This window comes from Brachionichthys hirsutus, unplaced genomic scaffold (assembly GCF_040956055.1).
Source record: "Brachionichthys hirsutus isolate HB-005 unplaced genomic scaffold, CSIRO-AGI_Bhir_v1 contig_937, whole genome shotgun sequence".
Classification (NCBI taxonomy): Eukaryota; Metazoa; Chordata; class Actinopteri; order Lophiiformes; family Brachionichthyidae; genus Brachionichthys; species Brachionichthys hirsutus.
In genome coordinates, this window is record NW_027180472.1 from 1 (window position 1) to 126170 (window position 126170).

General features: G+C 48.6%; 2 protein-coding genes and 1 long non-coding RNA gene across 4 annotated transcripts; 2 read left to right on the top strand and 1 right to left on the bottom strand.

Annotated features, from left to right (window-relative positions):
- Positions 1-674: 674 nt before the first annotated feature.
- Positions 675-5458, top strand: LOC137915187 (uncharacterized). 2 transcript variants are annotated; one of them, XR_011106436.1, is made up of 6 exons: positions 675-718; positions 1870-1940; positions 3004-3061; positions 3234-3263; positions 4525-4700; positions 5201-5458. It is a non-coding gene; the product is annotated as an uncharacterized lncRNA (long non-coding RNA). The 2 variants fall into 2 exon arrangements; XR_011106437.1 differs by having other exon boundaries at positions 676-791.
- Positions 5459-11220: 5762 nt separating this feature from the next.
- LOC137915186 (thioredoxin-interacting protein-like) lies at positions 11221-17366 on the top strand. Its single transcript, XM_068758627.1, has 6 exons — positions 11221-11540; positions 14396-14471; positions 14557-14704; positions 14785-15144; positions 15223-15510; positions 15578-17366. The coding sequence occupies exons 1-6, from the start codon at positions 11285-11287 to the stop codon at positions 15623-15625; spliced, it is 1176 nt and encodes a 391-aa protein (XP_068614728.1). The 5' UTR covers positions 11221-11284; the 3' UTR covers positions 15626-17366.
- Positions 17367-27113: 9747 nt separating this feature from the next.
- Positions 27114-62956, bottom strand: LOC137915188 (transcriptional repressor p66-beta-like). Its single transcript, XM_068758629.1, has 10 exons — positions 62577-62956; positions 58661-58790; positions 56926-57057; positions 53630-53758; positions 49961-50125; positions 46399-46768; positions 46073-46275; positions 43480-43581; positions 31224-31407; positions 27114-27250 (listed from the first exon to the last, which is right to left on the bottom strand). Exons 1-10 carry the CDS (start codon positions 62954-62956, stop codon positions 27114-27116), a joined length of 1932 nt encoding a protein of 643 aa, XP_068614730.1.
- Between the last annotated feature and the right edge of the window lie 63214 nt (positions 62957-126170).

The window sequence follows — 126170 nt, forward strand, 5'->3', positions numbered from 1 at the left end:
ATGCAAAGGACAGGACTAGAGGACGACCCAGGAGAAGAGACATGGACGTAGTGAGGGAGGACGATGCAAAGGACAGGACTAGAGGACGACCCAGGAGAAGAGACATGGACGTAGTGAGGGAGGACATGAGAGTGGCTGGTGTTGGGGAGGACGATGCAAAGGACAGGGTGAAGCGGAGAAGGCTGGGTTGCTGTGGCAACCCCTCAGGGGACAAGAATAAAGTCCAGTAGATGTATGATATCGAAAGCCTGTCCTGCCTGACCTGGGGCAGGAGTAAGGTGCACCCTGGACAAGTCGCCAGCTCATCATAGAGCCACATTGAAAGAGAAACAACTATTCATATTCATGCCTTGTGTAATATTAAGTGAAGCGTAAAAAATGTATTCAGTCAACCTCGGGATGCGGTTTTCATGTATTTAAAACCCTTTTCTTAGCTTTCGTTTTCTTTTCTCACCGTTTTGTTATTATTTAGCTCTTGTTTTATATTGTGTACATTTTATACAGTCCTGGTGTTGAATCCCATTCGTTCATTTATTAATTGAAACGCTTTCTAATAGTTATTTCAGAAAAAAACATTCGAGTGACGCCATGAAAAGAAGATCGCTGCCGAAAAGCAGCTTCCACTGACGTAAAGCCGACTATAAAAGCTGTGACGGCGCGCCGGCTCGTTCTTTCCGTGGAATCACAGTCGTGTTGTGAGGAGGGAGCTCCGCAACAGGTGAACGTGGAGCCGATTGAATGCTCACCTGGTGAATGTAACGCAGGGCTGTTGACGTCACCGACGTAGTGAAGTACGCCAGTTTGCGTTTGTTCAGTTTGACGGCGTTCTCGGACATGTGGCGCCGCCGGTAGCCTAGCTTGCAGCTAGCTAAAAGCTAACCCGTCACGACGTTCTCGGACTTGTGGCGCCGCCGGTAGCCTAGCTTGCAGCTAGCTAGAAGCTAACCCGTCACGACGTGCTCGGACTTGTGGCGCCGCCGGTGGCCTAGCTTGCAGCTAGCTAGAAGCTAACCCGTCGCGACGTTCTCGGACTTGTGGCGCCGCCGGTAGCCTAGCTGGAAGCTAACCCGTCACGACGTTCTCGGACTTGTGGCGCCTCCGGTAGCCTAGCTTGCAGCCAGCTAGAAGCTAACCCGTCGCGACGTTCTCGGACTTGTGGCGCCGCCGGTAGCCTAGCTTGCAGCTAGCTAAAAGCTAACCCGTCACGACGTTCTCGGACTTGTGGCGCCGCCGGTAGCCTAGCTTGCAGCTAGCTAAAAGCTAACCCGTCACGACGTTCTCGGACTTGTGGCGCCGCCGGTAGCCTAGCTGGAAGCTAACCCGTCACGACGTGCTCGGACTTGTGGCGCCGCCGGTAGCCTAGCTTGCAGCTAGCTAGAAGCTAACCTTTCACGACGTTCTCGGACTTGTGGCGCCGCCGGTAGCCTAGCTGGAAGCTAACCCGTCACGACGTTCTCGGACTTGTGGCGCCGCCGGTGGCCTAGCTTGCAGCTAGCTAAAAGCTAACCCGTCACGACGTTCTCGGACTTGTGGCGCCGCCGGTAGCCTAGCTGGAAGCTAACCCGTCTTTGCGCCACATGGCTTCATCCCAGAAAGGCGCTCTCGGAAGGGCGTGGTGCGGGTTCACTCCGGGTTCACTCCGTTCTAATTCTCGGTACCCTGTTTTGACGGTTGCCACGGACTGGCTGCTGAGTGGGCGTGTCCTGTGCAGTGGGCTGATTGCTCAACGGCAGTGGCTACAGAATATCAGCGTTTGCTTTCACCTCAGCGATGACGTCGCTGAGTGTGACAATGAGGCCTGAGACATGCACCGAGTTGATCGGGCTCTAAAGATCAATGATCGGGCTCTTAAGTATGGATCTCTTGCAGGACATGTTGCTGAGGGTCACCTGGAGACGCTGTCCCGCTTCACGCTGCACCTCCGCTACGTGAAACGTGACGTAAGTACGTTTGTCCCCGGTCGTCTTCGTGAGACGTTCTTCCGTTGGAGGTCATGTCTTCTTCTGCATCGGTCTCCGCATTTACAGGGCACAGTACGATCTCTGGCTCCCTCTCATGGGCTGAAGAGTTGTTGCAGTGCGCAGAGTAACGAAGTCTCTCGCAACCCGCTGCTGTAGACCGTTGCAGCAGCGTTACTAATGACGACCGACAGCTGTTACCCTCCTGCAGCAGCGTTGCTAACGACGACCGACAGCTGTTACCCTCCTGCAGCAGCGTTGCTAACGACGACCGACAGCTGTTACCCTCCTGCAGCAGCGTTGCTAACGACGACCGACAGCTGTTGCCCTCCTGCAGCAGCGTTACTAACGACGACCGACAGCTGTTACCCTCCTGCAGCAGCGTTGCTAACGACGACCGACGGCTGTTACCCTCCTGCAGCAGCGTTGCTAACGACGACCGACAGCTGTTACCCTCCTGCAGCAGCGTTGCTAATGACGACCGACGGCTGTTACCCTCCTGCAGCAGCGTTACTAATGACGACCGACGGCTGTTACCCTCCTGCAGCAGCGTTGCTAACGACGACCGACGGCTGTTACCCTCCTGCAGCAGCGTTGCTAGCGACGACCGACAGCTGTTACCCTCCTGCAGCAGCGTTACTAACGACGACCGACAGCTGTTACCCTCCTGCAGCAGCGTTGCTAACGACGACCGACAGCTGTTACCCTCCTGCAGCAGCGTTGCTAACGACGACCGACGGCTGTTACCCTCCTGCAGCAGCGTTACTAATGACGACCGACGGCTGTTACCCTCCAGCAGCGTTGCTAACGACGACCGACGGCTGTTACCCTCCTGCAGCAGCGTTGCTAACGACGACCGACAGCTGTTACCCTCCTGCAGCAGCGTTGCTAACGACGACCGACAGCTGTTACCCTCCTGCAGCAGCGTTACTAATGACGACCGACAGCTGTTACCCTCCTGCAGCAGCGTTGCTAACGACGACCGACAGCTGTTACCCTCCTGCAGCAGCGTTGCTAACGACCGTGTCCTCGTTGCGTTCTTCAGGGGTTCTGATCCGTGGGCTCTTTGCTGCCGGTGCTGGAAGCGACTGGAGGCCAGCTGGGTGAGTTGGGCTTGATGATTGGCCGATGGCTGACTGCGATGATGACTGGCGATGTTCAACTGCTCTGAAACGTGACTGACCCCCGCCTCTCTGAGCCGCATGCCGCATGCCGCCGTGACGCGTGAAGCTGCTGCTGCGGCTGCAAAGTGATTCCTGTTCTGTTCTCCTGCAGGTTCCTTCGCCGCCGACGCAGCCGCGTTGTGTAAGTACACGCCTCTGCGTCAGCGCGTCAGGCTGGACATGCGGCACTGCGTGGTATCTGCAGCCAGCTGGTCCATCAGCTGGTTCGTTCAATAGTCAGTGCTAGATCAACCCGACGGCCGGCATCGTTGGTCTCCTCGGGGCTCGTCCTTGGAGTCCTGGTTGAATTTGTCGGAACACGTTCATGCGCTTTGAAATGGATCCTTGCATGTGTGCTGGACATCGTGCAGGCTGCAGGGACCCGGAGCAGACCCGGCTGGTCTGAACAGATCCAGTTTAGATATGGGGCCCGAATTCTGATCTTTGTCATGCGACGTCAGTCTGAACGGCCGGGTCGCATTTATCCGGCTGAACGACATGCGTCTATCGTGTGTTCAGGTGTGAAGCGGTAACGTGACAAGAATGCAGAGTCTGGTCAGTGGGGGGAATGAATGAACTAACATTTGGGGGGGGGGGCAGCTCGGGTTGGGCCGGACTCGCGGGGTCTTATCGGGACCGGGTAACGTCGCCAGAGAAACCTGGCTCCCCTTTGAATCTTAATCTAAAATGTGAAGTTGTGAGTGTTTGTAAACGGTGCGCTCCGCTGTTAGCGTCCGTGCTAACTCCAGCACCCGCTGAGCGTCGCATGCGGATCGCTGCATGTCGCATTAATTACCCTCGCCGAAGAGGAGGCGAGGGTATTGCAATTGGGTGCGTTTGTCTGTCTGTCCGAGCGCATAACTCAAAAACTAGGAACCCAATCGACTTGAAATTTTTACACAAGCAAGGTTGTGTCCGTGGCTCGGTCCTCCCCGAGAATGGCGTTGATCCGGATCTGGATCCAGATTCTAGAATTATTTTTACATCTGGAATCGTGCCTCTGCTGTAAACTGCCACTTTAAGAGGGAGGGACACGAATGGCATGATGGGAAAAAGAGTCCAGAAGGTGTCTTGTAGTACGTTCCGGAGCAGCAAGCTAGAGCAGGTTTGGCCCCTCTGATCCGGAAGTCCTGTTCACTGTCTCACAAGATCCAATAGTCTATTGGAGGCGGGGTCTGCAATCTCTGATTGCCTTTCTAGTTGGAAATGTGAACCGACTCCCGAAGAACTCTGACTTGAGCGTTGCGCCCCCCCCCCCCCCATCTGGAAGCCGGGGGGGGCGTTCAAGCATCGTACGGTTCTTGTGTTGCGACGCTGAGATGAGTTTCATCGTGACGGGAAGCAGGCTGCTCATTTAACCTGCACAGGTAACTCACCTCCATCTGCCCGTCGTTTGTGTTCAGGTCACGTTGATGCCCGAGACCGATGACCCGAAGAACCCCCGGGGGGGGGGGTCAGCTGATCACTGATGCATGAATGCTGGACTGACTCAAAGTGGTTTATGTCTGCCCCCCCCAGTTAGTGACGCTCCCTGCAGACTTCCACTGCGGGCGGGATCTGTGGTGGCTCCAAAACAAAGGTGAGTCGGCGTGCAGACGGGGGTCTGGTCTATCCAGATGGAGGTCTGTCCCGGGGGGGGGTCTGGTCTATCCAGGTGGAGGTCTGTCCCGGGGGGGGGGGGGGGGTCTGGTCTATCCAGATGGAGGTCTGTCCCGGGGGGGGGGGTCTGGTCTATCCAGATGGAGGTCTGTCCCGGGGGGGGGTCTGGTCTATCCAGGTGGAGGTCTGTCCCGGCGGCCCTTCCTCCGTAGGGGCCGGTCGTTGGAAACGCCTCCCACAGTGACCCTGCAGGCTGCTTTACCCACGTCGTCTCTGCCGTGGGCCTGGTGGGATATTGCTGCAGAACAGTCCATGGGCGGGGCCTGGGTGGGGTGGGAGGAGTCGAATGATCCCTGTGGCCTTTTGCAGCAGCTGCTGCAGAACATTGTCGATATAAATAATTCTGCTTGATGCAAATATTTAATTTCGGCAATGTATTGAACGTTTAAAGTAATTTCTGCTCTCTTCATCTGATCAAAGGTTCTGGTTCCTCGGAGGGGGAGGGGGGGGGGGGGGGCAGCAGCAGCGGCTGGGTTGAGACCAGCTTGAGACCCGACCAGTGGAGCCCGCGGCCGATCGTACGGACTGAAGGCGTGACCCCCGAGTGCTGCTTAGGTGCCCTTGAACAAGGCACCAACCCCCCCGGGCACGGCTACAGGGCTTCCCTCCCTTAGCGTGTGTGTGTGTGTGTGTGTGCGCGCGCGCCCCAAGAGGGATCAATAAAGACACGTATTTTGAGACTGCCGTGCTGTTTGCTTCCTGAAGGGGCCGTCCTCCTCGTGAGCGTTTGCATCAAGTCGGCACTCTGTCGCCATGGTTACGAGGGTGCGTCCTGAAACACGCACCTTCCAGGGCACATTGAAAATGCCATTCTGACGCAGCGACTACAGAGAACATGTTGGGTATGAACGGCGTTAAGATAATATAAACCGGTGTGTGAGAGACGATCTAACGTCACCCCGTTAACCGTCGGCGGTGTGTGAGAGACGATCTAACGTCACCCCGTTAACCGTCGGCGGTGTGTGAGAGGTGATCTAACGTCACCCCGTTAACCGTCATCGGTGTGTGCCGCCCGGAGATTGCTCAGTTCCTCTCTGCCGCTAACTAGTACAGCAACTTCCTCTTGCACTGCAAGATAAGAGCGCACACTTCAAAATAAACGTCACGCAACTGTGGCAGATAAGAAAAAACACATTTATTAAAAAAAACAAATATTTCCCAAAAACCAGTTCTTCATGCTTTGGCTTTTGCCTACTCTACACTTTGTGAGCGCTTCGGTTCCCTTTGAGGAGGGTCATCCTCAGAGGCAGTTTGGGATCACAGCAAGACGAGGAGTGACAGTGATGGAGACGTTTTTGAGAAGAGAAAATGTAAATGCAGAACAGGACCCTGGACAAAATCCAGACCCAGATGAAGGCCCTGGTATGAGTGGTCGACAAAAGAATAAAGAAAAGATGGTGAGCTCGAGGCAACACAGAGAAAGCTATCTCTCATTTGGATTGACTTTCACCGGGGATGCAGCGGCACCGACTCCGCTGGGCTTGGTGTTGGTGAGAAGCTATCCAATAACTCCACGGTGCCAAGCAAGCTCAAACGCCGTCTCCAAACGGAACACCCCGTTCAGAACAAGCCCATGGACTATTCTGTACGCTTACGTACAAACAATGAGAAACATTAATACTGCAGCTAGTAAAGGTAAACGAGATGCTCGGCCCTGACGCGGCCAAAGAGATAGCTAAAGTGGGAGCGGAGCATAAAGTCTTATTGCTCCACACGGAGGTCCGGTGGCTGGCCCGTGTGTACGAGCTACGAGAGGAACTTAAAGTGTTTCTGACAAACGAGAGGTCCGATTACTCAAAGCTGGCGTACCTGTCTGATATATTTCATCATCTGAATGAACTGAACACTCGGATGCAAGGCCGAAATGAAAACCTGCTTACAAGCACCGATAAAATGAACGGATTCCGTTTAAAGGTGCAGCTCTGGCAACAACATGTGCAGCGTGGGAACCTTGAGATGTTCCCACTCACGGAGGAACTGCATGATGGGAACGCTGCTGCTACGAGCGAGCTGATTGGCCCACATTTGAAACCTCTAGAGGAGAAGTTGTCATTTTATTTCTATTCAGCCTCCACAGAATGCCTTGACTGGGTTCGGGACCCACACAGCTCAGCATCCGGTGCTGGAAAGGACCTGACTTCAAAGGAGCAAGAGGAACTCACTGAACTGAAACAAGATGGTGGTTTAAAGCTAAACTTTGCTGATCTTCCTTTGGACAGTTTCTGGTTATCTGTTGCCAAGGAGTTCCCCGTTCTAGCCAACAAAGCTATTCTGACATTGCTCCCGTTTTCAACCACATATCTGTGTGAGCTGAGCTTCTCAAGCTCGACGGCGATAAAAACTAAAAACAGAGAGACTGAGAGCTGATGAGGAAGAGCTTTGTGTGTGTCTTTCTGCCATTACTGCAGGATATCCATTTTGTGTTCATCAAAACAGCCCCAGGTTTCACACTAAGTATAAATACATTAAAAACTGTATTATTAACTATATGTATTAAAATAAAGGTCATCTAATCTCATATGTACTGTGTTAGAGTGTCATTTTGTGTCATTTTGGTTGGTGGTGTGCCGCAGGATTTTGTAAATGTAAAGAATGTGCCGCGGCTCAGAAACGGACGGTTCTGTCGTCACGTTGACTGGATTTATACAAAAAAAAAGTACATTACATCTCGGGGACCGCTCTCGTCAACTTCAAACACGAAGTGCGTAGGATGGAGAGCCAGGAGGGACAAAAAGCTCCAAACCATAAATACCCCAAGATGTACATTAAAACAAAAATGAAATAAAAACGTGTGTAATTATAAAAGGAAAACAAGACATGAATAGAAAATAAATAAATAAATAAATCCCATTCATGCAGGATTTAACTGTACTTCTATTTACTCCGTTACAGATGGACGGATGCACGGATGAACAGACGGATGCACGGATGAACGGACGGATGGATGGATGAACGGACAGATGCATGGATGAATGGACGGATGCATGGATGAACGGACGGATGGATGGATGAATGGACGGATGCATGGATGAACGGACGGATGCACGGATGAACGGACGGATGCACGGATGAACAGACGGATGCACGGATGAACGGACGGATGCATGGATGAACGGACGGATGCATGGATGAACAGACGGATGGATGGATGAACGGACGGATGCATGGATGAATGGACGGATGCACGGATGAACAGACGGATGCACGGATGAACGGACGGATGCATGGATGAACAGACGGATGCACGGATGAACGGACGGATGCATGGATGAACGGACGGATGCACGGATGAACGGACGGATGCATGGATGAACGGACGGATGCATGGATGAACGGACGGATGGATGGATGAATGGACGGATGCATGGATGAACGGACGGATGCACGGATGAACGGACGGATGCACGGATGAACAGACGGATGCACGGATGAACGGACGGATGCACGGATGAACAGACGGATGCACGGATGAACGGACGGATGCATGGATGAACGGACGGATGCACGGATGAACGGACGGATGCATGGATGAACGGACGGATGCATGGATGAACGGACGGATGCATGGATGGGATCATTTGCAAATTCTTGAAGACATTTGCTGAAAATCGTACAATGAAACAAGGAGCTTCCATCTGTTGCTGCTTTCCAAGATTATTCTTTTCATTTGAATAGGATACATATATTTTAAGACTATATAATTTGTATATTATAATAAATAATAAACAAATCTAATCCAAGGTTTCTCTCTGACACCGTAGCTAGGCTAACACAAAGTAGCTATGCTAACACAAGGTAGCTAGGCTAGCACAAAGTAGCTAGGCTAGCACAAAGTAGGTAGGTTAACACAAAGTAGCTAGGCTAGCACAAAGTAGCTAGGCTAGCACAAAGTAGGTAGGTTAACACAAAGTAGCTAGGCTTGCACAAAGTAGCTAGGCTAGCACAAAGTAGCTAGGCTAACACAAAGCCCCAGCTCTGATGATGATGAATATATTTATTAGATAGAATGTTAGAGTACAAGTACAGTCACACAGTAGCATGTATTACAGTACAAATAACGTCAAACATCCTGTCTAAGAGGAGCATTTCAAAAAAGCCCTTGCGGGCTTGTTTCCGTTGAAAGTCCTTCGTACATAAATCATCCACAAAAAACAATACAAATAACAATACAAATAAAAATAAATCCAATATTAAATTACGCAATTGATGCAACGTAACATTAGAAAGACAAAAATAAAATGTTATTACACCGCCAGTGCAAACTAACAATTAATCTAAAATAAATTACACCACTGATGCGAAATGACAATAAATAACTTACATAAATTACAATAAATTACTAAAGCAATTAATATGTGCAACGTAGGTGGACAAATAGGGGGGGGGTTTGACCCAGAGAGAGTCGTGATGACTATCTCCGTTTCTGTCCCCCTAAAAGGTGTATTTTTAGGGCCTTTTTGAAGGAGGCCAAAGAGGTGCATGTTTTGAGGGCGGGAGTCAAACAGTTCCACCCTTGGGTGGCAGTATTGTAAAAAGATGATTTACCCATGTTAGTCCTATAGGAGGGGGTAATCAGGTTGTTGTTTGAGCTCCCTCTAGTGTTGTGGCTGTGGGTGTCACTAAATCTGTGGAGGTGTTTATTCAGGTATGCAGGGATTGAGGGGACTGAGGGCAGAGTTGCATTGACTATTTTAAATGCCAATCCCATTTTGAGTTGTTTAACCCTGTCTTCTACCCTGAGCCATTTTAGGCTAGCAAAATGTCCAGGAAGAAGGTGGGTCATGGGCCCCAGATTGAGGAGTAGCCGAATCAGTTTGTTTTGGGAGGTTTGGAGCCTGGTTTTCAGGGACACTTTGATGTTTGAATACCAGGAGGTGCTAGCATAGTCAAAGAGGGGCTGAACGAGGCTCCAGCAAGAGTCCGGAGACAAAAGCAGACATTCTGCCCAAAAATCTTGTTCTCTGATTGACTTTTTTGATCACCTTAGTTGCCATACTATCGCCAGACAGGTATTTGTCAAGAACACTGTTGACCCTTCTGTTCCGACAGGCCTCAGTTAGCTGAGCTGTTGTCCTCGTCGCTACTGTTCGCATTTACACAGCAATTATAATAATGTGTACCAAACATACACATTTTGACCTTTCAAACATGTAATAGATTTTTACTTTTTATTTTATTAATAATCTTAGTCTCAACAATTGAATCTTTCTCCCTGTTAAAGTCACAATGAAACTTTATTGACATGCAGTTTTTAAACAAAATATACACCAGTTAATTAGATATTTAACTTGTGGCTAAAAAATGCAATAAACAGCAGTAATACGGGGTCCCACGAGGGCCAGAATAAATGCTCTATGTCTGCTAATAATATATGAAGAGTTCTCCTCCTGTCGCCAGAATTCATGCTCTAAATCAGGGGTCAGTTAGAGAACACTTCTTGAAGCAAATGTCCAAAAGATGATAATGTCTAACTATTTAGTGTGATATATATTTAAGTAGCCTCGTTGTATCTGGACCCCCGCTGTGTTCAGGGAGAGGCTGGAGCTCGTCCTGACAGGAAGTTAAATCTGGGCCTGAAACGTTTCGCTTTGATGTTTTGTCTCGTGATGCCGTTTCATTGGCTCGGTTCCAGAACCTTTGAGACCCACTGGTTTAGAGCTCCCAGTGGGAAGGAGGAACCGGATTAAATGCTTTATTGTTGCTGTCCACGTTTCTTGTTTTGCAGAGCGCCATCCGTTCCTTATTCTTCTCTCTCTCTCTTTCTCTGTCTCGATCGTCTCTTTCTCTCCCTTTTTTCTCTCTACCTGTATCGCTATCTATCTAACGTACCGCTAACTTTGGATCTGTCGCAATGTTTACTGCCTAGAATGCAGAGACCTGATTGGCTGAATAGTATCACGTGGTTTAGCTTAACTCGCAGGCAATTGGTCGATGCGTTTCCTCATCCGCTGAACCACTACCGTAAAAACTACAAAAGCGGCGCCGGTTAAAATAGAGGCGCGCCGTCAGGTTTTAAATCATAACCTTCGTTTTTGGCTGTAGGTCCGGGTCCGGGTCCGGGTCCGGGTCCGTATGGGACAGCTTCTGGGTCTGGACCCGGACCGCGGTCCGCCTGTTGGTGACCCCTGATATAAATGATCATTTTTGTTATTTCCGTCCCAACCGCAGTGAAAGTGACGCTAGGACCCGAGGAGAACCGAGGAGAACCGAAGATGACCGAGGCGAACCTCAACAACAAGTCCACTTCCTGTGTACGCAGCTGCTGAGCACGCTCTCCGCCGGCTCATTCACGCGGTGTCCACGCGCTGCTTTCGGGCGCTGATTGGCTGGGGCTGACACAAACAAAGCCTCTCCACCAATGGGAGCGCTGCTCACGCGCCGAGCCATGCTGTCGTTCTGGGCTTGTGAGCTGCCGCGACTCGTCGCTTGTGTTTACGGGTCGGAGGACGGAGGAGAAGCTCCGAGCAGCCGCGGCGGACCGTCCTTGTTACTTGTTACGTCATCATGGTGGCGATGACGAAGAGACTGAAGACGTTTCGAATCGTGTTTACGGAGCCCAGCAAGGCGTTTTACTGCGGCGGGGAGCGAGTGTCGGGGCGGGTCGAGGTGGAGGTGAACGAGGCGACCCGAGTGTCCGCCATGAAGCTGCTGGGACTGGGCTGCGCCAAAGTGGAGTACGCGAAAGGCAAGCAGAAGTGTCGGCAGGAGGCCGAGTACCTGAGGCACGAAGAGGTGCTGGGCCTGGACGAGCAGCCAACAGGTGGGCCCAAAACACGAGCACGCAGTCAGGTGGAGACAGAGCTCTAGAGGCGGGTTTAATCCAGGTGCAATTTATTCAGATTCAGAGAGCTCTAAAGAGGCGGGTTTAATCCAGGTGCAATTTATTCAGATTCAGAGAGCTCTAAAGAGGCAGGTTTAATCCAGGTGCAATTTATTCAGATTCAGAGAGCTCTAAAGAGGCAGGTTTAATCCAGGTGCAATTTATTCAGATTCAGAGAGCTCTAAAGAGGCAGGTTTAATCCAGGTGCAATTTATTCAGATTCAGAGAGCTCTAAAGAGGCAGGTTTAATCCAGGTGCAATTTATTCAGATTCAGAGAGCTCTAAAGAGGCAGGTTTAATCCAGGTGCAATTTATTCAGATTCAGAGAGCTCTAAAGAGGCGGGTTTAATCCAGGTGCAATTTATTCAGATTCAGAGAGCTCTAAAGAGGCGGGTTTAATCCAGGTGCAATTTATTGAGATTCAGAGAGCTCTAAAGAGGCGGGTTTAATCCAGGTGCAATTTATTCAGATTCAGAGAGCTCTAAAGAGGCGGGTTTAATCCAGGTGCAATTTATTGAAATTCAGTAAGTTCTAAAGAGGCGGGTTTAATCCAGGTGCAATTTATTCAGATTCAGAGAGCTCTAAAGAGGCAGGTTTAATCCAGGTGCAATTTATTCAGATTCAGAGAGCTCTAAAGAGGCGGGTTTAATCCAGGTGCAATTTATTCAGATTCAGAGAGCTCTAAAGAGGCAGGTTTAATCCAGGTGCAATTTATTCAGATTCAGAGAGCTCTAAAGAGGCAGGTTTAATCCAGGTGCAATTTATTCAGATTCAGAGAGCTCTAAAGAGGCGGGTTTAATCCAGGTGCAATTTATTGAAATTCAGTAAATTCTAAAGAGGCGGGTTTAATCCAGGTGCAATTTATTCAGATTCAGAGAGCTCTAAAGAGGCAGGTTTAATCCAGGTGCAATTTATTCAGATTCAGAGAGCTCTAAAGAGGCAGGTTTAATCCAGGTGCAATTTATTCAGATTCAGAGAGCTCTAAAGAGGCGGGTTTAATCCAGGTGCAATTTATTCAGATTCAGAGAGCTCTAAAGAGGCAGGTTTAATCCAGGTGCAATTTATTCAGATTCAGAGAGCTCTAAAGAGGCAGGTTTAATCCAGGTGCAATTTATTCAGATTCAGAGAGCTCTAAAGAGGCAGGTTTAATCCAGGTGCAATTTATTCAGATTCAGAGAGCTCTAAAGAGGCGGGTTTAATCCAGGTGCAATTTATTCAGATTCAGAGAGCTCTAAAGAGGCAGGTTTAATCCAGGTGCAATTTATTCAGATTCAGAGAGCTCTAAAGAGGCAGGTTTAATCCAGGTGCAATTTATTCAGATTCAGAGAGCTCTAAAGAGGCGGGTTTAATCCAGGTGCAATTTATTCAGATTCAGAGAGCTCTAAAGAGGCAGGTTTAATCCAGGTGCAATTTATTCAGATTCAGAGAGCTCTAAAGAGGCAGGTTTAATCCAGGTGCAATTTATTCAGATTCAGAGAGCTCTAAAGAGGCGGGTTTAATCCAGGTGCAATTTATTGAGATTCAGAGAGCTCTAAAGAGGCAGGTTTAATCCAGGTGCAATTTATTCAGATTCAGAGAGCTCTAAAGAGGCAGGTTTAATCCAGGTGCAATTTATTCAGATTCAGAGAGCTCTAAAGAGGCGGGTTTAATCCAGGTGCAATTTATTCAGATTCAGAGAGCTCTAAAGAGGCGGGTTTAATCCAGGTGCAATTTATTCAGATTCAGAGAGCTCTAAAGAGGCGGGTTTAATCCAAGTGTAATTTATTCAGATTCAGAGAGCTCTAAAGAGGCGGGTTTAATCCAGGTGCAATTTATTGAGATTCAGAGAGCTCTAAAGAGGCAGGTTTAATCCAGGTGCAATTTATTCAGATTCAGAGAGCTCTAAAGAGGCAGGTTTAATCCAGGTGCAATTTATTGAAATTCAGTAAGTTCTAAAGAGGCGGGTTTAATCCAGGTGCAATTTATTCAGATTCAGAGAGCTCTAAAGAGGCAGGTTTAATCCAGGTGCAATTTATTCAGATTCAGAGAGCTCTAAAGAGGCAGGTTTAATCCAGGTGCAATTTATTCAGATTCAGAGAGCTCTAAAGAGGCGGGTTTAATCCAGGTGCAATTTATTCAGATTCAGAGAGCTCTAAAGAGGCGGGTTTAATCCAGGTGCAATTTATTCAGATTCAGAGAGCTCTAAAGAGGCGGGTTTAATCCAGGTGTAATTTATTCAGATTCAGAGAGCTCTAAAGAGGCGGGTTTAATCCAGGTGTAATTTATTCAGATTCAGAGAGCTCTAAAGAGGCGGGTTTAATCCAGGTGCAATTTATTCAGATTCAGAGAGCTCTAAAGAGGCGGGTTTAATCCAGGTGCAATTTATTCAGATTCAGAGAGCTCTAAAGAGGCGGGTTTAATCCAGGTGCAATTTATTCAGATTCAGTGAGCTCTAAAGGGGCAGGTTTAATCCAGGTGCAATTTATTCAGATTCAGAGAGCTCTAAAGAGGCGGGTTTAATCCAGGTGCAATTTATTCAGATTCAGAGAGCTCTAAAGAGGCAGGTTTAATCCAGGTGCAATTTATTCGGATTCAGAGAGCTCTAAAGAGGCAGGTTTAATCCAGGTGCAATTTATTCAGATTAATTTTAGTTAGTGATATATGCCGTGTTTTCCCTGAAGTGGAAGCTGCTTGCAGTGAATGTCATAGAGCAGACTTCAGGAGTGCACCAGGGTTGGGTTTAGGCAGCTGTTCTTATTTAGGTTGAGATTGAAGGCCTGTCTGCAGACCACAAACTGAAAGTGTTCTCTTGTCAGACTCGGATGGGGCGGTCATCTTGAGGCCTGGAAACAAATACGAGTACACCTTTGGATTTGAGCTCCCCCAGCAAGGGTGAGGCCGCCTCGTGCAATCCATTCATGTGATGTCATCACAAGTACACTGCTTTCAGTTTCAGTGAAACTCCGTGTTTTTACAGGCAGCTGGTGTCGTCTTACAAAGGGAAGTTCGGTTATGTCCATTATTACGTCAAGGCGACGATGGAGAGGCCGGAGCAGGCCACGCTGGTGTGCAAGAAGCCCTTTGAGGTGGAGGAGCCTCTGGATGTGAACACCCCAGACCTGCTGGTTAGTTGGGCTCAGACAGGCCACACCTGGACTCTTTAACAACCTGGACGTGGCTTGTCTTACGGTCTGCCTCTCCTTAGTCTCCCACAGGCGGCATGAAGGAGAAGAAAGTCACGTGCTTGTTCATTCCCGATGGCCAGGTCTCGTTGAATGTAAAGATCGCCCGCCGGGGTTTCTGCGAAGGTGAAGACATCTGCATCAATGCGAAGTTTGAGAATACCTGCTCCCGCATCGTGGTGCCCAAGGCTGCGATCATCGCCAAGCACACCTACCAGGCCAACGGGCGCACCAAGGTCTTCCGGCAGAAGCTGTCCTCAGTGCGTGGAAACCACATCATTTCTGGAATGTGTGACGCCTGGCAGGGGAAGACCATCAGGGTCCCCAAGATCAAGCCCTCAATGCTGGGTTGCGACATCATCCGGGTGGAATACGCGCTCATGGTAAACCATCGGTCCCGTCTGCCAGACCGCTCCGTGTCTCCGTGCTGTGAACAAACGTGCTGGTGCTCCTTGTCCCAGGTTTACATCCACATTCCTGGCAGTGACAAGCTGATCCTGGAGCTTCCTTTGGTTATCGGGACGGCTGGTCTGGGCAGCCGCTGCAGCAGTGTGAGCAGCCAGGACGGCTCCCAGAGCTGGGTGTCCCTCAGGGTGCCCTCGGAGCCCCCCAGCTACTGCGACATCCCGCGAGACTGCGGCCTGGACCAGCCTCTCACGCCGCTGCTCGACGACGTGGACGGGGACGACAGCCCCATCTTCATGAACGGTCCCACGTTCCAGTTCCCGCCTCTTCCTGCCTACGCTGAGGTACGTCTCGCTTCAGGCGCTTCAGCTCCCTGCTGGGCTCGCTGGTGAAACCAAGTTCTGTTCTCAGAGTGAAGAGGAGTATAACGGCAACGCCCGCATGCTGCCGGTCTGCTGAGGCCCCCCTGGGCTCCAGAACGGGGCTCCAGAACGGGGCTCCAACTCTTTGGGACCATTATTGAAAGGCACTTCAACGAAGAGGGATGGGGTGGAGGAGGAGTCAGGACTACGCCGTCTGGTGGAGGAGGAGTCAGGACTACGCCGTCTGGTGGAGGAGGAGTCAGGACTACGCCGTCGGCAGAGCTGGGAAAAGTACTTCCTCCCTTCCTGATTTCATTTGGCCACATTTGAATATTTCAGATCATCAAACGAACTGTTTAAACGATGATTTCACTGATTAAGGGGAAAACGGCGTTCTAAACCCGATTGTCTCCATGGGAACGGAAACGGTAGCTGAATCATGATTGGCCGTAAAGCTGAGCTCAGTTTCAGAGGACTTCAAGAACAAAAGTATTTGTGAGAAGCGATCAGAAACCAGGAATGCATAGGGGGGGGGGCGTTGTTTCTCACCCAGGCCTGCTGCTCTTTGGGGGGGGGCTGAATAAGCTGCCTCATTCATTTGGGGCTGATCATCCTGACTGAGCGCTGAGCAACATTTGACCTTTTTGGGTTCGCCTTTCTTCAAGATGCTTCCTTTGAAGGGATAATCAGAGTTCTAGCATTGAGAGTTCCACGTGTTCGCGTCCCGTAGTCGAGCAGCAGCCACGTGTTCGCGTCCCGTAGTCGAGCAGCAGCCACGTGTTCGCGTCCCGTAGTCGAGCAGCAGCCACGCGTTCGCGTCCCGTAGTCGAGCAGCAGCCACGCGTTCGCGTCCCGTAGTCGAGCAGCAGCCACGCGTTCGCGTCCCGTAGTCGAGCAGCAGCCACGCGTTCGCGTCCCGTAGTCGAGCAGCAGCCACGCGTTCGCGTCCCGTAGTCGAGCAGCAGCCACGCGTTCGCGTCCCGTAGTCGAGCAGCAGCCACGTGTTCGCGTCCCGTGGTCGAGCAGCAGCCACGTGTTCGCGTCCCGTAGCCTCACTGCCTCGGCGACGCTATCTTTCGTTTGAACGTGTGAATTTTCTGTTCTTAAAGCACTGAACTTGTGGCACGGCCCCCGAACCCGAGTTGCGCTTCTTGGAAACGGACCTCCGGGTGTTCTCGACATGGGTTCATGGGTCGCTTCAGAGACGGTTCGTTGCTCGTCTCCTGTATTATTAAAGAGTCGTTTAAGTATTTGTGTCTGCATCATTGATCATTGGTTCCAGGCTACAGACGGGACCTCGGGGGGGGGGGGGTCAAGCTGCAAGACGTTTAGGGTCTCATCCATCCAGGCAGGTCTGCGCCCGACTCGTTCAGCGTGTCCTCGGCGCAGGAACCGACGCGCCCATCAGCTTCCTCTTCCTCCCCCCATTCTCGGTTCTGCTTATTTGGTTAACAAGATATTATAATCTGCTGTGCACATAAACGTCGACGCCCACAGCACATGCACTATCGCTAGCATTAGCATCTTGTTTTTGTCTGCTCCTGCTCCGTCTCGCTATCACTTCCCATCCATCTCCTTGACTCGTCTCCGACCTGCCATTCTCTCTCTCTCTCTCTCTCTCTCTCTCTCTCTCTCTCTCAACCCAGCCGGTCAGACAGATGGCCGTCCACCATGAGCCTAGGTTCTGTCCAAGGTTTCTGCCTGTTAAAGGGAAGTTTTTCCTTGCCTCCGTTGCTCTTGTGGGTCACGTTGGGTTCTGTGTTTCCCTGCTAATCCTGTAAAGCTTTGAGACGACTTCCTGTTGTGATCTGGCGTTACAGAAATAAAACTGAATTGAATTGAATTGTCTGTTGGGCGAGAGCAACTTGTGGTGAACGCAGCTCGCAGAGGCTAAATGGAACAAGCTAAGCTACATTAGCATGGCAGGATACTCTACTAGAATGCTGCTGATCAATAGACTCAGCTACTGACCAAGTATTGATTCTCTGGACAATAAACTCACTTTTGATCAGCACACCACGGACATTCAAAAACCACCAGCCCACCTCCTGCTGCTACCCTACAGAGTACCCCACCTCCTGCTGCTACCCTACCAGAGTACCCCACCTCCTGCTGCTACTCTACCAGAGTACCCCACCTCCTGCTGCTACCCTACCAGAGTACCCCACCTCCTGCTGCTACCCTACCAGAGTACCCCACCTCCTGCTGCTACCCTACCAGAGTACCCCACCTCCTGCTACTACCCTACCAGAGTACCCCACCTCCTGCTACTACCCTACCAGAGTACCCCACCTCCTGCTGCTACCCTACCAGAGTACCCCACCTCCTGCTGCTACCCTACCAGAGCATCATGCAGCCCACCCTTCTGTCCTGCTCCTCATGCTTCTTCACTTTGCTTTCTGTAACTAACCGGGTCAAACTCACACGTATCACAAACACAGCTGCCAGAATCACTGGCCTCCCCACAGCTAACCTCACAGAGCTAAACAGCAGGTCCAAACTCCATAATACAAGACATTACCCACCCACCAAACCAACACATCATCCCACTACCATCAGGACGCAGAGACAGGACTCTAAAGGTCAGAAGGGCTCGACTCAGGACTCTGCCGGATGCCTGCGGTTACAGCTGCCCTGAACAGTCGACCTTCTGATGGGCCGTCTGTTACTGCTTTGTCTTTGTTTTCTCAGCGTTGTGTCACACGTGGTTTATTACTGGTTGTTGTCTGATGTGTGATGATGCCGTTGATGTTCAGTCAGTGAAGAAAAAATCTATCTACTGAACAAGTATTGATTCAGGACACATCTATCTACATCCATACCTGACTCAAAGAGAAGATACTGGTCTGGGGGGGGGGGGGTTCTGTACCTCCATGGTGAGGTTTCCATCCATTTCAATGTGTCCTGCACTGTCCAAGAAAGGCAGGACGTTGTCCTGAACGTCTTCACGGTGAACTTGATGTTCTGATCCACCGTATTGATGTGGTCTGTAAAGGCCCCCCCTTCCTGGGTCCTGATTTTTACCCGCGTCGTCCACATACCTGAACCAGGTCATTTAAAGAGGACAGGGCCCCTTCCATGTACAGTGCAACCTTGGTTCGCGAACAAAGAAACAGAGCCGAGGCGAACCGAAGACACGTGAACGAAGGCGGAGTCTACCTGAGCAGGTTCAGTTTGAGTCGACCTGCCACAGGACGAAGACGGCTCTCATGTTTTGCTTTGTGTGCGTGATTTTTCTGATTTATTCTTTGAGCTCTGAGCTTAAAAGCAGAGAGAACAACGATCGTACTAAAGAAGGAAATGATCGATAACTAGAAAAGCCCTCAGAGAGCACAGACCTCCCCCAAGCAGCTCGTCCCCCTCCTAACTGGATCCACACCGTCCACACGGTGATCTGGATCAGAACCAGAAGGTTCTAGATTGTTCTTGGTATCTTTAAACAGTGAATCAGAGTTGATGTTTATTTTTAACTGATTCTTGAATCCATAAATGGGTTTAATGTTAAAATTTAATATTTGTTCCTGACCTCATTCTGGATCAGAACCAGAAGACACGATGGTTCATATCGGACCCCTTTATGACTGGGATTCTTGGTGACTGAATTAAATGCAGATTTTAAAATACAGGATGTTTTTAAAGGAAATGGAGAAGCTGCTGCAATGCAGGAAATCAGAGTGGATTTCGCCCAAGCAGAGGAACCACAGACATGATTTTCATCGCTCGACAACTGCAAACCAGAATCCGTACTTGGCTTACCGATAACAAACTGTCACTACATCTTGGTAAAACAGAATCGATTCTTTTTGGGTCTAGACACTCTCTACGTGAGATAAATGTTAATGATTTCAAGGTCACAGTCGATAATACAGTAATCTCCAGCAAAGAAGAGATTACCTATTTGGGCTGTGTTCTTGACAAATACCTGTCTGGCGATAGTATGGCAACTAAGGTGATCAAAAAAGTCAATCAGAGAACAAGATTTTTGGGCAGAATGTCTGCTTTTGTCTCCGGACGCTTGCTGGAGCCTCGTTCAGCCCCTCTTTGACTATGCTAGCACCTCCTGGTATTCAAACATCAAAGTGTCCCTGAAAACCAGGCTCCAAACCTCCCAAAATAAACTGATTGGGCTACTCCTCAATCTGGGGCCCATGACCCACCTTCTTCCTGGACATTTTGCTAGCCTAAAATGGCTCAGGGTAGAAGACAGGGTTAAACAACTCAAAATGGGATTGGCATTTAAAATAGTCAATGCAGCTCTGCCCTCAGTCCCCTCAATCCCTGCATACCTGAATAAACACCTCCACAGATTTAGTGACACCCACAGCCACAACACTAGAGGGAGCTCAAACAACAACCTGATTACCCCCTCCTATAGGACTAACATGGGTAAATGTAGGAGCTCCACCTGAACCCAACCTGCACCTGAGAGAGAGAAAGTGAAAGAAGAGAGAGAGCCTGGATTTATACTCTCATAAGGGCACTAAAGATTGACAGAAAGAAGTGAATGTTCCAACGTCCCACAGAAGGAAAGCTGAGGTCCAGAATCTGTCTAGAACTGGCCCGCCCCCCCCCCCCCCCCCCCCCCGTGACTGCCTTAGTCCCACTTTTTGCTTGAACGTCTGGTGTTCGGGTTTCAAAGGAACATTCACTGGTCCATGTCTTACCAGAGTATCAGAGGTACTATTGCTGTTGATGTCGCCACCTGGTGGTTAAATTAAACTAGTAGTACAATGATCCCACCGGCTCCTAAAGCCGTCCATCGTCTTCTCTGAAATCCTGCATTTGAATAATCAGTGCATCTGATTCAAACTAATCCAGCAGAACAGATTACCCCTCCCATGTGTGTGTGTGTGTGTGCAAAAGCAAATCTTATAAAGCTGATATCTGTTGGAGTCAAACTTGTTTTATCACACTGCCATTATCATATTGTTATTATTCACATATTATTGACAAGTATTCCATCTTCGTTTATCCAGTTGGAAAGAACTGTAATCATGTAATCCTGTGTGTTGTAATGTGTACCGGTACTGGAAGGCCCTCCCTTCCTTCTGTTGACAGCGACTCGGCCAGCGGTTGCTGAAAGAACGTGTTGTGCTAATACAGTGCTTCTCAATTATTTTCTGTATCCTTATTAACATACAAAGAAATATGAAAAAGAAAGAAATATAGATCAACTTACAACAAAGAATAACTTTATTACCATTTTTTTTAGTCTGCAACAGAAAATGAGGAAGTCAGGTCTTTCTTCTTCTCCCACCGTAGATTGTTTACGACCGCTCTTCTTCTGCTAACCCTCCCTGCGCGCACTCTGACAATCAGGGCGCCACTGCCAACTACTGGAGTGGATGTGAAATTACACTTTAATCTCGTAAGGCAAAAAAACATTTTCTCCGCGGTCACAGGCGCCCCCCCTGACATCGCACCGCGCCCCCCTAGGGGGGCGTGCCCCACCATTTGAGAACCACTGCTAATAACAGGATATGTTATCTGCGGTCCTGCCTCTGTTTCTATATCTCCCCCCTCCCCCCAGAGAGGCAGGACCAATGTAACTAGGGTCCTCTGATTCTAATAAAAGGCGAGGGGCATGGCTGAGGAACCCCGGAGATGAGCAGAGAACGTTCCTGGGTAGATTGTAACCGGGATCTCCTCTGTCCAAACTCCCCTCGCTCGCGAGTATCAAATACATTCATCTCGGTCTGTTCTCTGCATATGGATAAAGGTTCTGTGCATTACCTTTGAACCTATCAATATCTTAAATAAAAACAATGGAAAACAAGACAGGAACATGAGAAATACCTTGCCAGTCGGTGTTGCCATGGTAACCCATAATACTCCAATGATGGGGAAAGTAACTTCAGCAGTTAAATCATGAGGGGACAGTTAGTGTCCACTGTGATTGGACGATCTGAAATCCAATCCATTGATAAAGAAGTAGACGAAGATGATTCTGTGGACACGGAGAAGACCCACATGCAGCGACGACCTTTGACTCGGGTAGAGGTCATTAGATCATGTGTAAGCTTTAATGAAACCGTGCAGCGACGACCTTTGACTCGGCTAGAGGTCATTAGATTATGTGTAAGCTTTAATGAAACCGTGCAGCGACGACCTTTGACTCGGGTAGAGGTCATTAGATCATGGTAAGCTTTAATGAAACCGTGCAGCGACGACCTTTGACTCGGGTAGAGGTCATTAGATTATGTGTAAGCTTTAATGAAACCGTGCAGCGACGACCTTTGACTCGGGTAGAGGTCATTAGATCATGGTAAGCTTTAATGAAACCGTGCAGCGACGACCTTTGACTCGGGTAGAGGTCATTAGATTATGTGTAAGCTTTAATGAAACCGTGCAGCGACGACCTTTGACTCGGGTAGAGGTCATTAGATCATGGTAAGCTTTAATGAAACCGTGCAGCGACGACCTTTGACTCGGGTAGAGGTCATTAGATCATGGTAAGCTTTAATGAAACCGTGCAGCGACGACCTTTGACTCGGGTAGAGGTCATTAGATCATGGTAAGCTTTAATGAAACCGTGCAGCGACGACCTTTGACTCGGGTAGAGGTCATTAGATCATGGTAAGCTTTAATGAAACCGTGCAGCGACGACCTTTGACTCGGGTAGAGGTCATTAGATTATGGTAAGCTCTGCTTTGGCATTGTGGGATCGAGCCTTTTAGCTGCTTCGGCTCTGACATCCAGAGGATTGAAGCTAGCGATGAAACCGCTCTGCTAGCAGTGTGCACGTTTGTGTGCACGTTTGTATGCACGTTTGTATGCACGTTTGTATGCACATGGATTCATCCTCTGCTGTCACTGGCCAGGGTTTCTTCGTCTAGCGCAGGGGTCGGGAACCTATGGCTCTCGAGCCATATATGGCTCTTTTGATGATCGCATATCGCATATCGCATATCGCACCGATAAAAAAAAAAAACGTTTTTTTTTTTTACTTTATTAACAAAACTCACCAGTACAAACTGACTGAAAAGATCTTATACAAAACATTAGCATTTTCTGAGGTCAACATAGAAGGAAATCTAGCAGTGAGTAATTACCAATATGTTCAAAAGGAATACCGATAATGTGGTGGAACCTGCTTTCTGGGCTCCGCTCACGTTAGTCCGTAACGTTCAGAGGCTTATTATACTAGTTTATTACCTGCTTACCGCTTATACTGACATTTAGTTGAATTCACGTTTAAAATATATTATATGGCTTTCACTGAAATAAATTTCCAAATCTTTTGCTTTCATGGCTCTCTTAGTCAAAAAGGCTCCCGACCCCTGCTCTAGCGCTAGGGCGGGTTAGCATAGCATGTGATGCGATCCGTGCAACAGTCCTGCCACAAAAACGTCATGACGTCACACTTTGTTTCAACCTTTATTAAACAGCTTGCAAGAGATAAATATTACAAAGTTATTTCCTCCAAAATTAGCTTATTTTTTCAATCAATGCATAATTGTCAATCAACTGGCAGTATTCAAACAACATTATTTTCTTTTACTTTTTTGAAGACAGTTAAATATCAAGTATGTGCAAAAGGTCAGGATTGATATTAGCAAAACAAAAGTTCAAATATTCTCTGGTCGATTTCATCCTCCTCCTTTTCCGATTCCCATCGTTGAAATTCTGCAAGAACCAAAGCTTCTACAGTTAAACTGAAATAGAAGGTTTCCATGCTTCCACGACTCCAAAAGGTTTGATCGATTATTGGCAGGCAAAGCGGGGCTGTTTTAGAAGCTGGTTGGGAAAGTTGGACTGTAGAAACAGCGTCTTAGAAAACTGACCTCAGAACTGCACGTCAGCCCGAGTGGACCTCCTGGAATCCCAGGCCCCCATCTGATCTTCCTTGCTTAAACCCAAACAGGGGGGCGTGGCTTATTTTGGATACGAGAACTAGAAGATTGCTTCACCAGAACTACAAAGCCTTTTCTTCTGTGCTAGAAGTTTAGGCTGAACACGCTTTGAGAATCTGGCTGGAAATGGAAAACGGGCAGCTGAAGGCGACTGTACCTGAAGTTCAGCTGTCTGAACCAATGAGCACGCTGCTGCAGTGAACCCGCCCACATCCAAAGCCAATGCATCGATTTAAGAAGAATCCAGAACATTTTGCACATTTCTTACACAATAATACACAAAGATCACAAAACGAAATGACGGGCGTCACAATATTCATGGCTTTTTGTTTGCTTTTCTACACAATATACAACCATTTAATTTCTCTCTTCAGTACAAGGGAGGAAAAATGCTTATGTACAATACATCGTTATTACTTCAAACCTAGCAAATAGTGTAATTCATTTCATAGTCAATGCATTTTTTAAACTGCAATAGCTAGAAAACTGAACTGAGACGTCTGAAAAAAGAAAAGAAAAAAGGACTTTTGAAATCGAAACCTTTAAATTAGAGAACAATCGTCAGCCTGAACCAAAGGTGTGTCGAAGTGTCTGCCAGAGCCGGGAGGCTCCTCCCCTTCAGCTTCAGCTTGGCAGCAAAAGGAGATGTCGGACAGACTCAGTTAGTTCAAACCGAGTGGCAGAAAAAGAAACTTCAGTTTAGTGTGTGAATGTAACCCTTGGTAGTTTGGTCCGCTTCACTGGACTGACTTGATGGTAGGAGGGTCTTACACCAGAACGCATCCACCTGACAGTCGGACGGGAACACCCAGGTTGTCATTTTGCGAGCATGAGTAGAGGAAGTGTAACCATGAAGAGGTGACGAGGGCCGTCGCTGGGCAGCCAGTAAAGACCGAGTCTCCTGAAGGGTTGCTGAGCTCAGTGTAACAGCAGGAAACGGGAGGCGGGGGGTAAGTGCATGAGCTTCTGTCACCAGGTCGGCACCAGCGGCGCTGACGAGAGCTTTTACAAAGACTATTTTAACGCAGCCGAGATAAAGAACCTGTCAACATCCAAAGCGAAGCAAGTAGCAACGGCCAAAAGAAAGCAGTGATGACAGGAGAACTCAGCCTCAAACCCAAAGGCAAGAAGCAGCGGCGATCGATAACCGCCGGGGAGACAAACGGTCCCACAGACAGAAGCAGCGGCGATCGATAACCGCCGGGGAGACAAACGGTCCCACAGACAGAAGCAGCGGCGATAGGGGACCGTCTCTGGTTGGCTGTGTGGCTGTCAGGCGATGCGTCCGTCTTGTGAAACCGGTTCAGACGCAGAGGTGTGCCGGTTTGTAAGATGATGAATCCGTGTGTCCGTATGAATAATTCTGCACAATCAACACAGCTTGAAACTGCAAACTGGGAATCCACCCCTCCCGAGGAAGCGGGTCCACTTCGTCCACGTCCTACCAGTAGGGGTGTCTGGTGGCTTCTGAAAAGCCCGTTCTTGTCCCCGTTCTAATGGCGAGTCGACTCAGATGTCTCCCTCTCCGACAGAACGTCAACATGTGTGGACGTTTGGACCAAACCGACGGGATACCGAAATGCCTCCCGACGTACCGCGAGAACACCACGCAGATATTTGACAGCTTTTTACAAATGGAGGCAGACAGAGCCGGACCGGCTTGGAGGGAAACCCAATCGACACCTTTTTGTGCTGAGAGTTCGAGCTCTGGGATAGAAAATCTCAAACCGTCTCACAATGAATTATTTCTGATATCTTTGTTCAGAACAAAAAGCACCGTACGAGTGTTTGTTGGGGGCGGATCAATGCAGTCCTTCAATGCGGCCCCAACAGGCCCAGGCAGACGACCACTCTGGATTTGTTTTCTGGATCAGGTACAAAATTCCTCCAGAACAGTGAAAATGGAATTGCTTTGGTGAAAGGGCAATGAAAGGGAGAAGAACACTGTGTGTTTGAGTTATTGCTGGTTTCCCAGTCCTCGTGTCACTGGTATCGGTACTGGTATTGTTGCTGGTACACTGTCCTATAAATCCAGCCTGGGTCGGGCCTCAGGTATTTGACACTTCACATCTAACACTGGCAAGTAAACTAGAACTAATCCATTGATGCAATTCACTATCCTGGTGCCATGAGCCGGCCTCCGGACCTCGGCCACTCTCACTTGTAACATTCTTTCTCCTGTTAAAAAAAAAGGAAAAGAAACAAAGAAACAAACAAAAAAAAGGTTTTCCAATTAGAAATATGCAAAGTGCTCCTCTGGAGTGAGGCGACTTGTGTGCAGAGCACGCACACCATGATTGATCCGTGTCTCTCCCAGAATCCTTCTGTCTCTCTCCCTCTGGAGCTCGGCAGAATCCCGGCAGAAGCTTCATTAGTTTCTGTTTTTACGCTTCATTGATTATCGTCTCCAGGGGCGAGTACCTCTCAGGTACGCCACCTTTTCAGGAGACGCCGCAACAAATAAGGAAATAAACCAACTCAAAGAAGAACGGGGGTGGGGCGCAATCAACAAAGCAAATATCAGGGAAAGGAACCCAGACGTGTTGTTTGGACTCCCATCTTCAGATTTGAGTGCTTCTCACTTTTCCAAAGAACATGTGGTGTGAAGAGGAGCTGCTGGGTAAAGAGGGTTCAGTCTGTGCCCATGGTACTCAGGGGCGGGGGCGGGGGCGGGGCGGGGAAGGACAGTCAACGTCCTCCGGGCTGTCAGCTCCTTCCTTGCTGGAGTCTATTTGTCCTGCTGAAGGTGCGGTGGGGACACCGCTGCGTCCGTCCGTCTGTCCCGATTAGTCTGAGCGCAGTTTGTCCCACACGCCCCCCCCCCCCCATCAAGCAACTGTTCAATCTGTCACAGGAAAATGAAATGAAGGTGAAATGAGCGCCAGCGAGCGAAGCTTCTCTTCCAGATGATGGTGGTCGGGCGGCTCCACCCCTGAGCTCCCTTTAACATGTCGCTATGTGAGCAGTGAAAGCCACGCTAATCCAACGCGCTAATCCAACATGCTAATCCAACGCGCTAATCCAACGTGCTAATCCAATGCGCTAATCCAATGCGCTAATCCAACGCGCTAATCCAACGCGCTAATCCAACGCGCTAATCCAAATGTGGGTGCATTTCGTCTCAATGAGCTCTTCATCCTCTTTTCAAGAGCAAGCAGAGCAGGTACGAACTTAATATGGCCTCGTTTTGTTCCTAGTACTTTTCACTTGTCAGGTACTTCAGTTAGCAAGCTAACACCTTTAACAAAGCTTTATGTTGCATAGCAACCAGAATGCACCCCGTTTATCTTCTGTTACTAGCAACAGTCACATGAAAATGTTAGTCGAGCGGAGAAATAAAGTCCGACATGATCGTGGCCTAAAGCGGCTCAACGAGTCGCCGTCACTCCCCAGAGAAAAGGAGGGACGGCAGAGAAACTAAATATGCACAAAACATGAATAATAGTAACTGTAGCTATAATAATAATAATAATAATAATCGTGCTACCGACAGCAATGCTAACAATGCTAACTGATAAGTGTTATCAGAAGAACGTTTGAGATGCACTGACAGTTTAGCGTCTTTCTCCGAAAGAATTGATGGTTTGGTTTAAGGTAGGCACACGGACAGGCACTGCATGCGGTGGGGTGGGGTGGGGTGGGGTGGGGTGGGGTGGGGTGGGTGGAGATGATGGTTGATCTGGGAGTGCTTCGGAGGGGATTATGGGGGCGGCCTCCCAGGGAGACCAGGGCTCATTTCTGTCCGGTGATGGACTGCGATATGGATCGAGGTGGGATCATGTCCAACAGGTACTCTCTCTGCCGGTCGGCTAGGCTGGAACTCTTGTGGGCTCCGACTGCCGCTGGGTTCAGGTAAGCAATATTTAACCCTGTGGAGAAAGAGAAACATGCTCGGTAAGATCACCACCGGTTCAGCCCCCCGGTCACGAGCCATAGGTCCTTCCTCAGGAATGGGACAAATCAGAGCGAGAGCTGCCCCCCCCCCCCCCCCATGGGATCTAAACCTAATCCACCTTACATTAGGATCACTTCCTTATCAGCTGTAAAACTTAAACCCTCAAAGGAACAGCTTAAATAGCTCGACAGCCGACATTACCGGGTTCCCCTTTTCCACATCAAACCCACCATGATTCAACTCAACCCTTCAGACTGGCCACGCCCCCAGACACACAGGAAGGCGGCCATATTGGATATAATTTTAAAAACTGCTGAGTCAGCGTTTGCACACACACACTCCAATCCAAACCAAATTTTAAACACTTATTGACCCTTCCTACCTGGACACTTTAAAAGGGAAACTTTGACAATCAGCCTTACAGCGCCCCCTAGAGAACGATGACAAAAATTTAATGGGAATTAAAATAATAGTTTGCCAGAAATGATTGAAATTTTCCAGAAAATTCCCTCATGTGGTCCCGATCAAAAAACACAATCGTAACCATGTTGTTGTTTTTACGCTGTTGCCATGGCGATGGCAACCCCTCCTATGGGGAGGGGTGCGACGCCAACTTTGTCGGACAGCCACGAAATTCGGTAAAGACATGCGTCATGTCAGGGCAAAAAAAAATAATATTATGGCCACGCCCCCAGACACACAGGAAGGCGGCCATATTGGATTGAAACTTAAAAACTCCTGACGGCAGATGACCATATAATCCAAATAACGATTTGACTAAACTGTGAGCTACTAATGCAGCTAAAATCTAAACACTTGTGAAGCACTCAGGACAAAAGCGGCGTGCGTCGGCGGGTCAACTCAACGGCCTGTCGGCCGGCGAGGGCCTACAACGCCGCTTGCGGCTTTAATTGTTATTATTTCTGTACTTCTTTGCTGCTTTTGAAATGAAATACTTTTATTAATCATCATCTGTCCGACACACAATGAAATTGTGTTTTCACCCTAGAACAACGGGCCCCTTGAAACAACCACACACTAATACGTGCATCAAAGGGCCCGAGCACACGGAGAGGGAGTAGGGTGAAGGGTGAAGGCGCCGCCGTGGTCGGTGTACCTGGAGCCGTTAGCGGGGACGGTGCCTTGCTCAAGGGCACCTCGGCAGTGCTCTGGAGGCAGACTGGCCCCTCTCCAGTCACCAGCCCACACTCCACATCCCACCAGAGCTGGGACTCGAACCGGGGAAGCAGTGGACTTCCCAGCGCAGCGCCCAACCCCAATAATTTATCTTATGTACTCCAGTGTTTCCCAACCGTCTCTGAGCCGCAGCACACCACCAACCAAAATGACACAAAATGACACTCTAACACAGGACATATTAGATTAGATGACCTTTATTATAATACATATAGTTAATAATATAGTTTTTTAATGTATTTATACTTGGTGGGAAACCTGGGGCTGTTTGGATGAACACAAAATGGACATCCTGCAGTAATGGTAGAAAGACACACACTTTATTACAGCACAGACACCCGACAATGTTAATCAGGTGATCGATAATCTCTCACCGGTTGGGAAACTCTGATGTACACTATGTAAAGCGACTTTGAGTGTCCAGAAAAGCGCTATATAAATAAAATGTATTATTATTATTACAACTGTCCTGGAGACATACAGGTCCTGGAGCGATGGCAGCTTGCAGCCGATCACCTTCTCCGCAGCACGTACAATGCGCTGCACTTTGTGTCTGTCCCTGGTGGTGGCGCCAGCGTACCACACGGTGATGGAGGAGGTGAGGACGGACTCCACGATGGAGGTGTAGAACTGCACCAACATCTGGGTAGCAGCTTGAGTTTCCTCAGCTGCCGCAGGAAGTACATCCTCTGCTGAGCCTTCTTGATGAGGGAGCTGATGGTCGGCTCCCACTTGAGGTCCCGGGTGATGGTGGTGCCCAGGAAGCGGAAAGAGTCCACGATGGAGATGGGGGTAGGGGAGTCTGTGAGGGCGAGGGGGGGCGGTGGGGCTGTGACTTTCCTGAAGTCGACAATCATCTCCACTGTTTTCTGGCTGTTCAGCTCCAGGTTGTTGCTGCTACACCAGGACACCAGCCGGTCCACCTCCCTCCTGTAGGCCGACTCATCACCGTCCGAGATGAGCCCGATGAGGGTGGTGTCTGTCTGCAAACTTAATCAGTTTGACGGACTGATGGCCAGAGGTGCAGCAGTTGGTGTACAGGGAGAAGAGCCAGGGGGAAAGTACACAGCCCTGGGGGGGATCCGGTGCTGATAGTCAGGGTGTCCGAGACCGTAGACCCCAGCCCCACATGCTGGCTCAGGTCAATCAGGAAGTCAGTGATCCAACTGGGGGGCGGAGCTTTCAGTTATCAAGCTCCTTGATTGTGGAATCAGCTCCCTGATTGGTTCGTGAGACAGACACCATCTCTATGTTCAAGAGTAGATTAAAGACTTTACTTTTTAACAAAGCTTATAACTAATCAATGCAGTAATCAATATAATCAATATGCTGTCATTAGGCAGCATTGGTAGCTTAACATCATGACACACTGAGCTCCTCCCTCTTTATCTGGTTATTCATGTTATAAATATATGTCAGTAATCTCTCTCTCTCTTCCCTGTAGTCTTGTTCTCTCTCTCCCTCTGTTTGTTCCTCTCTTTCTTTCAGGTCCTTCTGTCCGTGGTGCTGCAGAACCTGGACCTGTGTCCCTCAACACTGATGTCCATATCGCTAGCATTAGCATTTATAGCTTTATATCACTAGCATTAGCATTTATAGCTTTATATCGCTAGCATTAGCATTTATAGCTTTATTCATCTTGTTTTTGTCTGCTCCTGTTCTGTCTCGCTATCGTTTCTCTATCCATCTCCTTGTTTTTGACTCGTCTCCGACCAGCCATTCTCTCTCTCTCTCTCTCTCTCTCAACCCAGCCGGTCAGACAGATGGCCGTCCACCATGAGCCTAGGTTCTGTCCAAGGTTTCTGCCTGTTAAAGGGAAGTGTTTCCTTGCCTCCGTTGCCAAAGTTCTTGCTCTTGTGGGTCAAGTTGGGTTCTGTGTTTCCCTGCTGATCCTGTAAAGTCCTTGAGATAACTTCCTGTTGTGATCTGGTGTTATAGAAATAAAATAAAACTGAATTGAATTGGCGTAGGTTCCTGGAGAGTCCAGATGCTGCAGGATGAAGTGGAGGGCCAGATTGACTGCGTCGTCTACAGACCTGTTGGCTCGGTAGGTGAACTGCAGCGGGTCCAGGAGGGGGGCGGTGAGGGTCTTCAGGTGGTGGAGAACCAGGCGCTCAAAAGACTTCCTGACTACAGATGTCAGCGCTATCGGTCTGTAGTCATTAAGTCCTGTGATCCTTGGCTTCTTGGGGACAGGAACAATGGCGGAGGACTTGAAGCAGGCTGGAACATGACAGGACTCCAGGGAGGGGTTAAAGATGTCTGTGAAGACAGGAGTCAGCTCACTGGCACAATGTTTCAGGGTGGGGGGGGAAACATTGTCCGGTTCAGCTTCGTGAACTGTCTGTGAAATATTCCAGGTAAGGGCGTGTGAGATCCGTGTCCGCGGAGGCGGACCCAATTTCGCAACAAAAACCAAAAAAACCTGGTAAAAGGTATGTTGGCGTGAAAGGATGGATGCTGAGGGCGTGTCGAGTTGTCAGTCTGATTATATAAACTATTACCTACGTACATCTTATCTCTGCCAAAGATAGCGGGACATCGGCTCCGACACGAGGCGCCGTCTCACCCCGTCCCCGAAGGTGGGGTAAGTGGATGAAATGGTCCCGTGTCTCCTGTGTGCTGTCTGATTGTGTCCACGCTTGTTATCAGACACTCCCCCTCACTCTGATTGGTGGTTTAGACCCAGCTACAGCCCTCTGATCACCGACCTCCCGTACTAGGTGAGTTTTACGTGGACCAGCAGCTACCTGGGATGTTGTAGAGGTGCCGACGGCCGTCGTGCTGCAGGCGGCTGCTGCCGCAGTGCTTGGCGCCGGTCATTCCCATCAGGCTGCTGCTAACGGACAGCTGGGAGGCCTGGGCAAAGTTGGACAGGACACCTCGCGCCGAGTTGGACAGGCCTCGCTGCAGGGAGGCTTGAGGTTGGGCAGCCTGAGGACAGAGCAGAGATTCACCACGATGGACGTGGACATTCATGGACCCTGACCCCAACCACCGGTGCCGGTCCGTGGGGCATTGTTACCGGGCCGCTCAGATTTATCATTTCTGTTTTATTGATTGTTAGAGTCTGACAGGTGATTTATTTTGAAAAACCACCGGATTTTCTCCGATTTAACTTTCACCTGTGAATCTTCACAAGCTTGTCTTGGTCATGTGACACGTTACTAAAAAATAAACCTTTAAACTAAAATTGGTAAAAGAACCCTGGATTAAAAGACTAGAACCCTGGATTAAAAGACGAGAATCCTGGATTAAAAAACAAGAACCCTGGATTAAAAAACAAGAGCCCTGGATTAAAAGACGAGAATCCTGGATTAAAAAACAAGAACCCTGGATTAAAAAACAAGAGCCCTGGATTAAAAGACTAGAACCCTGGATTAAAAAACGAGAATCCTGGATCAAAAAACAAGAGCCCTGGATTAAAAGACTAGAACCCTGGATTAAAAAACAAGAACCCTGGATTAAAAAACAAGAGCCCTGGATTAAAAGACTAGAACCCTGGATTAAAAAACGAGAATCCTGGATCAAAAAACAAGAGCCCTGGATTAAAAGACTAGGACCCCGGATTAAAAGACAAGAACCCTGGATTAAAAAACAAGAGTCCTGGATTAAAAGACTAGAACCCTGGATTAAAAGACTAGGATCCTGACCCCAACCACCGGTGCCGGTCCGTGGGGCATTGTTACCGGGCCGCTCAGATTTATCATTTCTGTTTTATTGATTGTTAGAGTCTGACAGGTGATTTATTTTGAAAAACCACCGGATTTTCTCCGATGTAACTTTCACCTGTGAATCTTCACACGCTTGTCTTGGTCATGTGACACGTTACTAAAAAATAAACCTTTAAACTAAAATTGGTAAAAGAACCCTGGATTAAAAGACGAGAACCCTGGATTAAAAAACAAGAACCCTGGATTAAAAAACAAGAGCCCTGGATTAAAAGACTAGAACCCTGGATTAAAAGACTAGGACCCTGGATTAAAAGACTAGAACCCTGGATTAAAAAACAAGAACCCTGGATTAAAAAACAAGAGCCCTGGATTAAAAGACAAGAACCCTGGATTAAAAGACTAGAACCCTGGATTAAAAGACTAGAACCCTGGATTAAAAAAAGAACCCTAGATTAAAAGACTAGAACCCTGGATTAAAATACAAGAACCCTGGATTAAAAGACAAGAGCCCTGGATTAAAAGACTAGAACCCTGGATTAAAAAACAAGAATCCTGGATCATAAAACAAGAGCCCTGGATTAAAAGACTAGATCCCCGGATTAAAAGACTAGGACCCCAGATTAAAAGACTAGGACCCCGGATTAAAAGACAAAAACCCTGGATTAAAAAACAAGAGTCCTGGATTAAAAGACTAGAACCCTGGATTAAAAGACTAGAACCCTGGATTAAAAAACGAGAATCCTGGATCAAAAAACAAGAGCCCTGGATTAAAAGACTAGGACCCCGGATTAAAAGACAAGAACCCTGGATTAAAAAACAAGAGTCCTGGATTAAAAGACTAGAACCCTGGATTAAAAGACTAGGATCCTGACCCCAACCACCGGTGCCGGTCCGTGGGGCATTGTTACCGGGCCGCTCAGATTTATCATTTCTGTTTTATTGATTGTTAGAGTCTGACAGGTGATTTATTTTGAAAAACCACCGGATTTTCTCCGATGTAACTTTCACCTGTGAATCTTCACACGCTTGTCTTGGTCATGTGACACGTTACTAAAAAATAAACCTTTAAACTAAAATTGGTAAAAGAACCCTGGATTAAAAGACGAGAATCCTGGATTAAAAGACTAGAACCCTGGATTAAAAAACAAGAACCCTGGATTAAAAAACAAGAGCCCTGGATTAAAAGACTAGAACCCTGGATTAAAAGACTAGGACCCTGGATTAAAAGACTAGAACCCTGGATTAAAAAACAAGAACCCTGGATTAAAAAACAAGAGCCCTGGATTAAAAGACAAGAACCCTGGATTAAAAGACTAGAACCCTGGATTAAAAAACAAGAGCCCTGGATTAAAAGACTAGAACCCTGGATTAAAAAAAGAACCCTAGATTAAAAGACTAGAACCCTGGATGAAAATACAAGAACCCTGGATTAAAAGACAAGAGCCCTGGATTAAAAGACTAGAACCCTGGATTAAAAAACAAGAATCCTGGATCATAAAACAAGAGCCCTGGATTAAAAGACTAGATCCCCGGATTAAAAGACTAGGACCCCAGATTAAAAGACTAGGACCCCGGATTAAAAGACAAAAACCCTGGATTAAAAAACAAGAGTCCTGGATTAAAAGACTAGAACCCTGGATTAAAAGACTAGAACCCTGGATTAAAAAACGAGAATCCTGGATCAAAAAACAAGAGCCCTGGATTAAAAGACTAGGACCCCGGATTAAAAGACAAGAACCCTGGATTAAAAAACAAGAGTCCTGGATTAAAAGACTAGAACCCTGGATTAAAAGACTAGGATCCTGACCCCAACCACCGGTGCCGGTCCGTGGGGCATTGTTACCGGGCCGCTCAGATTTATCATTTCTGTTTTATTGATTGTTAGTCTGACAGGTGATTTATTTTGAAAAACCACCGGATTTTCTCCGATGTAACTTTCACCTGTGAATCTTCACAAGCTTGTCTTGGTCATGTGACACGTTACTAAAAAATAAACCTTTAAACTAAAATTGGTAAAAGAACCCTGGATTAAAAGACTAGAACCCTGGATTAAAAGACGAGAATCCTGGATTAAAAAACAAGAACCCTGGATTAAAAAACAAGAGCCCTGGATTAAAAGACGAGAATCCTGGATTAAAAAACAAGAACCCTGGATTAAAAAACAAGAGCCCTGGATTAAAAGACTAGAACCCTGGATTAAAAAACGAGAATCCTGGATCAAAAAACAAGAGCCCTGGATTAAAAGACTAGAACCCTGGATTAAAAAACAAGAACCCTGGATTAAAAAACAAGAGCCCTGGATTAAAAGACTAGAACCCTGGATTAAAAAACGAGAATCCTGGATCAAAAAACAAGAGCCCTGGATTAAAAGACTAGGACCCCGGATTAAAAGACAAGAACCCTGGATTAAAAAACAAGAGTCCTGGATTAAAAGACTAGAACCCTGGATTAAAAGACTAGGATCCTGACCCCAACCACCGGTGCCGGTCCGTGGGGCATTGTTACCGGGCCGCTCAGATTTATCATTTCTGTTTTATTGATTGTTAGAGTCTGACAGGTGATTTATTTTGAAAAACCACCGGATTTTCTCCGATGTAACTTTCACCTGTGAATCTTCACACGCTTGTCTTGGTCATGTGACACGTTACTAAAAAATAAACCTTTAAACTAAAATTGGTAAAAGAACCCTGGATTAAAAGACGAGAATCCTGGATTAAAAGACTAGAACCCTGGATTAAAAAACAAGAACCCTGGATTAAAAAACAAGAGCCCTGGATTAAAAGACTAGAACCCTGGATTAAAAGACTAGGACCCTGGATTAAAAGACTAGAACCCTGGATTAAAAAACAAGAACCCTGGATTAAAAAACAAGAGCCCTGGATTAAAAGACAAGAACCCTGGATTAAAAGACTAGAACCCTGGATTAAAAAACAAGAGCCCTGGATTAAAAGACTAGAACCCTGGATTAAAAAAAGAACCCTAGATTAAAAGACTAGAACCCTGGATTAAAATACAAGAACCCTGGATTAAAAGACAAGAGCCCTGGATTAAAAGACTAGAACCCTGGATTAAAAAACAAGAATCCTGGATCATAAAACAAGAGCCCTGGATTAAAAGACTAGATCCCCGGATTAAAAGACTAGGACCCCAGATTAAAAGACTAGGACCCCGGATTAAAAGACAAAAACCCTGGATTAAAAAACAAGAGTCCTGGATTAAAAGACTAGAACCCTGGATTAAAAGACTAGAACCCTGGATTAAAAAACGAGAATCCTGGATCAAAAAACAAGAGCCCTGGATTAAAAGACTAGGACCCCGGATTAAAAGACAAGAACCCTGGATTAAAAAACAAGAGTCCTGGATTAAAAGACTAGAACCCTGGATTAAAAGACTAGGATCCTGACCCCAACCACCGGTGCCGGTCCGTGGGGCATTGTTACCGGGCCGCTCAGATTTATCATTTCTGTTTTATTGATTGTTAGAGTCTGACAGGTGATTTATTTTGAAAAACCACCGGATTTTCTCCGATGTAACTTTCACCTGTGAATCTTCACACGCTTGTCTTGGTCATGTGACACGTTACTAAAAAATAAACCTTTAAACTAAAATTGGTAAAAGAACCCTGGATTAAAAGACGAGAACCCTGGATTAAAAAACAAGAACCCTGGATTAAAATACAAGAACCCTGGATTAAAAGACAAGAGCCCTGGATTAAAAGACTAGAACCCTGGATTAAAAAACAAGAATCCTGGATCATAAAACAAGAGCCCTGGATTAAAAGACTAGATCCCCGGATTAAAAGACTAGGACCCCAGATTAAAAGACTAGGACCCCGGATTAAAAGACAAAAACCCTGGATTAAAAAACAAGAGTCCTGGATTAAAAGACTAGAACCCTGGATTAAAAGACTAGAACCCTGGATTAAAAAACGAGAATCCTGGATCAAAAAACAAGAGCCCTGGATTAAAAGACTAGGACCCCGGATTAAAAGACAAGAACCCTGGATTAAAAAACAAGAGTCCTGGATTAAAAGACTAGAACCCTGGATTAAAAGACTAGGATCCTGACCCCAACCACCGGTGCCGGTCCGTGGGGCATTGTTACCGGGCCGCTCAGATTTATCATTTCTGTTTTATTGATTGTTAGAGTCTGACAGGTGATTTATTTTGAAAAACCACCGGATTTTCTCCGATGTAACTTTCACCTGTGAATCTTCACACGCTTGTCTTGGTCATGTGACACGTTACTAAAAAATAAACCTTTAAACTAAAATTGGTAAAAGAACCCTGGATTAAAAGACGAGAATCCTGGATTAAAAGACTAGAACCCTGGATTAAAAAACAAGAACCCTGGATTAAAAAACAAGAGCCCTGGATTAAAAGACTAGAACCCTGGATTAAAAAACAAGAGCCCTGGATTAAAAGACTAGAACCCTGGATTAAAAAAAGAACCCTAGATTAAAAGACTAGAACCCTGGATGAAAATACAAGAACCCTGGATTAAAAGACAAGAGCCCTGGATTAAAAGACTAGAACCCTGGATTAAAAAACAAGAATCCTGGATCATAAAACAAGAGCCCTGGATTAAAAGACTAGATCCCCGGATTAAAAGACTAGGACCCCAGATTAAAAGACTAGGACCCCGGATTAAAAGACAAAAACCCTGGATTAAAAAACAAGAGTCCTGGATTAAAAGACTAGAACCCTGGATTAAAAGACTAGAACCCTGGATTAAAAAACGAGAATCCTGGATCAAAAAACAAGAGCCCTGGATTAAAAGACTAGGACCCCGGATTAAAAGACAAGAACCCTGGATTAAAAAACAAGAGTCCTGGATTAAAAGACTAGAACCCTGGATTAAAAGACTAGGATCCTGACCCCAACCACCGGTGCCGGTCCGTGGGGCATTGTTACCGGGCCGCTCAGATTTATCATTTCTGTTTTATTGATTGTTAGTCTGACAGGTGATTTATTTTGAAAAACCACCGGATTTTCTCCGATGTAACTTTCACCTGTGAATCTTCACAAGCTTGTCTTGGTCATGTGACACGTTACTAAAAAATAAACCTTTAAACTAAAATTGGTAAAAGAACCCTGGATTAAAAGACTAGAACCCTGGATTAAAAGACGAGAATCCTGGATTAAAAAACAAGAACCCTGGATTAAAAAACAAGAGCCCTGGATTAAAAGACGAGAATCCTGGATTAAAAAACAAGAACCCTGGATTAAAAAACAAGAGCCCTGGATTAAAAGACTAGAACCCTGGATTAAAAAACGAGAATCCTGGATCAAAAAACAAGAGCCCTGGATTAAAAGACTAGAACCCTGGATTAAAAAACAAGAACCCTGGATTAAAAAACAAGAGCCCTGGATTAAAAGACTAGAACCCTGGATTAAAAAACGAGAATCCTGGATCAAAAAACAAGAGCCCTGGATTAAAAGACTAGGACCCCGGATTAAAAGACAAGAACCCTGGATTAAAAAACAAGAGTCCTGGATTAAAAGACTAGAACCCTGGATTAAAAGACTAGGATCCTGACCCCAACCACCGGTGCCGGTCCGTGGGGCATTGTTACCGGGCCGCTCAGATTTATCATTTCTGTTTTATTGATTGTTAGAGTCTGACAGGTGATTTATTTTGAAAAACCACCGGATTTTCTCCGATGTAACTTTCACCTGTGAATCTTCACACGCTTGTCTTGGTCATGTGACACGTTACTAAAAAATAAACCTTTAAACTAAAATTGGTAAAAGAACCCTGGATTAAAAGACGAGAATCCTGGATTAAAAGACTAGAACCCTGGATTAAAAAACAAGAACCCTGGATTAAAAAACAAGAGCCCTGGATTAAAAGACTAGAACCCTGGATTAAAAGACTAGGACCCTGGATTAAAAGACTAGAACCCTGGATTAAAAAACAAGAACCCTGGATTAAAAAACAAGAGCCCTGGATTAAAAGACAAGAACCCTGGATTAAAAGACTAGAACCCTGGATTAAAAAACAAGAGCCCTGGATTAAAAGACTAGAACCCTGGATTAAAAAAAGAACCCTAGATTAAAAGACTAGAACCCTGGATTAAAATACAAGAACCCTGGATTAAAAGACAAGAGCCCTGGATTAAAAGACTAGAACCCTGGATTAAAAAACAAGAATCCTGGATCATAAAACAAGAGCCCTGGATTAAAAGACTAGATCCCCGGATTAAAAGACTAGGACCCCAGATTAAAAGACTAGGACCCCGGATTAAAAGACAAAAACCCTGGATTAAAAAACAAGAGTCCTGGATTAAAAGACTAGAACCCTGGATTAAAAGACTAGAACCCTGGATTAAAAAACGAGAATCCTGGATCAAAAAACAAGAGCCCTGGATTAAAAGACTAGGACCCCGGATTAAAAGACAAGAACCCTGGATTAAAAAACAAGAGTCCTGGATTAAAAGACTAGAACCCTGGATTAAAAGACTAGGATCCTGACCCCAACCACCGGTGCCGGTCCGTGGGGCATTGTTACCGGGCCGCTCAGATTTATCATTTCTGTTTTATTGATTGTTAGAGTCTGACAGGTGATTTATTTTGAAAAACCACCGGATTTTCTCCGATGTAACTTTCACCTGTGAATCTTCACACGCTTGTCTTGGTCATGTGACACGTTACTAAAAAATAAACCTTTAAACTAAAATTGGTAAAAGAACCCTGGATTAAAAGACGAGAACCCTGGATTAAAAAACAAGAACCCTGGATTAAAAAACAAGAGCCCTGGATTAAAAGACTAGAACCCTGGATTAAAAGACTAGGACCCTGGATTAAAAGACTAGAACCCTGGATTAAAAAACAAGAACCCTGGATTAAAAAACAAGAGCCCTGGATTAAAAGACAAGAACCCTGGATTAAAAGACTAGAACCCTGGATTAAAAGACTAGAACCCTGGATTAAAAAAAGAACCCTAGATTAAAAGACTAGAACCCTGGATTAAAATACAAGAACCCTGGATTAAAAGACAAGAGCCCTGGATTAAAAGACTAGAACCCTGGATTAAAAAACAAGAATCCTGGATCATAAAACAAGAGCCCTGGATTAAAAGACTAGATCCCCGGATTAAAAGACTAGGACCCCAGATTAAAAGACTAGGACCCCGGATTAAAAGACAAAAACCCTGGATTAAAAAACAAGAGTCCTGGATTAAAAGACTAGAACCCTGGATTAAAAGACTAGAACCCTGGATTAAAAAACGAGAATCCTGGATCAAAAAACAAGAGCCCTGGATTAAAAGACTAGGACCCCGGATTAAAAGACAAGAACCCTGGATTAAAAAACAAGAGTCCTGGATTAAAAGACTAGAACCCTGGATTAAAAGACTAGGATCCTGACCCCAACCACCGGTGCCGGTCCGTGGGGCATTGTTACCGGGCCGCTCAGATTTATCATTTCTGTTTTATTGATTGTTAGAGTCTGACAGGTGATTTATTTTGAAAAACCACCGGATTTTCTCCGATGTAACTTTCACCTGTGAATCTTCACAAGCTTGTCTTGGTCATGTGACACGTTACTAAAAAATAAACCTTTAAACTAAAATTGGTAAAAGAACCCTGGATTAAAAGACTAGAACCCTGGATTAAAAGACGAGAATCCTGGATTAAAAAACAAGAACCCTGGATTAAAAAACAAGAGCCCTGGATTAAAAGACGAGAATCCTGGATTAAAAAACAAGAACCCTGGATTAAAAAACAAGAGCCCTGGATTAAAAGACTAGAACCCTGGATTAAAAAACGAGAATCCTGGATCAAAAAACAAGAGCCCTGGATTAAAAGACTAGAACCCTGGATTAAAAAACAAGAACCCTGGATTAAAAAACAAGAGCCCTGGATTAAAAGACTAGAACCCTGGATTAAAAAACGAGAATCCTGGATCAAAAAACAAGAGCCCTGGATTAAAAGACTAGGACCCCGGATTAAAAGACAAGAACCCTGGATTAAAAAACAAGAGTCCTGGATTAAAAGACTAGAACCCTGGATTAAAAGACTAGGATCCTGACCCCAACCACCGGTGCCGGTCCGTGGGGCATTGTTACCGGGCCGCTCAGATTTATCATTTCTGTTTTATTGATTGTTAGAGTCTGACAGGTGATTTATTTTGAAAAACCACCGGATTTTCTCCGATGTAACTTTCACCTGTGAATCTTCACACGCTTGTCTTGGTCATGTGACACGTTACTAAAAAATAAACCTTTAAACTAAAATTGGTAAAAGAACCCTGGATTAAAAGACAAGAGCCCTGGATTAAAAGACTAGAACCCTGGATTAAAAAACAAGAATCCTGGATCATAAAACAAGAGCCCTGGATTAAAAGACTAGATCCCCGGATTAAAAGACTAGGACCCCAGATTAAAAGACTAGGACCCCGGATTAAAAGACAAAAACCCTGGATTAAAAAACAAGAGTCCTGGATTAAAAGACTAGAACCCTGGATTAAAAGACTAGAACCCTGGATTAAAAAACGAGAATCCTGGATCAAAAAACAAGAGCCCTGGATTAAAAGACTAGGACCCCGGATTAAAAGACAAGAACCCTGGATTAAAAAACAAGAGTCCTGGATTAAAAGACTAGAACCCTGGATTAAAAGACTAGGATCCTGACCCCAACCACCGGTGCCGGTCCGTGGGGCATTGTTACCGGGCCGCTCAGATTTATCATTTCTGTTTTATTGATTGTTAGAGTCTGACAGGTGATTTATTTTGAAAAACCACCGGATTTTCTCCGATGTAACTTTCACCTGTGAATCTTCACAAGCTTGTCTTGGTCATGTGACACGTTACTAAAAAATAAACCTTTAAACTAAAATTGGTAAAAGAACCCTGGATTAAAAGACTAGAACCCTGGATTAAAAGACGAGAATCCTGGATTAAAAAACAAGAACCCTGGATTAAAAAACAAGAGCCCTGGATTAAAAGACGAGAATCCTGGATTAAAAAACAAGAACCCTGGATTAAAAAACAAGAGCCCTGGATTAAAAGACTAGAACCCTGGATTAAAAAACGAGAATCCTGGATCAAAAAACAAGAGCCCTGGATTAAAAGACTAGAACCCTGGATTAAAAAACAAGAACCCTGGATTAAAAAACAAGAGCCCTGGATTAAAAGACTAGAACCCTGGATTAAAAAACGAGAATCCTGGATCAAAAAACAAGAGCCCTGGATTAAAAGACTAGGACCCCGGATTAAAAGACAAGAACCCTGGATTAAAAAACAAGAGTCCTGGATTAAAAGACTAGAACCCTGGATTAAAAGACTAGGATCCTGACCCCAACCACCGGTGCCGGTCCGTGGGGCATTGTTACCGGGCCGCTCAGATTTATCATTTCTGTTTTATTGATTGTTAGAGTCTGACAGGTGATTTATTTTGAAAAACCACCGGATTTTCTCCGATGTAACTTTCACCTGTGAATCTTCACACGCTTGTCTTGGTCATGTGACACGTTACTAAAAAATAAACCTTTAAACTAAAATTGGTAAAAGAACCCTGGATTAAAAGACTAGAACCCTGGATTAAAAGACGAGAATCCTGGATTAAAAAACAAGAACCCTGGATTAAAAAACAAGAGCCCTGGATTAAAAGACGAGAATCCTGGATTAAAAAACAAGAACCCTGGATTAAAAAACAAGAGCCCTGGATTAAAAGACTAGAACCCTGGATTAAAAAACGAGAATCCTGGATCAAAAAACAAGAGCCCTGGATTAAAAGACTAGAACCCTGGATTAAAAAACAAGAACCCTGGATTAAAAAACAAGAGCCCTGGATTAAAAGACTAGAACCCTGGATTAAAAAACGAGAATCCTGGATCAAAAAACAAGAGCCCTGGATTAAAAGACTAGGACCCCGGATTAAAAGACAAGAACCCTGGATTAAAAAACAAGAGTCCTGGATTAAAAGACTAGAACCCTGGATTAAAAGACTAGGATCCTGACCCCAACCACCGGTGCCGGTCCGTGGGGCATTGTTACCGGGCCGCTCAGATTTATCATTTCTGTTTTATTGATTGTTAGAGTCTGACAGGTGATTTATTTTGAAAAACCACCGGATTTTCTCCGATGTAACTTTCACCTGTGAATCTTCACACGCTTGTCTTGGTCATGTGACACGTTACTAAAAAATAAACCTTTAAACTAAAATTGGTAAAAGAACCCTGGATTAAAAGACGAGAATCCTGGATTAAAAGACTAGAACCCTGGATTAAAAAACAAGAACCCTGGATTAAAAAACAAGAGCCCTGGATTAAAAGACTAGATCCCCGGATTAAAAGACTAGGACCCCAGATTAAAAGACTAGGACCCCGGATTAAAAGACAAAAACCCTGGATTAAAAAACAAGAGTCCTGGATTAAAAGACTAGAACCCTGGATTAAAAGACTAGGACCCTGGATTAAAAGACTAGAACCCTGGATTAAAAAACAAGAACCCTGGATTAAAAAACAAGAGCCCTGGATTAAAAGACAAGAACCCTGGATTAAAAGACTAGAACCCTGGATTAAAAAACAAGAGCCCTGGATTAAAAGACTAGAACCCTGGATTAAAAAAAGAACCCTAGATTAAAAGACTAGAACCCTGGATTAAAATACAAGAACCCTGGATTAAAAGACTAGAACCCTGGATTAAAAGACTAGGACCCTGGATTAAAAGACTAGAACCCCGGATTAAAAGATTAGGACCCCGGATTAAAAGACTAGAACCCTGGATTAAAAAACAAGAGTCCTGGATTAAAAAACAAGAGTCCTGGATTAAGACTAGGACCCTGGATTAAAAGACTAGAACCCTGGATTAAAAAAAGAACCATAGATTAAAAGACTAGAACCCTAGATTAAAAGACTAGAACCCTGGATTAAAATACAAGAACCCTGGATTAAAAAACAAGAGCCCTGGATTAAAAGACTAGAACCCTGGATTAAAAAACTAGAACCCCGGATTAAAAGACTAGGACCCCGGATTAAAAGACTAGGACCCCGGATTAAAAGACAAGAACCCTGGATTAAAAAACAAGAGTCCTGGATTAAAAGACTAGAACCCTGGATTAAGACTAGGACCCTGGATTAAAAGACTAGAACCCTGGATTAAAAGACGAGAAACCTGGATTAAGACTAGAACCCTGGATTAAAAAACAAGAACCCTGGATTAAAAAACAAGAGCCCTGGATTAAAAAACAAGATCCCTGATTAAAGGATAATACATTTTGAATTTAAGAAAGATGGAGGAGATAAACAATTATTGAGACCACAAGTTCTACCTCATACAGAACACCTAGTATTCTTCACGAGCCTTTATTTTGAAATGAAGACAGGGGTACCTGGCGGAGGGCATGGTGTCGGATCATGGTGTCGGTCTTGGGCCCGGTGGGGGCGGCGCTGGGGGAAAGGGCCGCCTGCTGCTGCAGCCTCTGTTCAATCTCCTGACATGAAGAAACACGAACATTTAGCGTTTCACATGCACACATTTCTAGGAATAATTCACCAAAGCTTAAAGCTGACGGTATCCGGTGGACCGATTTTGAGTAAGACCCGGAAGAACTGGGAGTCGGAACTTCAGCTGAGCTTCTCAGAGACCTTCTGGGAGCGAACTTTGGGGGCTGTTAACTCATCATCCAGCTGCGCCAGACTCTCATCAATACAATTTAAGGTCGTACATAGGCTACACTATAGCAAGGAAAAACTTTCAAGGCTCTTTCCAGACAAATTTGATGAGAAGTGTAGTAGGTGCTTGCAGACCCCTTGTAACCTCACCCATATGTTCTGGACATGTCCCAAGCTGTCTGGGTTCTGGCAAAGATTCTTTAAAACAATCTCAGATATATTAGGCATTACTATAATTCCAACTCCACATATCGCCATCTTCGGCTTGCCCCCAGATGACCTCCAGATCACAGCGATCCAGAGAGCCATTATTGCCTTTCCTCGCTTGTTGCTCGTAAGAGAATTCTGATTATGGAAGTCCTCCCAACCACCATTACTCAAAGTCTGGCTCCATGATATTTCAGGCCTTGTGAAGCTGGAGCAGATTCAATTCTCATTAGAGGTTCATCTGACAGGTTCTATGCTCGTTGGAGACCTCTACTCAATGATCTGGATGGCTTGCCGGACGTTTCTCTGTGAGGCCCTTATATGTGGTCTTGTCTGAACCTGCCCTCCTGTGCTGGTCTGCCAGTGGCAGATAACTGCCCCTCTTTCAAGACTTAGTCAGACACTGTAGCACAACAAATCTGCTTGACTGACCAACCGTAGGCAGCTATTAGGAATCGCTCTGTTTACATACACATTGATACTAACACTTGTGTGAATGTATGCATGTTGTGTATATATATATATAATGTATTGCTTTTTTTATCCTCGTTTGTTTGCTTTTGAAATTGTTCATACTTTGTTATTTCTAGTTTACTATGTTGGGGGGTGGGTGGGTGTTCATTTGGTTGGTTGTTTAGAAAAGGAAAAATATAACTGTACGTTTGCACTTTACGTCTGTCTTGCATTTGATAAATAAAAGTATAAAAAAAAGAAAAAGCTGACGGTGAATTCAAAGCATCTCTGCCAGCGTTTCACTGACACCAAGACCAGCGTGGGCCAATCAATGAGCGGCAGCTCCAGAGGTCCAACAAGGACCAACAAGGACCAACAAGGTCCAACAAGGAGCAACAAGGTTCAACAAGGACCAACAAGGAGCAACAAGGAGTAACAAGGAGCAACAAGGAGCAATAAGGTCCAACAAGGAGCAACAAGGTCCAACAAGGACCAACAAGGACCAACAAGGTCCAACAAGGAGCAACAAGGTCCAACAAGGAGCAACAAGGTTCAACAAGGATCAACAAGGAGCAACAAGGAGTAACAAGGAGCAACAAGGTCCAACAAGGAGCAACAAGGTCCAACAAGGACCAACAAGGAGCAACAAGGTCCAACAAGGACCAACAAGGAGCAACAAGGTTCAACAAGGACCAACAAGGAGCAACAAGGAGCAACAAGGTTCAACAAGGTTCAACAAGGAGCAACAAGGTTCAACAAGGACCAACAAGGACCAACAAGGAGTAACAAGGAGCAACAAGGAGCAACAAGGAGCAACAAGGAGCAACAAGGTTCAACAAGGACCAACAAGGAGCAACAAGGTCCAACAAGGACCAACAAGGAGCAACAAGGTCCAACAAGGAGCAACAAGGTTCAACAAGGACCAACAAGGAGCAACAAGGAGTAACAAGGAGCAACAAGGAGCAACAAGGAGGAACAAGGTCCAACAAGGAGCAACAAGGTCCAACAAGGACCAACAAGGAGCAACAAGGTCCAACAAGGACCAACAAGGAGCAACAAGGTTCAACAAGAACCAACAAGGAGCAACAAGGAGCAACAAGGTTCAACAAGGAGCAACAAGGACCAACAAGGAGCAACAAGGAGTAACAAGGAGCAACAAGGTTCAACAAGGAGCAACAAGGAGCAACAAGGACCAACAAGGAGCAACAAGGAGTAACAAGGTTCAACAAGGAGCAACAAGGAGCAACAAGGAGTAACAAGGAGCAACAAGGAGCAACAAGGAGCAACAAGGAGCAACAAGGTCCAACAAGGAGCAACAAGGAGCAACAAGGAGCAACAAGGTTCAACAAGGACCAACAAGGAGTAACAAGGACCAACAAGGTTCAACAAGGACCAACAAGGAGCAACAAGGAGTAACAAGGAGCAACAAGGAGCAACAAGGAGCAGAGGGACGAGCAGCAACGCTAACGCTGCTCGGGAGCTGCCTGCCAGAAACATGCAGGATCATTAGGATATGCTAATAATGGGATCCAGATGCTAGGGCACTAGCATCTGGATCAGGGCACTGATCATAATGATCATAATGATTGATAACTTCTGAGCTGAGAGGTGGGCGTTTGTGCCGTGGGGACAGAAGCTAGCGATGCTAACCTGCTCCTGCTGCAGAGCCTTCACAAAGGCATTCTTCAGCCGGTTGGTGTGCTCCGCCTTCAGAGCCTTCTTCTGATTGGACGTCATGCACTGCTCACAAAGGATCCGGCCGCTCTTCTCCTGCTTCCAGTGGGGGGTGAAGTCAGTTCTGCACTGAGCGCAGAAGAAAGGCTCCATGCGGGCCAGCGCCCCTCGGAGTTTACCTGGAGAGAACACCGTTTCAGCCAATGGGAGTGCAGCAATCAGAAGCCTAAACGACAACCTGCATCAAATACAGAAGGGAGAGGACCTGCCATGACCCCCCCACCACCGGGTTCACGGCTTACCCTGACTGTCCAGCACACTCTGCACCACCTCCTCCAGGCCCACCATGTAGATGAACTCGCTGTTGGCGGCGGAGGGCAGGAAGTGGAGCAGTGGGGCGGGGGGCTTGGGGGGAGGGATCTCCAGCAGCGTTTTCTCCAGCTGCTTCCTCAGGGCCAACTTGGCTGCTGCTTGGCTGCTGGCCTGGTCGGTGATGGAGCTCACGCCTCCGCTGGCCGAGCTGGACATGGTGGACGGGCTGACGGCGGTGGCTCCGCCCAGGCCGCCTGCCACCCCGCCGGCCCCCGCTGCCGCTGCCGCCTGCATGTGGGCCAGGTTCATGTACATGGCACTGGAGCCTGAGCGCTGGGAAGACGCCATCTGCTGGCTGGCCTGTGAGAAAAGGACAGTCAAAGCTGTCTAAGATGGGTGGTCGCCATGACGACACCCAGCAGGTTCCAAGGTGCAGTAGCAAACTTTAAGGGTCATGTGTGCAACAGCGGAAATAGACATTTCTAATCGAGTTCCTGAAAATGATCTTGGTTTGTGACCCGACAAGCCCGAACGCCGTTCAACGGGTCCGTTCACTGATGACCTGCGGCGTTCCACGTTGGAGATCCCGTCAGAACCCCCAGCAGGGTCGGGTCATTTCCTGGATCACAGCTGGTCCTCACCCAGCGACGCCGTCGCTAAGTGAGTTCATCGTTAAACACGTTACCCGACCTGTAGTGCATTCATACTGGTGTATTTATTTAGCGGGCAGCACGGTGGCGTAGTGGGTAGCGCTGTCGCCTCACAGCAAGAAGGTACCAGGGTCGAGTTTGTATGTTCTCTCTGGGTTCTCTCTGGGTTCTCCAGAATCATGCAGCTTAGGTGAACGGCTTGCTCCAAACTGTGCGTAGTGTGTGAGTGCCGGCGACGCGTTCGGGGTGTACCCCACCTCTCGCCCATAGCAAGCTGGGATAGAGCAGCAAAGCGGCGTGGCGAGGAGCGTCCTTTACGCGCAGCACGGCGGTTTAGCGGCGTGGCGAGGAGCGTCCTTTACGCGCAGCACGGCGGTTTAGCGGCGTGGCGAGGAGTGTCCTTTACGCGCAGCACGGCGGTTTAGCGGCGTGGCGAGGAGCGTCCTTTACACGCAGCACGGCGGTTTAGCGGCGTGGCGAGGAGCGTCCTTTACACGCAGCACGGCGTTTAGCGGCGTGGCGAGGAGCGTCCTTTACGCGCAGCACGGCGTTTAGCGGCGTGGCGAGGAGCGTCCTTTACGCGCAGCACGGCGGTTTAGCGGCGTGGCGAGGAGCGTCCTTTACGCGCAGCACGGCGGTTTAGCGGCGTGGCAAGGAGCGTCCTTTACGCGCAGCACGGAGGTTTAGCGGCGTGGCGAGGAGCGTCCTTTACACGCAGCACGGCGTTTAGCGGCGTGGCGAGGAGCGTCCTTTACGCGCAGCACGGCGGTTTAGCGGCGTGGCGAGGAGCGTCCTTTACGCGCAGCACGGCGTTTAGCGGCGTGGCGAGGAGCGTCCTTTACGCGCAGCACGGCGGTTTAGCGGCGTGGCGAGGAGCGTCCTTTACGCGCAGCACGGCGGTTTAGCGGCGTGGCAAGGAGCGTCCTTTACACGCAGCACGGAGGTTTAGCGGCGTGGCGAGGAGCGTCCTTTACGCGCAGCACGGCGGTTTAGCGGCGTGGCGAGGAGCGTCCTTTACGCGCAGCACGGCGTTTAGCGGCGTGGCGAGGAGCGTCCTTTACACGCAGCACGGCGTTTAGCGGCGTGGCGAGGAGCGTCCTTTACGCGCAGCACGGCGGTTTAGCGGCGTGGCGAGGAGCGTCCTTTACGCGCAGCACGGCGTTTAGCGGCGTGGCGAGGAGCGTCCTTTACGCGCAGCACGGCGGTTTAGCGGCGTGGCGAGGAGCGTCCTTTACGCGCAGCACGGCGGTTTAGCGGCGTGGCGAGGAGCGTCCTTTACGCGCAGCACGGCGGTTTAGCGGCGTGGCAAGGAGCGTCCTTTACACGCAGCACGGAGGTTTAGCGGCGTGGCGAGGAGCGTCCTTTACACGCAGCACGGCGTTTAGCGGCGTGGCAAGGAGCGTCCTTTACACGCAGCACGGAGGTTTAGCGGCGTGGCGAGGAGCGTCCTTTACACGCAGCACGGCGTTTAGCGGCGTGGCGAGGAGCGTCCTTTACGCGCAGCACGGCGGTTTAGCGGCGTGGCGAGGAGCGTCCTTTACACGCAGCACGGCGTTTAGCGGCGTGGCAAGGAGCGTCCTTTACGCGCAGCACGGCGGTTTAGCGGCGTGGCGAGGAGCGTCCTTTACGCGCAGCACGGCGTTTAGCGGCGTGGCGAGGAGCGTCCTTTACGCGCAGCACGGAGGTTTAGCGGCGTGGCGAGGAGCGTCCTTTACACGCAGCACGGCGTTTAGCGGCGTGGCGAGGAGCGTCCTTTACGCGCAGCACGGCGGTTTAGCGGCGTGGCGAGGAGCGTCCTTTACGCGCAGCACGGCGTTTAGCGGCGTGGCGAGGAGCGTCCTTTACGCGCAGCACGGCGGTTTAGCGGCGTGGCGAGGAGCGTCCTTTACGCGCAGCACGGCGGTTTAGCGGCGTGGCAAGGAGCGTCCTTTACACGCAGCACGGAGGTTTAGCGGCGTGGCGAGGAGCGTCCTTTACGCGCAGCACGGCGGTTTAGCGGCGTGGCGAGGAGCGTCCTTTACACGCAGCACGGAGGTTTAGCGGCGTGGCGAGGAGCGTCCTTTACACGCAGCACGGCGTTTAGCGGCGTGGCGAGGAGCGTCCTTTACGCGCAGCACGGCGTTTAGCGGCGTGGCGAGGAGCGTCCTTTACGCGCAGCACGGCGGTTTAGCGGCGTGGCGAGGAGCGTCCTTTACACGCAGCACGGCGGTTTAGCGGCGTGGCGAGGAGCGTCCTTTACACGCAGCACGGCGGTTTAGCGGCGTGGCAAGGAGCGTCCTTTACGCGCAGCACGGCGTTTAGCGGCGTGGCAAGGAGCGTCCTTTACACGCAGCACGGCGGTTTAGCGGCGTGGCAAGGAGCGTCCTTTACGCGCAGCACGGCGGTTTAGCGGCGTGGCGAGGAGCGTCCATTATTTATTTTCTAAAGCCACAGGGAGCCGCAGCAGAGGGATGAAAGAGCCACACGCGGCTCCGGAGCCGTGGGTTGCTGACCCCTGCCCTAACCTAACACAACCCTAACCCCTACCCCATAACCCTACCATACCCCATAACCCATAACCCATCCCAACAACCCTAACCCCTACCGGATGCTCTCTTCATGAGATCCACCAGTCTGGTAGATCCAGCTGGGGGGAGATGGCTTTAATACGACATCAATGATCTGATTGATGCCCATTCACAGCCGCTTATTTTACGAAACAAATGTTTTGGCCAGAAAAGAGGTTTTGATCTTTGAGAGTGAGATAAATGTGAGAAGATGTTAACGTCTGGCTGAGAAAAGCGTACAAAGTGTGTGTTGACGGCTTTTACAGCCTGAAAACGTGTGTAATATTTGTAGAAGATAAAGCTGACGACTTGAATGTCGTCAGTGGGACGCAGGTGAAGCGCTTCATCAGCCATACCTGGTAGCCAACAGGGTTGGGCATGCTTGAGCCAGAGCGACACACCCCAGACTTGGAGGAGAGCCTCTGGCTGTGCAGCTGGGCCGGGTTGGGGGCTATCACTCGCTGGGAAATCAGCATGGGGGGCAGGTTAGCGTTTGCTGCTGACCTGATGACGGTGTGACCCTACAGGAAGGGGAAAGCATGGCACCATTTCATTATGGAAAGGCTATTAGCAAAAAAATAAATACACACATATAGTCATTATAGAAGACAGAAGACAAGCCAATATAACAATCAGAAATGTGAGCGGGAAAAGACAGGATCAAAGCCACGAAAACGGTCCTGTAGCCAGGCAACAAAGCAAACCCCGCAGCCAGATACCCCCGTTAACGGACAAAACGTTGTTAGCTTTCTCCTTTTCCCTCGGTTCTATTATTATATCTCATGTTGGAGGTGTTTATTCAATAATGAGTCAGGATTATAAAACGAATCAAGTTTACTGAAAGTTTTCAGTAAGTACAAAGCTGGTAAGGAAACACAGCGCTGGGCTCTCCTACAGACGCGCGGGGGGGGGGGGGGGGCTCTGTAGAAGAGTCCTGAATGTTCTACGGCAGTGATCTTTATAGTGGGTGTCAAAACACCCTCCTCCTGGGATGGGCCGTTGGGCCCTGACTTATTCTCATTGTGTATCAGTTACAATGTGATGCTTTATATGTGATTAATCTATGTGTGTGATTATTCCCACAAAGGATGTATAGATAAAGAAACTAAGAGTGTTTGTGCAGCCTGTGTATTGCGAGCGTGCTGCAGAACTCAAATATCTAACAACGTCCACGGCCCCCATGAAGCATCGGTGAACCGTGCAGCGCTGCGAAGGTACCATGCATGGACAGAGACGCCGAGAGGCTGACGAGACCCAGTACAGCCGCCCAGGAATGAAATGGTTAATAGTCCTCCTCAAACCAGCTCGGAGGTCAGGGGAGACGAACAGTCTGTCTAACCGCAGAGATTTACTCGAGAAGCACGTAACTCAAGGGCACCTCGGCAGTGCTCTGCTCTGGAGGCAGACCGGCCCCCCTCCAGTCACCAGCCCACACTCCACATTCCACCAGAGCTGGGACTCGAGCCAGGGCCCCACCCACTGAGCCCAGCCCAGGGCCACACCCACTGAGCCACTGCCACCAAGCAGCTCATTCCCCTCCGAATTGGTTTTACAAATGACACATTTCACATTTTGAAGCTCCATTGACTGCAATGTTACTGAACATTTCAAAGTGATCCAGAATCCAGGATCTCTTCTGGATCATCACTCAAATTTAGTCATCTATTCCTGGAAACATTCGCAACATTTCCTGAAAATTTCATCAAGATCCATCCAGAGCATTTTGAGTTATCTTGCTAAAGGAAGGACGACCTCCCAGGGAACGCAATACTAGTTTGGATTACAGGTGTGTTACACCTTCATCCTCCATATCTGTTCATCTGCTGCCCAGCCTCCCTGGACACTAAACAGGTACAGATAATGGCTTTAGTTGTTCTTCATAATGACTCCCATCCGCTCCGGGATTAAGTCCATCTTCTTCCCTCTGGACAGAGGTTTTTAATCCCAAGGTGCAGGACCACCTGTTGTAAACATCGCTTTGTTCCTGTTGTCTCTGAGCACCATGTCTTATTTCTTAGCTCTATTATTATTGTCAACGTACATTTTATGTTCTTATTCCAGTTCTAATGAGATTGATTTTAATTCCTTAAGGCTTTTATTGCATTTATTTCAAGTTACCTTGATCTTTATTATTACCCTCGCCGAAGAGGAGGCGAGGGTATTGCAATTGGGTGCATTTTTACATCTGGAATTGTGCCTGTGCTGTAAACTGTCACTTTAAGAGGGAGGGACACGAATGGCATGATGGGAAAAAGAGTCCAGAAGGAGTCTTGTAGTACGTTCCGGAGCAGCAAGCTAGAGCAGGTTTGGCCCCTCTGATCCGGAAGCCCTGTTTACTGTCTCACAAGATCCAATAGTCTATTGGAGGCGGAGTCTGCAGTCTCTGATTGCCTTTCTAGTTGGTGGAAAAATGAGCACATTATTGACCTGATACTCGATAAAGTGCCTCTTTGTCTGGGTCATTGTGTTTCTGAGATGGGCGTCAAATGCTATCAACCTTTCTGCAAAAAAGTAGAAATCAAGTAACCTTGAACGCCCCCTACAAAAGCAATGTCTCCAAGGTGCGAGCACCCCCGGTTGAGAACCCCTGCTCTATCACCAGAATCCGTACTTGGCTTACCGATAACAAACTGTCACTACATCTTGGAAAAACAGAATCGATTCTTTTTGGGTCTAAACACTCTCTACGTGAGATAAATGTTAATGATTTCAAGGTCACAGTCGATAATACAGTAATCTCCAGCAAAGAAGAGATTACCTATTTGGGCTGTGTTCTTGACAAATACCTGTCTGGCGATAGTATGGCAACTAAGGTGATCAAAAAAGTCAATCAGAGAACAAGATTTTTGGGCAGAATGTCTGCTTTTGTCAACAAAAGTGCTCTCCGGACTCTTGCTGGAGCCCTCGTTCAGCCCCTCTTTGACTATGCTAGCACCTCCTGGTATTCCAACATCAAAGTGTCCCTGAAAACCAGGCTCCAAACCTCCCAAAACAAACTGATTGGGCTACTCCTCAATCTGGGGCCCATGACCCACCTTCTTCCTGGACATTTTGCTAGCCTAAAATGGCTCAGGGTAGAAGACAGGGTTAAACAACTCAAAATGGGATTGGCATTTAAAATAGTCAATGCAGCTCTGCCCTCAGTCCCCTCAATCCCTGCATACCTGAATAAACACCTCCACAGATTTAGTGACACCCACAGCCACAACACTAGAGGGAGCTCAAACAACAACCTGATTACCCCCTCCTATAGGACTAACATGGGTAAATCATCTTTCTACAATACTGCCCCCTAAGGGTGGAACTGTTTGACTCCTGCCCTCAAAACATGCACCTCTTTGGCCTCCTTCAAAACGGCCCTAAAAATACACCTTTCAGGGGGCAGAAACGGAGATAGTCATCACGACTCTCTCCGGATCAACCCCCCCCTTTTTTGTCCACCTACGTTGTACATATTATGTGCCTTTTTTAATTTATTGTTATTTTGCATCTGTGGAGTAATTTAATATTAGTTGTATTTGTATTGTTAATTGTGGATGATTTATGTACGAAGGACTTTCAACGGAAACAAGACCGCAAGGGCTTTTTAGAAATGCTCCTCTTTGACTGTACTTGTACTGTAATACATGCTACTGTTTGACTGTACTTGTACTGTAATACATACTACTGTGACTGTACTTGTACTGTAATACATGCTACTGTGTGACTGTACTTGTACTGTAATACATACTACTGTGACTGTACTTGTACTGTAATACATGCTACTGTGTGACTGTACTTGTACTGTAATACATGCTACTGTGTGACTGTACTTGTACTGTAATACATGCTACTGTGTGACTGTACTTGTACTGTAATACATGCTACTGTGACTGTACTTGTACTGTAATACATGCTACTGTTTGACTGTACTTGTACTGTAATACATGCTACTGTGTGACTGTACTTGTACTGTAATACATGCTACTGTGTGACTGTACTTGTACTGTAATACATACAGATGATCTTTGGTGGTGCAATGTTACCTGTGCAGTGCGCAGGTTCTGGGGCTCAGGGTTGTGCAGGCCGGGCCTCACTGGCAGCTTCCCCAGGCCACTGGAGCTGTGGATTGGAGGAGGCTGCACTGATGATGTGGCGTTCTGGACCACTGGAACCTGGACACAACCATATCAACAGTGAATCACTGATGGTCTCCGGGTTACGCCCTCGTTGAAAGTCCTGATTTATGCTCGATACTCTAGAGTCTACTGCATGGTCATGCAAACAGGAAATCTGTATATCTGCATACGTTATGATAGGACCATAGAAACCTGGACCCTGACCTCAACAATAAACTGGACTGGTCCCACAACAATGTGCAACTCAACAACCACCAGTGCAAGGACGGAACAAAGTCACGGTCACCAGTATGCAGAGCACGTTGTACCGGATCTGGATCAGGCGTACAGCAGTTGATCGGTGTTTGGTGAAAAAATATTGAGTTGTCCACTCCTCTCTACCTACGGCCGTTGTGGGCGCTCCGGACGGCACTACGGGCGTAGCACCAGCACCACCTGCTGATCAAAATCTGTCTCTTGGACCATAGAGCCGGAGCTATTGTTCTCCACGCCCAGTGCATTGTTGCGTCATACCGGACATAGACAACAATAGCGCCGGTGCTACGCTTTGTAGATAGAGGGTTAAACACTCGACAGTCTCTGCCAACTTTCCTTTTCTTATGTCCGCTCAACCAACCAGAAGGTCTGAGGGGTCAAAGAGTAAAGTGCAAACCTGGCTGGGTCCTGAAGATTATTTCAGTTTAAATCAAGCCACGCCTCCCAGTTATGTTAACTCTCACATTTCTGGAGACGCCGGCCGAGGAGGTGGAGTTGGAGCCATCTATAACTCGGAGCTCCAGATTAACACTAAACCTAAATTAAACTATGCCTCCTTTGAGAGTCTTATTCTTAGTCTGTCACTCCCAACATGGAAATCAAGCCAGCCGGTCCTGATTGTTCTAGTTTACCGCCCTCCAGGCCCAGACTCTGATTTCATGTCAGAATGTTCTGAATGTTTAACAAGCTTAGTTCTGAAAGCAGAACAGATACTTGTTGTGGGAGATTTTAACATTCATGTAGATTCAGTGACGACTGCCTTGCTACTGCCTTCCTCTCATTACTGGACTCAATCTAATCCAAGGTTTCTCTTTGACACCGTAGCTAGGCTAACACAAAGCTAGAGCAGCATATTACTCATCAATATATTCGAGAGAAAAAGCATGTTATTTTGCCTTATTTTTTATAGTTGTTTTGTCTCACATCTTAATATCTGAACATTTAAATATGTGAACTAAAGTGCAATCACATTTGTAAATGAATGGCTTCTGGTTTTTAAAATGTAAATAAACCAATCTACTGTGATAAAACAACAAAATTGCAATAACTGCATGAACCATCAAAGTGAAGTCTAACTGGGGGGATCGTTGTTCTCCAGCGCCTCCGGGGTTAACTTCCAGACCACGCTGGGGACGAAGGCTGAAGCGCAGCAACACAAGATGGACGCCGGCCAGACGTGCTGAATCACTGAAGCTGCTTTATTTTACTTGCACTGTTAAACAAAACTCAGTTTCCTCCTATCGCTCGCATATCTCTGTCTTCTCCTTCTCTCTCTCTCTCTCTCTCTCTCTCTCTCTCACACACACTCGCTCCCGGGGGGAGGGGCACACGCCCCAGCTGGACGCGCGCACACACACACACATCCACTCAGACACATCTCACAACATATGAATAAGGAAATACATCGCAATAAAATAATGATAAGCGTTCGCTTTGGCCTGGGGAGTTCAGTTCACCATTCGCTGTAACGATATCTGGCGCCATCTAGCGTTCAGAATGGGTATAATGTCTAAACCCCGAATATAACACGACCCGACTTTTTCAGCCTAATTTCAATGCAAGAAACATCGTGTTATATTTGAGCCAATACGGTAGTATTGCTTTGCTAAATACGATTAATCTATCTTTACTCACAGGCTATGTACCCAAGTCTTTAAAACAGCAGTCATTAAACCGCTTCTCAAAAAACCAACATTGGATCCTGATGTCTTGGCTAACTATCGGCCAATTTCAAACCTTCCATTCCTGTCAAAGCTTCTAGAGAAAGCAGTTTCCAGTCAGCTGTGTGAATTCTGACAAGACAATCAGTTATTTGAGGTTTTCCAGTCGTGTTTCAGAGCTCATCATAGCACAGAGACAGCATTAGTTAAAGTCACCAATGACCTTTAATAGCGTCTGATAATGGACTTGTCTCCGTGCTTATTTTATTAGATCTCAGTGCAGCCTTTGACACAATAGATCATCAGATTCTGTTACAGAGGCTGGAACAATCTGTTGGTGTTAGAGGATCTGCATTGAACTGGTTTAGATCATATTTATCTGATAGATTTCAGTTTGTACGTGTTCATGATGAATCTTCTACGTACACTGAAGTTAAATATGGAGTTCCACAGGGTTCAGTGCTTGGACCTATTCTGTTCACGCTGTATATGCTTCCCTTAGGTAACATTCTCTCTCTCTCTCAACCCAGCCGGTCAGACAGATGGCCGTCCACCATGAGCCCAGGTTTTGTCCAAGGTTTCTGCCTGTTAAAGGGAAGTTGTTCCTTGCCTCCGTTGCCAGAGTTCTTGCTCTTCTGGGTCAATTTGGGTTCTGTTTCCCTGCTCATCCTGTAAAGCCTTGAGATGACTTTCTGTTGTGATCTGGCGCCATTCCAATAAAACTGAATGGAATTGAATTGAATAAATACGCCACACCTCCATAAAGGTCAATGTATCTCGGGTGAATGCAGCATCATGGTAGCACAGGTAGTGTGGTTAGCAGGAGCTAACGTAGCATTGCCAGCTTCTCACTGATCTCAAGCCCGGATAAATGCAGAGATTTTTACACTGGTGCATCCGGTGTAAAAGTTCACCAAACTACAATATGCAAATCACCATAATTGCTGGATCAGTTCATCACTACGCTCGTGTATAAGTGTGACACAGATAGGGGGCGCCACACATGTGCAGGGCCTTGCAGTGTTTGTGTGGCATTCTGTCTTCTGAAAGGCAAAGCATCAACACACACAGGCTGAGCTAAAGACATGCACCTCACAGGACCGAACTTATACAGCTCTTAAAATAGTACACAATCTGAGTCAGCAGTATGCTGGAAAAGTGGCCCAGTTCCCAGAAGGGTCGCCAAACTACTAGAGTAGAAGTACTTCATTTACATTCCACGAGTGAATATTCCAGGACTGGGCAGAGACAATGTCCTGATGAGCGATGGTGAGGAAAAGGACCGACCTTCTGCACAAGATTCTCCTTCTGCATCTGACTCTGTCGGAGCTTCTTGAGGAGAACCAGACGAGCCTCCTCCAGGCGCAGCTCCTCCCTCAGAGCCTTGATCATCTGCTGCCTCTCCTCCCCGGTCTTCCCCTGGACACAGAGACACACACGACACACGCCAGCAGGTGGCAGCGTTAAGAACGTTAAGACAAGCACTTTGATGGGAACACACTCAACAACCGTTTTTGAGAGGTTTATCAAATTTGAATTCATACAGTACCAAGCTATATAACACTAGCTGTTGTATTACTTGGCCTTTGGGGCTGTCAACTGTAAAGGCCAGTAAGATCTGGAACAGTCTTCCACTCGCCAGCAGGGGGCGTCCCACATTACAAACCTTTAAAACTCACCTCAAGCAGTGGTTGAAGGTAAACCAGGCCTGTAACCAGTAGCTCTAAACCTTTTAGTAATGTACTGTACTGCGTTGTGTTTTTATTGTAACCTCTTGTTCTTTTTTATGTCTTGTTGTGTTTTTCTGTAACCTGCCTCGGGACTACGGATGTAAATTAGCATTTTTGCTATAATCTGGCATATTTACGTCTATTAGATGCGTCTGTATAGATGTTCATTAATGTGCACTGTCCCTATCAAATAAATGAAAAACAAAAAACAAAACATGAAACCCAGATTAGGAACCTTTCTTCAACCCAAAACATTGTAAAACTCAAAGAACTAAAACGACTCTTATCTCAAAGGTAGGGCAGGGCTGTGCAGATGTTCAGGTCAGATTATCTGGGGCCACACAGATAGGGCGATACAGATTATCTGGAGCCACACAGATAGGGCGATACAGATTATCTGGAGCTACACAGATAGGGCGATACAGATTATCTGGAGCTACACAGATAGGGCGGTGCAGATTATCTGGAGCCACACAGATAGGGCGATACAGATTATCTGGAGCTACACAGATAGGGCGGTGCAGATTATCTGGAGCTACACAGATAGGGCGATACAGATTATCTGGAGCCACACAGATAGGGCGATACAGATTATCTGGAGCTACACAGATAGGGCGGTGCAGATTATCTGGAGCTACACAGATAGGGCGGTGCAGATTATCTGGAGCCACACAGATAGGGCGGTGCAGATTATCTGGAGCTACACAGATAGGGCGGTGCAGATTATCTGGAGCCACACAGATAGGGCGGTGCAGATTATCTGGAGCCACACAGATAGGGCGATACAGATTATCTGGAGCCACACAGATAGGGCGATACAGATTATCTGGAGCCACACAGATAGGGCGATACAGATTATCTGGAGCTACACAGATAGGGCGATACAGATTATCTGGAGCTACACAGATAGGGCGGTGCAGATTATCTGGAGCCACACAGATAGGGCGGTGCAGATTATCTGGAGCCACACAGATAGGGCGATACAGATTATCTGGAGCTACACAGATAGGGCGATACAGATTATCTGGAGCTACACAGATAGGGCGATACAGATTATCTGGAGCTACACAGATAGGGCGATACAGATTATCTGGAGCCACACAGATAGGGCGATACAGATTATCTGGAGCTACACAGCTCGCTAACATTTCTGTTGGATTTTTGATCATTATTGTCAGCATCACAGGGACAGATGTCTTGATTGGATAACAAGGACCAGTGAATGTTGATCATGTGGAAGCTTGACAGACCGGAGACATCTCAGGTGTCTTCGTGTGAGGACAGAAGTCTACCTTGAACATGTCCAGGTTGGCTTGGTGTCGGCGCTCCTCACGGTGGGGGGTGCTTCTGGGACTGGACGCTTCATTGTCTGACAGGATGATGACATCTGGAGACGGAGTCCGTCTATCGTGGTCCACCTCACTTTTTGGGACAAAGAAAGATAAAGTTTTGTGTCATCTTCTCGCATATCTGAAGCAAATACTCATCACCAAATCTGCCAGTTCACGATTCGAGCCGAGTCGCTGCTGGTGCAGTTCCCCTGACAAACCACACGGCGATTAATGACGTCAAAATGCTTCTTCTTTCCTCCGGTCAGAAACTTGATCAAGCTGCATCTTGGAGCAGTCGCCAGTTCAGAATGAAAGGAGCTGCTTCTATGTTCTCGTCTCGTCTGGGTCACCAGAACACCAGACAGACCCCCCCCCCCCCCCCCCCGGCCACTTCCACTAGCTCTTCTGGGGGAATCCAGGCCTGAGAGATATAATCCCTCCAACGTGTCCTCCTCCCGGCTGGACATACCCGAAACACCGCCCCTGGGAGGCGTCCTCACTCGATACCTGAGACCCTCTACTGGCTCCTCTTGATGTGGGGGAGCGGCGGCTCGACTCTGAGACCCTCCCGGATGCCCGAGCTCCTCACCCTGTCTCTGAGGCTGAACCCGGATACCTTAAACTAGAGCTAAATTAGAGCGCAGATCGACCGGTAAATCAAAAGCCTCGCCTTGCACCTTAGCTCCCTCTTCACCACAACGGACCGGTTCACGCTGAACCGGTCCGCCTGTCGATCTCCTGCTCCATCCTTCCCTCACTCACAAACAAGACCCCGCGCAACTGAGGAAGCACTTCCACCCCCCCTTTGAGGGTACAGAGAACCATGGCCTCAGACTTGGAGTTGCTGATCTTCATCCCCGCCGCTTCACATTCGGCTGCCAACTGCCCCAGTGAAGCCGGACTCGACCCCTCCCCCGCCCGACTGTCCATTAAAGTTATGAAGGAAACTCTTTCCTCATGTTGGGATTTGTAAAACCTGAATGCTGGTCATTGGGTGGAGGCCATGTCACGGCCTGTCCTCTGAAGAGACGACCTTCGTGTTCAGCAGGTTTTTATTTGTTTTGTTTTTTGTGGATGATTTATGTACGAAGGACTTTCAACGGAAACAAGCCCGCAAGGGCTTTTTTGAAATGCTCCTCTTAGACAGGATGTTTGACGTTATTTGTACTGTAATACATGCTACTGTGTGACTGTACTTGTACTCTAACATTCTATCTAATAAATATATTCATCATCAGGTAAATGTGTTCCTGGGGACCATTTGTGTGGAGCGTCACGACATCATGTCCAACTGGCCATTCAGGTAAGACATGAACTGTTGAGCTGCAACTCCATAGGTTCAAGGCTATCCGTAACCCCGCCCCTCCATACCTGTCTGACCTCCAGGTCAACATCCCCGCCCGCCCCCTCTCTGTCAGGTCTGCCAGAGAGGGGGCGGGGACCTGACTGTCCCCCCAGCCCGTCTGTCCACCATGGGGCTAGGAGCCTTCCTCCTCCCTGTCATCAGAAACTCACCTATTTCAGCAGGTGTGTACGTAAACGTCTCTCCCCGTTTGTTGCTCCGCTGCAAAGCCCCTCATTTTCTCTTTTGCATTTTAATTGTCTTTTATATAAGTGGCGGCGCGCTGTGGTGCAGCGGCTCCTCTAGCGTGTGTGAGCGGGTAAAGTTCGGTGTAACTGAGCTTCTGAGCGTCAACAAAGCTCAACCGCCGACTCTTCCATCGACTCTCGGAGCTCCTGAGGACATCGGGCTGGCGCAGCAGAGTTCAGCGGCCCGGAGGCAGGCGGAGACGGTGTGCTCGGAAGCAGAAGAGGGGCGAGCGGGGCGGCCTGCTAGCTAGGCTAAAGGCTAACCCGACTCGCCCGGCTGCTCCATCGCTCTTTCTGGCTAACGTTTGCTCGCTGGATAACAAGATGGACCTTCTGCGGCTGCGACTAAACACCTACAGAGAGATGCGGGATTGCTGCGTGCTTCTTCTGACGGAAACGTGGCTAAATAACAATGTGCCGGACTCCGCCGTTCAGATCGACGGTCTGCTACTCTTCCGCGCGGATCGTAACCATCTGTCGGGGAAGACGCGAGGAGGAGGCCTCTGCATCTATATCAACAGAGGTTGGTGCACGAACTGTTCCGTGGTTAGCAGCCACTGTTCTGAGGCGGTAGAACACGTGACGATCAGATGCCGGCCCCACTATCTGCCACGGGAGTTCACAGCCGTGTTCGTCGTAGCTGTTTACATCCCCCTGAGCGCTAATGCTAACGAGGCGCTACGTGAGCTACACGACAACATCGGCAAACAGCAACACAAGCACCCGGAGGCGCTCTACGTGGTTGCAGGAGACTTTAACCACGTCAACCTGACGGACATTTTGCCACGGTTCCACCAGCATGTCACCATTGCAACCCGGGGGAACAACACGCTCGACCGGGTGTATAGGAACCGCAAGGACAGCTACAGGGCTACCCCCCGTCCCCACCTCGGCCTCTCTGACCACATCTCCATCATGCTCGTCCCTTCCTACCGTCCTGTGTGCAGGAAGGGACCAGCATGACGAGTCGGAGGACATGCAGGAGGTGGAACATCTGGTGCAGTGGTGCAGAGATAATAACCTCTGCATCAATGTGAAGAAAACAAAGGAGATGTTTGTGGATTACAGGAAAGGAGGCTACACCCCCCCCCCCCCTCCCCTCTACATCGGAGGAGCGGCTGTCGAGGTGGTCCAGACTCCAGAGCATCAAGTACCTGGCCATGCACATCGCTAGTGACCTGGCGTGGAGGACCAACTCAGCCTCCTTAGTAAGGAAGGCCCACCAGCGCCTCTACTTTGAGGTGAGCAGGTGTGGGCTCCCCTGTCCTGGTTCCTTCTACAGGTGTGCGGTGGAGAGTGTCCTGCATCATGAAGGACCCCGCCCACCCTGCACATGGACTGTTTGGCACCCCCCATCATGAAGAACCCCACCCACCCTGCACATGGACTGTTTGCCCCCCTCCATCATGAAGGACCCCACCCACCCTGCACATGGACTGTTTGCCCCCCTCCATCATGAAGGACCCCGCCCACCCTGCACATGGACTGTTTGGCACCCCCATCATGAAGGACCCCACCCACCCTGCACATGGACTGTTTGCCCCCCTCCATCATGAAGGACCCCGCCCACCCTGCACATGGACTGTTTGGCACCCCCCATCATGAAGGACCCCACCCACCCTGCACATGGACTCTTTGCCCCCCCCCCCATCATGAAGGACCCCACCCACCCTGCACATGGACTCTTTGCCCCCCCCCCATCATGAAGGACCCCACCCACCCTGCACATGGACTCTTTGCCCCCCCCCCATCATGAAGGACCCCACCCACCCTGCACATGAAATTGACTGTTTCTGTTTCTGCTTGAACGACTGTTTCTTCGACGCCTCTAACTCGGACCTGAGTGCAATTTTCGTTCTTTTCATGCAAGTGTTGGAGTGACAATAACATTTCTTGATTCTTGAAGTGTCTTTTAAATTGTTGTACGGCGACCTTGAGCGCTTTGAAAGGCGCCTTATAAATAAAATGTGTTATTATTATTATTATTCACCAAAAAAAGATCAGTCATCGTTGACCAATCAGGTCATCCGAGCTCCTGCTCACACCTGGTGTAAATGTCCACCGAGTGTGATCAGTTCACTAGTGGACAGCTCTCAGGGTGATGATGAAGGCCGCATCCAGCGGGCGGAGGGTTACACTCGGGGGGGGCATTTGGGTTCTCTGACCTACAAAGAGAAGCAGCATATGTTTGTCCTCCCTCCACCCCAAGACAGGACTGGTGCCCCCTCTGTCCCACCCCCCCTCCGAGACAGGACTGGTGCCAGCTTCAACAATGATATCGTCTCACCATCTTCTCCCTGCGCTCATATCCACAGGCTCATCCAGGATGTTCTCCTTCCCATTCTTGCTGGTTCCAACATGGCCACCGTGGCCCCCCAGCCTTAGATTTCCATTCAGCTTCTCTTCATAAGCAGCACCTAGTAGGCTCTGATGGTGGAGGGTGCTGGCCCCGGGGCCCTTCCCATCTCCAAGGGGCCCCGCCACTTCCAAGGCTGCCAGGTCAGCGAGGTCCTTGCGTTTCAGAAGAGCCAGCATCTTGAGCCGCTCCATGGCCTCGTGGCCCTCCATCTTGAGGCGCTTGGCCAGGGCCTCCTCCCGCTCGCTGGGCGACTCCAGGCCTCGCTTCAGCAAGTTGAGCCTCAGCGCCTCCTCAGACATCCGCTCCATCCTGTCAAAGACAAGAACAAACATGTGGGTTAGCAGAGCCTGTGAGCCGGCCTGCTGGAGGCGTGTTGCACGGACTGGACTAGAGATGGAGGAAGCAGACGTTACTAACAGACTGGCTGAGCGATGGAGGAAGCAGACGTTACTAACGGACTGGACTAGAGATGGAGGAAGCAGACGTTACTAACGGACTGGACTAGAGATGGAGGAAGCAGACGTTACTAACGGACTGGCTGAGCGATGGAGGAAGCAGACGTTACTAACGGACTGGACTAGAGATGGAGGAAGCAGACGTTACTAACGGACTGGCCGAGCGATGGAGGAAGCAGACGTTACTAACGGACTGGACTAGAGATGGAGGAAGCAGACGTTATTAACGGACTGGCTGAGCGATGGAGGAAGCAGACGTTACTAACGGACTGGACTAGAGATGGAGGAAGCAGACGTTACTAACGGACTGGCCGAGCGATGGAGGAAGCAGACGTTACTAACGGACTGGACTAGAGATGGAGGAAGCAGACGTTACTAACGGACTGGACTAGAGATGGAGGAAGCAGACGTTACTAACGGACTGGACTAGAGATGGAGGAAGCAGACGTTACTAACGGACTGGCCGAGCGATGGAGGAAGCAGACGTTACTAACAGACTCGACTAGAGATGGAGGAAGCAGACGTTACTAACGGACTGGACTAGCGATGGAGGAAGCAGACGTTACTAACGGACTGGACTAACGATGGAGGAAGCCGACGTTACTCAAGGACTGGACTAGCGATGGAGGAAGCAGACGTTATTAACGGACTGGCCTAGAGATGGAGGAAGCAGACGTTACTAACGGACTGGACTAGAGATGGAGGAAGCAGACGTTACTAACGGACTGGACTAGAGATGGAGGAAGCAGACGTTACTAACGGACTGGCCGAGCGATGGAGGAAGCAGACGTTACTAACGGACTGGACTAGAGATGGAGGAAGCAGACGTTACTAACGGACCTGCCTAGAGATGGAGGAAGCAGACGTCACTGACGGACTGGACTAGAGATGGAGGAAGCAGACGTTACTAACGGACTGGACTAGAGATGGAGGAAGCAGACGTTACTAACGGACTGGACTAGAGATGGAGGAAGCAGACGTTATTAACGGACTGGACTAGAGATGGAGGAAGCAGATGTTACTAACGGACTGGCCGAGCGATGGAGGAAGCAGACGTTACTAACGGACTGGACTAGAGATGGAGGAAGCAGACGTTACTAACGGACTGGACTAGAGATGGAGGAAGCAGACGTTACTAACGGACTGGACTAGAGATGGAGGAAGCAGACGTTACTAACGGACTGGACTAGCGATGGAGGAAGCAGACGTTACTAACGGACCTGCCTAGAGATGGAGGAAGCAGACGTCACTGACGGACTGGACTAGAGATGGAGGAAGCAGACGTTACTAACGGACTGGACTAGAGATGGAGGAAGCAGACGTCACTGACGGACTGGACTAGAGATGGAGGAAGCAGACGTTACTAACGGACTGGCCGAGCGATGGAGGAAGCAGACGTTACTAACAGACTGGACTAGAGATGGAGGAAGCAGACGTTACTAACGGACTGGACTAGAGATGGAGGAAGCAGACGTTACTAACGGACTGGCCGAGCGATGGAGGAAGCAGACGTTACTAACAGACTGGACTAGAGATGGAGGAAGCAGACGTTACTAATGGACTGGACTAGAGATGGAGGAAGCAGACGTTACTAACGGTGCTCCCAGGCAAATATTTAAACTAATAAAGTAAACTATTCAAAGGAAACTCAGCAAATGAACAAAATACATAAGCCAGGCCCATGGCTACTGGGCGGCTAACTAGCAACCCACCTCTGCTTACAGCCATACTGACCCCCGAGAAGCATCCGTTCAAGACCGTGTATACCCAATGCCCCTCCCCCAGACCAAACCGTGCCACACCTGGTGCATCCCACCTGAGCCTGCTGCTAAAGGCTCTGAAACGTCCCTCTTCCTGTACATCAAACATCCTGGCAACCAAAAGCTAGTTAACAAAGAGGTTAGATAGAACAATGTAAATATGTGTTGCCATTAATATAGCTATTAAATATAATGTTAAAACAACATGCATGTTGGGTTGGTAAGCAGCTAGCACCATGTTAGCCACGCCAGCAGGCCCAGCCATGTGGGTCAAAGCCCAGTCCCCAAGCTGCTCATGCCAACATGCCCACATCCTCCTGTTCCCTAACCCCCCATCCATCAAACTGTTGGGATGCAACAGGGATGAGACATCGGTGCTTGTTAGTTCGTAGCACAAAGAATGACTTTTGCAAGGGGGACAAAACAACCCAATCCTTAAGCGCACAGCAGCTTCGTCATGTGGCTGTAGCTTCAGTGTTGAGGTTGATGATGTAAAGAACCAATCAAGAAGATGCAGCAGAGCACAGTCATTGTTAGCTTCCTAGGTTACATGATCGCAGGAAGCGACTGAAACAGGGTCTCATCTGGAATATGTATATATAAAGTCATCAGAACATTCGCGCCACAAATTAAGACTACCGTATTTTCGCAACCATTAGACGCACGTAAAAGTCTTAAATTATCTTCAAAATGTGCCAAACGTCCTATCGTCCGCGCGCCCTATGTTTTGTTGTAAGGCTGACCCAGTCAGGCGCCTCGCGGAGTGATGCGTACCGATTCGCTTCACCATAGTATTATGGCGTGCTGGAAGCGGAGTTCCAACTCGAGGCTGTCGGTCCCGCAGCAGAACACGGGAATAGAGCAGCGGAAAGAGAATCCAGCATTAATGAATCAATGGAGGAAGAGGAGGAAGCAACAAGACGACCTGCAGCAACTCGGCTCCTGCGATCGGCAACTCCGTGCGTGCCGATCTCACCGATACGGTCTAAACCGGAGTGAAGCTAGCTAACGCGCTAACGGGCTAACTAGCAAGCTATCTTATCATCGTCATCCCCGGTGGATTAACCAAAGAACTCCAACCGCTCAACGTTAAACTGCGGGCTGCGTGGGAGCGCTGGACGACAGAAGGAGAACACAGTTTCACTCAGAGTGGAAGGCAGCGCAGCGCCACAGTTTGTGAATGGAGTGTAGATGCTTGGGCTAACTGTCTGCTAGCATTGTTGTTCGAGCCTTCACAGAAGCCGGCATCATTTCCGAGGCGCTGCACGGCACGGAAAGAGACTGACGATGAAGAAAGGGAGCCCGGCATGTCTGACGGAGATCTAGCGCAGCTGTTCAATGCAGAAACAGAGGATGAGGACTTTGATGGGTCTGATTAATGACGATTTAAAAAAAGCTGTGTACCAAACTCTGTTTTGCTCCGGCCCTATTTTTTAAAACGCGTATTAGTATGCTTGTTTGATTGATGACGATTAAAGATGCGAGTACCAAACTCAGTTTTGCTCCTGCTTTATTTTGCGCACCTATCATGCCGGCGCCTTTTGATCCGCGCGCCCTTTGTACGTTTGAAATACCGAAAAATCAGCTGTTAATGAGACTGGGCAGAATCACCAGGTGCGTCATAAGGTCGTGAAAATACGGTACCTTTGGCATTTCCCACTTCTTTTACTTTTACAGCTCATGATCTGTTTTACACAAATTAATCCAATTGATGAGTTTGAACCGAATTTACTTTGCTAATTTCAGCACAGATTTTTTTTTACCTCTGAATATTGAGGAAACTTGCAGCAAACACACACACAACACAAAGTTAGAGAAGACATCCCTAGTGTGCTGAACTGCAAATGTGTTTTCAAAAAGTATTAGTTTAGATGAAATTAAAGTTTCGCGGATGGTTAAGATTTTACTTTGCATTACAGTTTAAAGACAATCGGTCGGTGTAACACCTACATCATGCCTTTTAGAGAAAGCAGTTTCCAGTCAGCTGTGTGAATTCTACAAGACAATCAGTTATTTGAGGTTTTCCAGTCGGGTTTCAGAGCTCATCATAGCACAGAGACAGCATTAGTTAAAGTCACCAATGACCTTTAATAGCGTCTGATAATGGACTTGTCTCCGTGCTTATTTTATTAGATCTCAGTGCAGCCTTTGATACAATAGATCAGGGGTGCCCATTACGTCGATCGCGAAGGTAAAGTCGGTCGATCGCGTGACAATCCCTCGGGGATTATTGTCAGCGTGTTATTGTTGCGCTGTCCCTTTAAGACTAGTGATGTCATGTTATGTGCGCGCGAGTAGTGGAGAGAGGGCCGAGAGCGGAAAGTCCTGCTTTGTGGTTTGCACCTACGTTACAATATTGGTTTTGATGCCGCCCCGATGAACTTTGTGGGTGGCCCGTAAAGAACTATAAAGAAAGCACTGACCTTCACATTTTGTCTCCTGCCCCGTTGTTATTGTGTTACTTTGTGACTTTATCCGTAACAGTGAGACAGACACCATCTCTATGTTCAAGAGTAGATTAAAGACTTTACTTTTTAACAAAGCTTATAACTAATCGATGCAGTAATCAATATAATCAATATGCTGTCATTAGGCAGCATTGGTGGCTTAACATCATGACACACTGAGCTCCTCCCCCTTTATCAGTAATCAATATGCTGTCATAGGCCAGCACTGGTGGCTTAACATCATGACACACTGAGCTCCTCCCCCTTTATCTGGTTATTCATGTTATAAATATATGTCAGTAATCTCTCTCTCTTCCTGTAGTCTTGTGCTCTCTCTCCCTCTGTTTGTCCCTCTCTCTCTTTCAGGTCCTTCTGTCCGTGGTGCTGCAGAACCTGGACCTGTGTCCCTCAACGCTGATGTCCATATCGCTAGCATTAACATTTATAGCTTTATATCGCTAGCATTAGCATTTATAGCTTTATATCGCTAGCATTAGCATTTATAGCTTTATTCATCTTGTTTTTATCTGCTCCTGCTCTGTCTCGCTATCGCTTCTCTATCCATCTCCTTGTTTTTGACTCTCCTCCGATCTGCCATTCTCGCTCTCTCTCTCAACCCAGCCGGTCAGACAGATGGCCGTCCACCATGAGCCTAGGTTCTGTCCAAGGTTTCTGCCTGTTAAAGGGAAGTTTTTCCTTGCCTCCAAAGTTCTTGCTCTTGTGGGTCAAGTTGGGTTCTGTGTTTCCCTGCTAAGCCTGTAAAGTGCCTTGAGACAACTTCCTGTTGTGATCTGGCGCTATAGAAATAAAACTGAATTGAATTGAATTGAATTGAATTGAATCCAAGCACGACTCAAAAAGATGGCCACTGAATCCAGAGAGAATACGGTCAGCATTACTCCACATTTGAACCAAGAATGGCACAAAGCAATTTTTACTTCAGACATCAATGGTGTCCTGAACTCAGCATAAACCTATAGAAAAAGCACACTGCAACAAACCACTGTGAAACAACACACACCATTTCCTGCCCACCTCAACTCACGTTACAGAGCAACAACGGAGTAGAAACTCACGTTACAGAGCAACAACGGAGTAGAAACTCAAGTTACAGAGCAACAACCGAGTAGAAACTCAAGTTACAGAGCAACAACCGAGTAGAAACTCACGTTACAGAGCAACAGCCGAGTAGAAACTCAAGTTACAGAGCAACAACCGAGTAGAAACTCAAGTTACAGAGCAACAACCGAGTAGAAACTCACGTTACAGAGCAACAACGGAGTAGAAACTCAAGTTACAGAGCAACAACCGAGTAGAATCTCAAGTTCCAGAGCAACAACGGAGTAGAAACTCAAGTTACAGAGCAACAACAGAGTAGAAACTCAAGTTACAGAGCAACAACCGAGTAGAAACTCAAGTTACAGAGCAACAACCGAGTAGAAACTCAAGTTACAGAGCAACAACCGAGTAGAAACTCACGTTACAGAGCAACAACGGAGTAGAAACTCAAGTTACAGAGCAACAACCGAGTAGAATCTCAAGTTCCAGAGCAACAACGGAGTAGAAACTCAAGTTACAGAGCAACAACAGAGTAGAAACTCAAGTTACAGAGCAACAACCGAGTAGAAACTCACATTACAGAGCAACAACCGAGTAGAAACTCACGTTACAGAGCAACAACCGAGTAGAATCTCAAGTTCCAGAGCAACAACCGAGTAGAAACTCAAGTTCCAGAACAACAATGGAATAGAAACTCAAGTTACAGAGCAACAACTGAGTAGAATCCCAAGTTACAGAGCAACGACCAAGCAGAAACTCACGTTATAGAGCAACAACTACCCTGTTTTAATAGTTTTTCAAGAGACTGGTTCTTAAGAGCAAAACGCAACAGCCATCAAGTTGCAGTGATTCGGGTTTATAAATCATGAACAGTTAATGTCAGACGACTGTAACGTTCCTCTGCTCTAGCTCTGGAGCGACAAACCGGTTCGTCCTCTCAGGCAGACGACATGCAAATGGAGACTCACTTGCAGCACCGCAGCGCCACACAGCAGCGCTGGGGCCCGTTGTCAGCTCACTGCTGCTGCGGTTCCGGTGCCGACGCCGTAGCTTCTCCGTTAGCCTCCTCACATGGACTGGGCCCGCTTTATAGAGGGAGGAGCTTTAATGAATCACTGTGAGACGAACGGCAGCAGCTCCACCTCCGAACCGCCACCTTTAATGAGGAAGCTGCTGCTGAGCCAATCACGGTCTCTCTGGCGTTGCACCCGCCCCCTCCGCCCAGCCACCAATGACTACCTTTACATAATATAATAACTGTTTTAGTGATTTCCTGCACAAGCAGCTCCCTCGTTCCCAACCACACCACGCCTCCTTCCATAACTCCGCCCATTTTACTTTGGGATCTCTGCCAAGCCAATGCAATAAAAGACAGGAAAAGAAAAGGCACGGAGGGAAAAGGTAGAGGGGGGGGTCATGAAAGGAAAACGTGAACACCTAATTTAGAGGTCGTTGTCTTCATCAAGTCGCCCACAGAGCGTCCCACGGCGATGCATCCTCGTACAGCGCCACATTCCAACACGACCCCTTCCCACTGTAGTCCCACAAAGCCCCCCCACTTCCACTGTAAAAATAAACACATGCTTACTTCCAGGGGCCCTTAAACACAGCCAGAGCTGAGGGCTTCATTTCTCCATGCAACACCAGCCAATCAGGAGGGGGTACGGCGCGTGCGTGTGTGTGCACGGGGGAAAGGGGAGTGGCACACCAAGAAGAGTGAGAGTGGGCTTTTTCATCTTGAGCTATCCTCATTCTTTGTGTGTAGGCTGAGCCTGTGTGCGTGTGTGTGTGTGTGTGGGGGGGGGGGGGGGCAGATCTCTCCTGACATAATGCCAACTCTTAATTCCCTCGTCCCATCCCCCAACACACACACACACACACACACAGGTCCGTTGTCAGCAATAAACCCGTTTACCGTGGCTCATTTCACGCGTGATCAACATCACGGCTCTTCAGTTTGTGCTGCAGCTCCTCCCGTCCCGTCCCGTCCCGTCCCGTCCCTTCCCCGTCCCGTCCCCGTCCCCGTCCACCTCCTCCTGCTCCTGGACTGGGTGCTTTCTGGGCGGTGTTGTGTTTCAGTGTTGTTGCTGAGGTTTGGGGACCAGATGAAGTGCATCAACTGGTCCCGTGCTGAGAACCACCAATCATCTGTCTTTAACCCAAACATCAAAATGGTGGTGCGTGAGCAAAATGGCGTCTGTGGCACACACACTGGGCGGAGCCTGGAGAGCGCTACACAGCTAGGCAGCAACGTCATTCCCTGGTTTCACGGGGATTCTGCTTTGTCCATCGTTTGAAAGCAACAAGTTGCCGCTTACGGCCATGATTTGTAGCGTCTCCTTCCAGATATATGAAATGAAGCAGGATACATGACTCTAGAGACCAGGAACCAGTGACTTTAAGACATTTTAAAACATGCGAAACTCATCCACTGATAGCTGATACCATCCTGTCCCAGGTGGGACATAACAGGGACCTTTCACCAGCAGCTAGCAAATGTTAGCAGCCGATACGACACAAAGAGGCCAAGAGGCCAACAAGCTGCCTCCTCCAGTCCTACTCTGGGTGCTGCAAAGAGGACGGTGGTGCACAGGGACATGTCCACCAGTGATGCGGTTTGATTGTGAGTGTGATCGCCTCAGACCTGGTGGTGCACCACTAACGAGGGTTTCACCCTAGTTATAGTCTTTACTACTTACGCCAGTGCTTCCCAACCTTTTTTGAGCCGTGGCATTTTTTACATTTACAAAATCCTGCGGCACACCACCAACCAAAATGACACTCTAACAGTCCATATTAGATTAGATGACCTTTATTATAATACATGTAGTTAATAATATAGTTTTTAATGTATTTATACTTAGTGTGAAACCTGGGGCTGTTTGGATGGAGTTATTGGATAGCTTCTCACCACACACCAAGCCCAGCGGAGTCGGTGCCGCTGCATCCCCGGTGAAAGTCAATCCAAATGAGAGATAGCTTTCTCTGTATCGCCTCGAGCTCAACGTCTTTTCTTTATTCTTTGGTCGACCACTCATACCAGGGCCTTCATCTGGGTCTGGATTTTGTCCAGGGCCCAGTTCGGCATTTGCATTTTCTCTTCTCAAAAACGTCTCCATCACTGTCACTTGCTCGTCTTGCTGTGATCCCAAACTGCCTCTGAGGATGACCCCCCTCAAAGGGAACCGAAGCGCTCACAAAGTGTAGAGTAGGCAAAAGCCAAAGCACGAAGAACTGGTTTTTGGGAAATATTTGTTTTGTTTTTTAATAAATGTGTTTTTTCTTATCTGCCACAGTTGCGTGACGTTTATTTTGAAGTGTGCGCTCTTATTTTGTAGTGCAAGAGGAAGTTGCTGTACTAGTTAGCGGCAGAGAGGAACTGAGCGACACCGTGCTCAGGTCTGAAGAGCGATCTCCGGGCGGCACACACTCTATTACAGCACAGACACCGACGATGTTCATCAGGTGATCGATAATCTCTCACCGGTTGGGAAACTCTGACTTTGATTCTAAATCATCAACTCACTGTAGTATTTAGCCACAACCCGCTATTCTCTGTCCCTCAGTAGTAACACCAGCCTGCTCCTCCCCCCTTAATACCAGCCTAGTCCTCCCCCCTTAATACCAGCCTGCTCCTCCCCCCTTAATACCAGCCTAGTCCTCCCCCCTTAATACCAGCCTACTCCTCCCCCCTTAATACCAGCCTAGTCCTCCCCCCTTAATACCAGCCTGCTCCTCCCCCTTAACACCAGCCTACTCCTCCCCCTTAACACCAGCCTACTCCTCCCCCTTAATACCAGCCTACTCCTCCCCCCTTAATACCAGCGTACTCCTCCCCCTTAATACCAGCCTGCTCCTCCCCCTTAACACCAGCCTACTCCTCCCCCTTAATACCAGCGTACTCCTCCCCCTTAATACCAGCCTGCTCCTCCCCCTTAACACCAGCCTACTCCTCCCCCCTCAATACCTGCCTACTCCTCCCCCCTCAATACCTGCCCACTCCTCCCCCTTAATACCAGCCTGCTCCTCCCCCTTAATACCAACCTACTCCTCCCTGTTAATACCAGCCCACTCCTCCCCCCTTAATACCAGCCCACTCCTCCCCCCTTAATACCAGCCTACTCCTCCCCCTTAATACCAGCCTGCTCCTCCCCCTTAATACCAGCCCACTCCTCCCCCTTTAATACCAGCCTACTCCTCCCCCTTAATACCAGCCTGCTCCTCCCCCTTAATACCAGCCTACTCCTCCCCCTTAATACCAGCCTACTCCTCCCTGTTAATACCAGCCTACCAGCCGCTGTGGTAGTCCTGAGTAAAAACCCAAGGACTCTTACCTCGGTGATGCGTCAGTAGGACAGCTGTCTCACGATTGAACGCAAGGCGGTAACAAATGTTTGCTCTAGAAAAGACAGTGATATCCCCGAGGAGGCAAACCCACGGGTCGACCATCAAACTACGACCACGATTCCCGAGGATGGAATTACACGGAGCAACCATGAAAAGTCAAAGTGAATCAGAGTTGATGTTTATTTTTAACTGATTCTTGAATCCATAAATGGTTTAAATGTTAAAATGTAATATTTTTTTCTGACCTCATTCTGGATCTGATCTGGCTGCACCCTGCTTCAGCCAAGGCTGCATCGTGTTTCAGCCCAAACGCGGGGGGCTCCTGCGCTTCATGCATTACAGTGTAAACCATCTCAGTCTGGACCGTACTCCCGGGTTTAGGACCGGCAAACCCCCAGAAGCACAACACGACTCAGATGCAGCCATTTTTCTTTTACTGCTGAAATCTTGAGGGGACAGAAGAAACGGTCGGACCCAGTTCAGATCCTTCCTGTCGGACAGCAACCGTCTCAGGACCCCCCAGAACCAGGACCCATCTGGATTCTACAGCCAGGAACAACAAAGCTCTGCCCGTGCCAACAGGAACCAGTGGTGCTGATCCAGCTGCCACACACACACACCCACACACAAACACATACGAGCAGAATTTGCATATGGCCAGTTTTTGACACCAATGAGGCCAATCGGAATGGAGCCCATAGCAACAGACTTGCCATTGGTTGTGTGGAGCTGCTCAGGAGTTGATGGTTGATGATTCAGAGCCAATGGGAGTCGAGCTTTGCTTTGTGACTCAAAGTCGAAGTCAAACCCAGGAGGACCCGTGTGATAATTACACACTTCCACCTGCGGACTGTGGATACACAACTTGCGAGGCAAAAGACACACACATCTTCTGACATGTGATCAGACACAACGCTGCTCTTTATTAAACTAGACAACAGCTCATTGTGGGGGTTGCTATGACAACTAGTCATCTATTTTTAAGCCGTGCCACTAATCAATTCCTGTTCTGCTGTTGCCTAAGGGTGGATGTGCGTGTGAGGGCGGAGGGTACTGATGGGGGGGGGGGGGGGCAAAGGGGAGGAAGAGGAGGAGGAGGGGCGAATGTGCTGTCGGAGACAAAGAGCAGCGAAAAAGCAAGTGTGGAGGGTTCATCTCCCGCCAGCAGCATCATCAGAGGAGAGATCTTCATCACCGTCTAAACCCCTCCTCACTTGATCCTGGCCCACTGCCCGGTCACCTGTTACCTGCCGATGAGCTAGTTAGGCAGCAAGACAGTAGAAGACAGCTTCTGCTGATTAGCACTGGTATCGTTCCGGCCTCCTCCTCCTCACACAGTGAAGGAATGCGGTCTGGATACATATATCTAAATGGGTCAGCAGCAATATCTCCTTCAGAACCACGGCTTCTTCTGTTCAGTGGGTCGAGTCCCAGTGAGTTGGGAACCAGAGGGTCACTGGCTCAAGTCCTGTAGTCATTAAGTCCTGTGATCCTTGGCTTCTTGGGGACAGGAACAATGGTGGAGGACTTGAAGCAGGCTGGAACATGACAGGACTCCAGGGAGGGGTTAAAGATGTCTGTGAAGACAGGAGTCAGCTCACTGGCACAGTGTTTCAGGGTGGGGGGGAACATTGTCCGGCCCCGCAGCTTTACGGGGGTTCAGCTTTGTGAACTGTCTGTGCACATCCTGCTCCTGGATGCAGAGGACAGTGGGGGTGGGGGGAGAGTCTATGGAGGCATTTGGCTGGTTTCCCTCCATGTTGTGGGTGGAGGAGGGGGTCACTGTAAAGTCCGGGGGGGGGGGGGTCGTTCAGAGCTCGGGGGGCTTTGGGCTTGTAGTTGGTAATGCCCCCCCCCCCCCCCCTCCAAACTGCTGCAGGGTCGTTGGCAGAGAACTGCTGCTGGAGTCTGCGTGAATATACTGATTTAGCGTTCTTCAGCTCCCTGCTAAACCTGTACTTCACCTCCTTGTAGCTGTCTCTGTCTCCGCTCCTCTTTCTCACGTCTGATCTGGCTGAGCTTCGGCGTGAACCAGGGCTTGTCGTTAGCGTAACTCACCCTGGTGCGCGTTGGTACAATGCGTTCCTCATTGCAGCTGATCCATGAGGTCACCGTGTCCGTGTCCTCGTCCAGGTTATCCGTAGCAGCCCTGAATATGTCCCAGTCTGTCGTCTCCAAACACGAGCGGAGCTCCTCAACAGCCTCACCGGTCCAGATCTTGGTTGTGCTTGCTACTGGTTTAGCAAGCTTCAGTCCCAGATACATTCAGACTGTTCATTGGTGCATTGGTGCGTAGGCCGTGACTGTTCTGGACACCTTGTTTGTATGGCCGCTTAAAAAACTGTACTTTGGAACATAACGACATTGAAATAACAAATACGTAAGACAATCCAGATAAAAGACACTCGTTAAACACTGAGGTCGTTAAGATGCTCAGTAGAGTCTGCCTAAAGCACTGGTTCTTAACTGGGGTCCGGTGGGCCGGCCTCAGGGGTTCGGCAAAGATGAAGGAACACTTTTTGAAGCTACATGGAGATGAGGAATTGTTGTTGCTAAGAAACCCTGGAATGTTTAATACCATTTGTTACAACATATCTTTGAGAGCAATCCTTTGAGGATGCTGGACATAGAAACAAAGAAAAGGAACAGACTTTGATGTGAACATGACACGAGAGCGGCACCAAGGTGAAGCCACGCCCTGAACTGGTCTCTCAAAGGCAACAGCAGAATCACCCTGATTGACCGGTTTGTAATCTCTAGTGAGTTCACGCACTGTGTTGGTTTTGTTCTTTGAAGAAGCTGATTTCATGCACGGTTCATTTTGTGCACCATAATAAAATCATATACAGTAGTCCCTCGATATAATGCGGTTCATCTTCCACGACTTCGCTGCTTCGCGGAGTTTTAATGCAATTTTTCAGATTTTTATTTTCGCACTTGAACGCGCCTTGAAACGGCACAAGACGAAGGGGCGCGGTCGGAGGAACTGAAATATGCGCGAGTTGCTATTAATAACTTCTTATGTGTTCAACCTCGTAGATTGATCATTAAAATTAAACTCGTTATTTCTAAAAGCTATCATATTTATTTGTTAAGCGTTTGTTTTATAGCGCTCTTATTCTCTGTGTAAAAAGAGGCTTTTATTTTGTAGGAGCATAAACATCACGTCCCTTTTGGGTTTTGTTTCTTCCTGTTGATACATGTAGCCGCTGCCGTTCCGCTGTGCTAAGCTATCCAATAAAGCAGCATGAGAGGCTAAAGACAGCACGAGTAGAATATTTGTTCTTCTGCACTCCAAGCGGCTCTTTCCTCGACCTGCACGCCTTAACATTATTAACAGGAAAACGTTTACTGTACGTACTATATATTTTTATTTCTCAAACAAATGTTTAGTTCTGAAAAGGTTTTGATCTTTGGTTTCATTCTATAATACTGAAACAATCTATTTAGATTAATGCCTGACTGTTAAACGTGTATAAAGTGTGTGGTGAGGGGTTTTACAGCCTTAAAACATTTATGTACATGTACAATAATAAAAAAATAATAAAGATCACTACATTGCAGATTTCACTTACTGCGGGTTGTTTTTGGAACGTAACCCCCGTGGAAAATGAGGGACTACTGTACCTGTCTTGAATCTGAAAATAATCACAGAAGGGTTTTGTGAATGTGCATACAAAACTGGGGGGTTCGTACCTCCAACACGGTTAAGAACCACTGCTCTAAAGTCCACAAACAGATGGAGAATCCAAAACAATTTCAATTTAAAATGCAATGAAGATTACAAATGTGGACATGATGACCTAAAATACAGACTTGTTTGGTAACCTGTGAAATCAATGAACATTTGTGGTTCAAGGCAGGGTTATTATAGTTAACGAAAACTAACGAAAAAACAAAAACTAGAATTGAAAAAACATTTTCGTTAACTAGAACTAAATAAAAACTAGAATTAAAAGAGAAAACAAAAACTAACAAACGGTATTGTCCGTTCACAAAACTAACTAAAACTAATAAAAATTAAAGACACTAATCTCTTCGTTTTCGTTTTTATCGATTTTTAAATTGATTTATTTTGCTCGGAGTTACGTGTGCCGGCGGCTCCATCCGGCTGTTCCCGTCACTGCTCGTTGAGAATCGGGTTGGTGACGTCACTAGCGACGGAAGCCGGCAGGAAGCGCCGAGCGCTCCAGCCCAGTGTGGGATGTGTTTATTACGACGGAGAGAAACAAGAAAGCTAACTGCGATTAGCCCCCCCCCGTAAGAGAAGCAGCCCCCCGGCTAGCAGTTAGCACCGCGAAGGAGACAACAATAAGGGACTGCTTTTAACCTGCACCGACTGCAGCCCCCACACACTGGGGGGGGCGGGGGGTGCATGGCTCGGCTCGCTGCATTAATGAGACATGAGAAGAAGACGAGCTGCTTGGAGATAGAGACCCAGCCCAGAGTGAGGAGCCCCCTGATGGAGCCCCCCTCAGCCAGGAGGACCTGGAGATGGTCTGGATAAACCGTGGATCGGATTAGAGATGGACAACGAGGACACTGAACACCTGGTGAGTGGTTCTAGTCCCAAATACATTAGTCTTGTTGACCTTTTATGCTGATATAAAATGTAACAATAATTAGTGTTGTAAACTTTAATTGATATTAAAACCCCATAAAGTCCCAAAAGGAAAGGAAATAAATTATTTGCTCTCTTTTAGTCATTCTGATCCGAAACCTAAAGGGCCAATCACAAATGTTGGAGCCTCCATCCGCTAAAACCTGAAATGTATAATTGTCACACTGACATCATCGTTATTGTCATGTCATGATTTCAGATCTAATATTGGGCTTCATTATAAATATACAATATTAAATGGGTTATCCTGGGGAAACTAATTTAGGGTGCTAACAGTGTAAGAAATTAAACATCATGAAACAAGTAACGTTATTATCCCTGCTGTAAAAACAAGGGTTATTACAAAGTCCTAATTCATAAATAATTATTAAACTGTACTATTCTTTGTGTGTTTTACATTTGTTTGTTCTTTTTGCTCAGAGCTTGACCTGCCAGATGGAGAAACCAACAAGTTCCAGAGGATCCATGTCTGGCTCTCACCCTCCAGCTCACCCTGAACGTTGCCTGAAGTACCCAAATACTGACTCGCTGATATCAAGAGCCAGAAAGCTCGTCCACGCTGAGAGGAAATCATCAGCGGCAAATGAAGTATTAATCACAAAGTGTGGCTGAACTCTGGTCCGAGATTGTAGCACGCTAGCAGCTACGCTGCGGACTGTTACGGTTGGTTGTTTAAAATTACTGAATAAATGTTTTATATGTTATCTTTTGTTGAGTTGTATTATTTTATTATATTTTAATCCTGCATCTGACAAATAACTCAAAGTATCAAAAACTAAAACTCATAAAAACTAAATTAAACTAATAAAAACAAAACTAAAACTAATAAAAACTAACAAATCCACTCTATAAACTAACTAAAACTAACTGAATTAGAGAAAACAAATTCAAAACAAACTAAAACTAAACTATAATTAAAAATCCAAAACTATTATAACCCTGGTTCAAGGGGGGGGGGGGGGGGGGGGGTCATAAAGTGAAAATAACTAACAACCAGCTAAAATGTAAAGTGTGTTTCCTGATCCTGCTTTGGATTTCTTTTCTGCCCAGTTGAAACGCCTCTGATTCGGTTTGTAGCCTCAGGGTTTGGAATCGTCTCTTAATATGTAGCCGTTAGTGGTGAACACCGTCAGAGCGAGGACGACGAAGACGAGCAGCAGCCTCGCTGTCTTCACAGCACGCGAGTCAAATCTCTTCCTTTAGGAACTGGAACTCTGTCAAGAAATGACTGTGTGCAGAACTTCAGACCACAGGGCGGGGCAAAGGCTGCTTCCCCAGACAAAGGACAAAGAAAGAACACGTGAGACATTTACCCCGAGCGAGGCACAGAGGGAGCAGAGACACCTGAGAACGGGCTGCATGCTCCTGCTAGCACAGACTAGGCCACACTGCATTCTGGGTATTTCTAGCGTTCATGGTTGGTGTTTTTAATGTATGGGCAGCAGTTACAGATGCTATTTTTAGGTACGGCACAAAACGTCATGTCGGACTTGTCTGCAAAGTGAACTAGAAAGCGAATCAGAGGTTGTAGACCCTCGCCTCCAATAGACTATTGGATCTTGTGAGACAGTAAACAGGGCTTCCGGATCAGAGGGGCCAAAACTGCTCTAGCTTGCTGCTCCGGAACGGGAAAAGATACAACTACAACTGTAACATACATGAAACTAGAATGAACTATGAGTGTTCACACCACATTTGAAGCCTCTAGCTCCAGAATTGAGGTCAGGATGGACTCCTGAAAAATGCAGATTTTAGAACGAAAATTAGCTCTCAGATCCGGATTGTGATCCGGATCCGGCCGAAATTAGTCCTGGTCATAGACCTTTAAGGAGTACTTATGTGTGATTTTTTTTGAGATCCATACCACCATGCGTTTTGAAGAAATTAAGAAAAATGTCAAAAATGACATGAACTTGGAACAGTTTTTCATCACTTCTCTTACTCCAGTTCGATCCATGAATTGACTTTCTTCTGTGTTATTCCATGACCAGCTTGGTGGTTGATGACTCATCCCGAGCAGAGACACAGCTCCGCCTCCAGGGTGGGACCGCTCTGGCTGCACATGCACCCAAAACGCAGCTTCACATTGTCTTTGGCTGCATGACTGAAATTTGCAGACAATCGGAATAAATATTGTGAACATTAACATTTTCTGTACATGACTGTCGGGGTATCGTGAGCATGTGTATGATGATGATGATGAATATATTTATTAGATAGAATGTTAGAGTACCAGTACAGTCACACAGTAGCATGTATTACAGTACAAATACAGTACAAACATATATATTAAATAGCTCCTTGTTTTGCTTTTGTAAAGATTGTAGATTTTTTGATGTTTTTTGTGTGTCTTAAGCAGTGAGTCTTCACAAAATGTCGTTATGCTAGCATAAGGGGGGAGTCGCCTCAAACCAGAGACCTCCTCCAGGGGGCAGTCGCCTCAAACCAGAGACCTCCTCCAGGGGGGAGTCGCCTCAAACCAGACACCTCCTCCAGGGGGCAGTCGCCTCAAACCAGAGACCTCCTCCAGGGGGGAGTCGCCTCAAACCAGACACCTCCTCCAGGGGGCAGTCGCCTCAAACCAGACACCTCCTCCAGGGGGCAGTCGCCTCAAACCAGACACCTCCTCCAGGGGGGTCGCCTCAAACCAGAGACCTCCTCCAGGGGGCAGTCGCCTCAAACCAGACACCTCCTCCAGGGGGGAGTCGCCTCAAACCAGACACCTCCTTCAGGGGGCAGTCGCCTCAAACCAGACACCTCCTCCAGGGGGCAGTCGCCTCAAACCAGAGACCTCCTCCAGGGGGCAGTCGCCTCAAACCAGACACCTCCTCCAGGGGGCAGTCGCCTCAAACCAGACACCTCCTCCAGGGGGCAGTCGCCTCAAACCAGACACCTCCTCCAGGGGGCAGTCGCCTCAAACCAGACACCTCCTCCAGGGGGCAGTCGCCTCAAACCAGAGACCTCCTCCAGGGGGCAGTCGCCTCAAACCAGACACCTCCTCCAGGGGGCAGTCGCCTCAAACCAGACACCTCCTCCAGGGGGCAGTCGCCTCAAACCAGACACCTCCTCCAGGGGGCAGTCGCCTCAAACCAGACACCTCCTCCAGGGGGCAGTCGCCTCAAACCAGAGACCTCCTCCAGGGGGCAGTCGCCTCAAACCAGACACCTCCTCCAGGGGGCAGTCGCCTCAAACCAGACACCTCCTCCAGGGGGCAGTCGCCTCAAACCAGACACCTCCTCCAGGGGGGAGTCGCCTCAAACTGCGCAGCGACAATAACTACAGTTATAAGCGATAGGAAATGTGTTTGTATTATCATTTGAGTCAACTAATTAACCCTTGTGTGGTGTTCGGGTCTGTGGGACCCGTTTTCATTTTTCATTAAAAGAAAAATGATACAATTAATTATTTTTTCAAACTGAGACTCACTGGCTTTGGCTCATTTTATGTGAAGAACATATATCAGAAAACATATTTAATAACAACACACCATACACCCCCCCTACACATTTCTATTAGATATAAGATGTTCTGGTCCACTGGACCCGGGGCTAATAGAAGTGTGGAAATTGATGTTCTGTCTACCACAAAAACACCCACACACCCACACACACACCTACACACACACACAGCAGGCCTAGACAGGAGGAGGACAGAGTGGAGGTACACAGAACATCAGAGGGTCAAATGTGCGAGATCTGGGCTGCCTGTGATGCCACTTCCTCATATGCTTGGAACTTACAAGTCTGGACAGGGAAACCTGGTGGAGGAGCCCCCGAGAAAAACCAAGGAATGAGAGTTGTCCTCGACATGTTTCAGGGACTTAGTGGACACAACATCACATGCAAAAAAATTTTACCTCGCACAAACTGGGACAGGAGTTCCTGAAGAGGAAGCTGACCATGGTGGGAGCAATAAGGAAAAAGCAGGTCAGAGTTCCCACCTCAACTGCTGACTTCAAAGAACAGGCCTGTCAAGTCTTCCAAGTTTGTATACACTGCTGACACATCCCTGGTATCCTATGTGCCAAAGAAAGGCAAGAATGTGGTACTCATGAGTACAATGCACGGGGACGGAAGAATCTGTGACCAGGAACATCACAAACCAAGATCATCATGGATCATAATGCCACAAAAGGAGGGGTAGACAACATGGACAAGCTGGTGACGACCTACAGCTGCAAACGGAGGACTCTACGCTGGCCACTCGTGATATTCTCTCAGCATACAATGCCGTTATCATTTGGATGGCACGAACCCAGAGTGGAAACGAGTGAAGCTCCAGAAAAGACGGCTCTTGAGGATCTGGGAAAGGCATTGGTGAGACCACAAATCAAGAGAAGAAAACATATCCCCAGAACCCCAGCTTCTGCAGCCATGGTGAGGAGGATTCAGGAGGAGAATGCTGGTGCCCTGCCCACCCAACCTACAGAACCACAGTCTGCAGAGCCTGAAGTAAGTGTGTGATGCTGCTGCAGTGCATGTCTGGCACTCATGTCTTGTGAGAGAGAGAGAGAGGTGTTAGTAAAATGTCTGATCTTTTCATTATTCTAGGTTGTGAACACCAGCAACAAGAAGAAGTGGTGTGAAGTGTGCGGACCCAAGATGGACAGGAAAACACAATATACATGCATCAAGTGCAAAAAATATATCTGCAACAGACACAGTGAAGCTCTGCCCCTCGTGTGTTGTATAGGCTATCGGCTAAAGGCCATGTGTTCAATGGGGCTGATGTGTTCTCTTGACTGATATGTTTACTCTGAGTTCAGCTTGTGTTGTGCACCTGAATGGGTTAAATTTCAAGTTCAAAGAAATAAAAGTCAGTAGTTTTGAAAAACCTTGCTTCACTTGTAAATTTGTTTCCACTCATATCTTGATTTTAATTGATTTTCTTTATTATGTTTTAAACATTTTTTTTTTTATAAATGTGACCTAACAAAGGTAAAGGGCAAATACTAACCATATATATTGTTTATACTGCTTGTAATTGGGATAAGGTAAACATATGTTCAGTATTTTAATATAAAATTGTGATTGTGAGGCATTAAAAGCCACAAAATGCAACGGGTCCATCAGACCCACAAACACTGGCTGAGTAACAACAATATGAACACCACACAAGGGTTCAACCAATAATAATGGTAGTTGGTGAAAGAAGTTGATCAAGTTAAGTAGTTTAACTCTGAATTCCCAGAAAAGTGCTATATAAATAAAATGCATTATTATTATTATAAGTAGCGGAAATGTTGAACTATCTGAACTAACAGACGAACAGGATCTTGAGAAATATTCTTGTTCAGTTTATTGTCTGAGTAATTCTGACATGTAATAAAAGATAAACTCTTAAAAGTTTGCACATTTCTGCCCCTTTTTAAACATGTTACAGGAATGCTATTCAAACACTGAAATAGCTTCCTGGAGTAGTTCAAGGCCTGGCTGCAGCTACGCATTTACGTATTTAAAACATACAAACTGCAGGTATATGTTTTAACCCATTCTTTGCTGAACAACTTCGCTTTCTCGGGCAGAACCTGCGACAGTGTTTTATTAGTAATATATTTAGTTGTTTATGTAACAATTTTTTATGATACACGTTTCTCACAGGTTATGAGCCATTCACACATTTATTATTCAATAAAACCAAAACTGAGACTCTAAGAATTAACCGAAATGAAACCGAGGGCCAACACCCTCCCCCCACACAGCCCGACAACGCTGCATCGTTCATTGAGGACCAATCAATGGATTGAGGAGCCATATTATTGTGTTTCCCTTGCTTTTGCCTGCACCTGGCGGTGACGCAGGACTGCAGACAGAAACATGCTAGCTGAAACACAGATCTGCTCAGCACGCAGACAGAAACATGCTAGCTAAAACACAGATCTGCTCAGCACACAGAAACATGCTAGCTGAAACACAGATCTGCTCAGCACACAGAAACATGCTAGCTGAAACACAGATCTGCTCAGCACGCAGACAGAAACATGCTAGCTAAAACACAGATCTGCTCAGCACACAGAAACATGCTAGCTAAAACACAGATCTGCTCAGCACACAGAAACATGCTAGCTGAAACACAGATCTGCTCAGCACGCAGAGAGAAACATGCTAGCTGAAACACAGATCTGCTCAGCACGCAGACAGAAACATGCTAGCTGAAACACAGATCTGCTCAGCACGCAGACAGAAACATGCTGAAGCATCGGTTGCCACCTCTCGGTGCACGTGGGGCGGGGGGGGGGGCACTGGGGGCGCTTGGATTCTTTACTACCTCCTGCACACCGACTTTAACAGACTCCTGCTATCATTGTATGCGTCTTTGTTCAATAACAGCAGAATTTATGATACGTGACAATCCTTGGTTACATTTTCTACTCCGCTTCAGAGACTGAACGAGTTCTCAAATTATAAACTGTAGATAAGCCCAGACAGAAAGAGGTTTTACTGCTGCTAATACACATCTGTGTATCCACTCCTGATGCTGCTGTTTTGTGATGTGTTCTGTACTTACCGTATTTTCACTACCATAGGGCGCACCTGGCTATAAGGCGCAACTTCGCACAACATCAATGAACGCATCTTTTTTTTTCATACAAAAGGAACATCAGCCCCTCCCTGAGCTGCCACCTTATCGTGGTGGAGGGGTTTGTGTGTCCCAATGATCCTAGGAGCTCAGTTGTCGGGGGCTATATGCCTCTGGTAAGGTCACCCATGACAAACAGGTCCTAGGGGAGGGGCCAGACAAAGGGTGGCTCAAAGAACCCCAATGACGAGTAAAATTATTGGTCCTGGGCTTCCCTCGCCCGGACGTGGGTCACCGGGGCCCCCTCCTGGAGCCAGGCCTGGGGGTGGGGCACGATGGCGAGCGCCTGGTGGCCGGGCCTTTGCCCATGGGGCCCGGTCGGGCACAGCCCGAAGAAGCAACATGGGACCTTCTTCCCGTGGACCCACCATCCATAGGAGGGACCAGAGGGGTCGGGTGCAGTGTGAGCTGGGCGGCAGCCGAAGGCGGGGACCTTGGCGGTCTGACCCTCGGCTCCAGAAACTAGCTCTAGGGACGTGGAACGTCACCTCTCTGGCGGGGAAGGAGCCTGAGCTGGTGTGCGAGGTTGAGAAGTTCCGACTGGACATAGTTGGCCTCACCTCGACACACAGCAAGGACTCCGGAACCACTATTCTTGAGAGGGGTTGGACAATACTTATTGCCCCCCGGCTCAGTGCCTGTATGTTGGAGTTTACCCCAATAAACGAGAAGGTAGCCTCCCTCCGCCTTCGGGTGGGGGGACGGATCCTGACTGTTGTTTGTGCCTATGGTCCAAACAGCAGTTCAGAGTATTCACCCTTTTTGGAGTCCTTAGAGGGGGTACTGGAGAGTGCTCCTTCTGGGGATTCCCTCGTTCTGTTGGGGGACTTCAACGCCCATGTTGGCAATGACAGTGAGACATGGAGGGGTGTGATTGGGAGGAATGGCCCCCCTGATCGGAACCCGAGTGGTGTTTTGTTATTGGACTTCTGTGCTCGTCACAGATTGTCCATAACAAACACCATGTTCAAGCATAAGGGTGTCCATATGTGCACTTGGCACCTTGACACCCTAGGCCGCAGTTCGATGATCGACTTTGTAGTCGTCTCACCGGACTTGCGGCCGCATGTCTTGGACACTCGGGTGGAGAGGGGCGGAGCTGTCAACCGACCATCACCTGGTGGTGAGTCAACTCCGATGGTGGGGGAGGATGCCGGACAGACCTGGCAGGCCCAAACGTATTGTGAGGGTCTGTTGGGAATGTCTGTCAGAATCTCCTGTCAGAAGGAGTTTTAACTCCCACCTCCGGGAGAGCTTCGACCATGTACCGGGGAGGCAAGGGACATTGAGTCTGAGTGGACCATGTTTCGTGCCTCCATTGTTGAAGCAGCCGATCGGTGCTGTGGCCGTAAGGTGGTCGGTGCCTGTCGTGGCGGCAATTCCCAAACCTCTTGGTGGACACCGGTGGTGAGGGATGCCGTCAAGCTGAAAAAGGAGTCCTATCAGGCCTTTTTGGCCTGTGGGACTCCGGAGGCAGCTGACAGGTACCGACAGTCCAAGCGGAGTGCAGCTACCGCAGTTGCTGAGGCAAAAACCCGGGCATGGGAGGAGTTTGGTGAGGCCATGGAAAACAACTTCCGGACGGCTTCGAAGAAGTTCTGGACCACCATCCGGCGTCTCAGGAGGGGGAAGCAGTGCACGGTCAACACTGTGTATGGTGGGGACAGTGCGCTGCTAACCTCGACTCGAGACGTCGTAGATCGGTGGAGGGACTACTTCGAAGACCTCCTCAATCCCACCGACATGCCTTCCAGTGAGGAAGCAGGGCCTGGGGACTCGTGGGTGGGCTCCTCCATCTCTGGGACTGAGGTTGCCAGAGAAGTTAAAAAGCTCCTCGGTGGCAAGGCCCCAGGGGTGGACGAGATTCGCCCAGAGTTCCTTAAGGCTCTGGATGTTGTAGGGCTGTCATGGTTGACATGACTATCGGGGGCAGTGCCTTTGGATTGGTAGACCGGGGTGGTGGTCCCTCTTTATAAGAAGGGGGACCAGAGGGTGTGTTCCAACTATAGAGGGATCACACTCCTCAGCCTCCCCGGTAAGGTCTATTCAGGGGTACTGGAGAGAAGGGTACGCCGGATAGTCGAACCTCGGATTCAGGAGGAGCAATGTGGTTTTCGTCCTGTGGACCAGCTCTACACCCTCGGCAGGGTCCTGGAGGGTGCATGGGAGTTTGCCCAACCAGTCCACATGTGTTTTGTGGATTTGGAGAAGGCATTCGACCGTGTCCCTCGGGGAGTCCTGTGGGGGGTGCTCTGGGAGTACGGGGTTTCAGACCCCCTGATATGGGGTGTCCGCTCCCTATATGACCGGTGCCAGAGCTTGGTCTGCATTGCCGGCAGCAAGTCGGACCTATTTCCAGTGCGGGTTGGACTCCGTCAGGGCTGCCCTTTGTCACCGATTCTGTTCATAACTTCTATGGACAGAATTTCTAGGTGCAGCCAGGGCATTGAGGGGGTTCGGTTTGGTGACCTCAGGATTGGGTCGCTGCTTTTTGCAGACGACGTGATCCTGTTGGCTTCATCAGGCCGTGCCCTCCTGCTCTCACTGGATGAGTTCGCAGCCGCATGTGAAGCGGCCGGGATAAGAATCAGCACCTCTAATCCGAGGCCATGGTTCTCAGCCGGAAAAGGGTGGAGTGCACCCTCCAGGTCGGGGAGGAGATCCTGCCCCAAGTGGAGGAGTTCAAGTACCTCGGGGTCTCGTTCACGAGTGAGGGAAGGATGGAGCGAGAGATCGACAGACGGATCGGTGCAGCGTCTGCAGTGATGCGGACCCTGCACAGATCCGTCATGGTGAAGAGAGAGCTGAGCCCAAAGGCAAAGCTCTCGATTTACCGGTCGATCTTCGTTCCTACCCTCACCTATGGGTCACGAGCTTTGGGTAGTGACCGAAAGAACGAGATCCCGGGTACAAGCGGCTGAAATGAGCTTCCTCCGTAGGGTGGCTGGGCTCTCCCTTAGAGATAGGGTGAGAAGCTCAGTCATCCGGGAGGAGCTCGGAGTAGAGCCGCTGCTCCACCGCGTTGAGAGGAGCCAGATGAGGTGGCTTGGGCATCTATTCAGGATGCCTCCTGAACGCCTCTCTGGTGAGGTGTTCAAGGCACGTCCCACCGGGAGAAGACCACGGGGGAAGACCCAGGACACGCTGGAGAGACTATGTCTCTCGGCTGGCCTGGGAACGCCTTGGGATCCCCCCGGAAGAGCTAGAGGAAGTGGCCGGGGAGAGGGAAGTCTGGGCTTCCCTGCTTAGGCTGCTGCCCCCGCGACCCGGCCCCGGATAAGCGGAAGAAGATGGATGGATGGAGGAACATCAGTAAACTGGATGAAATCGTACCTTGAGGGACGAGAACAAATGGTGGACATAAACGGTACCTTGTCCTCGTCCCTCCTGGTGAGCTGTGGGGTTCCTCAAGGCAGCATTCTAGAGCCGTTACTGTTCCTACTATACATTAACGACATAAGTGCTGCCTGTAACTGCAAATTGTTCCTGTTTGCCGATGACTCAGCACTCCTGATTTTGGAAGAGGACAAAGTGCAGGTTGAGGAAGCTCTCAGCTCTGAGGTCACCAAAATCCGTACTTGGCTTACAGAGAACAAACTGTCACTACATCTTGGAAAAAGAGAATCTATTTTTTTTGGGTCAAGACACTCTCTAAGTGAGATAAATGTTGATGATTTCAAGGTCACAGTCGATAATACAGTAATCTCGAGCAAAGAAGAGATTACCTATTTGGGCTGTGTTCTTGACAAATACCTGTCTGGTGATAGTATGGCAACTAAGGTGATCAAAAAAGTCAATCAGAGAACAAGATTTTTGGGCAGAATGTCTACTTTTGTCAACAAAAGTGCTCTCCGGACTCTTGCTGGAGCCCTCGTTCAGCCCCTTTTTGACTATACTAGCAGCTCCTGGTATTCCAACATCAAAGTGTCCCTGAAAACCAGGCTCCAAACTTCCCAAAACAAACTGATTCGGCTACCCCTCAATCTGGGGCCCATGACCCACCTTCTTCCTGGACATTTTGCTAGCCTAAAATGGCTCAGGGTAGAAGACAGGGTTAAACAACTCAAAATGGGATTGGCATTTAAAATAGTCAATGCAGCTCTGCCCTCAGTCCCCTCAATCCCTGCATACCTGAATAAACACCTCCACAGATTTAGTGACACCCACAGCCACAACACTAGAGGGAGCTCAAACAACAACCCTAACCCTAACCCCCTCCTATAGGACCAACATGGGTAAATCATCTTTTTACAATACTGCCCCCCAAGGGTAGAACTGTTTGACTCTTGCCCTCAAAACATGCACCTCTTTGGCCTCATTCAAAACGTAATGTATTGTTATTTTGCATCAATATTAGTTTTATTTGTACTGTTAAATGTCGATGATTTATGTACCAAGGACTTTCAACGGAAACAAGACCGCAAGGGCTTTTTAGAAATGCTCCTCTTAGACAGGATGTTTGGCTGTATTTGTACTGTAATACATGCTACTGTTTGACTGTACTTGTACTGTAATATATACTACTGTTTGACTGTACTTGTACTGTAATACATACTACTGTTTGACCGTACTTGTACTGTAATATATACTACTGTTTGACTGTACTTGTAATGTAATACATACTACTGTTTGACTGTTCTATCGAATAAATATATTCATCATCATCACTGGGTTTTAAGGCGCATTAAGCGAAAAAAAACTGACACCGTGTAATATACTGGACACCGGACACTGTTTAGCGGGGAGCCATGTTCTTTATTTCTGCTCTATGACAACTCAGCAGGGACAATCGACTGCAGCTAGAAAGGCACACCACTAAACAAACTAGCGCATCAAAAACAGTCAGATAAGTCAAACTTTATTCAACTTATTCTCACGATGAAACTCGCCCGGCGTCGCCTCCCTGTCTTGGTGAACGTGTGTTCGCCTTCTGTCATCCAGCGCTCCCACGCAGCTCACAGTTGAACGTTGAATGGTTGGAGTTCTTAATCCACCCGGGATGATGATGATAAACTAGTTTGCCTAGTTAGCTATTTAGTTTGCTTCACTCCGGTTTAGACCGTATCGGTGAGATCGGAGCGCACGGAGTCGCAGATCGCAGGAGCCGAGTTGCTGCAGGTCTTCTTCTTGCTTCCTCCTCTTCCTCCATTGATTCATTAATGCTGAATCCTCTCGCCGCTGCTCTATTCCCGTGTTCTGCTGCGGGACCGACAGCCTCGAGTTGGAACTCCGCTTAGTCAGCACGCCATAATACTATGTTGTAGCACAGCTAGTACGTATCACTCCGCGAGGCTCCTGACTATAATACTATGTTGAAGGACAGCATCGGTACGTATCACTCCGTGAGGATCCTGACTATAATACTATGTTGAAGGACAGCACCGGTACGTATCACTCCGTGAGGATCCTGACTATAATACTATGTTGAAGGACAGCACCGGTACGTATCACCCCATGAGGATCCTGACTATAATACTATGTTGAAGGACAGCACCGGTACGTATCACTCCGTGAGGATCCTGACTACGGCAGCCGTAACGCTCCCGACAACCCATCTCGCGGTGCGGCTTCGTCGCTTACCAAAGTCGTACTAAAACATTTGGACTGATTCTTGAGGGTCGTGCGCCACACAAACGGCGCTAAAAGGCGCATGGTGAAGTTTTGAGAAAATTAAAGGCCTGTAGGTGCGCCTTATGGTGCGGAAAATACAGTATATGCTTTTTGTAACTTAGTCATTACTGTTACATGTAGCACGACTTCACCGAGAAACATTCCTTGTGTAGCTAAACCCCGGTCAGACTGATGAAGCTGACTGTAGCTAAACCGGTCAAACTGATGAAGCTGACTGTAGCTGAACCGGTCAGACTGATGAAGCTGACTGTAGCTAAACCCCGGGCAGACAGAACTTCCGGATGGCGCCTCCTACGGTCGCCCTGGTGCTCTCGTGCGTTCTGTGTTGTCTGTTTTTTAACGTTAATTGTGCGTCTGCGTGCTCTTACACCCGTGAAGAGCTTCTAAACTTTAGATCAACGACTCCCACGGACCTTTTACCCGTTTTTTTAGTTTCTGCTGCAGAATTAGTCCATGTTTTGGTGAAACGAGTGAGACGCCGGAGAAGAGGGAAGCGTGCCGGCGCTCTCGTCCGACTCCGCAGGCGCGGATCCCGCACGCCTTTACCTGGAATATTCCTCTCCAACGTCCGTTCTCTCAGCAACAAGATGGACGAGCTGGCGCTGCTGATGAGGAGAAATAAGGACTTTTCATCCTCTTCTTTTTTGTGCTTTACGGAGACGTGGCTCAGCGCACAGATCCCGGACAGCGCGCTCCAGCTGGAGGATTTCCGCCTCCTGCGCGCGGATCGTGACCCGCTGCTCTCCGGTAAGGCCAAAGGCGGCGGTCTCTGCTTCTACATTAACAACGGCTGGTGCACCGACGCGACTGCAATCGCCCAACACTTTCCCTGATTCTCTTGTTATTGTTCTTGGTGACTTTAACAAGGGAAATCTGAGCCAGGAACTTCCCAAATTCAGACCCACCAGAGAGGAGAACATGCTGGACCATTGCTACACGACGGTGGGCGGGGCCTATCGCGCTGTACCACGTGCTGCTCTCGGACTATCAGACCACGTGGTCATCCACCTCATCCCAGCATACAGACAGAGACTGAAGCTTGCTAAACCAGTAGCAAGCACAACCAAGATCTGGACTGGTGAGGCTGTTGAGGAGCTCCGCTCGTGTTTGGAGACGACAGACTGGGACATATTCAGGGCTGCTACAGACAACCTGGACGAGGACACGGACACGGTGACCTCATGGATCAGCTACAATGAGGAGCGCATTGTACCAACGCGCACCAGGGTGAGTTACGCTAACGACAAGCCCTGGTTCACGCCAAAGCTCAGCCAGATCAGACGTGAGAAAGAGGCAGCACGCAGGAGCGGAGACAGAGACAGCTACAAGGAGGGGAAGTACAGGTTTAGCAGGGAGCTGAAGAACGCTAAATCAGTATATTCACGCAGACTCCAGCAGCAGTTCTCTGCTAACGACCCTGCAGCAGTTTGGAGGGGGGGGGGGGCATTAGTAACTACAAGCCCAAAGCCCCCCGAGCTCTGAACGACCTGCCGCTTCGACCAACCAGCCCCCCACACCCATCCGGACCCTCCAGTCACCCCCTCCTCCACCCACAACATGGAGGGAAACCCGCCAAATGCCTCCACAGACTCTCCCCCCACCCCCACTGTCCTCTGCATCCAGGAGCAGGATGTGCACAGACAGTTCACGAAGCTGAACCCCCGTAAAGCTGCGAGGCCAGACAATGTTTCCCCCCCCACCCTGAAACATTGTGCCAGTGAGCTGACTCCTGTCTTCTCAGACATCTTTAACACCTCCCTGGAGTCCTGTCATGTTCCAGCCTGCTTCAAGTCCTCCACTATTGTTCCTGTCCCCAAGAAGCCAAGGATCACAGGACTTAATGACTACAGACCGATAGCGCTGACATCTGTAGTCATGAAGTCTTTTGAGCGCCTGGTTCTCCAGCACCTGAAGACCCTCACCGCCCCCCTCCTGGACCCACTGCAGTTCGCCTACCGAGCCAACAGGTCTGTAGACGACGCAGTCAATCTGGCCCTCCACTTCATCCTGCAGCATCTGGACTCCCCAGGAACCTACGCCAGGATCCTATTTGTGGACTTCAGCTCAGCTTTCAACACCATCCTCCCGGAACTGCTCCAGGACAAGCTGCTCCAGCTCGACGTGCCCGACTCCCTCTGCCGGTGGATCACCGACTTCCTGACGGACCGGAGGCAGCATGTGCGGCTGGGGTCTACGGTCTCAGAGACTATCAGCACCGGATCCCCCCAGGGCTGTGTACTTTCCCCCTGGCTCTTCTCCCTGTACACCAACTGCTGCACCTCCAGCCATAAGTCCATCAAACTGATTAAGTTTGCAGACAGACACCACCCTCATTGGGCTCATCTCGGACGGTGCTGAGTCTGCCTATAGGAGGGAGGTGGACCGGCTGGTGTCCTGGTGTAGCAGCAACAACCTGGAGCTGAACAGCCAGAAAACAGTGGAGATGATCGTGGACTTCAGGAAAGTCACAGCCCCACCGCCCCCCCTCTCCCTCACAGACTCCCCTACCCCCATCTCCATCGTGGACTCGTTCCGCTTCCTGGGCACCACCATCACCCGGGACCTCAAGTGGGAGCCGACCATCAGCTCCCTCATCAAGGAGGCTCAGCAGAGGATGTACTTCCTGCGACAGCTGAGGAAACTCAAGCTGCCAACCCAGATGTTGGTGCAGTTCTACACCTCCATCGTGGAGTCCGTCCTCACCTCCTCCATCACCGTGTGGTACGCTGGCGCCACCACCAGGGACAGACACAGAGTGCAGCGCATTGTACGTGCTGCGGAGAAGGTGATCGGCTGCAAGCTGCCATCGCTCCAGGACCCGTATGTCTCCAGGACTCGGAGTCGTGCAGGTCGGATCACAGCCGACCCTTCTCACCCTGGACACGGACTCTTTGACCCTCTCCCCTCGGGCAGGAGGCTACGGTCCATCTGGACCAGAACCTCTCGCCACAAGAACAGCTTCTTCCCCTCGGCTGTAAGACTCATGAACACTTAATAATTCTGTCCCGGACTCCTGAACATTTCACAACCAATAACTGTTCTATTTGCACTGCGTAATTACGCTAGTTTTACTGCTGCTAATATACATCTGTGTATCAACTCCTGATGCTGTGTTCTGTACTTGTATGTTTTTTGTATTTAGTCATTACTGTTAGATGTAGCACGACTTCACCGAGAAACATTCCTAGTCTGTGAACCCTCACTGACTATAAACACCTTCTGATTCTGAACAGAAAGTCAAACTCGATCTGCCACTCATCTTTAGCCTGGTGATCGCTGACATGCTATCTCAATAGCCTAGCCTAGCAACATGCTAGCCCAAGATGGTTAGTGCGCCATCTATGATTAAAGGTCATTAAAGACGGCTCTTTGTTTCCACGCTGCTGTGGGCAGAAACTGCGCTGGCCGTCACGTGCCTCCACCGCGGCAGAACGTGCCTCCTCCACGACAGAACGGGCCTCAGCTGTGGCAGAACGTGCCTCCTCCACAACAGAACGCGCCTCCACCATTGCAGAACGCGCCTCCACCATTGCAGAACGCGCCTCCTCCACGACAGAACATGCCTCCTCCACGACAGAACATGCCTCCTCCACGACAGAACGGGCCTCAACTGTGGCAGAACGTGCCTCCTCCACGACAGAACGGGCCTCCTCCACGACAGAACGGGCCTCCTCCACGACAGAACGGGCCTCCTCCACGACAGAACGGGCCTCCTCCACGACAGAACGCGCCTCCTCCACGACAGAACGGGCCTCCAACGTTGCAGAACGCACCTCAACCACGGCAGAATGAGTGGTGGACCCTCTTTTCAGCATTTTTAACAATTGAAAACTCAAAACATATTCTTGAGATATTCATTCATTGAATAAAAATAAAAATAATAATTCATATAAAACTCGCAGGCCATATTAACCTTAAAGTTCCATATTGTCCTGCCGGCCGCGAGTTTGTGACCCCTGATATAAATCACTGTGTTTAACAGCTTCACAATAGAAATGAGGAACAGAGACAGGGGGGACTTTCAGCGATATTAGCTCAGTTTGGCTCTCTAAGAACTGCAGATCCAGATCTCTACAAGATGCTAAACGACATGGTGCTTGGTGAAACCATCAAGACTAAAAAGTGACATAGCTCAGAAGGTCTCTGCTCGCCAGCTCAGTTTATCTGTAGCTGTTGAGCTTAAAACATTGAAGTGGTTGATATGTGGCCCCTTTAAAACCGGTCACCAGGAGGACATGGTTGATCTGCCTGCTCCTCAGAGCGTCCGGTTGGAGGTCAGATGACAACAGGGGGGCGCTGGTCAGGATTCTCCTGACCAACAGAGACAACTTTCTAGATGCAGTGAAAGGGAACGTCACAAAAAGCTGCCAACAGATCCCTATATCCATCGCCATGACGCTGAAATATCCGAAGTTGTAGACATCAAGCTACTATGTTCTTTAAGAAATTCTCTAGTAAAGATATTTAACAGTATCACAATTATCAATATCACCTCAAAAATCCATCACTGACTAGGTTTAAGGTGTCAGAGTCAAGACAAAATCACGACAGTAGCCAAATTAAAGGTCCAATATTCTACCCTTCTCTACAAGTTAACGCAGTTCTCAGGTACTTATATGAAATATCTGACAGTCTTTGGTCCAAACATCAAACAGATGCTGCAGGACAGCGTCCCTCATTTCTGTCTCAAGCAGATGCTGCAGGACAGCGTCCCTCATTTCTGTCTCAAACAGCTGCTGCAGGACAGCGTCCCTCATTTCTGTCTCCAACAGAAACGCTCTAAACCCGGAAGCAAAAGTACGTTCATAGTGAGCACGCTACCATGGTAACCGTGAGGGACGCTTTTAGCACACAAGAAAAAAAATGGGGGGGGGGGATTTTCGTCGGAACATTACAACAAGGTCTTTCAACGGAAACAAGACCGCAAGGGCTTTTTAGAAATGCTCCTCTTAGACAGGATGTTTGACTGTACTTGTACTGTAATACATGCTACTGTGTGACTGTACTTGTACTGTAATACATGCTACTGTGTGACTGTACTTGTACTGTAATACATGCTACTGTTTGACTGTACTTGCACTGTAATACATGCTACTGTGTTACTGTACTTGTACTGTAATACATGCTACTGTTTGACTGTATTTGTACTGTAATACATGCTACTGTGTGACTGTACTTGTACTGTAATACATGCTACTGTTTGACTGTATTTGTACTGTAATACATGCTACTGTTTGACTGTATTTGTACTGTAATACATGCTACTGTGTGACTGTACTTGCACTGTAATACATGCTACTGTGTTATTGTACTTGTACTGTAATACATGCTACTGTTTGACTGTACTTGCACTGTAATACATGCTACTGTGTTACTGTACTTGTACTGTAATACATGCTACTGTTTGACTGTATTTGTACTGTAATACATGCTACTGTGTGACTGTACTTGCACTGTAATACATGCTACTGTGTTATTGTACTTGTACTGTAATACATGCTACTGTTTGACTGTACTTGCACTGTAATACATGCTACTGTGTTACTGTACTTGTACTGTAATACATGCTACTGTTTGACTGTATTTGTACTGTAATACATGCTACTGTGTTACTGTACTTGTACTGTAATACATGCTACTGTTTGACTGTACTTGCACTGTAATACATGCTACTGTGTTACTGTACTTGTACTGTAATACATGCTACTGTTTGACTGTATTTGTACTGTAATACATGCTACTGTGTTACTGTACTTGTACTGTAATACATGCTACTGTTTGACTGTATTTGTACTGTAATACATGCTACTGTGTTACTGTACTTGTACTGTAATACATGCTACTGTTTGACTGTACTTGCACTGTAATACATGCTACTGTGTTACTGTACTTGTACTGTAATACATGCTACTGTTTGACTGTATTTGTACTGTAATACATGCTACTGTGTTACTGTACTTGTACTGTAATACATGCTACTGTTTGACTGTACTTGTACGCTAACATTCTATCTAATAAATATATTCATCATCATCAACAGAAAATAAACTTTATCCAATCTGCTCTTCTACTTCGACTACTTTGAATCATCCATCTTCAAACTTATGCAGGATCAGGTCTCTGGTTCAGCAGCCAAAGAGGAGCGGAGATTCTCCTGTCTCTGAGGGAGCGTCTCACCCTGTCTCTGAGGGAGCGTCTCACCCCGTCTCTGAGGGAGCGTCTCACCCCGTCTCTTAGGGAGCGTCTCACCCTGTCTCTGAGGGAGCGTCTCACCCCGTCTCTTAGGGAGCGTCTCACACTGTCTCTGAGGGAGCGTCTCACCCCGTCTCTTAGGGAGCGTCTCACACTGTCTCTGAGGGAGCGTCTCACCCCGTCTCTTAGGGAGCGTCTCACACTGTCTCTGAGGGAGCGTCTCACCCCGTCTCTGAGGGAGCGTCTCACCCCGTCTCTGAGGGAGCGTCTCACACTGTCTCTGAGGGAGCGTCTCACCCCGTCTGTGAGGGAGCGTCTCACCCCGTCTCTGAGGGAGCGTCTCACACTGTCTCTGAGGGAGCGTCTCACCCTGTCTCTGAGGGAGCGTCTCACCCTGTCTCTGAGGGAGCGTCTCACCCTGTCTCTGAGGGAGCGTCTCACCCTGTCTCTGAGGGAGCGTCTCACCCTGTCTCTGAGGGAGCGTCTCACCCCGTCTCTGAGGGAGCGTCTCACCCTGTCTCTGAGGGAGCGTCTCACCCTGTCTCTGAGGGAGCGTCTCACCCCGTCTCTGAGGGAGCGTCTCACACTGTCTCTGAGAGAGCGTCACACACTGTCTCTGAGAGAGCGTCTCACCCTGTCTCTGAGGGAGCGTCTCACACTGTCTCTTAGGGAGCGTCTCACCCTGTCTCTGAGGGAGCGTCTCACCCTGTCTCTGAGGGAGCGTCTCACCCTGTCTCTGAGGGAGCGTCTCACCCTGTCTCTGAGGGAGCGTCTCACCCTGTCTCTTAGGGAGCTTCTCACCCCGTCTCTGAGGGAGCGTCTCACACTGTCTCTGAGGGAGCGTCTCACCCCGTCTCTGAGGGAGCGTCTCACCCCGTCTCTGAGGGAGCGTCTCACACTGTCTCTGAGGGAGCGTCTCACACTGTCTCTGAGAGAGCGTCTCACACTGTCTCTGAGAGAGCGTCTCACCCTGTCTCTGAGGGAGCGTCTCACCCTGTCTCTGAGGGAGCGTCTCACCCTGTCTCCGAGGGAGCGTCTCACCCTGTCTCCGAGGGAGCGTCTCACACCGTCTCCGAGGGAGCGTCTCACCCCGTCTCCGAGGGAGCGTCTCACCCCGTCTCCGAGGGAGCGTCTCACCCCGTCTCCGAGGGAGCGTCTCACCCCGTCTCCGAGGGAGCGTCTCACCCTGCCTCTGAGGGAGCGTCTCACCCTGTCTCCGAGGGAGCGTCTCACACCGTCTCCGAGGGAGCGTCTCACACCGTCTCCGAGGGAGCGTCTCACCCAGTCTCCGAGGGAGCGTCTCACCCCGTCTCCGAGAGAGCGTCTCACCCTGTCTCCGAGGGAGCGTTTCACCCTGCCTCTGAGGGAGCGTCTCACACTGTCTCCGAGGGAGCGTCTCACACTGTCTCTGAGGGAGCGTCTCACACTGTCTCTCAGGGAGCGTCTCACACTGTCTCTCAGGGAGCGTCTCACACTGTCTCTCAGGGAGCGTCTCACACCGTCTCTAAGGGAGCGTCTCACCCTGTCTCTGAGGGAGCATCTCACCCCGTCTCCGAGGGAGCGTCTCACACCGTCTCCGAGGGAGCGTCTCACCCAGTCTCCGAGGGAGCGTCTCACCCCGTCTCCGAGAGAGCGTCTCACCCTGTCTCCGAGGGAGCGTTTCACCCTGCCTCTGAGGGAGCGTCTCACACTGTCTCCGAGGGAGCGTCTCACACTGTCTCTGAGGGAGCGTCTCACACTGTCTCTCAGGGAGCGTCTCACACTGTCTCTCAGGGAGCGTCTCACCCTGTCTCTGAGGGAGCGTCTCACCCTGTCTCTGAGGGAGCGTCTCACCCTGTCTCTGAGGGAGCGTCTCACCCTGTCTCTTAGGGAGCTTCTCACACCGCCTCTGAGGGAGCGTCTCACCCAGTCTCTGAGGGAGCGTCTCACCCTGTCTCTTAGGGAGCTTCTCAGCCTGTCTCTAAGGGAGCGTCTCACCCAGTCTCTGAGGGAGCGTCTCACCCTGTCTCTTAGGGAGCTTCTCAGCCTGTCTCTAAGGGAGCGTCTCACCCTGTCTCTGAGGGAGCTTCTCAGCCTGTCTCTAAGGGAGCGTCTCACCCTGTCTCTGAGGGAGCTTCTCAGCCTGTCTCTAAGGGAGCGTCTCACCCTGTCTCTGAGGGAGCTTCTCAGCCTGTCTCTAAGGGAGCGTCTCACCCCGTCTCTGAGGGAGCGTCTCACACCGCCTCTGAGGGAGCGTCTCACCCAGTCTCTGAGGGAGCGTCTCACCCTGTCTCTTAGGGAGCTTCTCAGCCTGTCTCTAAGGGAGCGTCTCACCCTGTCTCTGAGGGAGCTTCTCAGCCTGTCTCTAAGGGAGCGTCTCACCCCGTCTCTAAGGGAGCGTCTCACCACCTTTTGGCTCAGCTTCCTGGTCACCATGACGGAACAGCGCAGTGTCAGCAGTAAAGCGGGAGCAGCGCCGATTTCTGTCTCTGTCCGTCTCTGTCTGTCTCCCGCCCCATAAAGTGTCTCATTCAAAGTGTTTAAATATTTATGCCCATTTTCACCGGAACATTACCACAAAAATAAACTTCATGCACGGAAAATGCCGTAGAGCAGCCAAAAACGAAGGTTATGATTTAAAACCTGACGGCGCGCCTCTATTTTAACCGGCGCCGCTTTTGTAGTTTTTACGGTAGTGGTTCAGCGGATGAGGAAACGCATCGACCAATTGCCTGCGAGTTAAGCTAAACCACGTGATACTATTCAGCCAATCAGGTCTCTGCATTCTAGGCAGTAAACATTGCGACAGATCCAAAGTTAGCGGTACGTTAGATAGATAGCGATACAGGTAGAGAGAAAAAAGGGAGAGAAAGAGACGATCGAGACAGAGAAAGAGAGAAGAATAAGGAACGGATGGCGCTCTGCAAAACAAGAAACGTGGACAGCAACAATAAAGCATTTAATCCGGTTCCTCCTTCCCACTGGGAGCTCTAAACCAGTGGGTCTCAAAGGTTCTGGAACCGAGCCAATGAAACGGCATCACGAGACAAAACATCAAAGCGAAACATTTCAGGCTCACCAACGAGCGCATTTTATTTTTTATCCCTAAAAACATTTGCCGTAAAATTGGTTGAGACTATTGAGTCAAGATGTGAAACAGTAAAAGGGAAATTAAAGATTTGCTCATTTTATTTAGTTTTACTGAAATTAAGCACTTTATTTGAACATGCACAATTTTCACATTTTATTTATTTTCTCTTACTTTGAAATGCAGCCCTACTTTTATTTAGTTAATGAGAGAACATTCATTTGAATTGACTGTCAGCTATTGATTACATGCAGATTCATTGAGGCTACTTAAATATATTTATCCTCCTGCGACCCAGCCCGTTGACATGTGGAACGCGACATGTCAACGGGCTGGGTCTCCGGAGGATATCACACTAAATAGTTAGACATTATGATCTTCTGGACGTTTGCTTCAAGAAATGTTCTCTAACTGACCCCTGCCGTAGAGCCTGGACGGGCAGGACGCAGACACGGGGACGCACGCACATCTGGTGCACATTTGCCCAATGTGACATCACAGCAGGCGGGACTTCTTCCAGACGTGTTTCAGGAGGTGATTACAGAACTACAAAGGATTGACTGGATGGTTTATTTTGCTGTTTTGGGTTGAAAAGGACCCAAAATCACCAGAATAGAGAAGAAACATTTCATAATATGGGACCTTTAAATTACCACCACAAGGAATACCATTGTTATTGCACATTTCCACTGTTGACTAAATTAACCCTAACATGCAAAGACCAGCTAAATGATGGGTTACAACCATTAACACCAAACTGCAGCGATTATAACACCAGGAACTAAGCTAAAGGTTTATAACCATTAACACCAAACTGCAGCGATTATAACACCAGGAACTAAACTATAGGTTTATAACCATTAACACCAAACTGCAGCGATTATAACACCAGGAACTAAACTAAAGGTTTATAACCATTAACACCAAACTGCACCGATTATAACACCAGGAACTAAGCTAAAGGTTTATAACCATTAACACCAAACCGCAGCGATTATAACACCAGGAACTAAACTATAGGTTTATAACCATTAACACCAAACTGCAGCGATTATAACACCAGGAACTAAGCTAAAGGTTTATAACCATTAACACCAAACTGCACCGATTATAACACCAGGAACTAAGCTACAGGTTTATAACCATTAACACCAAACCGCAGCGATTATAACACCAGGAACTAAACTAAAGGTTTATAACCATTAACACCAAACTGCAGCGATTATAACACCAGGAGCTAAACTAAAGGTTTATAACCATTAACACCAAACTGCAGCGATTATAACACCAGGAACTAAACTATAGGTTTATAACCATTAACACCAAACTGCACCGATTATAACACCAGGAACTAAACTAAAGGTTTATAACCATTAACACCAAACTGCAGCGATTATAACACCAGGAGCTAAACTAAAGGTTTATAACCATTAACACCAAACTGCAGCGATTATAACACCAGGAACAAAACTAAAGGTTTATAACCATTAACACCAAACTGCACCGATTATAACACCAGGAACTAAGCTAAAGGTTTATAACCATTAACACCAAACTGCAGCGATTATAACACCAGGAACTAAGCTAAAGGTTTATAACCATTAACACCAAACTGCAGCGATTATAACACCAGGAACTAAACTAAAGGTTTATAACCATTAACACCAAACTGCACCGATTATAACACCAGGAACTAAACTAAAGGTTTATAACCATTAACACCAAACTGCACCGATTATAACACCAGGAACTAAACTAAAGGTTTATAACCATTAACACCAAACTGCAGCGATTATAACACCAGGAACTAAACTAAAGGTTTATAACCATTAACACCAAACTGCAGCGATTATAACACCAGGAACTAAACTAAAGGTTTATAACCATTAACACCAAACTGCACCGATTATAACACCAGGAACTAAACTAAAGGTTTATAACCATTAACACCAAACTGCACCGATTATAACACCAGGAACTAAACTAAAGGTTTATAACCATTAACACCAAACTGCAGCGATTATAACACCAGGAGCTAAACTAAAGGTTTATAACCATTAACACCAAACTGCAGCGATTATAACACCAGGAACTAAACTAAAGGTTTATAACCATTAACACCAAACTGCAGCGATTATAACACCAGGAACTAAGCTAAAGGTTTATAACCATTAACACCAAACTGCAGTGATTATAACACCAGGAACTAAACTAAAGGTTTATAACCATTAACACCAAACTGCACCGATTATAACACCAGGAACTAAACTAAAGGTTTATAACCATTAACACCAAACTGCAGCGATTATAACACCAGGAACTAAACTAAAGGTTTATAACCATTAACACCAAACTGCAGCGATTATAACACCAGGAACTAAACTAAAGGTTTATAACCATTAACACCAAACTGCAGTGATTATAACACCAGGAACTAAGCTAAAGGTTTATAACCATTAACACCAAACTGCAGTGATTATAACACCAGGAACTAAACTAAAGGTTTATAACCATTAACACCAAACTGCACCGATTATAACACCAGGAACTAAACTAAAGGTTTATAACCATTAACACCAAACTGCAGCGATTATAACACCAGGAGCTAAACTAAAGGTTTATAACCATTAACACCAAACTGCAGCGATTATAACACCAGGAACTAAACTAAAGGTTTATAACCATTAACACCAAACTGCAGCGATTATAACACCAGGAACTAAGCTAAAGGTTTATAACCATTAACACCAAACTGCAGTGATTATAACACCAGGAACTAAACTAAAGGTTTATAACCATTAACACCAAACTGCACCGATTATAACACCAGGAACTAAACTAAAGGTTTATAACCATTAACACCAAACTGCAGCGATTATAACACCAGGAGCTAAACTAAAGGTTTATAACCATTAACACCAAACTGCAGCGATTATAACACCAGGAACTAAACTAAAGGTTTATAACCATTAACACCAAACTGCAGCAATTATAACACCAGGAACTAAGCTAAAGGTTTATAACCATTAACACCAAACTGCACCGATTATAACACCAGGAACTAAGCTAAAGGTTTATAACCATTAACACCAAACTGCAGCGATTATAACACCAGGAACTAAACTAAAGGTTTATAACCACTAACACCAAACTGCACCGATTATAACACCAGTAACTAAACTAAAGGTTTATTACCATTAACACCAAACTGCAGCGATTATAACACCAGGAGCTAAACTAAAGGTTTATAACCATTAACACCAAACTGCAGCGATTATAACACCAGGAACTAAACTAAAGGTTTATAACCATTAACACCAAACTGCACCGATTATAACACCAGGAACTAAGCTAAAGGTTTATAACCATTAACACCAAACTGCAGCGATTATAACACCAGGAACTAAACTAAAGGTTTATAACCATTAACACCAAACTGCAGCGATTATAACACCAGGAACTAAACTAAAGGTTTATAACCATTAACACCAAACCGCAGCGATTATAACACCAGGAACTAAACTAAAGGTTTATAACCATTAACACCAAACTGCAGCGATTATAACACCAGGAGCTAAACTAAAGGTTTATAACCATTAACACCAAACTGCAGCGATTATAACACCAGGAACTAAACTATAGGTTTATAACCATTAACACCAAACTGCACCGATTATAACACCAGGAACTAAACTAAAGGTTTATAACCATTAACACCAAACTGCAGCGATTATAACACCAGGAGCTAAACTAAAGGTTTATAACCATTAACACCAAACTGCAGCGATTATAACACCAGGAACAAAACTAAAGGTTTATAACCATTAACACCAAACTGCACCGATTATAACACCAGGAACTAAACTAAAGGTTTATAACCATTAACACCAAACTGCAGCGATTATAACACCAGGAACTAAACTAAAGGTTTATAACCATTAACACCAAACTGCAGCGATTATAACACCAGGAACTAAACTAAAGGTTTATAACCATTAACACCAAACTGCACCGATTATAACACCAGGAACTAAGCTAAAGGTTTATAACCATTAACACCAAACTGCAGCGATTATAACACCAGGAACTAAACTAAAGGTTTATAACCATTAACACCAAACTGCAGCGATTATAACACCAGGAACTAAACTAAAGGTTTATAACCATTAACACCAAACTGCAGCGATTATAACACCAGGAACTAAACTAAAGGTTTATAACCATTAACACCAAACTGCACCGATTATAACACCAGGAACTAAACTAAAGGTTTATAACCACTAACACCAAACTGCAGGGGCCGGCTGAGAGGACGCGGCCTGTCAGCTGTTCTCTACATCAGGGGTCCCCAACCACTGGGCTGCGGCCCGGTAACAAATGCCTCACGGCCCGGTACCGGTCCGTGAGGCATTTGTTACCGGGCCGCAAAGAAAGAACAACTAATGTATACAATTTCCGTTGTATCGATTATCAGCGTCTAAAAGGTGTTTTATTTTGAAAAACGACCGGATTTTCTCCAACGTATTAATCGCATCTTGATACGTTGCTAAAAAAAACCAGCTGTGAACTCGCGAAAATTAATAAAAAGAAACAAAAGTATTCGGAGAGCTTCTTTGCTAAGGAGAAAAGTCCTACTGAGGAGGAAGAAGAGGAGGAAGAAGAGGAGGTGATGACCTCCAAGAAGAGAAAGCAGGACTAAGACTTAAAACACGGGTATTAACAGCTGATTAGCTTCGTTAACGAGCAATGGAGGGTTCAAAACTGCTTCGGCACAGAGAGACCAGAACCCGTATTAAAAGACAAGAACCCGGATTAAAAAACAAGAATGTGGAATTTATGAAACAAAAAACCATGAAGGACAGAAGTAATTATTGGAACCACAATTTATGGTGAGTAGATATTGTGTAACTATTAATTATTTATTTAATAGTTATTGCAAGTGCATAATATAAAGTTTATTGGTAAGATTATATTCCTCTTTTTACATTTAATTATAAACAACCCCCCCGGTCTGCGAAAAAATGTCACGGCATGAAACCGGCCCGTGGCAGGAAAAAGGTTGGGGACCGCTGATCTACATCATTCAATGCTTGGCTGTAGATGATGGGACATTAGGGAGCAACAACAACCACCCGGCTACCCCTAGCAGCAAAATGGTTTGTCCCTATGATGGAGACATGCCATGTGAAGACGATGGTTTGTCCCTGTGATGGAGACGTGTCATGTGAAGACGATGGTTTGTCCCTGTGATGGAGACGTGCCATGTGAAGACGATGGTTTGTCCTTTATGATGGAGACGTGTCATGTGAAGACGATGCTTTGTCCCTATGATGGAGACGTGTCATGTGAAGACGATGGTTTGTCCTTTATGATGGAGACGTGCCACGTGAAGACGATGGTTTGTCCTTTATGATGGAGACGTGTCACGTGAAGACGATGCTTTGTCCCTATGATGGAGACGTGTCATGTGAAGACGATGGTTTGTCCTTTATGATGGAGACGTGTCATGTGAAGACGATGGTTTGTCCTTTATGATGGAGACGTGTCATGTGAAGACGATGGTTTGTCCTTTATGATGGAGACGTGCCACGTGAAGACGATGGTTTGTCCTTTATGATGGAGACGTGTCACGTGAAGACGATGCTTTGTCCCTATGATGGAGACGTGTCATGTGAAGACGATGGTTTGTCCTTTATGATGGAGACGTGTCATGTGAAGACGATGGTTTGTCCCTATGATGGAGACGTGTCACGTGAAGACGATGGTTTGTCCCTATGATGGAGACGTGTCACGTGAAGACGATGGTTTGTCCCTATGATGGAGACGTGTCATGTGAAGACGATGGTTTGTCCTTTATGATGGAGACGTGTCATGTGAAGACGATGGTTTGTCCCTATGATGGAGACGTGTCATGTGAAGACGATGGTTTGTCCCTATGATGGAGACGTGTCATGTGAAGACGATGGTTTGTCCCTATGATGGAGACGTGTCATGTGAAGACGATGGTTTGTCCTTTATGATGGAGACGTGCCACGTGAAGACGATGGTTTGTCCCTATGATGGAGACATGTCACGTGAAGACGATGGTTTGTCCCTATGATGGAGAAATGTCACGTGAAGACGATGGTTTGTCCTTTATGATGGAGACATGTCACGTGAAGACGATGGTTTGTCCCTATGATGGAGACGTGTCACGTGAGGACGATGGTTTGTCCTTTATGATGGAGACGTGTCATGTGAAGACGATGGTTTGTCCTTTATGATGGAGACGCGTCACGTGAAGACGATGGTTTGTCCTTTATGATGGAGACGCGTCACGTGAAGACGATGGTTTGTCCTTTATGATGGAGACGTGTCATGTGAAGACGATGGTTTGTCCTTTATGATGGAGACGTGTCATGTGAAGACGATGGTTTGTCCTTTATGATGGAGACGTGTCACGTGAAGACGATGGTTTGTCCCTATGATGGAGACGTGTCACGTGAAGACGATGGTTTGTCCCTATGATGGAGACGTGTCACGTGAAGACGATGGTTTGTCCTTTATGATGGAGACGTGTCATGTGAAGACGATGGTTTGTCCTTTATGATGGAGACGTGTCATGTGAAGACGATGGTTTGTCCCTATGATGGAGACGTGTCATGTGAAGACTCCGTCCACACACCAGAACATGGACCCGTCTGCATGTGTCTCGTGGACATTTGGGACAGAATAACGGCCAGCACAGATGAGACATTGATTACTGCGGTCTCTGCCGTCATCGACCCGTGAAGCTGCGGGTTCTGCTGCGGGCCGGGCCGGGCCGGGCCGCCATTCGGTGCATCCGGAGCCAGTCGAGTCCGGACCTAAATGGCTGATGCGGAGCATCGACAGCCCGACTCCGCCACGCAGCGCCACCGTGTCCCGTGATCTCTAAACGAGCATGAGCACGTATAGCGTGGCGGCTCGGTCCCCCCGTCCCCCGTCCCCCGTCCCCCGGGGACTCCGTATCAAACAATGAAGCGGATTGGGCTCGTTCCACGCAGCGTTTCCGTCACGATGAAATCAAACATCTTCGTTACCGATTGTTACCGGGCAGCCATTACTGCTGTCGGTGCGACTCCAGCCCGTTAACCGTGACGCTAACCGGCTCCATTGTCTTTCTGCACCTCCACCGGCCGAACCAGGCCCCGCACGCATCCTCGGACTCACCTGTGTCTCCTTCCGCCTCGGTGTGTGCCGTCCCGGGTTCACGGTCCGGTCCTGACGCGCTGCAGCGGATCCCGAGCACCAGTCCGCGGCGCCGGCAGACAACACTGAGCCGCTGATTGGGCCCCGGCGGCCGGTCGCCCCCTCCGTGCAGCCAGGCAGGCGCGCCATTGGTCAAGCAGTCAGTCAGTCAACACCAGGCAGGCAGCTGAATGGCTGCTCGTTACAAGAGCCAGACACACAGCTGATTGGTCCGCGGGCTTGTCTTCAGACGCAGCCGGACAGCTGATTGGTTCTTCAATTCCGCGGCGGGGACAAAGGCAGACGTGATTGGTTCTCAGCAGTGTTGTTTGTGTCTGGAATGGAGCGCCATGTTAATTCCAGCGGGGTGAAGACGTTCATGTCCTGCTGCTGTTGTTGTTGTCCTTCTCAGACAGACAGAATGTAGAGCAGGGGTCAGCAACCCGCGGCTCCGGAGCCACATGTGGCTCTTTCATCCCTCGGCTGCGGCTCCCTGTGGCTTTAGAAAATAAATAATGAGTATTTAATTCAATGTATTGTAGCGATCACGCGAGATCACGTGAGGCGCAATGCATCATGGGAGTGACTGGGTTGTGCTTTTGGCACCATGAGTGAGAGGGGTGTTGCGTTGAATGTCCCCAGCGCAGCATCCATGTGCAGTCAAGTCGTCCTGCGTCACAATAAAGGCACTTGTTGGCACAAGCTCGTTTCCGGTGTGGTTCTTCTCCTTGAGCTCGCTGCGTTGGTGTCAGAAGTGGGATTTCTGACTTCCAGAAGGATGGAGATGGGAATCGACAAACTCGAGCGAGCGGTCAGAGCCATGCTGAAGACGGACCGACTTCCTGACGGCTCCAGCGCGCCGGGGCGTCCGCTGCCCCTGCTGGCCGAGCAGGCCACAGCAACAGACGCACCGAGGCGTCAGCGCCCCCTGCTGGCCGAGTGGGCTGCTGCAACCGGCGCACCAAGGTGTCCACTGCCCCTGCTGGCCGAGCAGGCCACTGCAACCGACGCACCAAGGCGTCCACCGCCCCTGCTGGCCGAGCGGGCCGCTGCAACAGACGCGCCAGGGCATCATCACCCCCTGCTGGCCGGGCGGGCCGCTACAACAGACGCGCTGGAGCGCCATCACCCCCTTGTGGCCGGGCGAGTTACTACAAGAGACTCCAAGACGTCAGTCAAGCTGCCCAAATACAATGGGATGACGTATTAAATGTTACGGGGAGCACAGAGGGACAAGCACAATGACGAAAGGTTACAAGTATTTATTTCATGATGACAGGTGGAAAGTCACTCTTCACCTTATCCCGTATTGCCTGCCAGTCCCCAGTCCACCCCGAATAGCACCGCACTACAAGGCGGAAGAAACCCGCAACGTCAACACTCCAACTCACTGCAAACTTAAAAGCAACACACCACAAACCCATGCACTAATAAAACCACACGTAAAAATAGGATCGGGTATGGTGGGTATTGGAGTGTCAACGGGATACAAAGGAGGGAAGTGACAAAACAAAAGAAAAGAATGAAACAAAAGAACAAAAAATAAAAATAGGTAAGAGAGTTAGTCCGCTCGTACAAGCTTACACAATAAACAAAACACAGATTTACGACACTGAGCGGACTAACTCAAAACAAAACTCAAACTAAACTTAATACAAAAGACAAATGCCCTTCCTCGCCCAAGTCCAACTAGCAGCATCGTACAGTGGCTGGAGTGATGAGGAAGCCGCTGTTCACCTGGCCCTAGCGTTGGAGGGGAAGGCGGTGCAAGTGCTCCTTGATCTCGCCCCGGCGGAGCAGCAGGACCTCCACACCTTGACAACTGCGCTACAGAGGCGGTTTGGACAGCGGCTTTTCGCTGACCAGGGCAGAGAGCAGCTGGCCAACCGACACCGCCAGGAAGGCGAGAACCTGGGCACCTTTGCCGCAGACGTGCAGCTGTACACCCAGCAGGGCTATCCACATTTTGATGCAGCTGTTCAAGGTGAACTGGCCCTCAATGCCTTCCTGCGGGGGCTCACACCTGAAAGACTGCGCCAGCATGTTCGCCTCGCCGTGCCCAAGTCCCTCAGCGAGGCACTCTATAAAGCTGAACGGGCGGAGGCGGTGCTCTCCAGTCAACCTGCACCACAGAGGGGTCCTGCTCGACAGCCAAATGTCAGAATGGCTGACTATGAGGAAGGGGGGGCGCCCAAAGAGACCCGCCGAGCCACACCATCACCACTGCAGCTCCAAGACCTCCGCGCTTCCAGCGGGCCCCCCGCTCAACTGACCGCTGCTACCGGTGTGATGAGGTTGGTCACATCGCACGGGATTGTCCTGCTCCTGCTCCAAAGGCCAGACAGGCGGGAAACGACAGCGGAGTGGCTCAATGAGGGGACTGCCACTCCGACCTCCATACCCCCGCCAAAGTTGATGCACGCTGGTGGGCCGCTGTGGCCATACCAAAGGACTGTATCTGAACTGCTGGCTTGATGGACAGCCCTGCCAAGCCTTGATCTCCGTCTCCCTGGTAGGCACCGACACTCTCGCCTTACCTTCCACTGCGTGGACGCCAACCGACACCAAGCTGATGACAGTGGGGGGGAGCAGGCGGCTGACAGTGAGGGTCGGAGACCAGGAGGTGATCCATGAGTTCTGGCTCGCCAACATCCAGGACCAGTGTATCATCGGCCTGGATCTGCTGAACCGCTGGGGAGCCCAGGTCGACGTGGTAGGGAAGGCTGTCACCCTTGGCGGAGAGACCATGGAGCTCCAGGCTGGCCGAGAGAGTGGGAACCGACCGGGGAGGCGCCACCAATCAGCTGCAGTTCAACGGCGGCCCAGCAGCCTGGCACAACCCCAACCTGCCCCAGAACTGACCACAGAGTCGACTGTCGCCCCATCTACAGAGACAACCGAGGCCATATACCAGCTATGGCTACGCAGCAGCGATGGCCTAAATCCCCAGCAGCGCCAGCAGTTGAAACACCTCCTTGACGGGTGATGTTCAACCCATTCGCCTACGACCTCATCGGCTGGCCCTTTCTAGACGGCGGAGGAAATGGTCCGTGAGATGCTTGCTGCTGGTGTGATCGAGCCATCAAATAGTCCATGGGCTGCCCCCGTTGTCTTGGTGAGAAAGAAGAACGGCTCCTGGCGGTTCTGCGTAGACTACCGGCGCCTCAATGCAGTCACCAAGAAAGACTCCTACCCACTCCCTCGTGCTGGCCGATGTGCCGCGGAGTCATTGTGTGGTGTACCTTGATGACCTGCTGGTGCATGCCACTGACTTCGACCGAGCCCTGGCCAACCTGGGTGAGGTTTTTGCTGCCCTTCGCCAGGCCGGGTTGCGACTGAACCCTGCCAAATGTCATCTGCTGTCCAGGGAGACGGAGTTCTTGGGCCATGTGGTTAGCGCTCGTGGTGTGGCTACTAACCCAGCAAAGTTGGCTGCAGTTCAAGAATGGCCAACCCCAGCCAATGTCAATGAGCTGCGGAGCTTCCTGGGACTGGCTTCGTATTACCGGCGGTTCGTCCAGGGCTTTGCCACCATTGCCGACCCACTGCACCGCCTCACCAACAAGGGCCAGCCGTTCAACTGGGACGACAAATGCGCAGCCGCCTTTGCCCAACTCAAGAGAACTCTCACTGAAACCCCAGTGTTGGCGTACCCCAATGCTCAGCTGCCCTTTATTGTGGACACAGACGCTAGCAACGTCGGCGTCGGGGCTGTCCTCTCCCAGCAGGTGGAAGAAGGAGAGCGTGTGGTGGCCTACTTCAGTCGAGCGCTGAGCAGAGCAGAGAAGAACTACTGCGTCACCCGCCGGGAACTACTGAAAGATGCAGCGTTGTCTTCATTTTAAATGTCAAAAGGATTTTGTGGCTCCCAGTGTTTTCTTTTCTGTGGAAAATGGGTCTAAATGGCTCTTTTAGTCGTAAAGGTTGCCGACCCCTGATGTAGGGGAACCGACGTCCCGTCCGGAACAACCCACACCGGGGATGTCACGGACCGATACATGTCATCAATCCGATTCAAACAATGCAACACAGGTTCTGTCTGCAGGTACATAATCCGATTAAATATTCTGCAGGAGTAGTTCCGGATGAACCGCCTGTAGAAATTGGCAAAACCCAGGAATCGTTGGAGATCTTTGCAGGACGACGGGGCCGGCCACTCCGTAACCGCTCGGACCTTTTCCGGATCCATCCTGATTCCCTCAGGGTTGTGTCGTCTGGTGAGTGACCCGGTGGAGGAGACGGCCATCGTCTGGCGTGGATGGGGGCAGGCAGTGCCTCGCGCTCAATGCCCAGCTGGTCGGCCACGGAAATGTCCAAAAAGTCAGCATCCGCGCCGGAATCCACGAGGGCGTGGTGGTCTCCGCCGGCGCACTGAAGCCAGGCCCGGAGGATGGGTCGCGAGGGCTTGTTCTGTGTGACAGTATGGCTCACCAGCGCCCTCTGCCTGGCTGGTGAGCCCCGCCCTTTACCGGACAGTCAGTGAAGAAATGGCCCGGCTGACCGCAATACAGGCAGGAGCCCTGATGAAGGCGCTGTTCCCTCTCTTCCTGAGACAAATGTGCCCAGCCCAACTGCATGGGCTCTGCAGTATGGTGTAATCAGCGACGGTGTGCCCGGCTTGCGCCACCGTCATCAGGCCCCGGCAGCCTCTCTCCCGGGCGTGACCTGATCGAACATTTTCCGTCCCTCTTCGGTGAACCGGGACACGGAGGAACAGATGGGTGATTGCCTCTCCCACTCTCCCAGTTTCGTGCTCTCCCCGTAATGAGAGAGATGACCGCGTTACTGACACCGCGTTACTGACACCGTGTTACTGACCGCGTTACTGACACCTATTACTGACACCGCGTTTCTGACACCGTGTTACTGACACCGTGTTACTGACCGCGTTACTGACACCTATTACTGACACCGCGTTACTGACACCGTGTTACTGACACCGTGTTACTGACCGCGTTACTAACACCTATTACTGACACCGCGTTACTGACACCGTGTTACTGACCACGTTACTGACACTGCGTTACTGACACCGTGTTACTGACACCGCGTTACTGACACCGTGTTACTGACACCGCGTTACTGACACCGTGTTACTGACCACGTTACTGACCGCGTTACTGACACCGCGTTACTGACACCGCGTTACTGACACAGCGTAACTAGCCGCGTTACTGACACCGCGTTACTGACCCCGTTACTGACCGCGTTACTAACCGCGTTACTGACCGCGTTACTGACACCGCGTTACTGACACCGCGTTACTAACCGCGTTACTGACACGTATTACTGACACGTATTACTGACACCGCGTTACTGACACCGTGTTACTGACACGTGTTACTGACACCGCGTTACTGACCGCGTTACTGACACCGCGTTACTGACACAGCGTTACTAACCGCGTTACTGACACCGCGTTACTGACCCCGTTACTGACCGCATTACTGACACCGCGTTACTAACCGCGTTACTGACACCGCGTTACTGACCGCGTTACTGACACCGCGTTACTGACACCGTGTTACTGACACCACGTTACGGACACCGCATTATTGACACCGCATTACTGACACCACGTTACGGACATCGCATTATTGACACTGCATTACTGACACCGCATTATTGACACTGCGTTACTGACACCGCGTTACGGACACCGCGTTACTGACACCGCGTTACTGACACCGCGTTACGGACACCACATTATTGACATCGCGTTACTGACAACGCATTATTGCCGCCGTGTTACTGGCAACGGATTATTGACACCGCGTTACTGACAACGCATTATTGACACCGCGTTACTGACACAGCGTTACTGACAACGCATTACTGACACCGCGTTACGGACACTGCATTATTGACACCGCGTTACTGACACCGCATTACTGACACCGCGTTACTGACACTGCGTTACTGACACCGCGTTACTGACACTGCGTTACTGACACCACGTTACGGACACCGCATTATTGACACCGCGTTACTGACACCGCATTATTGACACCGCATTATTGACACCGCATTAATGACACTGCGTTACTGACACCGCATTATTGACACCGCATTATTGACACCGCGTTATTGACACCGTGTTATTGACACACGTTACTGACACCGCGTTACTGACACCATGCTACAGACACTGCGTTACTGACACCGCATTATTGACACCGCGTTATTGACACCGCATTAATGACACTGCGTTACTGACACCGCATTATTGACACCGCGTTATTGACACCGTGTTATTGACACGTGTTACTGACACAGCGTTACTGACACCACGTTACTGACACCGCGTTATTGACATGCGTTACTGACACCGCATTACGGACACCGCATTATTGACACCGCGTTACTGACACCGCGTTATTGACACCGCATTACTGACACCGCGTTATTGACACGCGTTACTGACACCACGTTACGGACACCGTGTTACTGACACCGCGTTACTGACACTGCGTTACTGACACCACGTTACGGACACCGTGTAGCTGACCGCGTTACTGACACAGCATTACTGACACCACGTTACGGACACCGCATTATTGACACCGCGTTACTGACACCGCATTATTGACCCCGCATTATTGACACCGCGTTACTGACACACGTTACTGACACAGCGTTACTGACACAGCGTTACTGACACCGCCTTACTGACCGCGTTACTGACACTGCGTTACTGACACCGCGTTATTGACACGCGTTACTGACACAGCGTTACTGACACCGCGTTACTGACATGCGTTACTGACACCGCGTTACTGACACCGCGTTACGGACACCGCATTACTGACACCGCGTTATTGACACCACGTTATTGACACCGTGTAACTGACCGCGTTACTGACACTGCATTACTGACACCACGTTACGGACACCGCATTATTGACACTGCGTTACTGACACCGCGTTACGGACACTGCGTTACTGACACCGCGTTATTGACACCGCATTACTGACACCGCGTTATTGACACCACGTTATTGACACCGTGTAACTGACCGCGTTACTGACACTGCATTACTGACACCACGTTACGGACACCGCATTATTGACACTGCGTTACTGACACCGCGTTACGGACACCGCGTTACTGACACCGCGTTATTGACATGCGTTACTGACACCGCGTTACGGACACCGCATTATTGACACCGCATTACTGACACCGCGTTATTGACACCGCGTTACGGGCACTGTGTAACTGACCGCATTACTGACACTGTGTTACTGACACAGCATTACTGACCCCACATTACGGACACCGCATTATTGACACCGCGTTACTGACACCGCACTATTGACACCGCATTACTGACACCGCGTTATTGACACCGCGTTACGGACACGTGTAACAGACCGCATTACTGACACTGTGTTACTGACACAGCGTTACTGACACCACGTTACGGACACCGCATTATTGACACCGCGTTACTGACACCGCATTATTGACACTGCGTTACTGACACCGCATTATTGACACCGCATTATTGACACCGTGTTATTGACACGCGTTACTGACACAGCATTACTGACACCACGCTACAGACACTGCGTTACTGACACCGCATTATTGACACTGCGTTACTGACATCGCATTACTGACACGCGTTACTGACACAGCGTTACTGACACCGCGTTATTGACACCGCGTTACTGACACCACATTACTGACACAGCGTTACTGACACAGCGTTAATGACACCGCGTTACTGACACCACCTTACTGACCGAGTTACTGACACTGCGTTACTGACACCGCGTTATTGACACGCGTTACTGACACAGCGTTACTGACACTGCGTTACTGACACCGCGTTACTGACACCGCGTTACGGACACCGCATTACTGACACCGCGTTATTGACACCGCGTTATTGACACCGTGTATCTGACCGCATTACTGACACCGCATTACTGACACCACGTTACGGACACCGCATTATTGACACTGCATTACTGACACCGCATTATTGACACTGCGTTACTGACACCGCGTTACGGACACCGCGTTACTGACACCGCGTTACTGACACCGCGTTACGGACACCACATTATTGACATCGCATTACTGACAACGCATTATTGCCGCCGCGTTACTGGCAACGGATTATTGACACCGCGTTACTGACACAGCGTTACTGACAACGCATTACTGACACCGCGTTACGGACACTGCATTATTGACACCGCGTTACTGACACAGCGTTACTGACACCGCATTATTGACACAGCGTTACTGACACCGTGTTACTGACTGCGTTACTGACACCGCATTACTGACACCACTCTACAGACACTGCGTTACTGACACCGCATTATTGACACTGCGTTACTGACATCGCGTTACTGACACGCGTTACTGACACAGCGTTACTGACACCGCGTTACTGACACCGCGTTACTGACACCGCGTTACGGACACCACATTATTGACATCGCGTTACTGACAACGCATTATTGCCGCCGCGTTACTGGCAACGGATTATTGACACTGCGTTACTGACAACGCATTATTGACATCGCGTTACTGACACAGCGTTACTGACAACGCATTACTGACACCGCGTTACGGACACTGCATTATTGACACCGCGTAACTGACAACGCATTATTGACACCGCGTTACTGACACAGCGTTACTGACACCGCATTATTGACACCGCGTTACTGACATGCGTTACTGACACTGCGTTACTGACAGGCGCTACTGACACAGCGTTACTGACACCGCGTTACTGACACCGCGTTACTGATACCGCGTTACTGACACCACGTTACGGACACCGTGTTACTGACCGCGTTACGGACACTGCATTATTGACACCGCGTTACGGACACCGCGTTACTGACACCGCATTATTGACACCGCATTATTGACACCGCATTAATGACACTGCGTTACTGACACCGCATTATTGACACCGCATTATTGACACCGCGTTATTGACACCGTGTTATTGACACACGTTACTGACACCGCGTTACTGACACCATGCTACAGACACTGCGTTACTGACACCGCATTATTGACACTGCGTTACTGACAACACATTATTGACACCACGTTATTGACACAGCGTTACTGACACCGCGTTACTGACACAGCGTTACTGACACCGCGTTACTGACACGCGTTACTGACCGCGTTACTGACACTGTGTTACTGACACCCTGTTATTGACACGTGTTACTGACACCCTGTTATTGACACGTTTTACTGACACAGCGTTACTGACACCACGTTACTGACACCGCGTTATTGACATGCGTTACTGACACCGCATTACGGACACCGCATTATTGACACCGCGTTACTGACACCGCGTTATTGACACCGCATTACTGACACCGCGTTATTGACACGCGTTACTGACACCACGTTACGGACACCGTGTTACTGACACCGCGTTACTGACACTGCGTTACTGACACCACGTTACGGACACCGTGTAACTGACCGCGTTACTGACACAGCATTACTGACATGCGTTACGGACACTGCATTATTGACACCGCGTTACGGACACCGCGTTACTGACACCGCGTTACAGACACCGCATTATTGACACCGCGTTACTGACACCGCGTTATTGACACGCGTTACTCACACCACGTTACGGACACCGTGTTACTGACCGCGTTACTGACACCGCATTATTGACACAGCGTTACTGACACCGTGTTACTGACTGCGTTACTGACACCGCATTACTGACACCACTCTACAGACACTGCGTTACTGACACCGCATTATTGACACTGCGTTACTGACATCGCGTTACTGACACGCGTTACTGACACAGCGTTACTGACACCGCGTTACTGACACCGCGTTACTGACACCGCGTTACGGACACCACATTATTGACATCGCGTTACTGACAACGCATTATTGCCGCCGCGTTACTGGCAACGGATTATTGACACTGCGTTACTGACAACGCATTATTGACATCGCGTTACTGACACAGCGTTACTGACAACGCATTACTGACACCGCGTTACGGACACTGCATTATTGACACCGCGTAACTGACAACGCATTATTGACACCGCGTTACTGACACAGCGTTACTGACACCGCATTATTGACACCGCGTTACTGACATGCGTTACTGACACTGCGTTACTGACAGGCGCTACTGACACAGCGTTACTGACACCGCGTTACTGACACCGCGTTACTGATACCGCGTTACTGACACCACGTTACGGACACCGTGTTACTGACCGCGTTACGGACACTGCATTATTGACACCGCGTTACGGACACCGCGTTACTGACACCGCGTTACAGACACCGCATTATTGACACCGCATTACTGACACCGCGTTATTGACACGCGTTACTGACACCACGTTACGGACACCGTGTTACTGACACCGCGTTACTGACACTGCGTTACTGACACCACGTTACGGACACCGCATTATTGACACCGCGTTACTGACACCGCATTATTGACACCGCATTATTGACACCGCATTAATGACACTGCGTTACTGACACCGCATTATTGACACCGCATTATTGACACCGCGTTATTGACACCGTGTTATTGACACACGTTACTGACACCGCGTTACTGACACCATGCTACAGACACTGCGTTACTGACACCGCATTATTGACACTGCGTTACTGACAACACATTATTGACACCACGTTATTGACACAGCGTTACTGACACCGCGTTACTGACACAGCGTTACTGACACCGCGTTACTGACACGCGTTACTGACCGCGTTACTGACACTGTGTTACTGACACCCTGTTATTGACACGTGTTACTGACACCCTGTTATTGACACGTTTTACTGACACAGCGTTACTGACACCACGTTACTGACACCGCGTTATTGACATGCGTTACTGACACCGCATTACGGACACCGCATTATTGACACCGCGTTACTGACACCGCGTTATTGACACCGCATTACTGACACCGCGTTATTGACACGCGTTACTGACACCACGTTACGGACACCGTGTTACTGACACCGCGTTACTGACACTGCGTTACTGACACCACGTTACGGACACCGTGTAACTGACCGCGTTACTGACACAGCATTACTGACACCACGTTACGGACACCGCATTATTGACACCGCGTTACTGACACCGCATTATTGACCCCGCATTATTGACACCGCGTTACTGACACACGTTACTGACACAGCGTTACTGACACAGCGTTACTGACACCGCCTTACTGACCGCGTTACTGACACTGCGTTACTGACACCGCGTTATTGACACGCGTTACTGACACAGCGTTACTGACACCGCGTTACTGACATGCGTTACTGACACCGCGTTACTGACACCGCGTTACGGACACCGCATTACTGACACCGCGTTATTGACACCACGTTATTGACACCGTGTAACTGACCGCGTTACTGACACTGCATTACTGACACCACGTTACGGACACCGCATTATTGACACTGCGTTACTGACATGCGTTACTGACACTGCGTTACTGACAGGCGCTACTGACACAGCGTTACTGACACCGCGTTACTGACACCGCGTTACTGATACCGCGTTACTGACACCACGTTACGGACACCGTGTTACTGACCGCGTTACGGACACTGCATTATTGACACTGCGTTACTGACACCGCGTTACGGACACCGCGTTACTGACACCGCGTTATTGACATGCGTTACTGACACCGCGTTACGGACACCGCATTATTGACACCGCATTACTGACACCGCGTTATTGACACCGCGTTACGGGCACTGTGTAACTGACCGCATTACTGACACTGTGTTACTGACACAGCGTTACTGACACCACGTTACGGACACCGCATTATTGACACCGCGTTACTGACACCCTATTATTGACACCGCATTACTGACACCGCGTTATTGACACCGCGTTACGGACACGTGTAACAGACCGCATTACTGACACTGTGTTACTGACACAGCATTACTGACACCACGCTACAGACACTGCGTTACTGACACCGCATTATTGACACTGCGTTACTGACATCGCATTACTGACACGTGTTACTGACACAGCGTTACTGACACCGCGTTATTGACACCGCGTTACTGACACCACATTACTGACACACGTTACTGACACAGCGTTACTGACACAGCGTTAATGACACCGCGTTACTGACACCACCTTACTGACCGCGTTACTGACACTGCGTTACTGACACCGCGTTATTGACACGCGTTACTGACACAGCGTTACTGACACCGCGTTACTGACGCCGCGTTACTGACACCGCGTTACGGACACCGCATTACTGACACCGCGTTATTGACACCGCGTTATTGACACCGTGTATCTGACCGCATTACTGACACCGCATTACTGACACCACGTTACGGACACCGCATTATTGACACTGCATTACTGACACCGCATTATTGACACTGCGTTACTGACACCGCGTTACGGACACCGCGTTACTGACACCGCGTTACTGACACCGCGTTACGGACACCACATTATTGACATCGCATTACTGACAACGCATTATTGCCGCCGCGTTACTGGCAACGGATTATTGACACCGCGTTACTGTCAACGGATTATTGACACCGCGTTACTGTCAACGCATTATTGACACCGCGTTACTGACACAGCGTTACTGACAACGCATTACTGACACCGCGTTACGGACACTGCATTATTGACACCGCGTTACTGACACAGCGTTACTGACACCGCGTTATTGACACCGCGTTACTGACATGCGTTACGGACACTGCATTATTGACACCGCGTTACGGACACCGCGTTACTGACACCGCGTTACAGACACCGCATTATTGACACCGCGTTACTGACACCGCGTTATTGACACGCGTTACTGACACCACGTTACGGACACCGTGTTACTGACCGCGTTACTGACACCGCATTATTGACACAGCGTTACTGACACCGCGTTACTGACACCACGTTCCGGACACCGTGTTACTGACTGCGTTACTGACACCGCATTACTGACACCACTCTACAGACACTGCGTTACTGACACCGCATTATTGACACTGCGTTACTGACATCGCGTTACTGACACGCGTTACTGACACAGCGTTACTGACACCGCATTACTGACACCGCGTTACTGACACTGCGTTACTGACACCACGTTACTGACACCGCGTTACTGACACCACGTTACTGACACCGCGTTACTGACACCGCGTTACTGACACCGCGTTACGGACACCACATTATTGACATCGCGTTACTGACAACGCATTATTGCCGCCGCGTTACTGGCAACGGATTATTGACACTGCGTTACTGACAACGCATTATTGACATCGCGTTACTGACACAGCGTTACTGACCAAGCATTACTGACACCGCGTTACGGACACTGCATTATTGACACCGCGTAACTGACAACGGTTTATTGACACCGCGTTACTGACACAGCGTTACTGACACCGCATTATTGACACCGCGTTACTGACATGCGTTACTGACACTGCGTTACTGACAGGCGCTACTGACACAGCGTTACTGACACCGCGTTACTGACACCGCGTTACTGATACCGCGTTACTGACACCACGTTACGGACACCGTGTTACTGACCGCGTTACGGACACTGCATTATTGACACCGCGTTACGGACACCGCGTTACTGACACCGCGTTACAGACACCGCATTATTGACACCGCATTACTGACACCGCGTTATTGACACGCGTTACTGACACCACGTTACGGACACCGTGTTACTGACCGCGTTACTGACACCGCATTATTGACACAGCGTTACTGACACCGCGTTACTGACACCGCGTTACTGACACCACGTTCCGGACACCGTGTTACTGACCGCGTTACTGACACTGCATTACTGACACCACTCTACAGACACTGCGTTACTGACACGCGTTACTGACACCGCATTATTGACACTGCGTTACTGACATCGCGTTACTGACACGCGTTACTGACACAGCGTTACTGACACCGCATTACTGACACCGCGTTACTGACACCACATTATTGACACTGCGTTACTGACATCGCGTTACTGACACCGTGTTACTGACCGCGTTACGGACACTGCATTATTGACACCGCGTTACTGACACCGCGTTACGGACACCGCGTTACTGACACTGCGTTACTGACATCGAGTTACTGACACGCGTTACTGACACCGCATTATTGACACTGCGTTACTGACATCACATTACTGACACGCGTTACTGACACAGCGTTACTGACACCGCATTACTGACACCACGTTACGGACACTGCGTTACTGACACCGCGTTACTGACACCACATTATTGACATCGCGTTACTGACAACGCATTATTGCCGCCGCGTTACTGGCAACGGATTATTGACACCGCGTTACTGACAACGCATTATTGACACCGCGTTACTGACACAGCGTTACTGACAACGCATTACTGACACCGCGTTACGGACACTGCATTATTGACACCGCGTAACTGACAACGCATTATTGACACCGCGTTACTGACACAGCGTTACTGACACTGCATTACTGACATGCGTTACTGACACCGCGTTACTGACAGGCGCTACTGACACAGCGTTACTGACACCGCGTTACTGATACCGCGTTTCTGACACCACGTTACGGACACCGTGTTACTGACCGCGTTACTGACACAGCGTTACTGACACCGCATTACTGACACTACGTTAGTTACTGACACCACGTTACGGACACCGTGTAACTGACCGCGTTACTGACAATGCATTATTGCCGCCGCCTTACTGGCAACGGATTATTGACACCGCGTTACAGACACCGCATTATTGACACCGCATTACTGACACCGCGTTATTGACACCGCATTACTGACACCGCGTTATTGACACGCGTTACTGACACCACGTTACGGACACCGTGTTACTGACCGCGTTACTGACACCGCATTATTGACACAGCGTTACTGACACCGCGTTACTGACACCACGTTCTGGACACCGTGTTACTGACCGCGTTACTGACACCGCATTACTGACAACACTCTACAGACACTGCGTTACTGACACCGCATTATTGACACTGCGTTACTGACATCGCGTTACTGACACGCGTTACTGACACAGCGTTACTGACACCGCATTACTGACACTACGTTACTGACACTGCGTTACTGACACGCGTTACTGACACAGCGTTACTGACAGCACGCTACAGACACTGCGTTACTGACACCGCATTATTGACACAGCGTTACTGACACCGCGTTACTGACACCACGTTCTGGACACCGTGTTACTGACCGCGTTACTGACACCGCATTACTGACAACACTCTACAGACACTGCGTTACTGACACCGCATTATTGACACTGCGTTACTGACAGCGTTACTGACAGCACGCTACAGACACTGCGTTACTGACACCGCGTTACTGACACCGCCTTACTGACACTGCGTTACTGACACTGCGTTACTGACACCGCGTTATTGACACGCGTTACTGACATGCGTTACTGACACCGCGTTACTGACACCGCATTACTGACACCGCGTTACTGACACCGCGTTACTGACACCGTGTTACTGACACCACGTTACGGACACCGCATTATTGACACCGCGTTACTGACACCGCATTATTGACACCGCATTATTGACACCGCATTATTGACACCGCGTTATTGACACCGTGTTATTGACACACGTTACTGACACCGCGTTACTGACACCGTGTTATTGACACACGTTACTGACACCGCGTTACTGACACCATGCTACAGACACTGCGTTACTGACACCGCATTATTGACACTGCGTTACTGACAACACATTATTGACACCACGTTATTGACACAGCGTTACTGACACCGCGTTACTGACACAGCGTTACTGACACCGCGTTATTGACATGCGTTACTGACACCGCGTTACTGACACGCGTTACTGACCGCGTTACTGACACTGTGTTACTGACACCCTGTTATTGACACGTGTTACTGACACAGCGTTACTGACACCGCGTTCCTGACACCGCGTTACTGACACCGCGTTATTGACATGCGTTACTGACACCGCATTATGGACACCGCATTATTGACACCGCGTTACTGACACCGCATTAATGACACTGCGTTACTGACACCGCATTATTGACACTGCGTTACTGACACCGCATTATTGACACCGCATTATTGACACCGCGTTATTGACACCGTGTTATTGACACACGTTACTGACACAGCGTTACTGACACCACTCTACAGACACTGCGTTACTGACACCGCATTATTGACACTGCGTTACTGACATTGCGTTACTGACACGCGTTACTGACACAGCGTTACTGACACCGCATTACTGACACCGCGTTACTGACACTGCGTTACGGACACCGTGTAACTGACCGCGTTACTGACACCGCATTACTGACACCACGTTACGGACACCACATTATTGACACCGCGTTACTGACACCGTATTATTGACACTGCGTTACTGACACCGCATTATTGCCCCGCATTATTGACACCGCGTTACTGACACAGCGTTACTGACACCACGCTACAGACACTGCGTTACTGACACCGCATTATTGACACTGTGTTACTGACATTGCGTTCCTGACATGCGTTACTGACACCGCGTTACTGACCCCGCGTTATTGACATGCATTACTGACACTGCGTTACTGACACACGTTACTGACACACGTTACTGACACAGCGTTACTGACACCGCGTTACTGACCGCGTTACTGACCGCGTTACTGACACTGCGTTACTGACACCGTGTTATTGACACGCGTTACTGACACAGCGTTACTGACACCGCGTTACTGACACCGCGTTATTGACATGCGTTACTGACACCGCGTTATGGACACCGCATTATTGACACCGCATTACTGACACCGCGTTATTGACACCGCGTTACGGACACCGTGTAACTGACCGCATTACTGACACTGTGTTACTGACACAGCGTTACTGACACAGCGTTACTGACACCACGTTACGGACACCGCATTATTGACACCGCGTTACTGACCGCGTTACGGACACTGCATTATTGACACCGCGTTACTGACACCGCGTTACGGACACCGCGTTACTGACACCGCGTTACAGACACCGCATTATTGACACCGCGTTATTGACACGCGTTACTGACACCACGTTACGGACACCGTGTTACTGACTGCGTTACTGACACCGCATTATTGACACAGCGTTACTGACACCGCGTTACTGACACCACGTTCTGGACACCGTGTTACTGACCGCGTTACTGACACCGCATTACTGACACCACTCTACAGACACTGCGTTACTGACACCGCATTATTGACACCGCGTTACAGACACCGCATTATTGACACCGCGTTATTGACACGCGTTACTGACACCACGTTACGGACACCGTGTTACTGACTGCGTTACTGACACCGCATTATTGACACAGCGTTACTGACACCGCATTACTGACAGCACGTTCTGGACACCGTGTTACTGACCGCGTTACTGACACCGCATTACTGACACCACTCTACAGACACTGCGTTACTGACACGGCATTATTGACACTGCGTTACTGACATCGCGTTACTGACACGCGTTACTGACACAGCGTTACTGACACCGCATTACTGACACCGCGTTACTGACACTGCATTACTGACACCATGTTACTGACACTGCGTTACTGACACCACGTTACGGACACCGCGTTACTGACACCGCGTTACTGACACCGCGTTACGGACACCACATTATTGACATCGCGTTACTGACAACGCATTATTGCCGCCGCGTTACTGGCAATGGATTATTGACACCGCGTTACTGACAACGCATTATTGACACCGCGTTACTGACACAGCGTTACTGACAAGGCATTACTGACACCGCGTTACGGACACTGCATTATTGACACCGCGTAACTGACAACGCATTATTGACACCGCGTTTCTGACACAGCGTTACTGACACCGCATCATTGACACCGCGTTACTGACATGCGTTACTGACACTGCGTTACTGACAGGCGCTACTGACACAGCGTTACTGACACCGCGTTACTGATACCGCGTTACTGACACCACGTTACGGACACCGTGTTACTGACCGCGTTACGGACACTGCATTATTGACACCGCATTACTGACAACGCATTACTGACACCGCGTTACTGACAACGCATTACTGACACCGCGTTACGGACACTGCATTATTGACACCGCGTTACTGACAACGCATTATTGACACTGTGTTATTGACACGCGTTACTGACACAGCGTTACTGACAGCACGCTACAGACACTGCGTTACTGACACTGCGTTACTGACACCGCGTTACTGACACCGCGTTACTGACACTGCGTTACTGACACTGCGTTACTGACACCGCATTATTGACACCGCATTACTGACACCGCGTTATTGACACCGCGTTATTGACACCGTGTAACTGACCGCGTTACTGACACCGCGTTACTGACACCACGTTACGGACACCGTGTTACTGACCGCGTTACGGACACCGCATTATTGACACAGCGTTACTGACACCGCGTTACTGACACCACGTTCTGGACACCGTGTTACTGACCGCGTTACTGACACCGCATTACTGACACCACTCTACAGACACTGCGTTACTGACACCGCATTATTGACACCGCGTTACAGACACCGCATTATTGACACCGCGTTATTGACACGCGTTACTGACACCACGTTACGGACACCGTGTTACTGACTGCGTTACTGACACCGCATTATTGACACAGCGTTACTGACACCGCATTACTGACAGCACGTTCTGGACACCGTGTTACTGACCGCGTTACTGACACCGCATTACTGACACCACTCTACAGACACTGCGTTACTGACACCGCATTATTGACACTGCGTTACTGACATCGCGTTACTGACATCGCGTTACTGACACGCGTTACTGACACAGCGTTACTGACACCGCATTACTGACACCGCGTTACTGACACTGCATTACTGACACCACGTTACTGACACTGCGTTACTGACACCACGTTACGGACACCGCGTTACTGACACCGCGTTACTGACACCGCGTTACGGACACCACATTATTGACATCGCGTTACTGACAACGCATTATTGCCGCCGCGTTACTGGCAACGCATTATTGACACCGCGTTACTGACACAGCGTTACTGACAAGGCATTACTGACACCGCGTTACGGACACTGCATTATTGACACCGCGTAACTGACAACGCATTATTGACACCGCGTTACTGACACAGCGTTACTGACACCGCATCATTGACACCGCGTTACTGACATGCGTTACTGACACTGCGTTACTGACAGGCGCTACTGACACAGCGTTACTGACACCGCGTTACTGATACCGCGTTACTGACACCACGTTACGGACACCGTGTTACTGACCGCGTTACGGACACTGCATTATTGACACCGCATTACTGACAACGCATTACTGACACCGCGTTACTGACAACGCATTACTGACACCGCGTTACGGACACTGCATTATTGACACCGCGTTACTGACAACGCATTATTGACACTGTGTTATTGACACGCGTTACTGACACAGCGTTACTGACAGCACGCTACAGACACCTCGTTACTGACACTGCGTTACTGACACCGCGTTACTGACACCGCGTTACTGACACCGCGTTACTGACACTGCGTTACTGACACCGCATTATTGACACCGCATTACTGACACCGCGTTATTGACACCGCGTTATTGACACCGTGTAACTGACCGCGTTACTGACACCGCATTACTGACACCACGTTACGGACACCGCATTATTGACACTGCATTACTGACACCGCATTATTGACACTGCGTTACTGACACCGCGTTACAGACACTGCATTACTGACACCGCATTACTGACACCGCGTTACGGACACCACATTATTGACATCGCGTTACTGACAACGCATTATTGCCGCCGCGTTACTGGCAACGGATTATTGACACAGCGTTACTGACAACGCATTACTGACACCGCGTTACGGACACTGCATTATTGACACCGCGTTACTGACACAGCGTTACTGACACCGCGTTATTGACACCGCGTTACTGACATGCGTTACTGACACCGCGTTACTGACAG

Bases quoted from the DNA above. Each gene is read 5' to 3' on its own strand.
- LOC137915186 (XM_068758627.1), top strand. From the start codon at position 11,285: ATGGTGGCGATGACGAAGAGACTGAAGACGTTTCGAATCGTGTTTACG. The intron at 11,541-14,395 runs GTGGGCCCAAAA...TTCTCTTGTCAG, and splicing joins CCTGGACGAGCAGCCAACAG to ACTCGGATGGGGCGGTCATC. The intron at 14,472-14,556 runs GTGAGGCCGCCT...GTGTTTTTACAG, and splicing joins TTTGAGCTCCCCCAGCAAGG to GCAGCTGGTGTCGTCTTACA.
- LOC137915188 (XM_068758629.1), bottom strand. From the start codon at position 62,956: ATGGAGCGGATGTCTGAGGAGGCGCTGAGGCTCAACTTGCTGAAGCGA. The intron at 57,058-58,660 runs GTAGACTTCTGT...CTCTGTGTCCAG, and splicing joins CCAACCTGGACATGTTCAAG to GGGAAGACCGGGGAGGAGAG. The intron at 46,276-46,398 runs GTAAGCCGTGAA...TGTTCTCTCCAG, and splicing joins GAGTGTGCTGGACAGTCAGG to GTAAACTCCGAGGGGCGCTG.